The sequence below is a fragment of the Coffea arabica genome, chromosome 6c (assembly GCF_036785885.1).
Source record: "Coffea arabica cultivar ET-39 chromosome 6c, Coffea Arabica ET-39 HiFi, whole genome shotgun sequence".
Classification (NCBI taxonomy): domain Eukaryota; kingdom Viridiplantae; phylum Streptophyta; class Magnoliopsida; order Gentianales; family Rubiaceae; genus Coffea; species Coffea arabica.
Genome location: NC_092320.1, coordinates 9,276,882 through 9,413,585, shown reverse-complemented (window position 1 = coordinate 9,413,585; position 136,704 = coordinate 9,276,882). Strand labels below are relative to the sequence as shown.

Below are 136,704 nucleotides of genomic sequence, written 5' to 3'. Positions count from 1 at the left end.
GCTATTATGTATTAATTTATCATTAGATGTATAAAAAGAAATATTTACTCTTAGGTAGTTGTAAGAGTGTAAATTATTGAAAATGATTCAAGATCGTAACTTTCGAGGAAGCATTTCTGCACTTAGGCAGTGGGCGTGGCCAAGAAGCGCTGGAAAGAGCCCCCTTCCAGTTCCAGCCTGCCTTTCTTCGGTATTAGACGGATGGATTTTTGCTTTCGTTTGCTGACATGCCGCAATATGTGTGGTGTGGCATGGCATGCCACCTATTTGACCTTCTGTTACTCACCCAATGGTTTTCTTCACGCAGCGCGTAAGCTTAAGGATTGAAGATGCCAAGTACAAAAAGGTCTAGCGAAAACCCCATCCTCAAAAGTGTAGGTGAAATTTTTAATGAAAACGGCTGCATTCTCCATATGGAAGCTGTTCATCTCATTTCGTCGTTTTCCCCCTCAATTCCTCTGAAACGAATAAAAATCAGGACTCTCTTACCCTGTCACGTGATTGCCCTTTAGTGCAATAAATATTTCAGATTGGAATGCGCCCCATTGCTGTTTAAGTATCACATTGTACCACCATGTTATCATAAGGCGAGAAATTGTAAGCTTCACTCAAAACAATGCCTTTCCCTAACAATACAAAGGGAGTATCAACGAAGAAGTTTGTAGGACAGGAAGAACAAGGAAATAAGCCGAAGGGACAGAGTATGACAACAGCAACACCAACAACAACGGCAGTCTTCCATTTCATCATCAACTACTCAGTATTCATACCTTTTGAACTGAGAACGACTTGAACCACAAAATCAAAGAATGATAGCAATCCATTTATTCAGCAAGCCTCAGTAACTCTAGAATATCTTTTAGTAAATGCATGTGGCATAAAAATTTCAGCTTCAAGCAGTTCCACATGTAGACTATAAAAACAAGTCAAAATCCAACCTGCGTTGTAACATCTCTCTCTGTACAGCAAATTTGAACTTCCTTTCTAGGCAAAGCTCAGTAAGGTGATAGACTTGCGATTTAGGAGATACAACTGTGTTACCAGCTTGTGCAGTTATCTTCCGTCGTCTCAGCAGCAGTCGAGGACTTCAAATATTGTCTGAAACTGGAAGTCCGAACTCTTATATACAATATACCAAAGAGCAAGCCCCATGATTCTATCGATGAAAGATTCTGTTAGGATCTATGTGGTAATTGCTTTGATGAGAAAGAATCTCCCATGGATACTCTATGCAAGAAAAATCTGCTTCTTATAGTAGTGAGGTCGATCAATGTCATTACAAGTAAATAAGAGGAACTGCTGATGCCTGGTAAAATTCTACATTTGCATCACCTCCTTGAAATCTCTCTCACAGCTTCTTTGGGAAATGATAGGTCTTCTTTAAAAACTTTGTAGCTACCTCATCATTTCGATGACATAAAACTCGAAGAATTGTGTTAGGGTCAGCAGCGCTCCACTGACCTGAAGTTGGTGGTAGTGGAAGCCTGGAATTGTCTGAAGCTCCATACCTATTAAGAGTCACAATTTTGTATTGCTCAACAAGTTTTACAGTTTCAGTATGAAAAAGTGAAAGGACGTCCTTTGAAGCGGCTGAATACTTGTCTATTAAATCAGTCGGTAATCCATCCCCATCGGACCAGAATAGCTCCATAAGAAACCTAAAGTCCTCGTCTAATACTGCAGCATCCTGCACAGTGAAAGCACGAGAAGGGCCCCCAGCAAGCAAAACCAACAAGAACCCATCAAAAGAGGCTTTCATTATTTGTGTAATTACGCGAGTCCGGACCCTGTCGTGCACCGTTGCTGATACAATTTCTAAATTCTGCTCTAGCAGTTGAAGAAATGGTTCAATCCTGGCTGATGAGACCTGCCCCACATACAGGTAATCCCAAGAAACATGGTTCAGATTGTGAAAGATGATCCTATAGGCAGTTGCTTCAGAGAGTTGCTGGATCCCCTCCACACAAGCTGCTACTGAAAGCTCAAACATTTTATCTGACCCAACTGTCACAATACTATCTTGAACATAACCACTATTTGTCAAATTAGAGGTTATCCTCTTCTCCAAGACTTCCACCTCTTTCCGGATGAGATGCATGGTATTTATGCGAACACATAGCTTTGGTATACCAAAGTAGTCATCCACATCACTAGAGCCAACTTGAGATTTCCTTACTTGAACCATATATGATCTATCTTTCTTCTTAAATACACCAAACTTTGAGCCAGCAGTACATCTTGTCAAAGCAGGTAGAGGAGGAAGAAAAGTATCTTTAGATCCTGCAGATACATGTATAAATTAAATTCAGAAAGAAATAATTTGATTGGTTAATTCAGATACCTTTTTCCAGCCTATATGATACTTACCACAGCCAGATTTTGACTTTATTATGTAATTCTGGAGGCAGGCATCCAAACCATTCATCAAATCAGGAATCAAAATTTGATGTGTTGCTATTGGCAACAGGAAGAATGCTTCCAAAGTTTCATCAATAATGCGAAGAACCTCCACTGCAGAGGGAGCAAATCGCTCTTTGTTTGCACGAGGGTTCCAGACCTGTTACAAGAGGCAAATAATCTTAAGTCCTGCAGTTCTGGCTAACCAGATGTTTCATTTTTCAACGACAGAATATCTTTAACTATTGAGAAGCTAACCTAAAATGAGCCATTACTTTTTTCCTTTTTTCTGCCCTGGGGATCAGGATAAGGGAAGTTGGGTACTCTGAACCAAATTTGGTGAGGATACAAAAACTCAATTTGACAGTACCACGTATACCTTGTCCTAAATCAACATCCTAACTTACATCTTCTTATAATGAATGCTAGGAGTGGAGGCACAAGGGAAATTTCATCCATGCAGCTGTTCCTTTTTATCTGTCTGTAATGCAATTACTCACTCCCATGTGCTTAGGAGTATAACGTATAAAATTTGTGCATCAAAACGCAGCTAACATCAAACAAATAAAGAAGAAACCAGACAAAGACAAGACATCCTTGCACAAGAAAAGTAGCCCAAATGAATCACATATAGACTAAGCCATCTGACTAACCATCACATAGTCCCTCGACAATCAGAATTTTTTGTGGAGAATTTAATTTTAGTGCCAGGATGTGATCAACAAGCTAACGATAACTAATGATGCCAATCAAACAGAGACATGGAGTCATAAAACGAATGAGAGATTAAAGACCTCTTGTTGCAGATTTCTCTCAACCCATTCCTGGAGTCTATCCACCCTTGTCTTTATCCATGATTTTACCAGGTTAGCAATGACAGATTCAGCTTCATAAGGAGTCATCTCTTGAATTATTGCTTTCCCACCATCATCACTGTCCACAGAATCTGCAACGGCCATCTGTACAAGATTTTTTTCCAATTTGTCAGAAGCTATCAGCACTAGTACAGCATCAGGAGTCAGCTCTGTTATACCAGAAACAAATTGCTTCAGCTCATTTCCGTAACAAGCATGAAGCTTTGCGGCTGCAACACCAGTTGCAAGAGGGTGCCATCGCTTGAGTATTGGACTGAATATTTCCTTCTCGTTAAAAGCCAGATCTGTTATATTCTGGGCAAGCACAGATAGCATGGGAAGAGAATGCTGCTGGTTCTTCGCAGTCTTCCTACTTGAGATTATCTTCTCTTTTTCCTGTCTTCAGGTATAGCAAATAGAACAAAATTGAGTAACTTTTAGGCAAAATCAAATGGAATGTGCAAAGATGACAACACGTGTGAAGCCAATGATTTATTATACTCATCTTAGGCCATGAAAAGGAGCGAATATTTTATGATGGGGGACCCATATAGGATTTACTGCAGCCAGAACACTGAAGCAACTAGTAAAATTGACAAACAATGATCGAAATTAATCTAGTGGAAAAAGATATTTCTTTGCAAAACTTCATCCAGGAGGAAATTCAATGGATCAACTTCTTTTTAACTTTGGAGTGCAAAAATTGACCAACTCTATTTCATGCGTTTTAGTACCTAACAAAAGCAGGAAAAATCTAAACTTGCCTGAGAAAATGCACGCTGCAGAGATGATCGGATGTAAGAGTCAACTCTACCACATGCTACATCAAGTTCTTTCCATTTTCTATGGTTCGCCTGAGAACCATCTGCCGCAAGTACTCTGGCAGCAGATATGGCCAGTGACAGAACATTCTCCATTATATCAATGTTACTCCCGTAAAAGTTCTCATGGTAAGCAAGAAGTTGTTTCTCTGCCCAACTCAAAATCAAGCTCATTGTAGAACTCAGTATTTTCCGGTAAGCTGGGTCCTTAAGATCCTTTGCATCCTTTTCAACTTCCAGCAACAGACTATCAGTGGCAAAAAGCAGATCATTTCCAACTTGCCCAGAGGCAATATATCGACTGAACAAAACCCATGCTAAGCAAAGATTGTGCAAATTCTCGTTTATACCAAGGATGATCCAAGTCTTTTTGATGAGTTCTAAAACCTCATCAACTTCATCAATGACAGCAGTTTCATCACCCACATCGAAGCAAGATTCAAGAAGTATTCGGTAGAGATGAAAATTCAGTGGAACACCGTCAGCCCAGTGGCACATCCCAGAGCCAGACCCATCAAATGATCTGCAGGCAAGCGACATTACCACATTGCGAAGGGCTTGGATTGACTGACTGTGCTTCCCGGTCTCCATAGGTTTTTCAGAAGCCCCACGAATGATCTGGCGAAGTTGTTGAGCAGAGCTGTCTCTGTTATCCAGCGGAAGATGGGGATGCAAGAGCAGACCAGCCTCGAGTATCTTCAGGTTCCTCTTCTGCCATGCCTCGTATTCCAGCTGATTAGGAAAATCTGAAGACTTGAACTGTTGCAATAGCTCTAAAGGCAGAACCATTGACTCCATCCGTCTTCCAAGCTGTTCAAAGGAACAAACAAAATGTCAATAGCCAAACCATTACCTCCTTTTAAGGCTAATTATAAAAAATAAAAAAAAAATAAAAAAATAAAAAAAAAGCAAAATAGGCCAGCAGAGGTTAGCCTTTGAGGATCAATCCGGCTTGGATCAGTATTCCAGTGTTCTAATTCTCAGTCTTGGAATTTGGAATTATAACTGACGCAAGATCATGCAACAGATTGGCACACACGCTCAGACCGCAACGGATCTTTTGTCCCACACTCTGTGCCATTCTCTGTCTCACTTTTTATTATATTGCTATTTCTCCTTCATAAATATCATGTTTTACTTCTTTTTTATTTCCTTAAGATCCAATAGCTATTAATTCAGTAATATACAAAATTTAACAAAATTTGTCTCCTTCTGCTGTATTTTTTAATTTTCTATTATATATTGCTTTTTTGAAGCTGTTGTATTTATTTTTTACTGAATTAATAGTTATTGAATCATAAGGAAACAAAAAAGAAGTAAAACATGATGTTTATGAAGGAGAAATAGCAATATAATAAAAAGTGGGACATAAAATGGCACAGAGTGTGGGACAGAAGATCCGTTGCGCGCTCAGACGGATAAAAGAGTAAAATAAAAACTATGGATTCGCATTCCATAATGGAATTAGAACTGAGACAAGCTAACAGTTGAAAATAATGAGACTCTTTCTTGAACTATATCATAAACAGACATCAAAGCTTTCCATGACAATGAAAAGAAGAAACAAACATAGTCCAGTTTCAGTTTCGTTAAAAAGTTTTAAAATTTCCGGTTTTGTTTCCAAGTTCTAAAATTAAGCAGCAATCCCAGAAATGTGAAGAGAAAAAAAAAAATTAACGAATTTCATAGCAGCCACACAGTGGACTGAAACTCATTATCATGCATTGAAACCAAACTTTAATTGCTAGTATAATTACTAAGAGATAACTACCAAGCAAGAACTATTTACTGGAACGCTAGCCACATTTAACCTTTCTAGCTCATCTACTTCTAATCTTCACTTAACTCAGTTATTCAAGAAAAGTATAAAGCAATCCCAGAACTGAAATTGAAGAACCAAACAGAGCCTAAAGCTCAAAGTGGGGATTTTAATCTACTGTAATAGAGAATCATTGAATAAACCTGTCCAGCAGCTACTCTTAACAAAGCTCTTCGGACCCTGGAATCGGTTTGCTCCGAAACTCTCATCTGGACCCTCATCAACTCACCCACCGTCGACGACCTTTTCTTCTGGGTAGTACACTGACTCGCCGAGTGCTTCCCCTGACCCGCGTCTACGTCCGCGTCCGCCTCGTCCGAACCTAAATTCTTCCTCCTCGACTTCAAACCCAGAGCTTTCTTGACCTTACTAGCCGCCGCAGACGTCACTGACCTCTGCAACGATGTTGACGTGGACCGCGACCTCTCCATGGTCCTCTCCGAATTCGATACATAGGTCAAGGGCCTGGATGCACCGGAGCTCCGGGAAGCTCCGATGAGAATCTCGTAAGCAGTCTCCCGAAGCTCCGACTGGGTCAGGTGAAGACTTAGTTGGCCAAATGGGTTGGGAAGCTCTTCCAAAGGTGGGATTTTTGAGGTGGGATTGCTGTATTGAAGCACCATTTTGGTGTTGTCCTTGTTGGTTTCGAAGTGGGTTTTTGATTTTGCTAACGTTGTTGTGTCCCTGTGAGCATAAGACATCATGTCCTTCTATGCAACTCTCTGCGTTTTCATGGGTGTGCTAGTGTGTGAGGAAGACCAATAGTTCTAGTGCTAAGTAACGCATAAATTAATACTAAAAAGCAAAGAATTTTGGGATTTGTGATGATGTTTATCATACAGAAGAGGTAAAACTTTCTGCTGCTTTGTTTTTCTTTTTCTTTTTCTTTTTCTGCGTGGGAGTCTGGAAGAAAAGGAAGTGGGGCTTATGGGGAAGGTGGAGATTGTGGAAAGATTCTTGCTTGGCTTTAAAGGAATGAATGATGTTTTGAGTTGGGAATTGAAGTGGAAAAGGCTAGTTGATCCGCCAGAAAAGGAATATGGGTTCTTATCTTTTTTCCTTTATTAATTTGTCCAAGAAAAGGTATGGCTTGGTTAGAGAAAAGGCTAGTTGGTGAGGGAGGAGGAAGGAAAGTGGAGGAGAATGGAACTCAGCAGAGATTGGGACGAGAGGAAATCTGGATGCTTTTTCGACTTTTGATTATTTTGGACTCAATTATGGAGTTACGGGCAGGATTATGGTAGTGTCTTGGTCCCTAACTCCCTGTAGCATGAAAGAGAGGGTTGTGTCGTGTTGAAAGGGTAAAAGTGGAGAGTTGGAATGGCGCAAGAAGACGTTGAATGGGAAGTTTGAATCCACTATTTTGCAAAATGGATTATTTTGATGTCTACACAACTGCTGCTTTGGCTGGCTAGCAGCTGGAATGCTGGATGTGGACATTAGGACTTGGGAATTTGCTTTAACAATTGCAACAAATAGGGAAATTGTAAAAAAGTTATTAAATAGGGAAAAAATAGAAGTAGAAAATCATCGGACAGAGAATGTCAGGTTGTTTTATTAGATAAGGATTTTGGATAAAGATTATTAGGTTGTTTAATTAGATAAGGATTTTGAATGTAATTAATAAACAATAATAGATTTGGTAGATAAGATAAAGTAGTTGAAGTAAATCTCTTAATTCTTATCAAATTAAGCATTCAGTTATGATTCATGTGCTGAAAAAAATACATACAAATTCAGCACCACTTAACAAGTTCAGCAGAAAAATTTTTATTTATCAAACACCCAAAAAATATGAATGTCTGAATGAATTCAATTTCAGCAATTTTTTTATATTATTAAAAACAAACACTAACAGTGGTATTAGCCTATGTTTTCAGAACCGGACCGGATAGCGACTCGGCCGAGGTCAGGGGTCAGGGGTCAATGGGTTCGACCGGGGGTCGATAGGGGTCGAACCGGATGACGTCATAAATAAAAATTATTTTAAAATTAAAATGTTATATATATAATATCTAATAATATATTGATATTAATAAAGGCATATTCATATATATTTGATGTTTCAAATATATTTAACAAGAAAATACAAAGAAATTAGAACAATCAAGTAGCAATTTATATTATTTAATAAATATTAACAAGTTTAGAATTAAAATTATGAATTTAATTGAAAAATAACATCAAATTTTAGGACAATATTTATAAAGTATCAAATATTTGAGGTATATCAATAAGTTTTAACAATTTAGGGGGTCAAAACATAATATTAAAAAGTTTGAATTTTTTTTTTAAAAAAATACTGTTGAACCGGAAAAACCGGTTTTTTCCCGGTCAAACCCGGTCAAACCCGGTTTTTGACCGGCTTTGACCGGGTTTTAAATTTCCGGTTTTCTAATGTGACTCGGACCGGCTACCTGGCCGGTTCCCGGTTCAACCGGTTCGACCGGCCGGTCCGGTCCGAGTTTGAAAACAGAGGTATTAGCATGGCTTCAGTTTGAGCCTTAAAGGGATTGACTGGTTGGATTTCGAGGGAAATAGTAGTGGTGATAAACTAATTTTGGATTTGGTAAATACCCGTTAGTGCACAAACGGTTGGTGTAAGAAGCAATGCTGATGGATTTATCCTTTTTCAACAACTTACATATCAGCAGTTCGAATGCAAGCCACGTTTGAATCCAAATTTCAAATTCTATACGTATGATATATATTTAGAGCCGTCAATACATATATATATTGATTAATCTCTTATATATTAAGAATATATACGTTACTGATTTGAATGTATGTCATTCGATCTCAATATTGAATCTAGACTCTAAAATTTGCACATATAATATACTTATATAATATGCTTTTAGACGTTGTTAGACTCTTAGTACATATGTTGTAGTGTATCTTTAAAATATTACAATAAACCATTCGGGGTGAAAGTGTAAAACTTGAAATGGTCAATTGGGGTAAAATTTGATGGGAGTGTTTGGACAGTGAAATTATTTTGAATAATATTTCGCTTGCATCAGAAACATATTTTTCAATCTATTTTTTTTATATTTTCAACTATCTTTTTATTTTTTATACATCACAATACAAAAAAATTGCTATAATAATTATTTCAAATAATATTTTAAATAATACTCTATCCAAATAAACCCAATTGGAAAATTTTCTAGCATGGAAAATTTTCAACTTTTTATGGTGCTGTAAGCTACTATTTGAAAATAATACTCTATCCAACCGCTATTTTCTAGCATGGAAAATTTCGCTTACGGCACCATAAAAGTTGAAGCCTCTTTGAAAATTCATGAGTTGGCGTCCAGGAAAATGGTAGGGAAACGTTGTAGTAGAAATTTGCCTCCCGTTGCTGCTTTGCTTGCGGTGGAATTAATTCATGATTTATCATTTGGTTTCACTTTCATGCATGGTTGGAATTTGATGCTGTGGTGGTTCCAACCGCTGTGCGCGCTATCGTTGCAGTTTTTGATTGGAGGGCTATGAATAGTTTCTGGGCTGTCCTTGTCACTCCAGCACCGAAACATTAACGTCAAATGTTCTGTCATCAGCTTTGTTCCCCCCTTCAATCATGAATTTAGGTATTGGTTAGCATTAATTAGGAATTTAAATGATGAAAAATAAATAAGGAGATGAATGTAGATATCTCTCTGCCTTTCTTATCATCCTAATTGATATGTGTGGGCTGAATTGCTTATGGGACATGGGTGACCACCAGAGAAGGCCAGACAAGGGCTTTCTTTGAAAATGATAGCAGGTTATTATTGTCAACACAAATTGGTAAAATTAATAACTTTCTCACAAAAGATCGTGTATTTGAATCTTGCTACTAATGTAAGGATTGTATTGATGAGTGATGTGTAAGAACTCCTGTACACGATTTATAGTCGTCTCCGAGAGATTGCTTTAATCCGTAGTGGTGACCGAAACCGAATATCGTTGTTAATGTGAGAGCTGTATTGATGCATAATTTATACAAATGTCTGTAGACGACTTATGATCTCGGGGGAATTGCCTTAACCCGTGATGGTATTCGGAGTCAAATCCATCCAAAAAAAATTTTTTTATCAAAAAAAAAAAATGAAGAAAGATAATAGATCATTATTTGCGATTAACTGGCAATTGGAAAGAGTTTATAAAACTTGGGTTTTTTGTGGGACCAATTGAGGATTTATGTCTGTTACTGATTAGAGTTAAAATGTTAAAATTTTTTGCTCTCATACATTTAAGGAACAGACAACATTAATTTGTTAGATTCGAAATTATGAGCAAGAGTCACGAGGCATGACCTCCTTCCCGTGGCCAATTCAATTACAAACGACCTCGAGAGTTCTACCATCCATTTGCATCTTGTCGTTAACCTTGTCAGACAAGTGAATTAAAATCGAGTAGTAGAGTGCACGGGGCGGCAAATACTCCCTCCCTTTTTTTATAACTGACGTTTAAGGTTTTGCACACCAATTAAGAAAAGTTTTTCATTGTTTAAATCTATACACTACTTTCCTTTTGTACCCTCATTAATTGTCCAATTCACTCATGTTTTCTCTCACTAGAGTATTAAATGGTGCTGTTTTACTAGGCCAAAAGCAAAGAGAGAAGTAATAATTGCTAGGAGTAGTAATTAAGAGCCCTGTATTGGTAAAGAGAGATAAAATAGCAAAATTGTAAAAAAATAATTAATGCTACATGAGAATAATACAACGACAGATAAAAATACTTAAGAGCAAATTTCTTAAACATCAGTTATAAAAAAAAAAGGGAGGGAGTAGATTGTTGGAGTTTGATGTCTCGGGAAGGAAACAAAGTTGAGAAATTTTCAGGTTGGAACAATAGACGATTGATTAGTCCATTCCATTGTGAAATTTCTACTAAAGAGAGTCTACTGTTCACCTACTCAACAAACCCCATTACAAATACTATGGACTGGGCCAGAAAATAAAACTAGAGATACCTTAAAACATGAAGGCATGAATTCCTTCGAACAACAAAAAAAAAAAAACTTGAGTTGAACTCGTTGAAGTGGCCTGCTAAGCTAGAACCCCATGCGACCAGAAACAGTACAATATGGGCTTGCGAAAGCTGGAGAATGGACGGGCCAATGGCATGTTACCCGGTCAGGCCTTTGAGTTTACACTAAGGCCTCTTCTTGTTTAGCCTTTACATTGTTGTAGCTGGTGTGAGAAACTCTTTTCGCTAAAAGGAAAAGTGTCTTGGTTTCTTACTGGACTTTTTGTTTGAAAAAAATCATCTTTAAGTATGCACCCCGCTACTCAAGTATTTCTAATGTTTTGTTTCTTGAGAAAAGTTTTTTGACAATAATGGCCCGGGCGCTATGTTGTGGGCGGTACAAATATTTCCAGACTTGATTTTGAGGCTGTACAAAAGCCTAGGTCTGTCGAAAGAAAGAATGAATATATATAGCTTCATCCAGGGACTCGAGACTAGTTGGGCTAGGATTCCGACAAATACTATAGAGCCTGGCCATTAAAATTGGAGACAAAACAATAGTCCATTTTCTCCATCTCCTCTAGTCCACGGGCCGATTTATATGCATGGCTGTTTGGTTGAGAAACTTATGCAAAGACAAGAGCCTAATCCTGCAAATCTTACTATGGGTCTCAAGATCCAGTTTAATTGTATCCACATTATTGATCGTACAGTCTCTCTCGATTGACAGTCAAGTCTTCCTTTAATAAAACTTTTTTTTATAAGATTTGCAGTGTTTTTTATATTATAATAATAATAATAATAATAATAATAATTGCACCGTAGATTGTGCACTAGGAACGTGCTTTGATGGAATTTTTTTTTTTTTTTTGGTGGTAATTTTTCCTCGTCATTTCTTAACAGTCAACCAATGTCGGCATGTCGCCATACATCCCATTAGAGGGAATGGATTAAAGATCGAGAGGAAGCAAGAGAGTACTCAGTTGAGGAGTGTCCATGTTTAGCGAGCTGATTACTGGACTCCCATTTTTCAGCCATATGGGAAGTAGACTGGAGGAGTGACCAATGAGCCATGGAAAAATACGACTAGAGTGGGCTTTCTGACTCTTAAGGGGGACAGGTGGTGGATGTTGAAATCAAGATAGCCATAGGATAAATTTTGTGTGTGACTAAGTAGACGCCCCGAATATTGGAGGCCCCTCCCAATCTTAGACTTTGCTCCCTGCCCACGTCCACCGCCCCCGCCCCCCTTCTTCTCTCACATACAAATTATTATAGTACTGGTACAATATACATACGCACATAATTTTAGGCTTCCAACCTTGATTTTGGCTGTGGTGGTGGGGTCTCATCCGTCTTTATTTCGCGACCTCACATCAAACCCCATCGCCATGAGCCATCCCATATATATCGAACGTCAACAAATCTCACTCACATAAACATTCCACTTTATACGACAATGACCTTTTTCCTTTAGTATAGGTAACGTGTATGTGTACAGTAGCGTATGCGTCGGCATGCATGCCAACAAAGAACATACACGCGTACTATGTGAATATATTTACGTCGGCAAAATCCCAAGTCTTATATATATATATATATATGCATGGCTTTTCGATAGGCTTTGAAGTTGCAGAGAGATCGAGTAGTGCCAATTTGGATGTTTGGTGTCAAAGTTTCAACGACAATAGACTGGAGGGGCCGGCCGTCTGACACGAAAGGTCAAGAAAGAGCGGTGGTGCTTCTTCAGTGTTTTTTGGATGGAGGGGGCAAAAAGAAGAAAGGAGAAGTAATTCAGAGTAGGAAAAAACGCATTAATAAGATGCGAAAGAAAGGTTGGAAAACTAGGACATGTTTCTCTGGTCAGATAAGAGAATGTTAAGTGTTAACAGTACAAAACCGCAACGGATTTTCTGTCCCACACCCTGTGCCACTCTCTGTCCCACTTTTTATTATATTGCTATTTCTCATTCATAAACATCATGTTTTAATTCCTTTTTGCTTCCTTAAGATCCAATAACTATTAATTGAGTAATACACAAAATTTAACAAACTCAAAAAATCAAAATGCATAAAAAATGAGATTTTTTATGAATTTTCTGCTGTATTTTTTAATTTTCTATTATATATTGCTTTTTCGAAGTTGTTATATTTATGTAATACACAAAATTTAACAAACTCAAAAAATCAAAATGCATAAAAAATGAGATTTTTTATGAATTTTCTGCTGTATTTTTAAATTTTCTATTATATATTGCTTTTTCGAAGTTGTTATATTTATTTTTTACTCAATTAATAGTTATTGGATCTTAAGGAAGCAAAAAGGAATTAAAACATGATGTTTATGAATGAGAAATAGCCATATAATAAAAAGTGGGACAGAGAGTGGCACAGGATGTGGAACAGAAGATCCGTTGCTGTACAAAACATTCGATAATATTTATCCGCAACGGATCTTCTGTCCCACACCCTGTGCCACTCTCTGTCCCACTTTTTATTATATTGTTATTTCTCATTTATAAACATCATGTTTTAATTCTTTTTTGCTTCCTTAAGATCCAATAACTATTAATTGAGTAATACACAAAATTTAACAAACTCAAAAAATCAAAATGCATAAAAAATGAGATTTTTTATGAATTTTCTGCTGTATTTTTTAATTTTCTATTATATATTGCTTTTTTGAAGCTGTTATATTTATTTTTTACTTAATTAATAGTTATTGGATCTTAAGGAAACAAAAAAGAATTAAAACATGATGTTTATGAATGAGAAATGGCAATATAATAAAAAGTGGGACAGAGAGTGGCATAGGGTGTGGGACAGAAGATCCGTTGCGATATTTATCTAGGATCCCAAACACTGAATCTGGTTGGATGGATCACATTAAAGTTACGTACCTACTTGTCAAGACTAAGTTTATGAACTTCTCCAGCTTTAATCCCTCAAATTTCGACACGTAACAAATTTTGAATAGCCCTTCGATCGGTGTTTTTAGTGCGCAGGTGTACTTGGGAGGAAGGTTCTTAATTTTAAGTGTCCTCCCCCCATTGGAAGCTCCCTTTTATCATCATTACTAGGGGAAAAAGCCCGCGTCATGCGCGGGAGTTTAATACCTATAATTAAAAATAGTTAATAATTATTATTTAGTATTTTATAGTATAATAATTGAAGTATGACAATTTTATTCTGTGATATTAAACAGAAAAATCATAAATTACATATTGAGTAAAAATGTATAATATGCAATGAAATATAATTATAAAATATGATTAACCACTTTGCGTCTAATCTAATAGAATAAAAGATTTACTTATATCTGCTCATGCATTTTAGGGATATTAAAATTTGTTATTTAGTTTGAATTTGATTTTGCTACGAGGGCAATCCACCTCATTATCTTGTCATATGAGTGAGATTTGAACAATTAGCATACTTGAAGAAATCATTGCTAGTGGAATTTCAGTTCTCGCAAGCCAAATTCTTTGATTTATATTGATTCCAAGGACATATCATCATGAAACATTCACATTGACCAATCAATCAATTATGATTTATTGTATGATTTAGAATATATAGTAAAACATCTTCTTCTTGGTAGGGGTTACAGTCACAAAATATCAATTTTTGACCTAGTTGCAAATATATACAATAACTAACATGCTAATTTAGATGAATAATTACCTCAAAAAGTACTAAAACATCTCAATCCACTCAATTCAAGAAAACAATTAAAAGTAATGAAGTACATACTTTAGATATGTAGCCAAATAGTTTTAAGTAGATAGTTAAACATATTGGCAAATCAAATGAAGTGAAAAATTGTCTAAATGAAATCATCAATAAAGTAGCAAACAATTTGAAAATTACCGTAACTAATAGTTAAAACAACAAAAGAGTTAGATGCAATTTATAAATGAAAAAATTTATGATGATAAACTTATTTTAAACCACAAATAACAATTAACAAATGTGATCTTCTCCCTATCAAACCTATCTAACATGGGCAATTGAATTGAAACACTAAAAAAAGTATTGCACGTACAACTTGCAAGATTGCAGATTTCTTACAACAAAAAAAGTAGATTAGTTAAAGAAAACATACCTATTGAAAAAGATGTTGCAAAATGGGAAAGAGGAGTAACTAATATAGCAACATCTGAATTCAATAGACTACATGATTGTAGTGGGACAAAATTATAAGTAAATGAAATGAATTTAAATAGATGGGGGTTACTATAGTAACGGCCAAGAAACCAAACTTCTCTACTAATCCGTATTAATTGTGTCTTAACATCTATATATCACAAGTTTGCAAATAACTGATAAGAATGGCTTTAAGAAATTAATAGACTTGGATGTTAATCCAATTAAATTATTAAAAGGATTTTTATGTAATTCCACTAAAACACAACCTGAATTCAATTGTACCCAATGTTTAATCAGATATCGAATACTGCTACATGTTAAACTTACCCATAGTTTTAAATGTCTGACAGGACATTTAAGTAATTATAAAAAAAAAAACCAAATTAGTTATAATGATTCATATTCAATACTCTAATTGCACTTCAAATACTTTCATATTTCCAAAATAGCCACACCCTTGCGGTTGAAATCTTTGTCCTTAACTCATTCTTATATAGTATAAGGAAATCATTTTTTTTGCCAAACAGCTTAAAGTCTGATCTATTTTTGACCTTTTCTATTTTGCTTCGGGGATTTGTCAGCCGAAAAGACTCATATAGTATACTATAGGGACAGGGGGCCGGCAAGGCTATAGGGGTCGGAGCGCTGTCTCTATCGATAATCACCTTAATCCACTCAGTACCTCTTCTTACTTAATTCCTCCCTAATCATTATGATTAACTTGTAGTAATTCTTTTGTTGCTTTGTGATGACAGTGATCAGCATAACTAAAAAGTTGATTATGATATGATGGTGATTAGATTGACAAAGCACTTGATACAGTCAATGAAATTAAAAAAAAAAAAAAAACACACACACACACACACACACGCACATTTCTTCTTGAGTCAGATATATAGAAGCTGATTACAGCGTATTGTAGTGGATGCGTTTTAGGGCGATCGAGTCTCATTTCCAACATGTACATGATTAATATTGCTGAAGAGAAATTTTGCAACAGTGGTTGAAACGTCAAATATGCATGGAATTATATATGACTACATTAATCACAGACACTGATACTCTTGTTACGCAAATTAGAAAATCGTACGAGAATCAAAATGGGTCCTGATCAAGATCATAACCAAACCACATTCGTGGTTGCGAAGAACACTTGCTACTCATTATTGTTTGAAATATATCAATTGCTTCGTGTACAAATGTATTATTGCGTACTGTATATTTGTTGGTTTACACCGCAATAATGCAACGTCACCGTTTCAAAGTTCATTTTTTGGCCTATAGTTTGAATATTAATCCTGTCTGCTATCTTTGTCTGTATGATGCACTGAATCACGAACACCAGGAAAGCGACCCCTTTGCTCCTCGTTCGTCATATTAGTTGACTCCACCTTTCTTTCAATGTTTCGTTTAACCTTATCCATTTATTTACCATTAAAGGGCAAAAAAAAAAAAAAAGCCACTAGCTCGTTTCCAATTTTCACCATTGAAGAAGGAGAAGCGAATGTTCTGACCACGTCCTGATATATGGCGTTGCGACTAAGAGCTTGAGAACTTCAACGTGCATTTGACACTCAGGTTCTGTCGGTTTTGCAAAACCCTTTTTTGCTTTGCAATGAATGAAAGTGGATAATCGAAATAGTTCAAAAAGAGAATAGAGGAGTAAAAAGAACGGATATAACAACAGATTGAGATGACAGTAAAGCACCAAAAGGCAAGCATCTTTTTTGTCCATTTACACATCTAATCATGGGGCAAATAGATAATAAGCTCCATGCAGAAATGGACAGCGGCAGTCGGTGGCACTTGCACCTCTCGTTTTCTTTGTTTGGCGGAGAAATTCCAAAATTTTCATGTTCTAAGTTCAACACCATACTCATGGGAACAAATGGATTTCATTCTCAAGAGCCGCAAATCTTGAAAGAGTAGAAATATTCAAAATTCTCCCAAAAGGTATAGATGGTCCCTTACTTCCTTTTTACCCTCCCACTTCTCCCTCTTCCTGCCTGCCACCCCGGGGGACCAAAATTGTCCGGAAATGACTTGATTCGTGAATTTTTATGGTATTATACCTCATTTCATGAACGATCAGCTATCTACCACTACGACAGATGCGTTGACTGGCTTTCTAGTGTTAAAGGTCTAGCACGTGCATACTATCTTACCCGAACGTGCCGACAGATCTCTTCTTCTTTTTTTTTTCTTCTAATTTCTCCGGAGAAATTCTTGCACTCGACCAAAATTTCCATTTAAATCTTGAACTCGATTTACATGCATATGCGCCTAAAGCTTAACAACAGCTCTTGTCCATACATTGAAACGAGAAATTAATTTTGTGAACCACATTCATATAGGTTATTGCTGCACTTTTTAAGTACTCAAGATTGATTTGGTTGCATATTTTTCTTGTCAATTGGTGACAATACATTGCATGAGAACCCAAAATTTCGTTGTCGTTTTTAAATAATTGCAGTCTAGCTTTACTTCCCTCCACACCCCCCCCCCCAACCCCACCCCACCAAAATAAAAAATAAAAAATTGCAGTCTACCTTTTTCTTGGCCTCCAGTTTCTTGTTGGCCCAAGGCCAGCACCAACATTGCTGGATTTTGAAAGGGGCCAATGTATTGTGAATTGGTGATGGTGACATTAGTACGGTTCTTACGCCGGTGGCACGGCCTATTTCCACTGCCACAACAAAAACCAAGAAACTTCACTCGGTAATATAGTGGCAGTTCAACATGTTCTTTTACAGTTTTTGCCCTGAATTAAACCGCAACTTTCCAAGATAAATTTCACAGACAAAATCATAACACTGTAGAGGTCAGTAGGCGTCCAGTGCTTCAGTGAGGTGCATGTGTTGTTTCTTACAAGAAAATATTTTGCTGTCAAAATCCCTGGTTGAAATTAATGAAGAAAAAGTTTAATGCAGATTCATGCAGCTGGTCGACTGCAGTAATATTGGGCTACATGAAGGCTACAAGTTTATCCGTTTCAATATCTCCTTACATGGTACGGTCACAATTGCAGATGATCAAGGTCTATGTCTGTTAGTTGTTGCATTAATTAATGGACGTGGAACATTTTTATCCGGAAAAGGATGTCAGGCGTACACGATCAGAAAGATTGACCATGAATGTCGACAACATTGACTCAACATTGATATGGTCGACATAAAATTTACTGCATTTGTTCGCGAATATTGGACAATTCCCTGTTATTCTACAGCTGATGTATTCATAATTTTCAGTCTAAACCATAGCATTATCAGCCCTTTCTTTTATATCCTCACCAATCAGAATGATGTCTTGTCATCCATTATGATTCCTAAGTTTGCAGTGCATTAATTATGATTCCTTGTTTGGATTGTGGTTTTCCGTCGGAAAATTATATCGTTTTCCGTGATCACATTTCCCTGTTACTTTTTTCCCTCACATATATCAAATCGCTACAGTAATTTTTCCATGAAAAATGACGGAAAATACAATCCAAACACAACCTTAGTGTTTCTGGGTTGACACCCAAAACATTCGGAACGTAGCTAATGACTTCACTTTATATGATTCCAGGGGCTTTTGTGCTTGTGCAATGCAGTGTTGAACTCAAAGGCGAGTTTCCTACCAAAAGAAGAAGAACAAGAAATTCAAGGGAAACTAACAAACCTTAATCGCGGAACCCTTTCGTTTTTGCATTTGAAGGCCTAAATAATTGTGGAAATCAGGTGTTGAGGAGAATTACATACATGGTATTTGTCTAGAATTGGCATGCATTTTCAAGACTAGCATATAGATGGACTGATATGAACGTTTTCAATTAACTTCAGAGTGATGAGATGATTATATTATGACTTTGAATTGTCCAAACAATAGTTGTTCGTTATATAAATATTAGAATAAATTTTACGTACATTATCATCGTTGGATCCGTGACACATGTGCAAAAGTTGAATTATAATTTCAAATTTTGCATATTTGTTATTCATCTAATGCTGATAGTGTATATATTATCAGTATAGGAAAGATTAATCCTAAATATTAACGTTGCTTGCAGCAAATGGACGCGGCTGATATTTTTAATAACCGAGCGTGATAAATAATAATTTAATCACTTTCATTTGGAACCTCTTGGCCATGATCCCATGAACTTGCTAGAATTGGCCAATTGGGCCTTCTGGATCATGAGAATGACAGCTATTTCTCAGTTGTCACTGGCTTCATAGCCGTATTCAATCAAGCGTCGTCGAAGCCAGATTGCGCAAATCGCCTCCGATTTGTCGGGCATCCTAGTGATAACGAAATTCTAACTTAGTGGAATTTCACTGTTCTTGCGACGGCTAATCTCTCTTTAGATAATGACGATGTTTTAAATATTATTTAAAATAATTAGTGCAGCACTTTTTTGCGATATAATATATGTAAAATAAAAAATACTTTAGAAAAAATATTTGTGCAAGTAAATAATTTTTTGACAAATAATGTCTTTCCAAATATTTTTTTTTAATATTTTTTGAAACCCATTTCTTCATTTATATAATTAGTACATCTTTCTATAAAAATTTCTAAAAATAACAATTCAACCAGCTTTGGGTGTCGAACGGACGTGTCAATTGAAAACCTCTCAAATAATGAGTGACGGAGACCACTAAATTCGAGAGTAGTCCTTGTGAGATATTTTGGCATTTTGGTCTCCCGTTGAATTCCAATTCGAATAATTGCAAGTGGGTAGGGTCAATTCCCATACGTAGAGATTATGACTCCAGAGGAATAAGTAATAATGTGAAAATAACCTCGTGTTCTTTCATACATATGGTTCACGGTGCCTTTTTCCCACTTTAATTTGGCTTCCCCTTCGTGGTAATCCATGATTACACTAGTACCTTTTCACGTCATCCTTTACTCCTATTTCTTTTTATCAGCTTCTCCCACAACTAACTAACAATATATAGAGAACAAACTTGACATGTCAATTTCCGACTGCAGTTTTCGTGGGCTGCGTCTTGGAAGAAAAATTTTAATGACTTTGGTAATGATTGGGCTCGTCTATAATGAGCAGCCCCACTCACTCGATGTCATACATCCATTTGATTAACAGTGGTAATTCAGCAGAATGGACATTAATTTATTATTAGTCGAAAATAGAACACTGATGAGTGGAGGGTCAAGGTAAAAAACTACTGTAAAAGGGTGAGTTTAAGAGTAGGTCAACAGTACACTGATACACACATGCAGACCAAGGGGTGCAGTGATTGGTCTAATCGAGAATACTGAAGGCCGAGAGCCATGCCCGACCATGCCCGCTTGTTAGCAAGCGAGTATTGATATTATTAACAAATAACATATGGCTAGGGCTTAATTACATCTTCAGCTTTTTTTTTTTTTTTCTTTTTAACAAACGTTAGATATCATTTTATATATGTTCACTTGATACTGCAAGGGCTTAATTACAAAAGAAAGTCTCAGCCCTCCGGTCATTATTGGCTGCTTCTGCTAGCCAAGTTGGGAAGTTGTTTTCCCAATCAATGGTAATTTTCGACCCACATCTTCAACTTGATCCAGTGTGTAATACTTTTTTGATATGATATATGTGAGATAAAAGATAATTAAAAATTATGTTGTGATGCAAGTAAGTCAACATGTGTAAATGAAGTGTGAATAAGGTGCAATCCAAACACAATTATATTATATTTGTTCTTCACTGAACGAGAAGCTGCCCTTTACTGTTTAACCCTTTCATTGTTAATTTTGCTTCAACATCTACAGAAACGAAAAGCAGCATTTTGCTTCAACATCTACAGAAATGAAAAGCAGCATCAAACATACTACTAGCTTTTTGATGTTTTATCGTGCACAGAACTTCTTTAGGTTTTGTACCCAGTTAGCCATTGGATTTCGGAAAGTCTTTTTGTTGAGAGATGCTCATTTACTCTTGTGTAAGTGTATTCTGAAGGAAAGGAACACGTGCTGTATTGCTTCAATCTCAATTTTGTCTGACCATGAAGTTGGCACCGCGTCCCAATGCTGTATCATATTCATCTTTGAGTTGGACGAACTTGATTTTGTTATGTTGTCCAAGTTCTCTCTGTCCAGCGACAGCCATATTCCATCTGTCATGTCTGGACTAATTTCACGCAACATGGTAAAATGAAGAGCATGGGTCATAAAAGTTAGTACAAGATAGAAATGTGTTGGTAAGAAATACAATCCAAACAAACCCTCTGACATGCTTCACTTTTTCTGTAATTTGGTAAGAAATTGGAGGAAGTACAAGTTAGCCAATGAACAGTACGTAAAGTATGCTAATTACTGTATTTTGCCTAAGTTCTTGTGAACCCTTACAGATTGGATTTCATCAAGATGCGTATTGGAATTTAAATCAGTAATATTGGCAGGACTAATTTTAGCTGGGCTAAAATAGTTAACTTGAATGACTTTTGGAGGGCAATAATTATTGGGCTATTTTTTATACACTGACACGAGCGAATGTAGATGCATGTCACGTAACTTAATTTCAAATTTAAATTTCATTTTTTGTATATGTGGTATGAATTGATATCTGCTAGTGTACAAAATATTTTACAGTAACAGTGCATAAAAACTTAATTCATATTTTTATTTTTATTCATCGCAATCTTAGTTTGGGTTTGAAGTTCCAGTCATATGAAATTAATTATTGCGATACTAATGAGGTTAGGACAAGAGAGCTTCAACCACATACATTTCTCAACTAATAAATAATTAAGGAACCTTCAAAGCTCCTAAAGCAAGTGGAATTACGCCCGATTTTCGATTTGCCCACATTGAAACTGAAATATCGAAGGGGTGTCATTTCCAAGGGGGGCACCAATCTAAGTGGGAACGAGCTTGCTAATGACTGGTTACCTACAAGACTGTTGTGAAACGGGTGGATATTTAAAGAAGACCACTGAGGGAGACTTTACTCATTGTAGGTTGTAGCCTTAATTAGGGCTTTTATAAAACATTACTCTCCCACTTTGACAGGCTTAATTTTTTGTTTTTTTTAATCACACAATTTAAGAAAATTTAATGGGCAAATTACATGTAATCCCCTTGTAGTTTTATATGTTGCCACATAATTCCTCTAACGTTTCAAAATGTCCACTTCACTCCCTTATAATTTTATATAAAGTAGGAACTTGATGAAAAATAACTATGTAACGTCATTAGTTGAAATATTAATAGTGTCCTTATTTAAATGCTAAATTAATCAACGGTTTAATCACCATGTATAAAAGTATAAGAAGATTACGTGGATAAATGCAAAAGTCACAAGCAGGTAAAGTGAATATTTATACAAGAAATATTAAAATTTTATTGCACGCGCTTTTAAAGGGCGTTTGGCATCAACGCCGCAACTGATTGTGTGTTCCGTCTATTTTTCACTTTACATAAAATCACAAAGAGGGGTTATGTGGCAATTTTAAAACTTTCGGAGTATTATTTGACATTCTATAAAAGCATAGGAGGTAATAAATAATTTATCCAAAGTTAATTAACTTTGTTAGAAAAATAAATCTAACTTACTATCTGTCTAAAATACCCTTATATTGAATAATTGAGTATGACTAATTAGCTTTACATGCAATAAGTTAGATTGTACTAAAATATTAAATAAGGGCATCTTAGAGAAGTTATAATATAACTGTATTTTTTAATTGGAAGGTGGAAAAGTGGACCATAATTCGGGATGAATGAAAAAGAAAAACAAACCTATTAAAATGGGACAGAGGGAATATTACCTATACTAGGTAGGATAAGGAAGAATTGGGGAAGTTACAATAGAAATTCATTATTCTTTCATGAGGGTTTTTATAGTTCTTAAACTTTTAGAAATCCGTTCAAATCCGTAGAACAAAAAGTCCTTGAACTTTGTTCTACGGACGGATATGTTCCTTCTTGCCACTTTGAAGCTAAAGTTGAGATTTTGATCCGAGGATTTTTATCACACTTGATTCATACCCTCCTAAACTTTGTAAGATTATGTTTTAGAAAACCAATAACCACAATTGAGTAACCTTTAGTAATGGCTACTATTTGTTTTGTTCAAGGAAATGTTTATTTGTGAAAGTGACTTGTAAGGAACCATACCTGAAGTTGGCGTATGGATTTGATGTTTTCGACGACAACCATGTTCAATTTGTTTAAAGTGAAGTAACCGTTCAGGCATTAGATGCTCTTGATACGAAAACTTATTAACCTCGGAAATGCTGTTAACAGACCACGAATATCCGCCATACAAGCGAGCAACCAATAATGTTACATGCTAAGATTCCAGCAGTAAAATACAAAATTGGTCCTAATTGCTAAAGGATACTTGAGAAATTATACCCGTGAAGTGATAAATCTCGTCAAATTTTTTCATTTACTACCCGATTTTATTTATTTATTGTTTAGTGTACTTTATTCTCAGTTCTCTTTCGCTCCTTTAATAAATGGAAATGGAAATAATAAAGGCTCCATTTCAGCGCTTCGAAATGCTGTTCGTCCCGCGTATGTAGGAAGTGAAAGTTTGAAGATAATATACTAATAGTTAAGGTCGGAATTAGTTCTAAAATCGATGTCCAGAATGCATTAGAGTGATAATAACTAATGCTACATGATTTGTCGTGGCTTGATTTTGACTCTAAACCGTTGTCATTTATACTAACATGTTACTGAAAATGACATGTTTCAACTGTTTGCGCTGTAGTCAGAATCCAAATCACAATACTAATAACAATAATAATATTTAGCACTCACGTGATTAAGCTTAAGTGCTTTCCTCATTAAGAGTAATCTGCACTAACTTCCTAATTACCGCAGTTATGTGTAATAAATACTCCCTCCCTTTTTTTATAACTGACGTTTAAGGTTTTGCACACCAATTAAGAAAAGTTTTTCATTGTTTAAATCTATACACTACTTTCCTTTTGTACCCTCATTAATTGTCCAATTCACTCATGTTTTCTCTCATTAGAGTATTAAATGGTGCTGTTTTACTAGGTCAAAAGCAAAGAGAGAAGTAATAATTACTAGGAGTAGTAATTAAGCGCCTTGTATTGGTAAGGAGAGATAAAAGGGTAAAATTGTGAAAAAATAATTAATGCTGCATGGGGATAATACAACGACAGATAAAAGTACTTAAGAGCAAATTCCTTAAACGTCGGTTATAAAAAAGGGAGGGAGTATCAAACAGGAGTAGATAAAGAAAGGTCAAATTATGGTCTTCATTTCGCATGAGTGCGAAGAATAAAACATTATAAAAAAAAAAAAAAGCCAATGAATTTTCAGGAAATATTATTATGATTATTATTATTATTGCCTTTTCATCTTCTCAGATGTATATATAATATAGGAAAGAAATACTTGATCGAAGAGATGATGAATGTTGAATCTTGATGAATAGCCGGCTGATTAATAACAAGGTCAACTCTAGCTTGAGCAATAATGGACTTAATTGTACGGTTAGGGATTAATATGACTACATGTTTTGATTGTATGGTTAGGGATTAATATGACTACATGTTTTGATTGGGCCCGAGCCGTCGCTGTGTTATATAGTCTGTAGTAAGTACAAATTATTACTGCTACTTTTAGCTAATAATATACTATAGTATTATCTATATATGAAGTGAATAACTCAATCATGCGGCAATAATAAGTCATTTTGTTTGGATTGTGAATTATTAGAGATATTTTTACTGTAGCACTTTTTGTGATTTGATGTATGTGAGATAAAAATGTAATTGAAAAGATAAAAAGGTGCGTTGAAAATTATAATGATGGTATAAGCAAATATATTTTGACGAATAAACCACAATCCAAACAAATATGAATTTTAATAATTATAGGACTATCTTGGACCTTAAGAATATGCCGTAATTAGGAAAGCATTAGCTAATAATAATACTTCACGACATGTCCTTAAATAGTATTGAAATTGTAATTTCAAGGTAATCATGGTTAAATAAAAATAAAGATCGAAAAAAAAATCTGTTAATTACCTGTATTTTATTCTGTGGGAGGTAAAGGGTAGGGGTGGCAATTTTCGACACGACCTGAAAACACGACACGAACCTAACACGAAATTAATGGGTTTGGGTTGAGGTTTTGGGAATTCGGGTCAGAATCGGGTTGGACCCGATGAACTCGAAAAGAAAACATGTCGATTTCGGGTCAACCTGTGGTGACCTGATATGACCCGATATGACCCGTTTACGAATTAAAAATAATTTAATAAATATAAAAATAATTTTATCTAACTAACCTAAGTTATTCTTTTTTTCAAAGGCATTAATTACTTAATCATAAATGAATTTATTTAATTTGTGTGAAGTTGAAATTATTTTATTTGGACAAATAATATATTATATTATTTTTTACTTTTATACTGTTTTAATTTATTTTATATTTTGTTTGGGATAAAACACTTTTACGGTATTTAATTTATTTTAGATTTGGTTTGGAATTACTTATTTAAATTTTTATTACTTGATTATGTAATTAGTTTTGTGAGAAATTGATTTTATTAGAAATTACAGTGATAAATTAATAAATTAAAATTAAGTTTCGGGTCATTTCGGGTCGACCCGCCAACCCGTCAACCTGAAATTTTCGAGTTCGGGTCAGCATACCTGACCCGTCACGGGTTGGCGGGTCGGGTTCGGGTCAACAGATTTTCTGGCGGGTTGACCCGAACCCGACCCGCCAACCTGATTTGGACCCGAATTGCCACCCCTAGTAAAGGGTACTTGGACGAAAGTTGGCTTATTTACCAATTTATTTGCTTTGATTTTTTTCTTTCTTTTTTTTTTCTTCGATATACCAAAAAAAAAAAAAAAAACCCTGTAGCGGTTCCCTGTGGCAAAAAAGAAAAAAACCCGTAGCTAGTAGATCTACACATTTCACTACTGTTTCCAAACAAAACTTTAATAATCCAGACCATCATGTTAAGCTATCCTGTCGCTGTTACGAATTTCACGTAATGTCCCCTTAAAGAAGTACTGCACGCCACTAGCAAAGAAGTGAAGAAACTCACCATATACGTACCATAGTCAAGTGCAGTACTCTTTTTCTTTTTCTTTTTTTTTTAAATTTATTGCAACAATAATATTTATATAATTTATTTTAATCTAATTTAAGAGGACGAAGAAGAGTCTAACGAATGAATCTGTGGGAGAAAGCGTATTGAAAGTAGCAGCCATAATTAAAGGTAAAGTGCAGTATTTGGCTGTCTTCCTTCCTTTGGACTTGTTCCGACATCATCTCAGCTTACAGGCTTATAGCTGTCGCGGTGATGGGATGGTGTCGCAAAAGTTTGACTTCACAGTCTCTGAAAATGGGTGGCGCAACTGAGCAAAGCCAGAAGACGGAATTTGGGTCGGAAACTGAGCAAATCTTGTTGTTGGTCGGGCGAGCATTCAAAATGTGTATAGAATAGAGCTAGGAGGCATTTCCTTGTTACAGGTTTATTAGCTTGACCTGATGTGCCGGGCCAAGAATCGAGTTTTATTGCTCTTGCCCATAAAACAGTCTGGAAATGTGGTACAAACTACAGGTTAATTTATTTATACGGCTTGATTTGAAATTTATACACTGGCTTTTCTGTAGTACTATCAGTTTTTTCTTTTTCTTTTTCAACTCGTACTTATTTAACATGTTCAAAGTGGAATCCATGTGTCAATTTTGCGTGTCCAGGATGAATTGTATAACGAAAAAAAAAAAATATATATATATATATATATATATGTGGGAAGAAAAGAAAATTCTTTAATTTGCTTTAAATAGATGGTGGTAGGTAAGCAAAAACATGCCTTACCTTCTCAAAATATCTTCTTTTTTTGGTTTTTCTTTTACTTTGGTTGGTTCAGTACGCTTTCGTATCGATTCAACCACCAAGCACGATTCATCCACAAGTTGTCCATTCTTTTTAATCTCCTCCTCCTCCTCCTCCTCCATCACGATTTCTGGGTAAAAATAAAAATAAAAATAAAAAAAATGCAACACTGGATTATTACGTGTCAAATTTAGAAGGTCTTTAATCAGAACCATAAATTAAGCCGAGATTCGTTAATACTTGAACATATGTTTGGTTTAGATTTGGGCAACTGCATATCTTTACAACTAAAAACTCCAAAAGTCTCCAACAACCTTCCAAGACACACTTCTACTATTAATCATAATTATAAATTTACTGTTTTGTCATGTTCTTCTTCTTAGTCTACAGCCTCATTTTATTAATAGCCTTTTTTTTTTTTTTTTTGGTTTGGAAAGCAATTTTTCAAACAATTGCTAGATTGCTATGTTTTTTCAAAGAAAATTTATTATATTTTTCGTGAATATATTTTTCAATCACCTTTTTACCTCACATATATTAAATCGTTACAGTAATTTTTCTACCCAAAAAAATGCAATCCAAGCATGAGTATTTTAGCCACACTACTATTATCTCCTTAAGCATTTTCTTCAATAGGCTTGTACTGATTAAAATATTGTGTGACCGCAAATGCGTTGGACCATTGAGAAATCCATGGCATGCGTGCATATTTTTTTTTCAATAGTAAAAGTATAATAATAGGGCAATGATCTTGAGGATTGGAGAGGCGTGATTTGTCGAGGGTAGTTGAAGGAATGAGGCTGTCTAACATCCGTAATCCATCAAATTCTGCTCAAATCTCTTCTAATAATAATTTAGTCCCGTATTAACCAGCATCGCTAGAATGAATCTGATTCCACTTAGTTCATATATATATATATATATATTTTTTTTCTAATCATTTTCTTTGGCTTTGACCGAGTTTCGGGTAAATCTGATTCCAGCTTTCAGTATTGAGAAATGCAAAAACACGTTCTAGAGTTCATTGTATTAATCTGTTTCCCCGTCGTTGCCCCTCAAAAGATAAAGTGACATTTTCAGAGGACGTTAATTTGGTTGTTTGATAAGTTCTTGGTTTCTTTCTCTTTTGAGAAACTAATTCAGTAGTTCGAATAAGCTCCAAACTTCTAACCCTACTAGTCGCATAAGATCGACGCTGCAACGTTATCAATTTATTTGATTTTCGACGGATACACAAATTTATTCGTTAATTTATTCAAAACACGTGAAAAAGCCCAACGATTTTTCTACGTTTTGCTTTTTGGTGTGAAAATATATTATTATTATTACTAGCTTCTATTTGTACACATGGTGGAACGCTGCTTGCAAGTTTCTTTTCACTCATCCAAGGAAAAGAGGAAACTGCTTAAAGAGTGGGAGAGAGGGTAAAAGTAAACCAAAAAAGAGGACGAAGGCACTAGTTGATTTAATTGATAAGAACAAAACATGAATCACTTTTATTTTTTCAAAAAAAAATTTGAGTATTTAAATCCGGTATCGACGTGAGGATTGTTAGCTTTTTTGGTAAAAATTATTGTAAGTGATGCGTGATTTTGAAAGCATGTCCTGACACGTAATACAGCAATGATGATCCGAATTAAATCTATTCAAATTTTTTTATTAAAAGAGGGAAAAAAAAAAAGAGGAGGGTATATGTAATGTAGACCCATGCAGGCAGGGCACGGCACGGCATGAATGAATGAAATGAATCGTGTTTGTGAAATAACAAGAAGGATATAAAAATAGGACATAAAAGCAAGGATAGCTGGATGAAAGCTGTTTTTCCTATGCTGGCTGAGGTGTCAAAATCAACGTCAATTTTGCCCAACTCCTCACAAACACAGAGAAAAAAATCACCCCACCTAGACCTAGTCATCCTCTTCTGCTTTTCACTTGAAAATCGATCCAGCAAGTCCCTAAAAGACCCACCAAATTTTGCTAAATGGTAGCTAGTTGATTTTTTTTGAGTTCTTTTTCCTTTATTCAATCCTAGCCAAACTCGCGTCTTTCACTCTAGGCAGGGTGTAAGCCAAACTGTTTGTACTCGAGAAAAATGTTAGTAGTATTAAGCATAGTTGCAGGGTCAAACTGGCCAGGATCCCTTTACCAAAACCAGTCGACCATTCAATTCAAGCATCCGTCTCTTTGCGGGGGGTTACCCTGCCCGTCCCTCTCAGGCCCCCCAAAACTCCACCTATTTCATCAACTTTGCCTCCTCCAAAATTTTCTTCATCGCCGTGTAATTATCTATTTGCAGCCGCTGCTCACTCTATAGAGAGTCTAGTCTAGATAAAGCTAAATTAAGCTACCACTACCATATACGCTGGGCAGTTACTGCTTTGGTGGCACCCCATTTGCGAAATGGCACCGATAAATGTTGTTGTATTGTACTAATAGTTTATGGTACCAATAAAGACAACAACAATGACAATCATGATGACGGAATACTACTATAAGAAATTGGGTCATTCTTTAATTAGCAAATAGAAGATCAACGAAAAAAGACGAGTGCAATTTTGTTTGTGCACGGCGACAGCCCCGGCGAAGCGACTTTAATTTTAGGGGCAGTCTTCGGCATCCCAATTTTTGGAAGTCCATGGCTTTTCCTCGTTAGTTTCATGGACAAGAGAAGCTAAAGAATAAAACGAAAAGCTAGAAAGAGGGACACGGAATTTGATTGAACCGTCAAAAGACCAGTACGAAGGGGCCAAAAAAAACCCTCATTGAAAATTGGAAAAAAAAAAAAGAGCAAAGGTAAAAAGAAAAAAAAAATTATATACTCGGTTGGATCGTCAATTCTTAAATTATGCAACGAAAAGTACGTAGAACTTACCTCATTGAGCAGACTAATGCAAGGATACGGAGCAATCTCTTTTTAAACAGCGATGGGCCAATAATAAAGTAGTAGTCAATGATGCCCCTTTCTTTTCTTCTTCTGGTTTGTAAAGCAGTCTATACATATGCTGCTGCTCCCGTAATAATAATCATTGAAGAGAGAGAGAGAGAGAGAGACACACACACACAGAGGACTAAACCAAATGAACTCAACCCTTTTTAATTTATGCGAGGAAGGAGCTGGACCAAGAAACAAAACGTTCACGATGCCTTCTTTTCTCTCCTTTTATTTTTCTCTCTGATCATCAACGTATCACCCATACAATCATATAGGCTGAGTGTCAAAGAAGACAAAATCCTGCTACTGCTACTAAACTACCACTACTACTGCTTCGTGCTTTCGACTTTGAAGTAACCAGCAAGAACTTGAGCTGCAAGAAAGGTATAATAATACATTTATTGCTACTAGACCTACTATGATAATTTTTTTTCCCAAGCCACGGAAAAAGATTTACTCCATGAAAATAAAGAGAGTTTTCATCATAAATTAACAGAGCAAAACTCAACCCCAAAAAAAAAAAGGTCCCAAAAAATAAGAACCATAAACTGAACACACCATCAATTTGCTTGAATTAATTACTCAAGAACAGCAGCGGCATCCCTTGTCTTCTTCACTAGTGCAGCTGCCATAACAAGCCTTCAAAGCTTCCTGAAACGACAGGATTATCAACTTCTGCCATTCCCATTAATCCCGCGTGGTTTTCCCCAAAATATCCATAGGTTTCCACACTGCCATGCAACCACGGGTGACCGTAGTCCCATCCCATGTTATCTACGGAGTCCATGAAAACCAACTCCTCCCGGGCCGACTCCACCGAGTCGTAGCTCGCCCCCAGGCTCGGCAGCTCGACTATCTCGCACAGCTCCTCCGCCGCCGCTGCCTCCGACTCCTGCGCAGCCGTGGACACCTCCTCCGTGCACGAGGACGGTGATGATGACGTGACGCTGGAGAGCAATGAGGACGAGCAGGATGATGACGTCATCGAGGACAGGCATGGCGTCATCACCCGAGAGGACGAGGACGAGGACGACTGGGAATGGGAAGACTCATCCCCGGGTTTAGCGCGTCCGTCCATTTCGAAATCCATTTGAGCGGCTTTTAAGGCAGCAGCCTGGACGTCAGGCGGGGAGCTCGTGGCGGGTCGAGGCAAGGAACCCGCGAGCTCCGGGAAGTTGAGGATGGCAGAATTGCCCTTGATGGAGAGAGCCGCGACGTCGTGGGCCCGGGCAGCCATTTCGGGGCAGGCGAAAGTGCCCAACCAGATCCGAGACTTCTTCTTGGGCTCGCGGATTTCCGAAACCCATTTTCCCCAAGCCCGCATCCTGACACCTCTATACACGGGATGCTTGCTGCTGCTATTATTATTATTGTTGTTGTTGCTGTTGTTCCCAGTCTGACTTCTAATATTGCTGTTCTTACTGGAACGATGGGTATCATTATCATCATTGCTTCTGCTGGCAGCGGAAGTGGTGGTGGTGGTGGTGGTATTATTGTCATCTCTGCCGCGTTTGCGGTGGTGATGCATGTGAGCGGAATCAAGTGTGCCTGAATGGCTGCTTGATTCAGTTTCAGAGTGGGGAGGGTCAGCCATTATTTGAGAGGGAGGATCTGAAGAGGGATCTGCTCCACCAGTGCTGCAGCAGCAAACAGTGAAGCCTATTTAATGAAACTAGGCTATAAAAAGAGAGATGGGCTCTTCTCTTTTTTTTTTTCCTTTCTTTTTCTTGTGTTTTGGGGAGAGGAGGGGGAGGGGGAGGGGATGGTCAGAATTGTGACTGGTGATGCAGGGTGTTTAGGTGAGAAGAGAAGATCATCAAAATGAAGATGAATAGGAATTAGAATATATGGAACCGGGCATTTAGTTTGATGGGCGGGGGGAATTGATCAAAGGGAATGTGATATTTATATGTGTGTGTGTCTAACCTATATTAATAAAGGAGAGTAGGGAGGAGCAGTGTTTATATTTTATGTTTTTCGCTTTTCTTTTTGGGAGGCAGAGGAAGAGAGAAGAGAGTTTTTGTTTTTGGGGGGGGGGGGGGGGCCTTCACTATGGCCCTCAAATGACCGACCCAGCATTTTACTCCATCATTTTCTTAATGACGGAGCACACAGACAGAGGAGAGCAGAGTACTGTATTTGGCGTAAAAATTAATGTTTAATATAAGCTGCATCAAATTGGGCGGGGAAAGTGCTAAGGAGTTGGAGGATTAAAACCAAAAAAGAAAGAAATAGATGAGAGAGAGAGAGAGAGAGAGAGAGAGAACTGAGAAGGGAAGTCTGAGTTGAGAAAGGTGGGGAGGCTTAAAATGCAAGCAAGCGATGAGTTTACGCACTCGACTCACTGCTGATTAGAGAGACTCTTGAATGGTTGAAAATAACTTTGCAATAGTCAAATACCAATGCACGAGTTCTACTTCCCACAGCTGTATTGACCAAATTCAGCCACTTACTTCTTGGTTTCGTCCCCAGCGTTCTTTCATAGTACTTGGCCTACTAGTAGGAGTGATGCAAATATGACTCTTCTGCAGTCTACAGTCTACGGTTCGTAAGTTTTACTTTACATCCTTCAACTGTACCCAAATTCTCATTTTTGTCTTTAAATTTCAAAGCAAGACACGTTAGTTTCTATGCTATAGAATCTGCCCATCTCTCGCCAATAATTTCACTTAAATTTGGGCAGATTTTATATAATCTATCCAACTCCCGCCAATAATTTCATTTAAATTGGACAAATTTTATATTTTAGAAACTAAAGTGCCTCAGTTTTAAATGTGGAAATCTAAAAACAGCTGAAAGATGCAGAATGAAACTAATCCTAAAAAAAAAAAGTGTTTGAATTGATTTTTTTTTTTCCGACCACCTCTTGCGCTACTCTTGCTCTAATCCATACTGAGGGCAGGCTCAAATGAGCCAATGGGTTAGGGACCCTGATTGCATCTTGTAATTTACCTAATGGCCCACCTAACACTTATTGGTTAGTGTTTGGATTGAATAGCAATAATACTTAAGTGGGTTTGTTTGGATAGAGATTTATTAGCCAAAATTTATTTGCTTACATAACCATTACAATTTTCAATGTACCTTTTTATCTTCCCAATTACCTTTTTATCTCACAGACATCACATCACAAAAAGTGCTACAGTAAAAATATCTCAAATAATTTACAATCCAAACAGAGTAGCATATAATAGTTTTTTTTTTGGAATTTAAATGCAAGTTATTTTCTTTTCTTTTTGTTCCAAAAATACATGAACATATACCAAAGATAAAATAAATTTTTCATAACTATTTTCTTTTCTTCTGGATTTCCCCCCCCCCTAATTTTACTTTATTTTTGGTCCATATAAATATGGAGTAACAAGCCAATTTTTAATAAAAGTTAAAAGAAGGTTAACATCACTTTTTCTAGTCCACAATCAGTAGTGTCTGGTAAAATTGACGGTTGGATGTGTCTGGGACAAGAGGTAAGGTTGCAAACTAAAGGGCAGTAACCCTTTTACTATTTCTTAAACGCGTAGTTTAATCACTACACACACACACATATATTTTATTTTTTTTCTTTTTAAAATTTCGTGTTGTTCCAATGCTTAATGGTGCAAGGGAAAATAGAAAAGCAAACAAAGAAAGCCGAATCTCAAAGACCGTGGCACGCCATGAATTGGATTGCTGTTTTCAAAAATAGACTAGAATAGTCCTGAACCCACTTGGTCCCAATAAGAATACTTAAATTTTGACCTTCATCAATGGTCCAACAATAAGATAATATATTATATGTATTGAACCAATATGGTGAACTAAATATGACTTCCATATGCTTTTACCTGTTTCTCTGACGGTGCATGGCGACGGTCGCTCTATTGAGATTCTAACCATATTGAATTCCTTTTCAATCTTACGGAGGAGAGTAACTACGGAATTAACAGTAATAAAAAAAAAAATTACTGACAGTCTTCACGCGATGAGATATTAATGAGGCCCATAAGCACATTAAAGAGGGAGGGCAGGAACCAAAGATAACTTGCCAAAATGAGATGGGTTCCCATGAGAGCTTCGTAGCATTGATACTCCATTTTTTTTTTTTTATTAAAATGACCTACCTAATGGTTTGCCAAAAAGGAAAAATAAAATGTAATGGTTGTTTCGGGCTGTCAACCATCTATCAAAGAGAAAGAGATGAGTTTTTTTTTTTCCCCTCTTAGTTAGTACTTCTATTCATTTAAATTTTTAGAGTGTTACAACATGCTTCAAAAATTTTTAGAGTGTTACTAATTCCCAATCAATTTAGAGACCAAGGAGCCAGTTTTGCTGATTGGAAAGCGTGCTTCAAGAAAATTAAAAACAAAACATTTTTGCTTGCATCACAAGTTAATTTTTCAATCAATTTTTTTTTAATTTATTTCAACTATCTTTTTATCTTACATACAACACATTACAAAGAGTGTCGTGATGCAATAATTAATTCAAATAATTTCCTATCCAAACACATTCTTTAGTTTTCCTGTTCTTGATTGCTTATCATCACGATAATCAAGTGAGATTGGTTGCTAAACATGTTCCTAATGAGTTCCACACAAGAGAAAAAAGGTGCAGTGACGGAGCCAGGATTTTTTCTTTGGGAGGGGGCCAAAATTTTTTCGAACAAAATTATTTTAATATGTTATGTTCAAAATAATTTTCATCTATTTAAATATATGGCATCTTAAAATATCAAATATTAACTTTAATTATAAAGATATGTCTATTTCATAAATATGTAGCATAGTCATAACTAAAATTAAGACAATAAATAACCTTTGATTAAATATCTTATAACATCACAAACCACTTAAGTTGCACATTATGAGAAAATGCTCCAATATGTCACTTGTGCAAAAACAAAAATATAACTATGCAATATAAATATAACTATTTTCAATTAAAAAGAGATAAAAATTATGTTAACATGTCTTGAAATTTCATCCTCTTTTATTAAACGTAAGTTGAGCTTTACGTTCTTTCATAGAACTAAATTCATCTATAATTGAATCAATAGTAAATTTTTGAACAACTTCCTTCTTTTATGTACAATGTTAGACAATCATTCAAGAAATTATCTTTTATCTTGTTTTGGAGTTTCGTTTTGATTATCTTTATAATTGAAAATGTCCATTCTATAGACTATAGAACGAAGCCAGGATTCTTTCCTTGGGAGGGGGGCCAAAATTTTTTTGAACAAAATTATCTTAATATGTTATATTCAAAATAATTTTCATCGATTTAAATATATGACATCTTAAAATATCAAATATTAAATTTAATTATAAAGGTATGTCTATTTCATAAATATGAAGCATAGTCATAACAAAAATTAGAACAAGAAATAACCTTTGATTAAATATCTTATAACATTACAAACTATCCAAATTGTACATTATGAGAAGATGATCCAATACGTCACTTGTGCAAAAACAAAAATATAACTGTGCAATATAAATATAACTATTTTCAATTAAAAAAAGGATAAAAGTTATGTTCGCACACCTTGAAATTTCAACCTCTTTTCTTAAAAGTAAATTGAGCTTTACATTATTTTCTATAACTAAATTCATCTATAATTGAATCAGTGCTAAATTTTTGAACAACTTCCCTTTTTTATGTATATTATTAGACAATCATTCAAGAAATTATCTTTTATCTTGTTTTGCAGTTTTGTTTTGATTATTTTTATAATTGAAAATGTCTGTTCTATAGTTGTAGTTGATACATAAAGAGTGAAAACAAATGTAATCAATCTATCAACAACATGATAGATCACTCAATTTCTTGTCTTCACCAAGCCTTCAAGTAATTATTTGTATATTTGTATATGGGTCAACAAGAGGATAGATCACTAATTTTAATTTTTTTTATCAATTAGGCTAAGTTGTATATTTGTATATGAACCAATAAAGTAATTATTTTTATTTTAGCCCATTCATAATTATGAATTGAGTCTTTTATTATAATATATCAAATTGGGTTAATTTACTATGGATCATGAAATTATATGTTTAATTTTTTGAATGTTAAATAATTAGCACAATAAAAAATAAATAACTTTTTTTGAAGAAAAAATTAAATCAAATGTGGCTAATTCATACACACACACACACACACACATAGCTCTCATAATATAAACTAAAATTGTAAAAAGTTAGGAGAGGCCAACTTTGTCTTATGCATATATTTACATACTATGAATTAAAAATTTCAAAACTTAGGGGGCATGCCCCCCTCAACCCCCCTTGGCTCCATCATTGAAAAGGTGGGAAAAGAAGCCACATGGATTAGTTAGTATGGCTGTTTATTTAGAGAGAAATTTGGAAGAGTAGCATGCCTCTATGGGCAAAGCGCATTTTAACCAACCAGAGCACCAAAGCAAATCGTCCCCGTTCATACGCAATGCAATCTGATCAGAACGGAGAAAGAAGATGCCCTGACGGGTTGATGGCAATTAGGTGCGAAGTACTAGCATGAAATTAGGTAGTATCTCAATAAATAGTAGTAGTACTACTACTACTACTATAGCGGAATCCGCTATAGGCAGCAGCTTAAATGAAGGCACGTCCCATAGATATTCGAATGTAGTGATGATGAGGGAAGAATTGACATTGACACAAATTTTAGTGGCCTGGGCTCAGTGTGCCAATCAATTTGAGCCAAGGAAACTTGAGAGAGAACAAGGTGGTGGAAGTAGAAGCATCTGTTGTACGACCAGCTCCTTTAACGTGAGTTGTCTTTGTATCTCTTCCTGTAGCTGATTAAATTCATTACTTCTTCGGTCCACACTTTGCAAACCATCGACAAGTGCCCATATGTTGGAGGACCCAAAATGGTTCTATTTAATCTCTCTGCTCCGTTCTCTTCACCCGTTGTGGAATCACTTTGGGGCGGAAATTAAATCAATTAAATAAACTAACTACAGTACTACTTCTTATTTAAGCATCAAATGTATTTTTGGTGGTAATAAAAATATGACGTACCATATGGTCGATCAAATATGACGTAAAAAGAGAACGAAACAATATGGTCGATCATGCGGGAAGGGCAACTAGATAAAAATATATGCTAATTCAGGTGTCTCTCAAGAAGTGACTCGAGCCCTTTTACACGCTTTTACACGTAATTTATTTTAGGATTAATCTTGTATACACTGTCAGTTTATACATTATCATCGTTAGATATTTGACACATGTATAAAATTTGAATTTGAAATTTAAATTTTACTCACGTGTGTCATTCATCCAATCGTGATAGTGTATATACTGGACAGTGTATATAAGATTTACTCTTTATTTTAAAGTATATAAAATTTTAAAAAAATGATTGAGTAATACATTTAGCAGATTAGCGTTGCTGCTTAGAAATGCTCGAGAATCAAATGTGTAGTTTCGTCTCTGGTTAACGTCTTACATAGGGATGGCAATGGGGGCGGGTGCCCGCGGGGGGCTCACGGGGCGGGGGCGGGGGGGAATTTTTTCCCCCCGCTTAGAAACGGGGCGGGGGGCGGGGGTATACTCCCCCGCCCCATCCCCCGCTCCGCCACCGGCAAAAAAAAAAAAAAAAAATATATATATATATATATATATATAAATGACTATATATTATATGTAAGTTAATTAGTTATAAACTTATGATAATGATATTATTAGTTAGATGTATTATATAATGTATATTAGTTTATGTAATATAATTGATATTATCAATTATATGAATAATTATACATGTCTACTAATAGAATTTATTAATTAGTTATACTAAATTTACTAATACATTTATACTAAATTTCTAATTACACTTAATAGAATAACATTTTTTTCTCAAAAAAAAAGCACAAACACAATGATGAATTAGTGATTGCATTTGTACTAAAAGTGAAAATTTGACTATTTTAGTTATATTTATTTCATCATATTGGATTGTATTCAAATAACTTCTGTTTGATTGTTTTTATGAGTTTCAATTGTAAAATTACAATGAATAATAATTTGGTGATGTGTTGATATTTTAGTACTTGATTATTTATTAAAATTTAATTATAATAAAATTTTATTAATCCCGCGGGTGTCCCTGCGGGGGAAGCGGGGCACGGGGGACGGGGCGGGGGACGGGGGGAACTAATAGGCAACGGGGCGGGGGACGGGGGAGGGGTCCCGCCCCAACCCCGCCCCGTTGCCATCCCTAGTCTTACATTACCAAATGGTGCTAATAGGGGTCATGTGAGTGAAAACCGGAAATTGAATAGCTCCCTACAAGTAGAGAAGCTGGAATCAGCTCTCAAACTCGTTTTCTTTCAATTATGTTTGGTGACTATATAATATACATATATATCTCTTTGTTTTTAGTCTAAGCGATAACTAATTCTTGATATCGTTCTTGTGGCAGCAGACGGAAATTTGGGAGGATTTAGATGCACATCGCACGTTCATTGCAGCCCAAAATAGTAAACAATAACAACAAAAAGGAAAAAGGGCAGGTTAGGTTGTGCATAAAAGATAACTAGAAATAACATGAAGAGTATTCTCGTCTTTAACATCAGCTCCTACACCGGACCCATAAGACTTGGAATGAGGTCGTCAGAGGCACATGCGGCTAGTAATTTTATACAGGAATTTTAAGGTTTCGATCTACATTATTATGACGTTTTGCTTAGAACTCTAGTAGAGTTGAAAACTGGGATGCAAGATCCAATGTTCAATCTAGTACTATATGCTTTTTCGATTAAGTACGAAATTACGAGTTTACTACTACTTTTTCACAAGTACGAATGTGATTGTGAACTAAACAACGGCATAAAACAGTTAGCATAATTTTTCGGATTGAAAGACGCTTCTAATGAATTTGACCTGTTAGCCTCGAACAGCGCATACCTGTGCTATAGTGGCGGTGAGGTGAACGGGAGGAAAAACGAGCATATGGTTATTGACTTGTTTCTTTTATCTTCCCACTGAAACTTACTAACTTGAAGGGTGGTAGTCCACAGATATTTCGAAAAGCAATGCAATAAATTCCACATTGCGATACAAAAAAAAAAAAAAAAAAGCAACAAAAGGCAAACTCCTCACTCCAAAAAAAAAAAAAAAAATTCGAGTAAACCTATTTGAATTGCTATTTGCTGAAGTTTTTGTGAAAAAAATATACTATAGTGATTTAATGCGTGCGAGATAAAAAAATAATTGAAAAATATATTTACAAAAAATGAAATATTTGATAATGTACATTATTTACCGGAACTCAGAACCAAGATGAGGAACAAAATCTTCTTAATAGTTTTCACTCGTAAACCCCTTCAATGTTGGAATGGTAACTCGAATGATGAGACTGAGGAGGGTACTTTTAGCTGCGAGTATGGAGAAAAATACTAGGCACTTGGGACCGCTATGTTGTATGATCTAATTCTACTATTGATGGGAAACTACACACTCGTCTAAGTAGTCCAAATATTTGCCGGCAACGATACATTGTACAATCTATTTTATCCTAATTTAAGGAGAAGAGGAGCCTAAAGAGACTTGTGTTAGGGACTAGTGGGTATACAGATCCAACTAGATCAATGGAATGTCACGATACTAACCTTAAATTTTTTTTTTTTTTTTTTTTTGTTACAAATGAGAAGAGGAGCCTAAAGAGGCTTGTGTTAGGGACTAGTGGGTATACGAATCCAACTAGATCAATGGAATGTCATGATACTAACCTTAATTTTTTTTTTTGTTACAAATGAGATTTACACCCTCACCTACACAGCTCAAGGACCCTCCTCCCTGGTGGCCAGGGAGTTTATTTGCCCGTATACCACATATGCATGTTTGAATTGGTTATGGCTCGAGGCAGTGGGGATGGTCAACTAAGACCAGCCACATATTATGGCCAAATTATGGGAGGCAGGGGTTGATCTCTTGACCTCCAGTATCATCATTATGGTGATGACCACCGGACCAAATGACGATACGTGGCAAATCAGAGAGTACGAAGGTGGAATTATAGCTGACGGTGTGCTGATGGGCTGGTGGTGGTGCTGGCTACATTTTTACGAGACATGTGGCAATTGACCACATGTTCACTTATTAGGTAGTACCATTGCAATGCGTTGGTGAACTGTGACCCAGGTATGTATTTGTCTGGTGCAAAGGCATTGGATATCAAGTCCCCTACCTCTAAACCAACTACCATGACAATAACTCGAGGGAATGAGGCATTTCAGTGGCCATGTTTGAGGTTTGATTGAATAGGATAGATGGTTCGTGTTGGAGTTTGAGGCAAGCACAGTTGAAGTTTCAATACACTCACATACACTTGTTGTATTATTTATTAATACAATTTTGTTGTGCACGTGAATTTATTTTTTATTTTTACACTGGCTAAATGAATATTTTTTTTGGGGGGTTTGTCTCTTCATTTTTTGATTGGTTTGAAGAGTTAAATAGAAAGTTACCACGGAAAGAAAGAAAAAAACAATTGGGTTTTGCCTGAATGCTTCGATACGATATATATATAAATATATATATATATATATATTTTTTTTCTGAAACGATAATTGATACGATGTACATAGGTAATTTGTTTGGCAAGAGAATCAAAAAGGCAATAAATGATGATCAGGGACGTTTCATTCATGTGTATTTTTGCACACAATTGGAAATATCAGTCGGTTAACATCCCATTTCGATTTTTCTTTCTGCCTGAAATTCTTGGCCGAATTTGGAAAATTCCCTAGACACCAGTAACTTACTTGCAAGCCTGAAAATGTCTAATCCAGATCGTAGATGTCATTGAATAAAACGATTGCCCAAAACTCTAAATCATTCCACCTTCTGCTACTCACATGACCTTTCAATCCATTAATCCTTTTGTTTTTTTTTTTTTTTGGGTTCGTTTGAGTATATTATTATTATTTCACAATCTAAAGGAAGGAAAGTGATTAGGTACTGGAACTGGTCGAATGATTTGTGTTCGTTTAATATAGTGATCACGACCAACTTATTATTAGATAATATTCAATAGGCAAATTAACTCATTAGCTCACCTGCGCTTGCAATCTCATTAACTCGTACAAAGAATGGGTGATGGGACAAATCTTAGGAATTCAGGTTTCTTGTACATCTTCTTGATTTGTTGACGAATTTAAGAGAAGCAGTTCGGCAGTAAAAGGGTCTCCTGTACATCCCATCCCGGGTGCAACATTTGCTGATCTGAAGCTGGAGTTGTGCTGGCGTCAATAAACCTTCTTATTCAAAAGATAAAAACTCAATCATGGGGGAAAAAAAGAAAGAAAGAAAGAAAGAAAGGAGGGGATCGGATCCATGTCGAGTTGAAGACATATCATCGAAGCAGGAAATGATTATGAATGTGGGCTTACACGTGCAGATTCACGAACGAGTATGACACGATCTATCTTCTGAATCTAGAAAAGCTGGCCGGACTACGACTGCGCACCTTCTGTCTTTTATATACGAGTTATTAATGGGTTGCAAAACCAACTGCACCTTTGTCCTCTGTTAAAAGCCGAGGTTTCTTGCTAATGCTGCACTTGAACTGAAGTATTGGCGATCAAATACTCTGATAGTAGTGTGATCTTATTGCATCGGCATGTAAAAAGGGTCATTTATTGGCTCTGAAGTATTCCAACTGTTCTGAATTTATTACTTCTCTGAAGCAACAATTCATTATCAGGCTCTTGCTGGCCTAGAAACTAAGGTGGAAAATGTACTGCCCACCGACATTTAAATTTAATTTATTTCATTGAAATGGCAAAAACTGCAGCAGCTCAATCACTCTTTTTCCTTTCTTTCATGCCTTTCCCCTTCTCTTTTGTTGCTGTCACAATCGTTCTTATCATGGCTCTCCGGGCCTCTTGCTGATTCGTGTTAATAATGAAGCTGTGCAACAGTAATTGTTGAGGGCCCGAACGTGAAAGACTGAAGCCCTGCACTTTGAGCCCTTATTGATGCAAATGCACATGTCCGAAACTCCGTCGACGTGGTTGCTACGAATCGTCAAGCAAAACTAAGGCCAGTACAATGTGTGTACTGGCATCAGTTGAGGCAAGGTTGCCTCTTGATTCCACATTTACTGTTGCATACCACTTAATTCTCGTACAAGATTTCAAGTCTCTCATGTGCCTTGTCAATTTCTGTTTTCTTTCCAAATTTATATGAGCTTTCTATTGATTTTGAATGTCATCGAACATAAAAATCTATTCAAATTTCACTTGACTAGTTAGGGAACTAAACTTCAACGAGCGCTTCTCAAACCGAGTTCAATTCAAGTATCGAGTAGTTTGATTCATCCTTCAGTCCTGCATGACTATTTTGCTTCGTACTCTGGTCCGTGACTCTTTTCCAACTCGTTCGCCAAAACTCCAACATTTGCTGTAATCAAGTGGCTTCAAATTTTATTATTATTAGTAAAAATAAGCAAATGTGTGTAACTTGAAGCATGTTCCAGTGCTGGTGGCAAATGAGATGGGCAGTAATTTTTCCTCAAAATGGTTCTCCCAACATTCCTACGTTGAGCATCTGACTATAAAAGTGAAATCCATTATCCTGAACCGATTAATGATCTTTTAAGAGTTTGCCGATGAGCAAATTGCTTGAGCCATCAGGTATCTTGGTCATGACATCCTTCCTTGTCTGCCCATATCAGCAAACAGATGAGTAAAAATAAGAAAACGACACCGATTAAAAGCAATGAATTAGATGGTAGCGTGTCTAAGTATTAAGCTAAGTGAGGAGCTAAGCTAAATTAGTACCATCTTATCCGAATTGAACCGCACCTTTCATGTGCCATATATGTTAATCACTTGTGCAATTGTGATTAAGTTTTATTCTGGGTGCTTATTTAGGATAGAATCCTCATGGTGAATGTAACCTTTTCTTGTCAGTGTATTGCAAAATGGTCATCATCATCGCCTAAACCAAGGCTAATTTTATAGCAGTTCACAGTTTCCAGGGATTCAATTGGGTTTGCCTCAGCGTTTCATTTTCAGATGGCCCACACAGCAGTTCACAGTTTCCAGTGATTCAATTGGGTTTGCCTCGGAGTTTCATTTTCAGATGGCCCACATTGCTTTCTTCTTCTTCCCCTTTTTTTTTTTTTTTTTTTCTTTCTTTTCTGGTACATGCTGAAGTGTCTTAAGTTTATGACCTGGGACCAATTACTAGGCCTACTTAATCAATGTCATTTGGACTGTAGTAGATTAAGCAATAAATGGGCTTTGACAAATTTAGATTTTCGGGGGTCCATTTAATGTTTTTCGACCCTTCGAAACAAAATCATGGTGAAGCAATAAGCCATATCACAATCGTCTTGTACCCGATTTTTTGGCCCAGTTTGCGTTAATACACCTACCGTGGCCATACCGTATTTTCATAATATACCTCCATCCTTGAGAGTTCATATGCAACGGACATTTTGGCCCACCTTGATTGGCAAAAATTGGAGTTCTGTAGAACCTCCTTGCATTATTTATCTTGAAAACAGGCCCTTAGCCCATGGGGCCCCATTCATAAAGGTGTTGAGTGTTGCTCAAGCACTTAACCAGAATTAAATCATGGGATAATTTCAAAAACCTCCCCTAAGATTTTTGACTATTGCAGGAAGCTCCCTTCTAGTTTAAAAAATTACACCTACCTCTCCTATGATTAGCATTTCGGTAACAATATAGACCCAATATGCTAACTTTCTTCTCAAAAATCCTAAAATACCCCTTTGTTACGTAGAAGGGGGAAAAACAAACTAATAAATTCTTTCACATTACAACTATTACAAACTACATAACCACCACCTTAACGAACTCAATAAACTATTTCATCTTAATTCCCATATTCTTACAATTTTGACAGCCTACTATTGCTACCCTAAAGCTTCCTATGCAAATCAACTGTAACAATTAAAGTCTGCATTCAACCTAATATTTTGCCTCATTTTTTTTTTTGCCCAAATTCAATATTTGAATTGACTAATGTCACTGTTCAGCCTTGTTGTTACTAAAATAATGTAACCTATCAAGAATACCAATATGGAGCAACCAAAGCAACACTAGAAACTACATCCATGTCTTTTAGGCAAATCTGATTATAGTTTTCATATTTCAAAATTTCTTTTTACACAATTGTCGTAATCTTCTTTAATCCACATTCCTTTTTTAGCTCTCATTTTTATTTTCTTGTATGTATTCTATATCACCGCCATCTTTTTCATTTTCATTTAGTTTGACAACAAATATGATTTGGCAACTTATCATTTTGTAATTTCAATTCAATAATGCTTATAAAAAAAACAAAAACAAAAAAAAGAGAGTGTGTCGATTTACGAAAAAAGAGATGTAGGAGAAAAAAGGTAAGAGAAAGAGTAGAACAAGAGTTTAGTTTGTATGACAGCAATTGCCTTAGAATAAAAGACTAGTTGTAATTGTAAAGTTTTTTTATTTGTAGAAATTATTTATAAGTGAAGGATATTATAGGCCTTGTTTGGCAAACAAAATTTTGGCCAAATTTGTCTGCTATAAGTTTTTTAAAAATTTTAACTACAATAATCTCAAAAAAATTTTCAAAAATTTTAAACTATACACTTCAAAATTTCTAAAAATTTATATACTTAAAAATTTTTTTTATAATTTTTACAATAAATTACAATAAAATTTTATACAAACACCAAAAAAACTCACTTGCCAAACTAGGCCATAATCATTTTACTACATGAAGGGAGGTTAGTGTAATTATTTAAACCTGAAGGGAGATGAGTGAAATTGTCAAAAACCTCAGGGAGGTTTCTGAAATTATCCCTTAAATCATCTGGTGTACTCTTTCCCCCAGCATGAATAAACAGTTCATCAATTAGAGCACCAACCCCTTTGAATACCAATCATCTTTCAAGTTTGGAAGTAGATAAATTGGACTTTCACTAAAGGCTTAACTAAAATCAACGCACAAAAAAGAAAAGGAAAAAAAAAAAAAAGAAACTCCATGCATTCAAGGAAAATGTCCATACATGCAGCCGTAAAGCAACACAGTATTGCCTTCTTCAGTTTAATGAGAATGAAAGTTGGAATCTTACATCATTTAAAACCTTCAGTTATTCCCAACTCTTGCTTCATCCTTTTTTGCTTCCAAGTTCAACAAGTGTTAAAAGAGCCTCACACATTTCAGAAGAGTCAGGCTCAAAGGGTTTTTTTTTTTCCATGAGGAGGATACCATCCAAGAATGATCAAGTTTCATATCAGGCTTTACAACAACAGAGCCTGGAACTTCAGCATCACGGCATGTTACCAAACCATCACTTTTTTCCCCATACCTTAGTTCCAGGTGAAGTGCACAAATTGCCAAAGCAGCAGATACAGGAACAATAACAGGCACAGTTCTTGTTGCCTGCACAGCGTCCACGGAGTTATATGTGCCAAAGTGGGGTAAAGGAAACCAAGGAATCTCAGCATGTGCGAAATGAGACATTGTGGAGTTCAGTGCAGTATTTGCTTCAGAGTGGAAGGAGATCAGAGGAATGCTGTCAGGATGCTTGTTCTTTTTCACGAATTCCTTCCTCTTATCATATGTGAGATCCTCTAATGCCGTTATGTCACCCTGCAACAAGAATTTCTGGGTCACTGCTCAGGGAATAAAGAACAACACAAGAAGCAACAAAGCCTTTGTCAGATTAATACAAACGTAATAAAAATTGTAGTGAACAGGAACAGCTAACTATACATGTTTGATCAACTGTGAATCAATTATACAAACTGAGATACTAACCAACAGACCTTGTTAACCCCGATAGATGAAATGTTGGTATGTATACCTAATGTAGTATTTGAGATATAACACAGTTGCACCATCAACAGTTCCTGATGGCAGAAGACAACACTCTTATGAAACCATTTGAGAAAATGTACAAGTGTCATCTGTTTTGCAGAAATTAACCACATCCTAAGGACGAAGATCTAAAACCATGTTTGTCTGATTTAACAGCTCCACATATTGATATGGCTAGAAGTGAAACTGGAGATAAAGGTACATATCAAAGAAAAAAGGATCACCAATCAAAGTGTTGTCAAACAAAATGATAAATTACTTGTAACCAACTATTTGTGGGACATTAAGCTTTGGATAGAGCAACTTTTACCTTAATTACATTGCATATTAGGAATTCCATGATCCTCCGGATTTCCTTGTCAGCAATCTGACCTTCTTGAAGTATATCAGCTGCTACTGGAGTCCCACCATAAGGGCTCTGCACGAATGCTAGTCCTGCAACCTTGTCTTCCAAATCATCCCAATATATTGATAAGCAGCAGCAGCATCAACCCCACCCTTGCTGTGACCAAGCAGCATCACACGTTTGCCAGATCCCCAGTAAAGCTCCTCTATGTAGTGCTTCAGTTCCCAAGCGTTTTTCTCCACAGATGCCTTTACACAGTGGGGAAAGGTTTTAGTAACAGAATGAGTGCATAACATGCGAGAAAAAGCATACAATGAACCCTAAACTCAAGGAATGTGAGGCACAGGTATTCTTTCATCAGCATCAAATTTCAGTCTAACATCCTAAATTCCCTATACCTCACTGTGGATCTTAGCTATGTGGCAAGCTAAACCCATCTTAGAGAAAGCCATCTTGGTGCTGACAAAGTATGAGGGACCGTGATTGCTGAAAAGCCCTAATAATTCACATTAAGTCAGATAAAGTATAAATTTTATTAAGCCAAAACTACGTGCAGATGAAGATGAACTCATATCACAGAATAAGTAATTTCCATAAGCCTGGAATTAGTAGATAAATAAAAGAATCAGGCAGCTTGTGCTCTCCATTCCTAAGAGATAAAAAAAAAGAGAGAGGAAAGAAGATATATACATTCAATCATAATAGTTCTACATGTAAACTGTTGCTCAATAACGCAAACTTATGAGCAGAAATGGAAGAAATTTCTGAAAAGGTGAGCAAGTAATTTAACGAAGAAACAGTAATTGATCTACGGGCCTGTTTGATAACATAAAAAAGTGCTGAATCTGAATTTTTTCAGACATTCAGATGTTTTGAGTGTTTGATAAATAAAAATCCATTTGCTGAACTTATTAAATAGTGTTGAACTTGTGTGTATTTTTTTCAGCATAAGAATCCTAACTAAATGCTTAATTCTGATAAGAATTAATATAATTACTTCAACTACCTTATCTTATCTACCAAACTTACCCTTGTTTATTAATTATATTCAAAATTCTTATATAATTAAACAACCTAATATTCTCTATCTAATGATTTTCTATTTCTCTTTTCTCTCTTTTGAATGACTTTCATTTCTTCTTCATACTCCTCATATAATATAATTCATCTTTTATATTAATTTGATTTAAAAATAAATATTGTCATTTTCATACTTAATATTTTTAGCTAATTAAATCATAGGTTCTATTTCTTTTTTTGATGAAAAGATATAAGGGCAAAATTATCAAATTTAATTTATTAAGTATTCAGTTATAAATGTTTATCAAACAGTATAAATAGATTTAGCATTAAAATTCAGACATTAATATATTTCTTTTCAGTGCTTAAAATTCAGCAAATTAATTGTTTTAGTATTCAGATTTCAGAATTCAGACTTCAGAATTCAGATTCAGTTTTATCAAACGAAAACTACATATGCGACGCTCCATTCATGGAGAAACAACTAGACAATGTTTTAAGTAGGCTCCCAAAACAACAAGCACTGGGATTTCCAAACAAGAAGGTTTAGCTTCTATCTTGATTTACCAAGTCTTTTAAAAATTCAGCAAATTAATTGTTTCAGTATTCACATTTCAGAATTCAGACTTCAGAATTCAGATTCAGTTTTATCAAACGGAAACTACATATGCGACGCTCCATTCATGGAGAAACAACTAGACAATGTTTTAAGTAGGCTCCCAAAACAACAAGCACTGGGATTTCCAAACAAGAAGGTTTAGCTTCTATCTTGATTTACTAAGTCTTTTAAAACTTTCCACCATGGTTTTTCATTTTTTAATAAAAAACCTTATCATCAGAGTCCTGACTGCAGTTGCACATGAATCTCATATACATGCATATCACATCAGCACAAATAAAAAAAATATTGGAAGAGAAAAAAAAGGTTTGAGTGACAGGCCTTTGCATTGCAGTAATATCTCTTCAACTAGGACAAGATTAAGTGAGGGGTTCTAAGTGCAAGTAGGCTCTTTGCTTGTATAGGCTACTTACAATGTATCTCTTCCCAAATCTTACGCTAGCAAGATTCTTATATTCAATCTTGCAAAGTATATAAACAAGTGTAGAAGACCATTTTTTGTCAGTAACAGCTATCCTAGGGAAGTGGTAAGATCTCAATACCAAGCAGGTATCCCGACCAATCAGATCCCCATTATGTAGCCAAGAGGTTCTAGCAGGGGTCACTCTGATTGATCTGACAGGGTTTGATTCTAGTGGCTCCTTCCATCTTGGGGATGCCTCTTTTCGAAAGCTAAATGCAAAACTTTGACAATCAATTGAATTTAACCTTCACCAAATTCATCAGGTCAATTAGTGACACATATTTAGAGTATGAAAATAAGTATTATGTAACCTCATTTTGGCTATTCGACACTAACATGCAATAACCTTTTATAATCTCCACATGAAGTGGCAGTCTTTGACGTGCTAATGCCCTATCCCTTCCATTAAGAGTTATTAGCACCTGAAAATATAAGACTTCATACTACCACATTATAGATATTAGTGATAAACTCATGCCTTCTCTCTCTCAAGTGAATGAGAGTCTTCCTCGTACCCTCATAAAAGCTGCTTGACTGCAGATTGAACCTTAAAAATTCATCAATGTCAACAACCATCTCTCTCTCCATGTTTAAGGTTTGAAATTCCACATACACATATTTCCATATCAACTTCCATTTTATGCTAAAAACAGAATAATGTAAACATCTCCCTCCCCCTGTTCAATGTAGTATGCCTTCTTCAACTTTTTTGATGTGTAGACATTCAAACAATAATGTCAAAATTTATGACAATCATGAGATTCAATACAAGAATTATCATACATTTGTCTCCCCTATTAATATCCTCCTCTCCCACATTCTCCTAAATACTATGTCTTCCAATCTCTTTCTTCATTCTAGTCTTCTTTCATAGACAAGGTTTCCCTTTTTGTTATTCTACAGTGAGCCTTTTTTAAAGGATTTCTTCTATGTTTCCTCATCTGTTTCTAAAGTCTGTCCTCATGACTTTGTAATGATCCATTTAGGCACCAACACACTTTTGGAACATAAAATTGAACAATTTTCTCCATAACTATCATCACCAAAATCGTCAGCATTTGGGTTTAGTTAATCAACAAGCAGCAAAACTTCATTGATTATGACTCTTTTATTTTCAAGTTTCAAACTCTTCTCAGAAAGCTTGGAGAAGAATGCTTACAACTCTATCAAATATAACCAAAAAAGCGTTGTGCTTTGTGTGGCCTTCTTTAAAGCTAAGAAAGAAAGCTTTGTTTAGGTTTCCTTTTTACCTTTCATCAACTTGCAGCACATCTAAACCAATAAAGTTTCAGATTCAATTATGGTACCTTGTTTTTGTTGGTTCCCAATCCACTTCACTCCTAGTGCAGAAATCTACATGTGGAGGAAGCTCAAAAGGCACCATACCTATCTTATGTCTGTAATTTTATCTTCTCACCGAATATATCAGAAATCTTCATTTCTAAAACATATTCACTGCTATACAATATGAGAGGACATCTTAACGCATCAACTGCAATGCATTTCACTAGATCATAAAGAGCATAAGAAATCGAGTGGAGTATTTCACTAGTTCAGGCAGGATTCAAGCTTCTTATGGAGAAGACACTACATGACTTTAGTTAGCTGGTCTCATGATGAAAGTTACAGTACAACTAACCCATTCTTACTACATCTGTGGCAATCAGTAGCACTCCTAAAACTGTGTTTTCTCTTCTTTCAAACCTGAAGCATGAATTTGCCACAAAGATTAATGACATGCATTTGCTGACTTATTTCTTGCTACACTTGGATGTGGAACAAAGAAACATCAGAAATGCGGCTAGTTCAGGAAAGTCTGAAGCAGATCCTATATATTAAGTATCTCAGTCAATAATAATACCCATGCTTAAAACAAGAAAAGAATTTCTGGAATTACCAACTTCATATTTACCCAAAACAATTTTGTTTAGTAGAAACTAAATAGAATCATAACTCATTTATTAAAATTCTACTTGTTTTACTATTGTTTCCACAAAAAGTGTCATATCAGACATAATCAACAATACTTTCTCTACATGGAATCCACAATGGTTAGCAACAAAATGAATTAGTACCTAATGCCTTGAAGCAATTCTAGAAATCTAGATGAACCATCCTCCACAGGTGCCATTTCAGTGTCATTTTGCAACCATCCAATATCATCAGAAGATCCATGGACGGTTCTCCTTACCCGAGATATAAACCTGAGAAGAATGAAATTCAGGCACGAGTAAAAAGGCAAAGCAATATAGTTTACAGGGCAGATCTAGGGTATAAAAGAACAATTAGCCATCAAAATATGTCTTAACTCTGGAAGTTACTGTCTGTACATCTATGAAACATGTACTTTACCTCAGCACTTTGGCTTGAGCACATCTGACACAAGACAAAATAAGACTCCAAGAGGTCAACCCTAACCTCCTAGCAAATCTGAGAAAAAATGTAGGTAGCATCAACCTGCAACCACAGATGACATTATACTGGTATGATTCCTCAGAAGTAGAAGAAAGACATAAGCTCTATACAGTGAGAATAGACAGACAAGCACAATACTCTATTAGCACCAATAATATCCTTTCTGGAGTATCACGAAAACACTGAAATAGATAAATGGAAACAAGTGATATGATGCAGCTATTCATAATGGCTTTCATTGAAGTCTGTTAAACGTAACATACCCCTTTGAAAAAACAACATTGATGCTCCCAGAACTGTAATTGTTTTCTACAATTTCTAAACTTGAAGACAGTCAGTTCTTTGAATTCTGAGTCTGTGTTTTCTGGAACAAAAAGGCCTTTGCTGCAATCCCAGTATCTTGAAGATGTTGAAGTTCCTTCAGGATATCCAGAATCACCATAATATGAAGATCTTACTTCTTGATCACAAGTGACTAGTGAATATTCAGAATGTTGTCTTATATCTGTGAAGACAAGATCCTCTGCACAACATTTAATTCAAAATACCGGAATCAGATTCCCTTTGTAAAGCGCACATACAAATATCAACGATACTCTATCAGCATATCTGAAGCAATGAAATAAATGTTTCAAAGAACTCACTGATGAATCGAATGAGTTTGTGTGTCAAATAAGAGGTTAAGGTCAAAAGACGGGAAAATATGTCATCCATTGACAGAGAGGAAGAAATTTGTATCTGAAAGAGACTATGCTGCACCCCAGCGTCACCAAAATCCTGCTAAACGGGACTAAGTTAGACCTGGAAGACCAACTTCTAGATCAAAGTATAAAGATTAACTACACCAACTCTGGAAACATCAATTAGCATGTCTAATTCTAACTGACACCATGACTATTTAAGAACTGCTAGACACGAAAAGACTTATCTGAAGATTAAGAAGACTAACAATCTTGCAATGCAACTTGTTATAAATTGAGACAACCAAAATTATGCCATCATCTGAATTCTGAAAGGCATCAGTATCTAATTGAACAAACCAACCCATGGAGATCAGGTCATGACACAAGTGGATGAAGAAAGATTTATAGCCATCTCATGATACGAGTCAAAAGCATAGAATCACAAGATAACACTTACAATTGAAGGTGTGCACCAAAACTCTTCACTTAGATACAAGTCATCCATCAATCCTTCAGGCCCTGACAATCTATCTAGCTCATCAGCATATGTAGCATTAAAAAATCTAACTGCCAAAAAAAAAAAAAAATTGATCCGTAACATATTAGATACATTTGCTTCCTTGAAGACCAAAACTCCTTGACATATAGCAGACATCACAGGATCATCATCCTGAACAAGATTTTGCAATGAGGGACAAAAACTAATTTAAAATCTACTTAACTCAGGAAACAATAATTTGACATCTTCAATTGATAATTAATTTTAAGCTGTGCACGAAATCACTGTAACCTCACAATTTGGTAATTGGCATACAAATGAAGTATAATAAGATATAATAAAGAGATTATAAACATTCAAGCAACTCAGGAATGAATAATATTTTCCCATCGCTAAACGGGCAACCTTTAACACCTTGTATATGTTTTACTTCAGTCCCCCAAAACAGGTCTGAAAATACTTATATAGATGCCAAATCATATGCATTAACAGCAGCAATCATATATGACTAGCAATTAAACAGCAGATTAAGAAGCAATCCAATGAAAAAAAATTCACAAAGTTATGTTCTTAGCACTTCTTGAAGGACTCCAAAAATCATGTTTCAAAGTGCATAATTCTGTCTTTAACACAGTCTCTCAAGCAAAATCTTCCAACGCAAGTAAACGACGCACTACAAAGCAATCTCTTTCTTTCCTACATTTCTCCCGAAAGAGGCCAAATGCAGACCTCAATGAAGGAATGAGAAATTAATCATAAAATCAAGACAATCTAAATACATTCTAACACAAAGTCTGAACCAATATAAAAACAAAAGAAATAAGATTTACATCAATTTGCAAAATACGGCTTTAGGATGAAGAAGATAAGCAAAACTGGAGAACTACAGCAGCAGATTTTTTATTTTTTATTTTTTGGGAATCAAAACTAGTAGTTTATGTAAATTTGCATACAACCACATGAGAGGGGATTTCGCAAATCCCAACAAAGCATTGAATTTGCCAAAACCAATAAAAGATTCTCGGATTATTACCAGAAAAATTTTAATGCCACCAAAAGAACAATTGAATGCCAACAGAAAGGTAAATAAAAGGTCATTGCGTCGTTGAATGTGAAAGGAGCAGAGAAAAGTGGTCTGGAGTGCCCCAGTTTTCCATCGTTATCCAATGGCTACTTCTATAATGGCCCACTTGATGTCAGAACAGAAAAACAAATGGGATTTTTCAAAGTTTCAATCTTTGAAAAAGCCCTCCAAGAATTGAACCACTTAAGCACAAGCAATGAGCTTTAGTACTGTACAAGCATTTCCTCCTTTTTCTTTTTTTTTTTTATATTTCGAGGGTATGCAAAAAGCGAAGTATCTCAGAAGACTTCAACCGTCACAATTAGCACAGTAACTGTAATAGTGAACTAAACCCAGGAAAATGTGCCCTAAGACTAGGAGGAGTAACAAGTGAGCGGTTAATTTGGGTTTCCAAGGACAACAGTTAAATTTCAAATGAATGCTTCAACAAAGTTTCAATCTTTGGAAAAGCCCTCCTATAATTGACTCAATTTAGCTAAAAATGCAGAACTAAAATTCTGTTGTTCGTGCTGTTCTTCTTTTTCCTAAATTTCTTTCTCTCTGTGGGTCTGCATACAAGCAAAGGAAAACTATACTATTAAATTTGACTGTGAAAAGGAGACCTATCCCAGAAATTGTGCCCCAAAAGTTGTTTCAGTGGCAGGTAAATCGGAGACATCATGAGACATGAATAGGCACACGTGGGGATTTACTGATTGCGTGGTCATGCAGTTAGCAGAGAATGGGAGGTGGAATCCATTTAAAGCAGTCAACGACTCAAATGGGATTTTGCTTTGCACTTTGCAGAAGGAATATGAAAGAAAGGGATTGAAGGAAGGTAAGGATACGTGGTTTGTTCATTGTTGGGGGCTGTTTGGTGGGTTGGACAGTGAGTGAGTGGACAAACGCAAGGGAAGGCTCCGCATGAGATTGGATTTTTGTAAGTGTGAGAATTAATTCTAGTGGCACTGGTTAGAGCTTTGATGATCATTAATGGTGGATGCACCAGCGAGTGCGACATTCTCACACCAACCAGCTACTCTTTCCTTTTCTGAGTGGTGACACGAGCAAGGCTAGCAGGACTGCAGAGGAAGTAAAATCTTTTTGACTTTTCTCTGTTTTGTTAGCATAAACTGCAGAATCAAGAGCGATGATCATTGATGATTCACTAGGCCACTCTCTCTTACGCTACTACTGGTGTGAATTGAGAGCACCGCAGAAGTTGGTGGAATTTTTCTTGGAAATGAATTTTGGCTGTAAGTATTGATTGGGCCTCAGAATCTGTTGGTGATCCTCGCATTTTTATAATTGCCCTTAGTAAAGCCGCTACATAATGAACTTATATATTACCACGTTATCATATTCTAGTGATTGATAGTGCGTAAACTTTGTTACTCTATTATACAGTTTCTTTAGATTCTCTCTTTTTATAATAGAATAAATTAGTTTACACAAAAATTATTATTGCAGCAAAAAAAAAATATATATATATTAGTGACTCATAAATACACATTCGATATGTGTGCAATAAAAAAATACACAATATTTATAGCAAATGAATTTTACACACTCGTAAAGAAAAGTTAATCTTCTAAATTGTTTTGACAAATGATTATTATGTTGATAGTTACTGTTTAGGAGAAGTTACATTGAAAATAAATACGTTTAAATAGTAAATTAAGAAATACTTATAGGTAACTATCTTGACACCATGTGTTTGGATAATTAATGTAAAATTAGTTTTTATCAGAGCAAAAATAGAAGTGCATAAAGTGACATAAAATGTTTACATCAAACTATTTTCTCTCCCTTTGTATATAGTATATATTATAGGTTTTGAAAAGGTTCAAAAATTGAAATACATAAAGTGATATAGAATGTTTATATCAAACCCTCTTATCTTCCTTTATATATAATATAGATAGTACACTTTCGTCTGCTATTTTTTTTTTGAGAGATTTTAAATCTATTTTCTTGTAATTACAATCTCTCCTACCTATATCACCCAACCAAGCCTCTCATCTGCTTTTTTTTTTTTTTTTTTTTTTTTTTTGTCGACACAGGGATGTCCGGATCAATCCTTACGGGACCCGACTAATCCCCTGCGGCTTGAGCCCGACACCCCAACCCGGTCCGAACACGTTAAGTGCGCGGAGGAAAAAACATCTCATCTGCTTACCTATACAAAATTTACAACTTCATTTACGTGTGTTGAGTGATCAAGTCAACAACTATATTGATACTACAATCTTTTGGAAAATATATAGTACATAGCAGCAATATCGTGTTATAATCTTGAAATTCAATCGAGATAATGTATAATTGTTGTGTCTGTAGTCTAATTCATGAATTCCCATACATAACTCCATTTTTCATTTTTGCACTCTGTTAAGTTATTATGCTTACCAATTCAATCAAAAGCCAGACTCTAAGTGATACAACGCTGCCACGCTCATCGAATCTGTTTTTGGTCAAGTGCTTGTGAATCTAATCGCAGGAGAGGCCAGGTTTGGACATTAAAAATGCCAAACCTATTCCACATCCTAATCTGCACGTCAAAATCCATACCAGTGGTTCGAGTTTTTATATACCCGAGAAGATTTGGATTAGAGATGGAATCCCTTTTTTTATTTTCTTTTTCCTCGTAAGCAATGGCATGGGACTCTTTTCTTTTTTTTTTGGGTTTTTGGGCATAAATTTGTACATGTGCATACGTTTGCATGGGTAGGTGACTCTTGCTTGCAACACAGGAGGGATTACGTTTATAAACTACCGGAAGTTGAGTCCACTCGACGATTTGAATTACATTAAGATTTAAGATTGAATAAATTTACATGTTCTAGGGAAAGAGCCAACACGATTATATATTATTGTTTTCTGAACTGGCTTATACAAAATCTGCTCCATTAAGGGCTTATACAAAATTTGCTACATTTTTCGTAAACACATTTTCAATCACTTTTTTATCTCACATGTATCAAATCGCTATAATAATTTTTTTATAAAAAGTCCAAAAAAATGCAATCATTTGATGCGTAAGTTTCTGCCAGGCAACGTTCCTTCCAGGCATTTGGGCCTTCGAATTTAAAGTCTCAAAAAAGATATTTTATTTTTTCGTTTCTTGCGAATTACAAGGCTGATGGCCGTCTAACCAAAATGGCACCGTCAACTCATCAAGATTGTTTTTAACTTCTATTACAGTAGACTACTCTACCACCACAGTGGCAAACCAGACTACGTGGCTTTTCAGCCACTTCATTTGGACAAGGGGCTGGAATGATCGTCAGAACTGCACAGTTCATGGCCAGATTTGATCACAAAAAGTTGCATGGTTCATGGTCAGTTTTGTATCTTGATTTTCACAATGTGTGTGAATTCACAAAATTTTATTCTAAAATTACACGTTATGCAAGCAAAATTACACCGTGTGCAAACAAAATTACGCGATGTGCAAAATACACAAAACCGCCCGGAACGGTTCCTGCCCGTGGTCCACTTAATTTCCACTACCAAATAGTAATTGCAACAAGTTTCTGGTTCTATGAAAACAAATCCGGCATGAAAGCTAATTGGAGCTTTTAAGAGGATACATTTGAAATTCCAACCAACCTGCTATGCTACGTACGACTAGAGCTGTTACCCTTCTTGTCGATGCGATCTGCAATAATAATTTGACAGCCTCAACAGCTAACTCATCTCCAAAAAAAAAGAAATTGACAAAAACTTCATACATACAAGGAGTCACTTAAAGCAAATTGTAAACAGTTCAATGAGTTCCTCGGTATTTCCTATTTTGATTCAAAATGACTCGGGTGGAAGGAAAGAGGAACCATTAAGGAGAACCTAGAGCATAAACCTATTCGTGCAATCAGGAGAAGCAGATCGCATGATCAGCAATTGGCTCATGCATTTTGACGTCTCCTATCTTTCCTTCAGAGCTTCCACTTGTCTTAGTTCAAAAGGACCTATTGGAAAGGGTCATCTAGGTTTAATCTGGAAAACTCTGTTGTACCAAATGGAATGAAGGGTCATATGGAAGAGATCATACTTCACAGGCTTTGCATGCCAGAGAAAATGTTGCTGAACCTTTCTCACCCCAGATTGCATTTCAAGATACTTTGCCTCAGGTATGGATAGGAGAATTTCTTTCAAGTTAGGTATGTCTTTTTCTGCAAGGATTACTGAAAATGCACTCCAGTTTAGGACTTCAAAGAATGGCGGTACAAAATTATCAGATATAATCACTGGAACACACTCATAAAATATGGCTTCAACCACCCTTGGGCTGTTGACTTCATAGCCCCTGGGACAGATACAATACTTGCTGCTTTTCATGTGCTGGATGTAGTTCATTTTGCTGGCTACACCAGGAGGCATTGGACCAAAGATCTTCATATCGGGGTCTCTGTCCTTCCAATGTTTAAGCAAGATCGGACGCAAATAACCATGCATGTTGCCTGCATAGAAAGCAACAGTATGCCTCTCTGATGCTGGCTTTCCTCCAAGATCTCTAAGAGGATTCCGTGCCGAACGGACATATGTTTCTGGAAGGGAAACATCCCTTCCTATTTTAAAACCTAACGTAACATCAGCATTGCACAGTGCTTTCATGCAATGTTCCATGTGGTGCCTTGTCTCATATGGAGCCTACGAAATCAAAAAAGACATCATGACATGCTCTGGAAACAGATTTCTAGTTTTATGAATACATCAAGAAAGCAGCGCATTATAACAGAAGATACGTGTATCATCCCACCCTAAGCAGTAATTCTTAATGGTAAAAAGGACATCAAATAGCAAAGAGATGCATATTCTCCGCTTTATGCATGCGTCTCTCTTGTAGGGGTATGTGTACTATATCTCATGTTTAGATTGTACTAAATATTTAGTAAAAGAGGAGAAAAGCATATTATCTTTGTGAACCGCAGAAATATTTGCCAAAATTATCCCAAAAGATATGAAGAGGGGAAGCATTACCCAATCATGACAAGCAACCAGAAAATGATCTGCCCCTCCAGTTCTGTTCCAGTAGCGGTACTTGGATGAAATTTTTTCAGAGTAATCCCTCAAATACTGGCGGAGGTTTGTACGATTATGTGAATTACGCACATAAAGTGTGTATTCAAGCATTCTAGAACTGAAGGGCATATAAAAAAGGTGTGCCCTTCGTGGATCTTTCACAACAAAACGCTTATTTCCCTCCATCAGTTTCATAAACCATCCTTCTGATGCATATAATCCTTTGAGGATTGGTTGATGAAAAATGGGTTTAGTTCCTTCCTTGTAGACATGAATCTTAAGTATTTGTTCCATAAGCTCATAGCTCCTGTCACATAGTAATGCTGGAATTAGGACATATACCATTTGAAGACAAACCTACTCGTGCAAACTAACAAATTGACAGACTAATACTCCATAAAACTGATGTACTAACCACTGCAAAAAATATGTTGACTCCATTTTCTAGCATCCAATATTCACTCCAACATCGATCAGAATTTCAAACTCAAGAGATTCAACAATTCCTGTAACTTAAATTGGTATTGAGGTGATCACTGTATGAACCTTCAGGATTCATAAAGTACAGGGTACAGATGAAAGGAAGTATCAGGAATGCAAGTATGCGAAGAGCAACACTAGAGGTGTACCAAGTGTTTTTTGTTTTTATCTGTTCATCGTTTATTTATTTCTGAATTACATTACACCATAATCTTGCAATTTCAGACTATAAGTTGACTGGCGTTATTGAATCAGTCCCTGAAGTAAAGAAGAAGAACGCGAGGAAGGTGCTGTATTTAACAGGCTGTGATGGAACAAGTGATAGTTCTCAAGTTCAATAGTATCCGACAAAAGCACTTACTTCTTGAAAGTTGAAACATTTCGAAATAATGGAGCATAAAGTTCTCGGTCATTTCTTATAACTGGAGCGTTCGCAATCTGTACCTTCGCAGACAATATTTCACGGTCACGTTCTGATGACCATCGGGGTCTCTACAATAAAAATTGAGGAGCTGAGTTATACATATAATGCAAAAACCAAAGCTTTACAATAACGACACTGAGTTTGAAATGGGAAGGTCTACCATTGCACGGAAACGAGCACGGCGATGGACTAGCAACCGCTCCATCTCAGGGATTGGTGTTATCATTTTTGGAGGCATTTCACACTTCATCTTCTTTTTAGCCAGGTTACTTACTAATGCAGAATTATTACTTGAGCCAGTAGCATGAGTATGCAGGAGGACACTACTCCCCTCAGACTCAGACGGAAGCGCTATCATTTCTTTTTCCCCTAAAGATGCATCAAAATTAGAACTATTGACAATGCTTACATTTGATGCCAAGTTTCCTGAAAATGTTACATTAACCAATGAATTGGCGGAGGTCAATGCAGTTTTCATCATTATACTCGAACTGGGCATTTTGTCTGATAAAGTATGATTATTTGGCTCCACAACCTGTTCAAGTGACAGGCTGGCCTTAATTTCACCATTGTTTTCCAAACCAAAATCATGAGTTTGATCATCACTTTCCACTGAATCCAATTCATCTTTGTTCCCTATCTCATATGCCATGTCATTGTCTAGATTGGCATCTTCAACAAAATCAACAGCATTATCAATGCCTTTGCTATCAGAAAGAACTTGATTTTCTTTCTCAGTTTCCTCGGTCATAATTATTTCGTCATCTCGACTGCCAGCAATGGCATCTGTTTGCCCCACCCGTTTGATGCTCCGAGTGAGTAGAGATTTGTTGACCAAATTTGACACATTATCAATAAGAGGATCATCAAGAATCACAGACTTGGCGGCAGCTGATTGCTTAGAAATAAGCTCGACCTTCTCATGTACAGTTCCGTCAGGTATAAGAGATAGAAGAGCATTGCCATAAGGAAGTATTAGGGACTGACAAAACAAATGAGTAGCAGCCACCAAACCTACCATCAATAGCCATTTCCATTTCTCAAACTGATATATCCTTCGAATAGGGACAGTGTAATCCATATTAGAGATTCAGCCAAAAGTATACCATGGGCCGAGGCGATCAAGAAACTGAAACTACTAATTATAGCCTGAAAAACATAAATTTGAAATTGCTATTGGATGCCAAAAGCTAGTCAAAGAACACCATTAAAAAAGAAGAAGAAGAATGAAAGAAAACAAAAAACTTGGCACTATTGGACGTTGAAACATCCAGAATCTCAGAATGGGTCCGTGGGTGTCAACTTAGATATCTAAAATCTTTTCCAGCAAAAGATCTTATTGATTATGACCATGAGAAACCTTGATGGCCTAATCGATCCTTAATTGAGTATCAAAAGAACCTAAAATGAGCCGCATTTTTGGCAACCATCTTCCCCTAAAACAACTACCATCACAATTCCAACCACAGAATCACCATTAACCAGCAAGACTTAAGGCTAAAGGCGTAACAAACAAATAAAAACGACTAAATCAAGTATATTAAACGCATTAAACAAAAGGATTGGGGTTTAAACCGCAAAATGGAGCCGAGGATTCTTCAAGAATTGTATTATACTCAAAGGAGTACCTCAGTCGGCGCGCGTGATCCGAGTGTAGAGAGAGGAAGCAGAGGTACCACCAAGCAAGCAGAAACTCGAGTACTAGTACCACTAGCCTGGAGAAGCAACATGCATCAAAATCCAAGAAGCCGTTTTTCCGTCACTGTCGGTTCTCGAGAAAGAGAGACCTTTGGCTGGTTTAGCTAGGCCTGTCAATCGGGCCTAATGAGCCGGGCTTTGATGTGTTCAATCTCAACTCATTTAATTTGAGACATTTTCGGGCTTCGGGCTATGAGCTTCGGGTTCGTAAATGTGAAGCTCATACTCAACTCACATAATATTCGGGTTGTGAGCCTTAATCGGGCTTAGCCCAAGCTCACTTATTACTCCTGAATTTTCTTAATATAATTACTATAACTATTAAGTTGTAAAACTAATTTAACATTTACAAGACTATAATATTAAAACTAAACATGAACAAATAATAGTTCTTAAAAAGTATATAAACCAAAATTTTTTCAACAATATTTATATGTAATCTGTTTAAAATGCATGAAAAATAGTAATAAAACATGCAATCATAGGCCAATACATCTTTAAAAGTTGAAACTTTTTTTTATAATCTTGTGATTTAAATCCAAATATGCTTGATGATTTTTGTGTTTGTAGACCAAAAAAAAAAATCAACCAATAATATGCCAATACAAAAAGTTACTCAACCAATAAGAAAAATTAGAGATTTAGTTATGCATTACTAATATTGGCTCTCAAGAAAACTCATGAAAGAGTCTTTAGATGTGTTTTTGTGTTTTGTAATTTATATATATATTTAGTATTTAGCAAAAATATATTTGGATATATAATTATACATAATATCAAAATATAAATATTATATATATAGGTAATTAAAGGGCCGGGCCTATATCGGGTATGAGCCTAATAAGGCCCAAGCTCGGCTCACATTTAATTCGGGCCTAATTTTTAGGCTCAAGCTCAGACCGGCTCACTAAATGATCGGCTCATCGGGCTTTCTGTCGGGCCGAACGAGCCGAGCTCGGGCTGACCCAGCCCCATTGACAGTCCTAGGTTTAGCTAAGAAAAGAAAAGATACTGTGCCTTGATAATAAACTAAGCTAGACAGCCACAAGAAACAAGAAGTAGTACACAACATTCGAGTGGAAAACGTAACCACCCACCATCACTCAGGGCTTTAAAACACTTAGGGGCTGCTTGGTTAAAGGGTATGGGAATCAAATAATGGAACGAACCCCTTATTTGTTGCTTGAGTTAAGTCTATTGGAATGCAATTTCTGGAATCATTTCTAAAAAATCGGACTTTCACCATTCCTGAGTAAATTGGGAGGTTTTGGACAAAACCCTCAACTCATTCCCGAGCAAAAATATTTATGACGAACCTACCCTCTTTTTTTCTTCATTACACGCCGCACCTTCTGTTCTTTTTCTTCATCAGATTTTCTACCTCTTCTACTTCACCGGTTGAACAACCATAAAGATCAGTGGCTTTCGACTCTCCTTGGACAACGAATTCTAGAGTTGAAGAGTCTTCTACTAGGGTGAATTCCTTGATCCCAGGTCAGTGGATTACAAACTCCCTTGCCTCTGCAATTTTCTTTTCGTATGCAAGCTTTTCTCTTTCTTCTTCTCTGTTTTTTCAGGCTACTCACTGGGTAGCTGAAAATAAAGAAGAAAAGAAGGGAATCTGATACAATAACACTAACTGGACCAAATCTTCTCTGTTTTGCAAAAAAGTCTTCCTTCCATGAATTCATATTCTTTTGTTACAAAATCCAATAAGAAATTATTTCCGCAACAAATACACTATTATTGGTGAGAATAATACATGTTTTTAATCCATGTATTTTGTTGTAATACATGTATTTTAATTCACTTACTTCAACAAATACATTATTTTGTTCTTTTTTTTGGTGAGATAAATGTTAATGTCACTAGATTTGTCATTTTTATGTTTTTAATGTGTTTTCTTGGATTTCGCATTCAATGGAGGTCAATCAATTCTTGATCTTTTGGTTATTTGATCCGTGAATACTGGTATAGTTTGGGTGGGTTTCTACATGCCCTGTACCTGTTTGTAAAATTGTCTGCTTGAATAGCTTTCAGTTTCATAGTTATTCGTACATTAGGATTTCAAGTTTCAACCATCAATTTCGTTTGTTTATGCTTATTTATATCTATACATCATTGTGTTTACGGATGTATGATGCATGTCTAGGCCCTTTTAATAAGATCAATTGATGTTTAATGCATTTGAAGATTTTGATGCTGTAATCTAGTTTGGTGAATACTTACGTTTGGTTGTCATATTGTTATGTAGACAAAGATGCCACGTTTGCCTATTGAAAACAGAAGACGCAAAAAATATCGAGGGCAAAGCCAGATTTTATCAGGAATGATAATGGTTGTTATTGCACTGTTTATGATGTGGTACCAGTTAATATTCATACATCTCAAAAGTAGAAGACGCCAAATAAAATCAAAAGAAGAAAAAGTCACTGAGCGCATGCAACACTTATTCAATTTGACTAGGGAGAGTGATGCTTATTGTATTAGCGAACTTCATATGGATAGACGAACATTTGGGATATTATGTGAAATGATTAGAGACACTGGAGGTTTGAAAGCTACAAGAAACATGTCAATAGAAGAAATTGTTGCCATGTTTGTATATGTTTTGGCTCACCACAAGAAAAGTAGAACAATTTGTGGTCTATTTTGGAGAAGTAGAGAAACGGTGAGTCGTCAATTTAATCTTTGCCTCCTAGCAGTTTTGAAATTGCATACTATATTACTTAAGAAGCCTGAGCCTATTACCGAAGATTGCACAGATGAGAGATGGAAATGTTTTAAGGTAATTCAAATATTAAAATACAATCATTTAATAAAATGTATGTTTTCATCTAAACTATCCAATATAGACATTTTAACTCATTTATATTTTTTATTTTTGTTAAAATAGAATTGTTTAGGTGCCTTAGATGGGACATTAATAGATGTGACACCACCCACCGAACAAAAATCAAGATACCGAACGAGAAAAGGAAGTATTGCAACGAATGTATTAGGGGTTTGTTCTCCTAATATGCAATTTATCTATGTCTTGCCTGGTTGGGAAGGTTCGGCACATGATGGTCGTGTGCTTCGAAATGCTATCTCTAGACCAAATGGTCTTAGAGTCCCACAAGGTAAACATATATTGCAGTATTCAATACCATTCAATCAATTTTTTTTCGAAAATAAGGTAGTCTAGTATTAATTTGTACATGATTGAATTTTGAAGGTTGTTATTACTTGGTGGATGCTGGATATTGTAATGCTGATGGATTTCTTGCCCCTTATCGAGGGCAAAGATATCACCTTAATGAATTCAATGGTTATCGACCACAAAGACCAGAGGAATATTTCAACATGAAACATTCTAAAGCTAGAAATATCATAGAAAGATGTTTTGGATTACTAAAAGGAAGGTGGAAGATTCTAGCATCCCCTTCATTTTTTCCAATTCAAACACAAGTGCGAATAATTATGGCATGTTGTCTGCTGCACAACTTGATAAGGAAGTTCATGACTTTTGATCCACAAGAATTACTACAAAGTGAAGAAAATGAAAGTGAAGATGAAGACAGTGATGAAGAAGTAGAGTGTATATCCACTATTTTGCCAAGTGATCAATGGGCAAATTTTAGAAATAATTTAGCACATGAAATGTTTGACAATTGGAGGGCTGGACTTAGTATTTAGCTATGAATGGATGTTTAGCTCTTAGACTTATTAAATTTGGATTGACATTTGATGTACTCTTGTAGTGGATTTGTGAATTAGATTGACACTTGATGTATGTTCTTTTAAATTTGGATTGACTTTTAATTGTATGTTCTTTTATGTGTTTTGTTATATTATAAATTTCAGTTATATGCTATTGTGTATCAAAATTAATTGATATATATGGGTTGACTTCTAAATGATAGGATGGAGAATGATGAAATTGTACGTGGAAGAGGGAAAAATAAATGTTTTTGGACTGGTGAAGAGGTAAAAGTGCTCATAGAATCATTGCAAGAGTTGGCTTGTGATCCAATGTGAAAATCAGATGGAGGATTTAAAAATAATTATATGAGCGAATTGCTTAAAATTATCTTGCGTAAGCAACCTACTTTTACCAAACAAGTCAGCCCACATATTGAATCAAAAGTTAAGTGGCTGAAAAATAGGTTCCATGCAATTGTTGAAATGTGCAAAGAAAGTGGTTGTAGTTGGAATGATGCTGAGAAAAAGATTTCTTGTGAAAAACAGTGGTATGATGATTGGTGCAAGGTAAGAAATTGATTACTTTTTACATTCTGATATGTTCTTTTTCAACCTTTTATTAAGATTATCATTTATCTTTCTATTCTATCTCTAGACTCATAAGGATGCGAAGGGCCTTTGGGATGTCAAATTTCCATATTTAGGAGATCTTGAAATTGTATATGGAAGAGACAGAGCCACTGGAAATGTTGCTGAAGATTTTGCACAAGCTGTCCAAGATATGGAAGATGTCCAAAATTTGGAGGAAGGACATGAAGGGCTTGATGCTATGTCAAACTCGGATAATGATAAGGTAGAAGAAGATGAAGTAAATTCCATAGAGCAATCAACTCAACCAAGCTCAACAAGTACAAGAAATTCCAAGAAACAAAAGAAACAATCCCCTCCCATTGCAAATGTGTCAAAAAAAATGAAATCTGCATCAACAACAAGGGGTGATCTTGATGCATCATTGCAACTTCTCACCAGCAAATTTGGAGATTTCGTGGAGGGAATTCAAGCTAATTTCACAACTATGGCAGCAGCCATGTCAAATGAGGATAAACGTGAGCAATTGGTCTCCGATAGAAGAGATCAAGTTGTTGCTGAGTTAATGAAACTTGCTTTACCGAGTGGAGATGTAATGAATGCAGCCGACATACTTTCGGAGCAGATTTCCAAGCTTCATGTGTTCTACAATCTTCCTGCAGAAATGAAACGACAATATGTAATTAACCTCCTTTATCCTCCATCTACTCGCTGAAGTAAAATTATTGTTAGCTGGAAAGTGATGATTTGATGGCAATTTCTTTTTGTTATGGTGATTGTTAGATGGTTATATGATTAGTCTTTTGGAGATTGTGGACATTGAGTGGCACTCTCGACTGGATTAGACAATTGACTTGTATTTGGTATGGTTAGCTTTTGTGATTTGAGTCTCCTTCTTTTGTTCATATATGTAAGGAGAGATCTATTTCATATCATTATCTAATATAAAAATGCAACTTTCAAATACGTTATTTTAATTTTCGTAAATTTGTTTAAATATAAAAAATTGGTTAAATAGCGTATTAAATACAAAACCTGCTAATTTCCCATAAAGATCTGGTATCTTATGAGTAATTTCTTTTTTTTTTTAACTTTCACATATTTAATTTATGTTAAATACAAAACATACTAGTTTTCCTTTGGGCGCTATTTAATCAATTTTTTTCATAAAGAAATGGTATGTTTTCCATAAAGAGTTGGTACAAAACATACTACAAAACCTGTCAGTTTCCCTTAAAGAGCTGGTATCTTATGGGTAATTTTGTTTTTTTAACTTTCACATATTTAATTTATGTTAAATACAAAACATACTAGTTTTCCTTTGGGCACTATTTAATCAAATTTTTCCATAAAGCTGGTACAAAACCTGCCAATTTTCCATAAAGAGCTGGTATCTTATGGGCTATTTAACCAATTTTTCATATTTAAATAAATTTCCAAAACATAAAATAACGTATTTGAAAGTTGCGTTTTTATTTGGAAGAACACATTCCTTGGATGCATTTTTCACCCTTTGGGAAGAGACTAAAAAATCGTCACCTTTTGGGTGATTGTTTAAAAACTCCTTTTTTTGGGAATTTACTCCTTGTTAATGCAGCCACTATATTTATTTTCTGGTATTAATTTTTTTATTATTTATGATTTTCTTATGTTTTATCAAAAAGTTAATAACTATTGTAGTTACAATTATGAAAATGTTAATTTGTCGTATGTGTAATTCTTTTGTTTTAGAAGAATTGTTATATCAGGGGTAAATTTGGAATTTAATTGCATTTAATTCCGAAACACTCATCAAACCAAGCATCAGGAATTGGAATAATGCTAATTCCAATGTGTGAACCAAGCAAGATATTGGAATGAAAAATTTTAATTCCAAAACCAGAGTCTATGATTCCAATTACAATTTCAATTCCTAAACTTGAACCAAGCGCCCCCTTAGTAGATTTCCTTGTTATTAGTAATCACTTATTAGACAAGTAGATACTCTGTAGCAGAGAGCCCTTATCCATCCAGAGTTATAAGACCAAACGAAAAAAGATTTTTTCTCTGCTTGCGTTTAACTTTGTGATAATCGTTTTGTTTGAGCTGTCTTCTTCTTCTTTTTATTTAATGCTTTTGGATTAATTGATCTTAAGCAATTTTCCTGCTTGCTTGAGTAAGATAGTTACAGGAGGAGAATATTCAAATGGCGAAAGTTTAGCTTATTGCTGATATTTTAATTTTGGGAAAATTGCAGAAACCTCCCCTGAAACTACTGACACTTGCACTGACCTCCCCTTTAAGTTCAGAAATTGCATACAGCACCCCTAAACAGGAACAATATGTTGCAAAATCAGTCCAGGCAGCTTGATGTCCCATTAAAAATTCATTTGTAGAAGTGAGATAAGAAATTTCTTTCAAATTTGTCCTGATCTTGTTTGACAAGTAATATTAACAAGGGAGGGGCATAGGCATTAATCATCAAGCAAGTTCAGGGGGTATAAATGCAACATCATGCTTCCAGACGTAGACCTGCAACAACTTCATTTGCTGAGAAATCAACGGCTACTTAACGGCTAATTGTGCAGTTCCTTGCACTTGCTTATAAACGATGGTCAGTCTCCCATGAATACCAGGATTACTACAAAATAATGAGCAGCAATTTTTCAACTCAGTTTGCACAGCTTGCTTGACATTCAGTTTGGCAGCTTCAAGTCATATTGCAGTCCCTAGAGAATGGCTTCTTCCAACCACAGGAGAGCATCATGGAACTCCCCAACATCCTTCACAATACAAAACAAATATTGCTGGTGCAATCGAAAGGCAACATTGAATAATAGTTGACAGGTGTCGAGTTTGTGCAATAATAATTACATTCTCAAGAGAAATACAAATTTTGTATATAGCGGTAAGTAGGGTCGAATCCACAGGAATTGAGGATAATTCGTTTCTTCTAGAGTACAGCGCATAGGAAATTTTTGAAAAATATAAAATAACTAATTAACTAACTAATGAAACAACTAAGAGAAATAAACAAGAATTAATCAATAACCAATACGACTTTAGCCAAATGTGCAACTTTTCAGACACGGTCCAATCAACTGATTATCGATGCAAAGATAATTCAATTACTCATTACGAGATTGGTTATAGTTGTCATACACGCGATGAACAATCAGTCTTTTCTTAATTTCTCGAAAGTTAAGGTACGACCGTTAACTATTTCTCTAACCAAGAAATAACCCTAGGTATGACCGTAGGATTTAATTATTCGATTGCATTAATAATTAGAAAAATCCAACCCTAACCAACAAACACGCTACGATGATTTGTTTAACTTAAATCATACGTTTCCCTAACATGAAATCAATCACGTTAGTTACCACTAGTATTAATCAATTGAACAATTACGGATTCAATCAATTAATTTGACATTAGATCATTAGATTAATTCGAATATCGGGCTCTTGACATTCAAATAACATAACAAGCATAAGCAATTAAATCAGGAAATATACAAATACCAATGAATAAAAGAAATAAATAAAATTAATTCGATTTCACAGATATTTGGAACCGCGTCTTTAAGTTGGCTTTCGACTAGATGAGAAACTTAGTTCATCTACATGGAGGAAATCTCATGCGAAATTGCAAAAGTTATTATCGAAAATAAGCTATGTTCCCCTCGAAGAGACGAAAAAGGAAAAAATAAATAAAAACGAAGGAGTTGGATGAAACCCAAAGGAACGGAGTTGTTTCTAATCTAAAACAATTGTCTAACTTCTCTTCGTGATCTCCACCGGATAAGGAACAATTAACAACAAAAAGCTTCCATCACTCCCCGAGAGATTCCTTCCTTTTCGTTTTGTAGTCCTAGTAGGACTTCTAGTATATGTCAACTCTTTATCAGCACCAAGATGGAAGATCCGTTTGTAGCATCTTGTGGAGCTAGGTTTGTAATTACTTTTAGGCACTTCCCACGTATGGAGTATTTGTCTCAAAAAGATCTCCATTTTTTAGCACTTTTTTGCCCCATTTCCTGAAATTAGGTTCAAATACCAAATATAAGTATATGTTAACAATTAAAGCAATATTTGGCAAGGACAAAGGGGAAAATAACAATAAAATAACTAACAATTAACACCCTATCAGTAGTAATAGAAAATGATTAACTTCATCAAGCATTAAACAAGAGTAACATATAATTCTTGACCAGATTTGGCTTCAAGTGTTAGAGATGATAATTCACTTGATGTTTTCAATGACTAACCGGGTAATATGGCACAGATGCAACGACCTTTGTAGGTGATGATGAAACCTTGGATGAAAGAGCATTTACTGCTGCACTAAGGAATTGAGTCGAGCCACCGCCAAAGACTATGTATTTTCCATCTATGATTGCATTTCCGGTTGTAGCATGCAGCTTTCATATTTGCTTCTCCTGTTTTTTAGATGTTAGTGAACCATCTTCAAATTCATAGCCCATGTGATGCCATCCTGCCACCATAATTGCACTACTTGATGCATTCTTTCTCCAGAAAGGCTCTAAGAACGTCGGGTTTCCTCTGCATGCAACCAAGAGAGTCAAGATTAGATTTCAACGTTTTTTCAGTCCAATTCAACATACGTAAGAGCTACAGTTCTGATTCATCAACTAAAACTCTAATGTAGAATTTTTTTGCTTATCCAAAAGTATTAGAACTTTTCAAAAAGTTTGCAAGTATAGACCACTGGAGAAAGGATTTCAAAAAATTCAATCTAGAATTCACAACGGTATAAAACCCAAATTTTCAGACCTTGGGCAATTGACCCTCCCTCCCCCCGCTCTAGTTCTATTGGTGGTTAGACTAATACCTATCAGCGTCTGCAATGCAGTCAGGCATAAGCTCTGAACAATCATGGCCTGTATAGCACCCAGTACATTCACAAACTGGTTTTCCACCATCTAAAACTAAGCCATCTAGGTAGGCACTTCCATGGCCTGAGCATGAAACTGACCGCAAGTTGTCTTGCAAAGAATAGCGAAAGTAGATTACACGTACGTTCTCTTTGTTTGTAGGAGATTTTTTAATCTAAATGTTTCATTCAAAGTTTTGTTTGACAATCTGAAAGTAGTAGTGGAAAATTTAGACATAGATTTCATTTCTTTAAAATTGTTAAGCCTTTCAAGATGCATCATCTTAATTGGATTCACATTTTCATCTAGTTGTTTGAAGACAAAAAAACAAACTTCATCTATTTGGCTAAAGAGAAAAATGGAAAAAAAAAGAAGGGAGGAGATGGGAAGGAAGAAGCTAAATGGTGGCCGTTATACATTCTAATTTTCCCGTCAGTTAATCAAGACCAACTAAACTAATTAACAATGGTTACTTTATTCATTCCCAATTGGTTTTGAAGTAAAAGTTTATATTCTTTAACATGTTTTCAAAGGTAGTACTTGATCATGTTCCATCACACACGGCTCGAACTCTATGTATTGAGCTTGGTTTCATAGACTTTTGCTATGAAAATGCTCTGATTCATTTAGCCTTTTTTTTTTTGTCTTAACTAGTAAATTTTGTCTTGATTATAAATCTAGTCCGCTTGACCTGTTTAGCAAGTCACATTAATCTGTTCAGCTCAAGTCAAGGGTAAGAGGGAGTGTTTGCCAATTAATTTTAAGGTGAAAATAACTTCAGATTCTGCAACACTGACATTCAATAATTGAGTTACAAGTGTAAAACAAAAAACTAAAACTATTCAAAATAGTGCTAACATATATAGGTTACCTGATACAAGTGCGTACATAAAGCATACGCAGCTGGTAGAGTTATTGTAAGGTCAAATGCGATATTCATTGTACTTTGGAATCAGCTTACGCGTAACAAGAACTTAGCTCCAATGGTGCGATACTGGTTCATTCTAATGCGGGAAGAAAGAGTTCCCTGTAATCAAATTTACGTCCTGCTTCTTTTCACAGCAAATTAACTTATAAGCAAGTAAAAGGTACACGTTTTTTTGCTGCAGCTGCGACCATGAGTTATGGATATATAATCCAATTTTTCTGTGGAGAGTTAGTAGATGACTGAATTATTGATCGTTGGGACAATATTTTATTTTCTTTTTCACGTTTTGTTTGGACAAATTAAGGTAGTTGGGAGTTGAGACTTGCATTGAAGAATAAATGCCGATGACTGAGAATGCATCTTAGGATAATGTTTTAGGTGATCGATTAATTTAGTATATTAATTGTTTGTTTAGTTTAATAATAATAAGAAGAAATAGTTTGTTTAGTTTAATTTGTTTAAGAAAGGATTTGTTGGTTTTGATGAAAGTAATTAAACCTTTCATCTGGTAAAGTTAAATCCAATTGGGGTACTCTAGTAAATTCACACACTTTTACCTTTTAAATTGGTTCCAACTTTTTTTAAGAGAGGTCAATACTATTTCAAAATTGATAGGAGATGTCAATGTTAATAGTAGAAACCTCAGGGGAGGTTTCTGCAATTATCCCTTTAATTTTGAATGAATTGGCTGCATCTGGGACCCACGGGAAGTAGCCATTATTGAGCTACTTTCTGGCCGCAACTTTTTTATTATTATTATTACTTAAAAGGAAAATTTTTTAAATTGGTCCCTAATATTTTTACAAAAGAAATTTTTTTAGCTCTCAATATTTAAAATCAGTTAAAATCGCTTCTAACATATAAATTATGATCTATTTTTGTCATAATACTCGTATTTGCTCATTTTTTCAACTGAAAATAGCATGTTTCTCTCACGTGGATATATTTTTTACGGCAAAATTGGAAAACATACTTTCTTGCTTACCTTTCCCCTCCTCCCCAATCCCAATCATCACCACCATCATTATCAACACCGCCCACTTCCCTTCATTACCTTCTTCGTCCATCCCTCCCCTTCCGTCTGTGCCACCACCGCCACCCCGTGCTGCCCCTCTTGCATCTGTAAACTTGTCACCCCTCCTTCCCCACAACCATCACCTTTCCCTTTCTTTGGCATAACACCTCCCCCTTCAGGTCTTTCACCCTCTCCTCCTCGGTCAATTGCAGTCCCATCAACATATACCTCAGTTTTTCCACCACCTCTCACTATAAAGTCACCACTTACAAGCCCTCCCTCTCTTGCATTACCTCCTCCACCATCACCTGCTTCTTTCCAGGCTCCACCCTTGTTAAATTCCTCTCCACTTTCGATGGCGTCTCCTTCTCCCATCACCGCATCTCTTATTCTACCTTCTCCTCCTGCCTCCCGGAATAATGCATCCCAATCTGATGCTCCAACTGGCTCAATCTTACCAACAATTGCCCCTGAGAAACCCACTGCAAGATTAACTACACTTGCTCTAAATATTACTGCAATCACAATATCTAGAAATGGTGGGGGCATGAAGGGTGGAGTTGTCATGACAATTGGATTTGTGGGCTTTCTGGCAATTGGTCTTGTGGTGCTTGGTGTCTGCTTCGCACGAAAGCAAAAAAAAAAAAGGAGCCCTATTCAACATTGGGTATACAATGCCTTTTTCATATGTTTCCTCTCAAGATTCGGGGGGAAAATTAGGGTTTCTTGTGACTGTAATTTTAGGGCGAAAGATGAAAAGGGATACTATTGCTTTCAACCGAGAATAAAGTGTGTTTTTTTATTTTGCCCTTAAAAATATATCCACGTGAGAGAGGCGTGCTATTTTTAGTCAAAAAAATGAGTAAATATGAGCATTAGGTTTAAAATGGATCATAATTTATATGTTAGGGACGATTCTGGCTGATTTTAAATGTTGGAGACAAAAAAAGTTTTTTTTTGTAAAAATATTAGGGACCAACTTGACAAATTTTCCTATTTGAAATATTGCTGCAAGCACTGCAGATTCACTCTGTCACACTCAAACAACTTAATCACGTTGCAGCGAAATTTTTAAAACCTCATGGGGTGTTAATGCAAGTGTCAGAAACCTCAACCAACGGAGGTTTGTGAAATTATCCCTTATTTTCGTACTTAGAGAATTTTTTGGCTTTGACTTGTAAAAAGTAGTACGACACCCTTTACTAGATTTTGAACATTATCTTATACTACTAGTTAATTATTGTATAATCAAATATTTATCTTTCAATTAATTATCAATAGACACTGATGTTTAGTACGCTCACACTATGTCCCTTCAAGTGTAGACACTCTTTTTATTGAATTCAAATTCATTAGACAAATCCTTTTTTTCTTTGGTTGTGTTTTTGTTAAGATAAATTTAGTTTATTGTATTGTTTTTCAATCTGGCGACTTTAATATTTTGTTCAACCTAAAAAAGGATTTTGATTTTGGTTGATAAGTCAGTAGGGATGATTGGGTTGAGTGATAGAAAAGAAAAAGAATTTAAGATAAGATAATTATTAAAATAAATAAATAAATAAAATAAAAAGAAAAAGGAAAAGATAAGATAATTCACATAATCCCGAACGAAATCTGCTTAATTTATGAACTAAGACCAATAGTGCATGACTATCACACGCAGAATCATAAAAAGAAAAGTGTCAAATGGGTAAATTAAATAAAGTTGGCTGACTTTTTTGCAAAGATAAATGTTAGTAATTAATTAAATTGCGCAATCAGTAAAGGGTAACTAAATAATTGAAAGATCAATTACAAGTTCAAACGCCCAAGTACCCACGGGCAGGGCGGCAGAAAAGGGGCCAAATCTGTGACGAATTTTTATCTGCTGAAAGTAACACAAAAATGTCAATATACAAAAACAATAATGACAAGTTCCATGGAGCCAAAACGAAACAACTAATCCACCACCTACTATACAAGAAAATAATAATAATGTCATCATGGTTTTCGCAATAGTGCTTTTCTTCAAGATTATGTCATCCTGGGTGGATCTTCAGCTAATTTTAAAATTCTTGTTAATCACGGATTGCATCACTAGCTTCGTCCCTGTGATGTTTTCCACAGCTGAAACCTTTTTCCAGTAATCTGGACTTCCTCATCAAGATCAAGATTTTACCTGGAAAACTCTGTTGTACCAGATGGAGTGAAGGATCATGTAAAATAAGTCATACTTCACAGGAACTTTGTGCCAGAGAAAATGCCGTTGCACCATCTTTAATCGATTCTGCATCTCTATATACTTCTTTTCAGGAATCGAGAGAAGTACGTTCCTCAAGTTTGGGATATCTTGCTCTAATACAAAGACGGCAAATGATTCCCAATCCAAAATCTCAAAGAAGGGAGGCACGTAGTTATCTGATATGATTACAGGAATACATTCATAATATATGGATTCTATAACCCGCGGGGTGTGCACCTCGTAGCCCCGAGCGCAAATGCAATATTTGCTGCTTTTCATGAACTCTCTATATCTTTGTTTGCCGTCGGGATCACGAGGCATTGGCCCAAAAATCTTCATATCTGGCTCTTTGTCCTTCCAGTACTGTAGCAAGATAGGACGAAGATAACCGTGCATGCCCCCCGCAAAGAAGGCTAAAGTAGGCCTCTCCGAAGGCTGGTTCCCTCCAAGGTCTTTTAGAGGGTTCTCTGCTGAAAGAATGTAGGTAACCGGCAGAGACACATCCTTCCCTATTTCAAAACCTCTAGCAATGTTGGAATTGCAGAGGGCTCTAATGCAACTTCCCATACTATTCCTTGTGAAACCTGGGCCCTACAACAAAAAATTTTTCTTCGTTGAGGAACAAGCTTACCATCTGTTCAAAACATATGCTAAGGGGAAATGTTAAAATGCTGAATTTTCTTTGATGAAGTAACTACATTGATGATAATTTATTGAGTTACAACAATACAATCAACAAGAATGGCCATCCTAAATGGACTAAAAGCTTTTCACCAAACTGTTGCAGGATGACAGGTAATGCATGCATGCAAAACATCCAAAGGGATCAAAAGCTTGAACCAAAAAATCTAGAGGAGTCAAAAGCTTGAACTCCTAGAGAGTTCTAGATTTCAAGTGCAAGTATCATCTTGTAGCCAGAGAATTTAACAGCCAGAAAAAAGCATCAAGTTTGATATTGAATTCATCAATGACATCATGGAGGTTAATTCATATTCCTACCACCAGCCATAAACAATTCACCACGTACCCAATCATGGCAAGCAACTAGAAAATGATCTGCTCCTTTGGTTCTGTTCCAGAAGCGGTACTTACTAGCTATAACATGCACGTAGTTCTTCAGATGATTCTCTAAATCCCTATGACTTGTGAAGTTCTGTTGATACAGAACACTCCGCAGCCTTCGAGAACTAAATGGTAAATAAAATAAGTGTGCTTTTCTGGGATCCCGAACGACAAATTGCCTATTACCCTCCATCAGTTTCATGAACCATCCTTCAGAAGCATAAATTCCCCTGAGATGTGGTTGATGAAATACCGGTTTGTCCCCTTCCTTATAAATATACACTCTGAGCACACGCTCCATCAATTCATAACTTCTGCTACACACATTAGGAGGAGTCAGACCTACATAAGATAGCTTCAATCTAACTATTAAATTGGTAATTTCGTATTCAAGGCTAAAGCTTCGACTCCCCAAGACATGCCCGGACATATAGGTTTCTGAATCAATGTTTTGACTCAGATAGAATATTGAAAATTTCTGTGTAAGCGTTGCAGAGCACATAACACAATACAAATAGAATAGGTGTCTTGAAGAAAATTAAAGCACATGATATACTAATGTAGAATTCAATTTGAAGTCAAAAAAAAAAAAAAAATCAATTACCAATTTCTGGGAGTAATGGGTATAAGAAAAGCTAGCATGTAAATTACCCACCTTACAAACATGGAATAATTGCGGAAAAGATAAGCATAAGCTCTAGGAGCATTTCTTATTACAGGAGCATTTTCAATCTGACGCCTTGCATTTTGAAGCTCCTTGTCACGAGCAGAAAACCATTTTGGTCTCTATAACAAATTAAACTGAGAGATCAAACACAGAAAATAGAAAACTGACCACCATTGTTCATATTGAAATAATCTCTAATCCAAATTACCGGTAAATTTGCAGGTGGAGAGCCAAGATGCAACAAGATAGTCATGTCAGATATGGATTTTGTCCTTCTATTATTCTTCTTTATGAAAGGTTTGCCAAACATTCCCGAGCTATCTTTTGGTGAAAGTGAACCAGCTTGTAGTAAGCTATCACCTTGTTTGTGGGATTCCAAGTCAAGATCTTTCTTGTCAGTGTGTACTACAGAAATGTTGACAGCAGGGTATGGTACTGCAGCATCTGAAGCATCAGCAACAGACTCCAATCCAGTAGTCAAGGCCATTGGAGACATAAAATTGACTACACTTCTGATTGATCCTTTTGTCAAATTTGCAATTTCACCTGGGGCAAGGCTTTCGGAAACATCATCTTTTAATTTCTTTACGTGCTCTGTGAACTCAAGTCCAGTTTCTAGGCCCTCTAGTATAGGATTGTCCTCTGGTTCATTTAAGTACATCATTTTTGCAATTTTATCAGATGTTGATCCCCGGCCAGATGTGAACTGAGTTGGTAACTGTCTCTCCTTCTCCAAGTAATCACCTGTCTGTCCTCCCACCTCCGTTGAAATATTGTGGCCTTGATGCGATCCTTCTTCTTCTTGCACAATGAGAGCATCTTCATCCCAACCAGAAGCACTGTTGTCATTGGCCTTACCATTAAAAACATCTGCATTGGTCTGTTGCGAAACATTTGAAAGGATGGTTTTGCTAAAAATCAAGCTGATATTTGCATGTGATGGAACTGAGATGTAGTTTTGATACGGAACTACCAAAATCTGAGAAAGAATTATAAGGATGGTAATAATGCCAACCACATAAAACAATCTCTGGTTTCTGACAGTACACATTCTCTCCATCTGAGACCTGTTTCTCATGCTACACAGTAACAGCTAACCAAGAAACGACTGTAAGGTTGATTGACTTGGATGCAGCACCGAAACTAAAAAACTGATCCGCCAGATTCATCCCATGTCCTGGAACAACAAATATGAAGCATGAACACAAGTAAATTCTACAGGCCTACAAGTTATACCTTTGATTTTGGTTTATCCAACAAAATTATGGTAATTTTTTCAAATGTTTTGAATTTTGTTAGAAATCAAATAAATATTGATACTTCCAGGAAGAAGTTAAATCCACACCTAGTATAAGTTTCAGAACTAATAGCACAAATCAACAATTTTCTCATGATCCTTCCGTGGAATATGCTCATGCCTGCCAAACTCAATCTTCGCTCTTCATATTCTCATATTTAGTTCAAGCATTCATCATGCGCAGCAATCATAAGGCAGGCAGGATTTTTTTCCCATTTTTTGGGCTGCATAAAGATGACTTCAATGCTTCTGGAACTTAACAGAGGTTTCAATACTAGTAATTTAATTAGTAGTAAGAGTCACAATAGTTTAGCATACAGCCCCACAACTACAGCTGAACAATCCTTCAACCTCATCTTCAGTTAACTTTAGTTTCATAAAAGTTTGCAAGATACATAATCCCCAGTAATTTAAAGAATGTAAAGCATTTTCAGTTAGCTCAAGCCTCAAGGACAGCAAAAAGACGGCTCGATTTCCTATTGCTATAATTTACAGCAGCAAACTTGAAAGTCAAGAATCCCAGAAATTAAACTCATTTCTAGATTCTACCATTGCAAACACACGAGGATTTCAAGTGGGAAATTATCAAATTTCTAGTTACTTTAATCTACTAGGGGCTGAGGAATAGTTCAAACACTAGCTAAAAGTGGCAAAACGGCCACAAAGATTCAATCTTTTGTTTAAAATGGTGAGCCAAAGATATTCAGAAATATAAAAGAACAACAAATTTTGAGCTCCTGCAAAGTTGACGACTTATAGGAAGAGGTTCCAAGATACCTGAGAAAACTTTTATCATCTGCTGCTCCAATTATAGAGTCAAAAGCTGAAGACCCATTGCCAATATTCCAACCAACGTGAGGAGGTTGACCATTCCATAATTGCACTCAGCTGTCTCCACACTTACGGATAGATAATCACAGCGAACTGAAGTAAAAGTTCAATCCGACGTCGTATGATGACCTTTGTTACTTCTATTTTTAGTAAATATAAAATGCACTTGTTCTCTCGTGCTCTAAGTTGGATGAAAGGATTTTTTTTTTCTTTTCTTTTCTTTTATTAATAAAGTTATACAAATTCTAAATACTTGTCAAGTAGTTTTGATTTAGTAATTAATTTGAAACTCATGGTTAAACGTTATGAGTTTTGAATTTGGTAAATTTTTTTTTCTTTTGGTTCCTTGAGCTTTCCAAAATACTAATTTGAGAATTAGGGGGTTTTGAAATGTTCTAGTTTCATGAAATCAAGTGAATAAAGAGAAAATCCTGGTTATGGTTAAATTTATTCCAATAATTATCAGTAAATTTTTTTTTCCGCCGCGAAATTACAATAATGATCGGAATTACAAGGTGGTGTCGCCGCGGAGTTCTCAATTGAAACCGATAAATAAGTATAGGAATTAAATTGGCCAACAAAATTATGTAAGGACTAAATTGATAGTAAAAAGAAGTATGGGGACTAAATTGGCCATTTTCCCTTTTTACCCAAAGGGGAACAAAAATCGTAGTCTCGTCCTGCCGAAACTACCCTCGGCATTTCACCTGATTTCCAGTTCAAGAAACCATCTTGTCTTACTTCCCAGCAAGTATTTGCTCGACCCAGCTGAAGCTAAAGCTGAAGGAGGAGTTGAACTGGAAAATAGAAACGTCTCCCTCCGTCGGGGCAAATTATAGCTTTATGCTTATATTGATCAAAGTTTGAAGCTTTTTTGAGGAATATTCAGCCAAAAAATGGCCTTGAGACCAGTAATCCAGTTTCCGGTATTCGTCCCACCACCACCCAGCGCTCCAAACCACCGCCCAGCCTTTGAAGTCCGCTTCTCACGGTGGAACAACGCCAACGCTCAGAAATTCATCCGCCGCGAACGCACCCAAAAGGAAATTGAAGACCAAATCCGCTCCCAAAGACGCTTCGATTCCGCCTTCAACATTGCCCATAATTACAACCCGGCACCTCCCACCCCTACCTTTAAATCCACCGGCACCCCTTCCTCTCCTTCCCACCCTTCAATTCCGGGCAAAAAGTCGAAATACTCCAAAAACCCACAAAAACCTAGACTTCCCTTTGATCACCCCGCATTTAAACCCGTCCTTAAACACAAAAAAATACCAGTTAAAAGAATTAATCCTAGCCGAACGACTGACGAAAGTACTAAAGCTGAAGAACAAGAAAAATTTGCTCCCAACGTCAAAATTGATGAAAAAGGGTTGTCATATGAATTTCCTGAAGCTCCATTTCTTTATCAGTATAGTTATACCGAGACGCCCAAGGTGAAGCCGGTGGGGATCAGGGAGCCGCTTGTGGCGCCATTTGAGCCAGGTACTATGGGGAGGCCGTGGACGGGGCGGAAGCCGCTGCCGCCGAGTAAAAAGAAACTGCCGGAATTTGATTCTTTTCAGCTCCCTCCACCTCATAAAAAGGGTGTGAAGCCCGTCCAGGCACCGGGCCCATTTTTGCCGGGAACTGGGCCAATGTATGTGAAGTCTAGAGAGCAGATATTGGGGGAGCCCTTGACCAAAGAGGAGATTAAAGCGCTTGTTGAAAGCTGCAAGAAATGGAAGCGCCAGCTGAATATGGGTAATAATCAATGCCAACCTTGTTTTTTGATATTAAGGTTATGAGATTATGATCATTCTGTATTCAAGTTTTCGGGTTTGTTTGGATTGTGAATTATTAGAGATATTTTCACCGCGGCAATTTTTTTTTGTGATGCGATATACGTGAAATAAAAAAGTAATTGAAAAGATAAAAAGGTGTGTTGAAAATTGTAATGATGATGTAAGCAAATATATTTTGACAAATAAACCACAATCCAAACAGGATTTTCATTATCTGCGTTTAGTTATTGATTGGTGAAATTTTGATTTGTGGTGAACCAGATTTTCTGGAACTGTAATGATGTTTAACTGAACAAGAAATTTTCTATTTCTGGTTTCGAGGAAAACTGCTGCGTGTCTTGAATTTAGCCAAGCAGTGAATGAAATCGGATTTCTTCTTACTATGGGTGTGACCTTTTTGTTAACATGCCAGTGCCTTTGGTTTTTAGGAAGAGATGGTTTTACGCACAACATGTTGGATAACATACATGCTCACTGGAAGCGAAGAAGGGTGTGCAAGATAAAATGCAAGGGTGTGTGTACCGTAGACATGGAAAATGTTCGCCAACAGTTAGAGGTTCGACGTTTATTGGGAAATACACATACATAAAAGTTATCTTATTTTGTCTTTTCTTTGATTGCATTTAATCTTCCTTTTGTTAATATGATACTTGCTTCATACTTGAATAGTTTTGCCTTATGCAACTCTTCCTGTTGGTATTTAGTATAGTATGAGCAATGTTAAGGAATTGTGTTCCGCCTTGTTTAATGTACATGAAGCTCTTAACTTTTCATTAGAGCTAAACCATGTGCTATAAGAATTACTCTGCTGATTTTATAGAAAGTATACCTATTCCCCTCCATGTGATGTGTAGCTGTTCTTTTTTTTCTTTTGCTAAGAGTCATCTTGGTGAATAGCTGTGTCTGGGCTGTCATTTAAGAACCCAAACTATAAAATAGTGGAGTTTATAGTTGCTTGATTTTTGCTTAACAAGGAACTTGGGTTGATTCCCTCCTTAAATTGTTTAAAACCAAGTAGATGTTAAAATTGTGCATGTAATTGGAAGGTTAAATATTTAGTCCACTATTTGATTGAATTTTCAAGAATGATCCTTGATATTCCTGTTATCAAGCATGATGATGTCGTTCTTGTCCTGTCATAGTTGCCTAGTATTTGCCCTGGTCTCTACTAGTAGATGACTGGTGGAAGGAGAATACAGAGAATTGAAGGATCAAAATTCTGCTTTTTTTTTTAATCCCCCCTTAGGTTGTGCATGTTTTAGCTGCATAATGTTTGCCTTGTCTAATTGCAACATCATGGAGAGGCATAACATCCTTTTGCGGTTCATCATCCAACAGGAGAAAACAGGTGGACAAGTCATATATAGTAGAGGGGGAGTGATATACCTATTCCGTGGTAGAAACTATAATTATAAGACTCGGCCGCGTTTTCCTCTTATGTTGTGGAAACCTGTTACTCCTGTATACCCAAGGTTGGTCAAACGAGCCCCTGAGGGTTTGACTTTAGAAGAAGCCACAGAAATGCGGAAGAAGGGGCGCAATCTTGTGCCAATATGCAAGCTTGGTATGTTTATCTTTATTTTGATTGTCTATACTGTCTATAGGTGAAGTGACAGAGCAAAGTCGACCATTTTTTCCTAGGGATTAGCTGATTATAGTTTTGTGTTTATTACAGCTAAAAATGGGGTCTACTGTGACCTTGTTAAGAATGTCAGGGAGGCATTTGAAGCATGTGAACTGGTGCGAATCAATTGCGAAGGTGTGAATGGGAGTGATTACCGTAAAATAGGTGCCAAACTCAAGGTCTGGTCTTTTAATTATGGATGCTTAACATCTAGAGCTTTGAGGAACAGAAAAATCTGAGCAATCCTTAAATCTTTTAAGTGCAGGATCTTGTCCCATGCGTGTTAATATCTTTTGAGAATGAGCACATCCTCATGTGGAGGGGACAGGACTGGAAGTCATCCCTGCCAGAGCTAAGAAGTGATGCAGAAGGAATGACGGAAACTGAATCTGATGCTACGACCTTTGTTGGAACAATTTTAGAAGGAGAAGCCGAGTCATTAACAGCTTCAGCATCATCTGTTTCAAACACAACAAAAATGAATACAACTATTAAAGATCTTAACACAAGCAGTGGTTCTTGGAATTTTGAAGAGGTGGAATCAGATGGAAGCAGTGAATATGGAGAAGAGGTGGTTGGTGATCTTACAGCTTTAGCCACTTCTGCATGTGAAACGTATGAGAGTGAAAGTCCTCCGGATGTTCAGTGCGCCGTCGGTTCAGATGTTTTGGTGGATTTTGATAGAAGTGAAGAAGAATGGGATGGTTCAAACTCTTACCACAATGCCATGTTAACCGTGTCTTCAGGGCCTGAAACAAGGCTGGGAAGCACTTTCAGTAATGACAACCATTCAGAACCTCCATTCACGGCTCCTTTTACTTCAAGCAAGTTGGAAGGTGTATCTGAAGATAGAAAGGGTATCAGTGAACTTTCAAGTGCAACTACACCTTCAGCTGAGGAAGTTCTTCTCCTCCTCAGGCAGGCTGTTGAAAGTGGGCTTGCAGTTATGTTGGAGGATTCTAGCTTGGATGCAGACATTGTTTATGAAAGAGCCGTCGCTCTTGCTAAGTCTGCTCCACCTGGGCCTGTTTTTAGCCATCGACGTAAGCAGTTGGTGGTTCCAGAATGTGATAAGCCACAAAGTGATGATTTGGAGGTGAAAGAGGCTCTCAAAGTGCCAGAGAAAGAAGTTACTCTTTCGAGTAAGAGAGGAAGTGGGAAAAAGACTTCTAAAGGTCGAAGCATGAAGGACATTAGGGAAGATTATCTAAATGTAAATCAACCGGGAAGCCTAAGAGTAGATGAACTAGCGAAATTGCTAGCTTAATGAGTTCTTTTAGTATTGTTATGTAACTTTATTTGTTCTTCATTTATTTTTCCGATGGAGGAAGCGGTGAGAGGTTGTATGTTCAAATAGCAAGTGAATTAGGGATTCAGAAGATGGTCGAACCAATAAATTAACAGATCAACTTTGTATAGTGTGCTTTATATTAAGGCAATCTCGGCATCTTTCACTGTCATTTTTCCTGTTCTCCACCTTGGTCAATGAATCAAACATGCTTGGCTTTCAGTTGCGCTACTTTTATCACTCAGTTTGGTCTTCTATGTTTTGGCTGTTAGTTGGTCCTGCGGTTCTACTTGTAACTTCCATCTTGAGCCACCTCAATTATGAACCAGAGAGAATCCTTCTTGACCACCTTTATTCATTCAAACTCTTTTCTTCGATCTTCTCCGGCAAACTATCTGGAGGTTGTGACGTTAACTTCTAGGATTTCGTGCTCAGTGGGAGCACAATTTGTTAAACAGCGTTGTTTTGGGCTCGTACCATGCATCCATGTATGCGCTTTACAACAGGAAGTTAGATGATCCGCTTTAGATCAAGCTACTTCCCTTTACGACAGGAAGTTAGACGATCCATGCACATGCATCTTTTAGTTTTTTTTTCTTTTAATTCAATGGAGGGATATAAGAGTTATGATCTACCATTGAGAACTGACCCCTCCTCTCATCAATACATATTAAGAAGGAATATGCATTCGAAACTTAAAAGTTAGAAAGGAGATATAGGTGGTCAATTTTCTGCAATTTTAGCTCAATTGACATCATGATATGCTACTGTTTTAAGCAATGACATGAACACTATAACATGTAAATCTGCTTATCAGATTATGACTTGTACTTCCCCATTCTTGAAGTAAAATTATCCAAACAAGGAAAAAGCACAGACCCATAAACACAAAAGCAAAAGAAAATGTGCCCTAGGTATGTCAGGACGCAAAATAATTAGGCACAGAAAGAAAGTTGCTCCCTCAGACCTATTCTCTAGGCTGTTTCATTATTGGGTTTTCTGGGTTTTTGTATCTCCTGTCCATCTTCATTGGCATCAGGCGCGCAGTACCTCTTCCAAAACCAGTGGCTTTGCCACAGCAAATAGATCTCCTCTATTGGGACTTGCTTGGTCTCGGGCAAGAGGAAGTATACAAAGCAGCTCATGAAAATTATTAGACCAGCAAACAGCAAAAAGATACCGAATTTAAGTCCGCAGAGAGCTTTCAGGAAAAACTGAGCAACAAGAGCCGTGAAGAGCATATTCACGCTAACGACAATACTTTGGCCAGCCGACCTCGTCTCCAGGGGAAAGATCTCACTTGGAACTAACCAACCCAGAGGACCCCAGGACCTTCCATAAGCCAGAACGAACACGAAGATCATAATGACAAGGAAAGCACTAATTCCTTTGGAGAGCTCCTCACCCTTTCCAAATTTCAAAGCCAGAGTAACACCAACAGCAACCTGCATATCAATCAATAGCGTGATGTATTTTAGATGAAGAAAACGTCTACCTGTTAGATTATATTCATAAGCCAGAGGTCATATTCATGTAGTTAGCACTTTGCAAGACAGCATACCATGGTGATTATCATTTCACAACCAGCTTCGAGGAAAAATTTTCTCCTGCCAAACTTGTCAACGAGAGCCATAGAGATCAAGGCAGCTACAACTAGTGCACCATTTGTAATGACAGAGGAGTAAAGGGAGGCATTGGACCCAAAACCTAAGCTCTGGAATATGACAGGGGCATAGAAAAGAATGGAGTTATTGCCAGTGAGCTGTTGGAACGCTGGAATACCAAGGGATCCTATTATAAGCTGGGGGCGGTTCTTCCTCTTTAACAGATTTGAGAACGGATTCTTTATAGCTCGTGCGGCTTCGCTTGCTTCTAATAGGTCAGCAAATTCAGCATCCACGTTAGGTGTCCCTCTCACTTTCTCCAGGATCTTTCTTGCTTCGTCTAGTTTACCCTGTTCAACAAGACTGTTTGGGGTCTCTGGAGCAAAAAGTCCACCAACGAACATTATAGCAGCAGGAACCATTGCTAAACCGAGGGCTAACCTCCAGCCCCATGGATGAATGCTTTGGACACCATAATTTATTAAGTTGGCAACAAGGATTCCCAAGCAGGTTGTTAGTTGAAACAGTTGGTTAACTGCTCCTCGGATTTTAGCAGGTGCCATTTCTGAGAGATACAGAGGGACCGCCTGCAGAAACAGGTACAAAACGAGCATATGTGACAATCTTTCTTTATTTTTTTTTCACACGAATTACTCGGTGTGTAGGACAAATGGCTTACCTGATTCCCAAACCCAATGCCTACACCAAGCAGGCATCGGCCAATGATCAGCATCGCAATGTTCTCGGCTGCTGCATTGACAAGTCCTCCAGCAAAGAAGCTGACTGCCCCACACATAATGCTCATCCTCCTGCCCTTATTTCTGGTCACGTATGACACCCCAAAAGTTGAAATAAGTGCAGCGTAGTACAGGGAGGAAGTAAAGAGAGTGAGAACCTGATCATCATATTTACAATAATCTGTTTCATTCAAATGGTGGTGTTTCCTTTCGTACACTTTGGGGAAGAATTTTTTCAAGAAGTCATCCATTGAAGTCACTCCTCCTGTAACAGCAGCCCGTATCAATTTAGAGTTTGTGTCTTTCTTCTTTTTATTTCAATAACGATACATAAATTTGTACTTTGATTTGTACTTTCAAAGACAGGAGGACGATTAATGAAAGATACCACTGTGCAGGATTATTTGTCATTTATTCTGAAGCAGGAAGTACGTTACAAAAACTATTTCCAGTTTCTGCTCCTTCACGAAATTTCTAAATCAACATCATATTCCCAATAATTATCTACATTTAAAGTAAAAGTTAAACCTTGATTCCCAACCTTCAAGATTGCTTGGAACTTAAATAAAATGATGTGTACCACACATTTGTTTATTAGTATGTATCCCTAAAGGTAACTTTTTGATGATTCTGATGAAAACCACGACAGGACAGAGATAGTGCAGATCCCACCATTAAGGATATTCCAACAAGGATCATGAATTAGTCAAACCACAAAACTACGTACAAATTCCAGCACAACAGGAGATGACACCAAAGTGTGCAGAAGTCAGTCGAACCCACAAAAGAACATTCAATCAAGAAAGTGCCAAAAGCATTGATCATCTTAAAACCAAGTACTAAAACTACCGGAAGACTCACCAGAAACGCCCAAATCGTAACCAAAGAGGGATCCTCCAAAAGAGCCAATAACGCAAGCAGTGATGAAATATGACGTAATCTTATACTCATAGTGAGCAGCCCTTGATCCTCCTCCGTCAACAAATGCCCCGCCAGCCATTGCAGCTTCGAGTCTTCTTCCCAGAAAGGTAAAACTGACCGTTTCCTCCTAGGAGTATTCGTTTCTTCTGCCTATCGTGGGCTTCTTCGTGAACGAGGAAATACGGGGAGGAGCTGATCAGGAAGAGCTCGCAGAATCTTGACAGGAGATGACAATTGTTGTTGGCATTAAATAGAGAGATTTCAGTCCTAAATTGGTTAAATTGGATAAAGATGAACTACTCAAACTGCGGAAGTCTTGGTACATTTGGGAATGCATGTTGTAGTTTGTGATTAGGACAGCACGTATTAGTCAAAGCAGGGGATGGATACAAATATTACTGGTTTTCTTTTTGTTCTCATTTTTCAACTTTGACAGATTGTTAATTCATTGAATCCAGTTCTACCTGTTGACCGATTAGTAATTTATTGTATTCAGCTTTACCCTTTGTCGTATTGGAACGTCTCGATAATTTTATTGACCTCTACACTTTCTTTCATTGGTTTGGCTTTCAATAATTTTATTGTTGCTGCATGTGAACGAATTTGGAATAATAAATACTGGTTTGAAAGGCATTATTGATATTTACAGCTTAATTGTAAGTTTTGCTAAAAAAATTAAAAAAAAAAAAAGGTTAGTAGCAAGATAAAATGGAGTACGACAATTGGGGGTTTTATTATTATTATTATTTTGGGTTTACGTTCTAAGAATCTGAACCCAAGTACAAGTAGTATAATAAATTCACCTGAACAGGAGAACTTGCTGGCATTAAATTATTTGTCACTTGCCTATTTATTTAATTTGCGAATCTTTCATAAAACAAAACAGTAGTTGTAAAGGATAATGGATTGGTAGAATATATAATAATAATTTGTGTGTTTGGACAGCCAATTATTTGGCCAAATATATTTGCTGACATCACCATTACAATTTCCAATACACCTTTTTATCTTCCCAATTACCTTTTTATCTCACATACATCACATCACAAAAAGTGCTACAGTAAAAATATTTCAAATAACTTACAATCCAAACACACTCATGTTAGTGATTATATGTAAAAAAAATTAGACACGGAACTGAACCAATGATTATGTTGGACTCTCTCAAATCTACCACTTACAAATAATTTATGAGTGATATAAATAATCGAAAATTTATGGTACGAAAACACCACAAAAAATGTGGGGTGGATAAGATGAAGGATTAAATTCTTATCCAGTGTAAGTGCAATGGATTATTGGCATTAATATAGGTGTGGATGTATGTTACTGTATACATGACAATAAAAACGAATTTGAAATTAAATTGCATGGCATCGGTATTTAAAGGATGACCAAAAGTGATAGGTTTTGAATTAAGGGTTAATCACATTTAATCCCCTTAAGGTATATCCCATTTTTCAGTTTATCCCTTAATTTTTAATTTTGCTCACCTAACCCCCTATATGATAAAATTGGCCTTGCATTATTTTGACTTTTTATTTACCTTGCTTTCCTTTTTTTTTCTCTTTCTTCTTTATTTAATTCTTCCTCTTTCCCACAAAAATTTTCACCTTAATGATTGAAATTAAAAAAGAGAAATTGCAGAGATATATCTTCTCCTTAAATGATTCAAAAAAAATATTCAAATCACTTTCCTAAAATACAATTTTTTTAGCCTTTCAATTCTTTTAATTTTGGGTTTTCCTCTTTCCTTTCTAGTTTCTCATTTTATTCCCTATAAAATATCTTAAGATGAAATTGTGATCTGATTAATAATCATCAATTAAAATTTGTGACACTTGGCATCATACAAAAAATCAAAATTAGTTTTTGATGCCTTTTAAACTTTCGCCCAAAAATATGTAATTACAAACTCAAAACAAAGATTTTCGTTGAAGTGGAATTTTCTATTGGGAAGGATGAAAGAGAGAAGAAAGAGAAAAAGAAATAAAAGAAAGAAAAATAATTTCATCTTATGATATTTTCTTGAGAATAAAATGAGAAATTAGAAAAGAAAGAGGAAAACCCAAAATTAAAAGAATTGAAAGGCTAAAAAATTGTATTTTAGGAAAGTGATTTGAATTTTTTTTTGAATCATTTAAGGAGAAGACAGATTTCTGCAATTTCTCTTTTTTAATTTCAATCATTAAGGTGAAGATTTTTGTTGAAAAGATGAAGAATTAAATAAAGAAGAAAGAAAAAATGAAATAAAAGAAAGGAAAGCAAGGTAAATAAAAAGTCAAAATAATACAAGGGCAATTTTGTCCCATAGAGGATTAAGTGAGCAAAATCAAAGGTTAAGGGGTAAATTGAGACATGAGATATACCTTAAGGGGATTAAATGTGATTAACCCTTTAATTAATAGAGGGTTCTCATGCGTAAAATTGGATATCACGTGCCGCCTTCCTAGACTTAATAATCCAATAATCTTTTCAAATCTTAGTTGGAAAATTATTGCTTGTACTTGTCATCCCGCAATAACTTCACGCCTCCGAAAGTGAAAGCATTAAAATCTGAGAATTTTACCAGACTTTATCCAATATCAATTTTTGATTTGGAAGTTGGAACAACTCACGCATTGCTGTAGTTTCTTAGACCACTTCATTCATTCACTTGAATCCTGACCGACCATTGATTTCTATATATTCTTATCCATGTTTCTTACTATACATAGAAATTTAAGTCAAAAACAAATAAATGTATTTTTTTCCAATTAAAAAGGTAAAACCAGTGAGAAGTCAAGCAAAGGCAGCATTAGTCCCTGATTTCAAAGAAATAATAAAAAAAAAAAATTTATGGCTGCCTCACCTAAGAGCATCCAGAATGGATTACACTTTGTGGAGTGTAATCCACATGCCACGTCAGCATTCCACTTTCTCCTTTTTTATTACACTTTCACTCACAATGGATTACACTCCATAAGGTGTAATAGCATGGGTCCACAATTAATCAAATATTTATTTTAATAATGCATAACTCATATCCCATAAATAAATAAAGTAATTTTTAAAACTAATTTTGTTATTTTTAAAAAATAAAGTACTAACTTTCGTTAAATTTTGTACATTTTGAATTTTTTTATTTTCTAAAAATGATATTATTAATTTTTAAGTTTGAATAATATATCTTTTTCTATGTTTCAAAAATAATATATTGTTATTTTTTTAAAAATAATTATGTAGGAAATTAAACAAATCAACGGAAAAAATAATTATATTACCGTTGCCATGGGAAGAAAAATCAACGGACACGGCTCCAATGGGGAGCCGTGTCATGGAGGGGTGTAATGGGGAGCCATTACACCCCCATTGGAGATGCTCTAAGTAGGATGCGTGGGAATTGATTCCAAGAAGGACATTAACCCAATCACTGTAATATCTTTAATTTGACTCTCAAACCTTAGTTTTTGACCTTTTTCACCCTATAAAGTCTGAAATATTTAATTGGACCCCAAAAAAAAAAAAAAAAGGAGACTAAAGAAGCATAGGCCCCAGAAAGATGCTTTCCCCATTTTCTTTAAATTCCTGAGCGTGGACTTTCATTTCATGTAAGAAAGAAGATAAGGGATATCATGGATGGATGAGACCCCACGCGCTTATCATTGAGCCCGAGAAAAGCTGGTAATTAGCTTTTCGCATCCCCGATTTAATGGTCATGCAAATTGCAAAGCAGCTGTCGCCGGTTTTTCAGCCCACACAATTGGGGCTGCCGCTCAGCGCATTGGTCCAATCCTTAATTGCCTGTCACCCTCCGGTCCGCAAATTCGCTGATCAAGTTTGACCGTTCCACGTATGGTATGTATCTTAAGGTAATCCATAACTAGTTGGGAGGATTTTAAAAAATCTAGGGTAAAATACATAAAATTCAATGTGATTAAGAAAATTGACACGAAACTTTCTCATTGTTTAAAAACTCTCACATAATCTCCTTATGCTTTGGACTAATTTGAAAAATGGACGTAAATCATCCAAATTGACGGAAAGATGTAAATTTTCTATATTAATCCTATTTACAAACTAAATCGAAGTTTAACTCAGGACTCAATAAAAGTTTTAAAAACAAAGGTAGAATTAAAGGGCTGAAATTGGGAATGTCAGAATTAGGGCTGCAAACGAGCCGAGTCGAGTCGAGTCTCGACTAAATTTTACCAAACTCGAGCTCGACGAGCCGGCAAATTTCGAGCTCGAGCTCGACTCGAATCAAGTCGAGCCGAGCTCGAGCTCGAAAAAAAATAAAAAATAATTATTTTATTTTTTAAAAAATAAATAAAATAATATTTTTTTCTTAATAAATAATAAAATATTAAGGATATATACGTAATTTTACTATGAAAATAAAAAATATATATATATAATATACGTAATTTTATTATAAAATAAAAATAAAAATAAAAAATATATATATATACCCAAACTCGCGAGCCTAACAAGCTTAATATTCTGAACTCGAGCTCGAGTTTGACTCGAGCCGGCTCGAGCTCGATTAATATCGAGCTTGACTCGAGCTTGACTCGAGCCGCTCGCGAGTGGCTCGATTCATTTGCAGCCCTAGTCAGAATCCCTTTTGATTATCCGTTCCTTTTCTTGCCCCATCAATCCAACCAACACCACCCTTTCATTGCTGTCATCATCTTGCCATCTTCATTAACAGCATCTCTATCATCGCCAGTCCAGATTCAACACTTTTTCATGTGTTCTTCTGTAAAATTAAGAACCCAAATCTAAGCAACAACTTTCTTTAAAAACTTGAGTTGCTTAGTCTCTTTCTCGTCTGAATCATTAGAGCGCATGCCGGGTTTTATAAAATTAAGAGTTTCAACTGATGGGGCGGTTCTTTAACTGGGTAATCCACTTAGTGAATCGGCTCTGATGCTCTGCGTCCGTGGGATCAACTAAACCTTAGGGATTTGAAGGATGCACAACTACAAGCTCTCAAGTGGCTCAGAAGTACTGCTCCTGCTGATAGGTATGTAATCGAAGAATCAGGATCTGTGAGATATGGATATGAAACTAGATATGCTCGAACTGGACCGCATCTCGATTTGCACATGGATAATCTGCTGGTGGACCCCCTTTCCTTCATTTGCCAAACCAATCTTTTTTTTGTTTACGAAACCAAGCGCTTTCATACATAGAAGAGTGTGCTTGGGTCTAGGATCTCTGGTGTTAAAGATCGCCTTCTTAGCTTAAAGGAATCGAAAGCGCCACTCATAGAAGCCCGACAGTTAGCATCCTCCCCTTTCTCCTAAAAAGTGGAAGCAGAAGTGGATGTTCCGAGCTTAAGGAAGCGATTAACTCCGAGGGTCATTTTCTTCTTTACTTTAGGGCGTCATATCAGGAATTCCCATTCCAGTACTTGAATCGTCTCAAGACTAGAACTCTTTCTAATGTGCCTGATGTTGTCACAAGAATAGCGTAGTCAAGTAGCATAGCAAGGGAATCCACTTCCGAAAAAAAACAGTCCGGTAGGAGATGACAACTAATGGTAGCTTTCTTCTTTCTGCTGAAATGCTATGGATGTCACACACAATCTAGAAAAGGACACAATCTAGAGTTGCTGGTGATTAGGGGTGCAAACGAGTCGAACTCAAGTCGAGTTTTGGCTAATCGAGCCGAACTCGAGTTAATTTTATGAAACTTGAATTCGAGCTCAAGTTCGACGAGCTCAAAATATCAAACTCGAGTTCGAGCTTAAAAAATAAAAAATTATTATTATTATTTTATTTTTAAAAAATAAAAAATAAAAAATAAATATTATTTTTAAAAATGAATAAAACAATAATTTTTTTAACAAATAATAAAATATTAGGGATATATATGTAATTTTACTATTAAAATAAAAAATAAAAAATAAAAAATATACTCCCTCCGTCCCATTGTTAATGTCATATTTCCACTTTTTGCTTGTCCCAAAATTTAAGTCACTTTGAAAAAGTCAAATCACTTTTACAATTATTTTCCAGTTATACCCTTCTATTGACAAGTCAAGATTGCACTAACCAATTCTGATGGACCCAGCCACAACACATCATCGGAAGTTATACCCTTCTGATTGTCTTTGCCTTTTAGTCAAAGTGACTTAATGGCAAGTGGTCCCACCAATTTGTTGTTTCACTCCACAAACAGCAAAGGGTACGCTTGGAAGAGTCAGATAAGCCTGTCCCGTAATGCTACTATACCTAAAAAGTGCGTTTCCCAAAAAGCGTCCCAATTTTTGGGAGGGAGGGAGTATATATAATTGAGCTCGCGAGCCCAATGAGCTTAATGTTTTTTGAGCTTGGACTCGAGGTCGAGATCGACTTAATTAGCTCGAGCTCGATATTAACGAGCTCGTATTCGAGCCGCTCGCGAGCGGCTCGATTCGCAAAACACCCCTAGTGGTAATGGTGGAGCTATTGGTGATCAGTGGCGGTACTGATTATGAATGGTATTCACCAATGTCATTGACCATTGTGGTGTTATTGACCAGTTTGGTTGCGAGCAGGGAAAAAATAGAGAAGGAAAATAAACAAAAAAAATGACAAAACACTGCAAAATACTAAATTGTTCTTGACAATGTCACTTGAAGCTCTCTTAATACACGAGTGCATCTCAAACGCCGTTAATTTGGATGATTTCCGTCCATTTTTAAAATTAGTCCAAAGCACAAGGAGGTTATGTGGGAGTTTTTAAACAATGACAAAGTTTCGTGTCAATTTCCTTAACTATAAGGGGGATTTTACGTATTTTACCCAAAAACCATAATATTACCACTACGAGATTGTGACTTGAGACTTCTTGGTGTTTGAAAATTTAACAAATTAAAATGCTTACTAACCCTCACCATCCGGTAACAAAAATCGCAGGTGACAGCATGCTTATACCAAATTAGCGTCTCATTTGTTTGTAATAATAAAACTAGAATTTTGTTCACACCTTGACACAAAATTTTTTTTTTCTATTTATTGTGTATCAACGAAATTAGTGGGAAAGGGCACGTGTGTACAAGTGCAATACAAGTAGTGAAGCAAGTTCTCAACATCAAAACCATTGAGCTTTAGATCAGTGGCAATCAAAAGCGGATTAAAGGGACTAATAGGTCCCTTACAGAAAAAAAAAATTCACTTGCAAGTTGAGGGACTAATGGGTGTAAGTTGAGGGATCAAATGTCACTTACAGTAAAAAAAATTCAAAAGAGCTGCAGGTCGAGAGTTCAAACTCCACTTGCAGAAAAAAAAATCCCCTTTGATCTAATCCGGTTCTTATATCTTAACATCAAAGCCAAGGGCTGATGCTTTACTAAACTAGTAAGAAGATATAGTATGGATGAACAATTAATCCTGTTGTTGCTGCTTCTAAGAGAGGAAAAAAAGACCAAAAAAAAAAAGGAGCATTCTTGTTGCTTAATTTATTAGTTGATTTTGCTTTCCAGGGGTGCACTTTCATTCCCTATTCATAAAATGAAGCGGTTAGTTTAGTTAATTTATTATGTCAAAATTAAGCTACTAGGAGCGGGAGGTTTTGGAAAAAATAAGAATTAATCAATAGGAGGGGGAGGTTTTGGATTCCAGTTGTGTTAGTAATCATCCATATACTTCGCAGGTTAAGTAATAAACAAATGTTAATGATTATCCCACTATTATTAGTTGTAATTCCATCTTAAAATTGTTAAAGCCTTTTTAACGTGCTTATTGTCATGGAATCACTAGGTACTTTAAATAAATATTAGAGCAGTTATTAAGGCAGGAAACTATTGGACCGACATGAAAAAGAATTTCTTTCTTTTTTGTGTTCGCTCGGTAATGTCCCAAGTAGATTTGGGCGGTTTTAATTACAATAACAAGTTAACGGAGCTTGGTAATTATTGCGCTAGTTGGCATGGGTTTAAGAGTGCAGTGATTGAGAGTCATATTTGAAGTTTAGGGATCAAATTAAGAATTAGTGTATAGTTAAATGTGTAAGATGGAATTATTCCCTTCTTCATTACCCAGTGAGATAATATTTTTTTTCTTGCATAAGAAAATGCAATATTTTGAGTAGATAAGTGACAGCATCCTCTTGAACGTATAATTGTAGTTGTAAAATTATTCTTATCAATCGTTATACCATATCTGATCATACTACATTAAGGTGCTAAAGTAATAATCACATATCCCTATTTAGTTGGTTAATTAGGAGTTAGACTGAGTTTATGCGACGCAGAAATCATTAATTGGAACCGCACCAAAAGTTAGAAGTTAGTGGATGATATTGGCCAGAAATAAAAGTTAAAAATTAAATATACACTAATAAAAAAAAAGATTTTAGAGATGAAATTGGACACTTTTCCTAATTTAAAATATTAAATTGTAGGGAGCAGGAAAGATGGGCAAAAAGCAATGATGAATTATAGAATTCCATGGCAACCACGTGCTCAAACACTTCACCATGGAAAAACAAATATCAAATGGTCCCCATACATTCTCCTCATTCCCATTGCCTTCACCAAAACAACCACCATTTCCATTGCACCCCCAAACAGCCCAAGAACCAAACCCTTTTTCGGCGGCTGTCTCTGTATCGGTTCTAGCACCTCTGAGCTTCACAAAGGGGTTTTGAATCAACCACCATCAGGTATATCTTGTCTGTTCCTTCTTTGTTTTTTTTTTTTCTTTTTAATCTGGGTTTTGATTATATGTACTAGTTTCAGCTTAAGTTATCCATGATTTCATCCTTTTTTTGTTTGCTGGGCTTGATTAATTCATGTCCTATCTGAACTTGGTTCGTTTCATTTCTTTGTTTGCACTGGTCCTCGGTACTCGTATTTCACACTAGGTAGATATATCTGTAAACTTAATTTAGTGATTCTTGTTTCGGTTTTTGTCCATCTTGATATGTTTTACCTGTCTGAGCTTTCCCCGGAATCATTTTTCACTCTTTCTTTTCTGTTGGTTTTGATGAATACTAAGCAGATATAATTTTTTTTTCTTGATATGTGGTTTTTGGGTTTCAATGTTTTCCCTATTCGGGTATCAGATCTAATTGTACTTTTGCCCCTTGAGTAACTGAGGTTATTCATGACTAAGTCGCGGTATGCGAAAGATTAGTTAAGTTGGTTAGTTTAGTTCTGTCTCAGATACTGAATATTGTGATGCTGGACGAGTAAGTTCAAGTTATGTGCATACTTAAAATTGAACGAGGCTGGTTTTTTGCTCTTTTACCAAGTATTGCAGGCTGCTTAACGCAAAATTGTATGCTTACTCTGACTTTGGTTAGACCTTTTAATTGATGATTTGAATGACTTTTATAACTTAATATGTAGGTGTCGTTATGGTGGTGTTCTGACAGCTATGATGCTTATTTATTACTACTTGTTTTCAAATATGGCAATTTTCATTTTTTGTTATCGTAGTTTGCTTAAACTGGATAAACATCAGGAATTATTGCCAGAATCATTCCCTCATTAAGTTGAAAATTCATAAATTTGCACCTTTTGGTCTCCATAACATAACTGTTTGTATGTTAAATAAGATTTTTTGTTGGGATGGCCATTAGAGTGACTGATACGGGTACATCACTTTTCATATATATGTTTTTTCTCCTCTTAGCTTGTATCGGGCCGATAGAACACAAGCATCATTTTTCTTGCGTCTTCTAGTTGTTAACTATTATTGGGATTTTGCTTACCCACAATTCCTTTTTCTCAAATCTAAGATGGATTTGTGCAGATGTTTAAGCTTATGGTCTTTTGCTACATACCTGAAGTGCCTTCTTAGTGAGAGCATCCAAATAATTCTGGGATCAGAGTGTAATTGCATTTTGATGAAAATCTGACTGTTAGACCAAGATGGAGGATGATAATGGCCTAGACCTGAGCTTATCTCTTCCATGTGGTGGAGATAGTAATACGTCTAAGGGTAAAATTGGCACTTCATCAGAAAATAGGTCAGACATTAGTGACAGAGATACCAAATTGATCAATGAATTTAAACAGTTTCTTGATGGCGGCAACATGCAAATTGGCTCTGGAATGGTGTCTCAGAGGATTGATTCTGCGAAACCTGAGATTTTCTTCAGCAACCTTTCAAACACTCCTGCTGATGTAGATACTTCTCAAAACATCAACAGTGGCGTATTTTGGGCTGTAAATGATAGGCCTACTGAAGGTGAAGAAAATAGGACAGATATTCGTGAAAAACGAAAAAACGTTTTTGGCGAGACAAGTAAACCAAAGAAGCATGAGAAAGAGACTGACGGTAGTGATCTACAAGACAAGGCAAGGGTGTCTTACATTTCCATAAATACTGATGATGGTTCGACCGAAGAAAATGAAGATGTTGCAGATTCAGAAGCTGAGGCTTCAACGTCTAGGCAACATATGTTGCACCAGGATGATTTAGCGAAACAATATGCCGGAACTGCTCTATCTGAGGGGCGCAAAGATTTCCATGGGATATATGAGTCAAATGTTGGAGAATTACCAGGACAAAAGAGGTTTAGCATTACATCAGAAAGGGAATTTAAGGTTGGGAACATGCCTCAGAGTGTCCAGTTCCCTGTCCAGCCGGGTAACATTGTGAGCATGTCTCAGCCACTGCCTGCAAAGGACTCTAAACCTGATGGTGTTGCCAGCAGACAATTACCTAACATGATGCAAGTTATGGCTGCTACGAACAGCGATAGAACTGGAGGCCAACCTGTGTTGCCTGCAAATGCACCATTAGTGGTTAGCTACTCTTCGGTCCCGCTTCCAGCACTAGATAAAGATAATTCTAGGCCAGTGGTTTCTCATCAGCAGATCCACCCATCCTTTGTCAACAGGGTTTCAACACAGTCAGATAAGCACATGGATAATCTGAAGATAAGTCAAGGTTTTCTCATACCCTTCCTACCTTTCTTATGAGTTGTAAGTCTTCAGATCTTGCTTTTGTAGCATGATAAAATACCTAGAGAATTAGGTAAGAAAGATTGTTGGTTCAACATAATTGCACAAAAGTTGATAATGCTTTATTGCTGTGGCAAGAAGTAAGGGGTGTAGAGGTAGCGGTAGCTTTTGCCATTTGCTTTCACTGTTGTGAAGTGTAATGGAACTTAAGATATATTGTTGTTGAATGTGCCTATAAATTTGATTATTTGTCAGAATTTTGGATAAGGACAATTTGAAGTTGAAAAAATGAGATCAACATTCTAAGAATTTGATGTCTTGCTAGTTAATAAATCAGTCATCAGATTGGAAGAATGAGGCCATCCATTAAATAGAGTGCAATGTTGATTTACTTATGTATCTGTTGTTGTTTTTCCTGTATATGTTTGGGTCATTGTAGTTATGTTGCTGGTGTATGCTTGCGCTATTCACTGGGTACGTTGAAGTTTATGTTTGTTCTGGTGTTCTTTGTGTGATGGTGGGTTGGACTGAGACAGTGCTTCGGAGAGTTTAGCCTAGCAACATTTTTCTTCCAACTTGGCTGCTGAAAGGGGTGGGGTGAATCAGCTTTTCTGGAGGTTTAAATGGGATTTGGGTATGGATGGATTTGGATGGTGAGATACAAATATTGTTTGCATGTGGTTGTGTTTGATGTTTTGATGCTGGGGACAGGGGAGGGGAAGGAAGCAAGTGGGGAGCATCTGGTGATTTCTGGTTAATGGACGTGCGTGTTAGAGAGAGGTGGAGCAGCAACCGCGTTGTCCAGTTATTTGTTATGAGAAAAAAAATGGGAGGCAATCATGTAAAGAAGGAACATATTGGTCTAGGGAAAGAATGAAAAGCAGAGTGGTGTGTGATAAATGGCAATGCCAATTTTGGCTCCTGTTAAAACTTAATATGTTGGCTATCCCTGGCTTCATCGATTGGACATTGTTGACTTGCATGAAGATAAACTTCAACTTTTGTACCATGTATTGTCACCAAAATGCGAGGTTGATTTAGTGATCCATGAAGGTTTTCCTTGTCTGGAAAAAAAAGGTGTTTACCTGTTTCTGTGTTAGTTTCTTGGGTTGATACAGCCAGAAAAGGAAGCAGTGAGGGAGTAGTTGTCAGAGAGGTTATAGTAGTTGGCCTCTTTTGGTTGTCCAACTTGTCAAAAAATGTAATGATGTGGATACATCTGCTTAAAATCTGTGTACGAGCACCATTTGCTGAGCTGCAAAATCAAGCTTCTTTAGTTCTCTGGTTTCTTGTCGTGTTTATGATTTATGGAAGCTTTATACTGTTGGAAGAACATTAATTGATATTAATATATGCTTTTCTAGACTTGAATACCTTTTTTTTTTTGGGAGGTTCATTTTATTGGTTATTGGATTATCGAATGGCTGCTTATTTATTTGAAATGAGGTTCTTACAACTGCTTATTTATTTCCCTGCAATAGTTCCGCAAAAGATGTCTGAATCTAAGCAACACGATGGGAAAGCATTATATTATGCCATGGGGAATGGTAAGCTGCTGGCGGAGGGAGGGGCTTCTACTCAGACAGAGGATGATACGAAAGGAAGCAAAGGGTCCATCAGGCCAAAAGACAGACCTGAGCCACCAAGAACAGAAGCGTTTCCTTCTGAATATCCGACCATAAAGCCAGGTATTGCTGCGGAACTGAAATTTGGAGGTTATGGTTCGTACCCAAATTTACCTTGGGTTTCTACAACTGCTCCTGGCCCAAATGGCCGAACAATATCAGGGGTAACCTACAGATACAGCCCTACGCAGATAAAGATAGTATGTGCTTGCCATGGTTTGCACATGTCCCCTGAGGAGTTTGTTAGGCATGCTACTGAAGAGCCTGCAAAGCCAGTTACTGGTACTGGTGTATTACCAACTAGCAATCCTGCGACCTCAGCTCAAAGCTGATTTAGCCACGGAGAAACGCTGCTTTCTGCGTGGCTAGTTATAGTTGTCAAGATGCAAGAAAAGAAAGCTATGTTTTTAATGAGGTGTTGTTTCAAACTCATCTCGCCAATGAAATTTTAGAAGCAATATTTTGTTTGAATCGCTGAGGCTACTGCAATTGATATGGCCGCAGGATTATGTAATAACCCTTTGGTGCATTTTTTGGTCAAATATATCATGAACAAAGCATCCATTGCATTTAACGGCAGTTTAGAACATTGAATCTTCTGTGCATTATGCATGAGGGAGCCCTTTTTGATATGTTCTGAGGTGTCTATGAGGATGCACCTGATCGTCTTATTGGTGGCCACTGGGATGAAATTTCAGCAATTCCAGAAAGTAAAGTTCTCAGGTGGTACAGTACAGGTCTATGAATTAATTAACTTAACCATCGCTAGCATTGAGTTAATTGAAGGGGTAAATTAAATTCTAGGAGGGTGGCAATTTTAATTCATTAGCGTAATCCTGGTTCTGGTTCATTAGACAAGAATTTGGTAAGAGCTTAAGGTTGGACTGCGTTTGAGGAAGGTAAACGCATAAATCCAATTGGAGATGGAAGGATGGATCGGGCCAAAAAAAAAAAAAATGGACGCAAGAAACAAGCAACTCCTACTTGAGTCGGTTAAAGTCTGAAAGTTGGAACAAACCAGAAAAATGCTAGAGCTGTCAATCGGGTCTAATGTGTGAATTGGGTCTAATGAGCCGGGCATTCATATCGAGTTCAGCCCATTTAATTTGTAATATTTCGGGTTTCAGGTTAATAAATGTGAAATTCATACTCAACTCATATAATATTCGGGTTGTGAGTCTTATTCAGACTTAACTCAAACTTACTTATTACTCCTTAATTTTCTTAATATGATTACTATAACTATTAAGTTGTAAAACTAATTTACCATTTACAAGACTACAATATTAAAACTAAACATGAACAAATAATAATTCTTAAAAAGTATATAAGCCAAAAAATTTTCAGCAATATTTATATTTAATTTGTTCAAAATACATGAAAAATAGTAATAAAACATGCGGTCATAAGCCAATACATCTTTAAAAGTTGGAACTTTTTTATAGCCTTGTGATTTGAATCCAAATATGCTTGATAATTTGTGCCTCTAGACAAAAAAGAAATCAACCAATATTATGCCAACATAAAAATTTACTCAACTAATAAGAAAAATTAGAAGTTCGATTATACATTACTAATATTGGCTCTCAAGAAAGCTCATAGAAGAGTTTTCAGATGTATTTTTGTGTTTTGTAATTTATATATATTTAGTATTTAGCAATAATATATTTGGATATATAATTATATATAATATCAAAATATAAATATTATATATATAGGTAATTAAAGGGTTGGACTTATATCGGGTTTGAGTCTAGTGAGGCCCAAATTCGATTCATATTTAATTCGAACTTATTTTTAGATTCAAACTCAGACCGACTCACTAAAAGATCGGACTCATCGAGCATTTTATCTAGTCGAATGAACCGAGTTCGGGCTAACCCAATCCCATTGACGGTCCTAAAAAGTACTCAATGCCGACACATTCTATTGCAATCCCTTGACACAAAGTTCTGTACTGCATAATCATCATTCAAGGAGTTGATCGTTATAAAAGTTCTTTTGTTTGTGAAAAAGAGGGAAGCGGCAGTGACGTCAAAAAAAAAAAAACCCAACTCGGATCAAGAAAGACAAATGTCCGATGAGATCGTATAACATCAGTTGATGTCTGGGGTCAACTTTGTTTTCTCATGCATGACACAATTGTACAGACTTGAGTTTCTGTACTGTACATGCAAAAAATTGTAGATTTCTACGTTATGGATGTGGCCCGATTCCATGTATCAACCAACATGGACGATTTCAACTGGCTTTTATTAAACTGCTGTGTTTTCCCTGTCGAGCCGCCACCCTGAAGTGATGGCCAGTGAGTCGTCAACACAACAGTACCTTATCATTATGTGACCTGTGTATGTATGGCATGTTCAATTCAAAGCATCTCCCGCCCAGCCAATTAACCAATTCTTTTTTGGACCAGGCTTTAATTTTCGTAAAGTCAGAACTCAAAAGTCAGGGTTTGGCATCATATTTTGAGCTGGGAACAGATTTTTATACCTGTCTAATTTGCTAAACACAGGGCGGATTATTTTGAGCATGCATTATCTGTCATGAGAGATTATGAACAGGCAAAATTCCTGTAATTGTCCTCCATGTCATGTGCAACAATGCCGGATTTCGTGCTCTGTTTTCGTTCATTCTCTTTTTGTTGGTGCATTCCCAGAACAATAAAAAGAAGAAACTATGGCGGAAATTCAGAATGGTCATTGTGCACTTTCAAAGAAGTGGGAATGAATGATCAGCATTTAAGGGGCAAAAGAATGACTAGCTACTAAGAATGGTCCATTGCCAAGTGCTTGAATTTGAACTTCTCCTAACTTTATTGAATAGACGGGACAAAACTAAAACGAAAATTATGTAGGGACTTGAAAGAATCTGTCCCATCTTTCTTAGTTTAATAATGCAAGTGATCAAATAAATTGGAAAAAAAAAAAATGCTTAAGCATATATATCAGTATGTAAATCAAACCAAATTTTTTTGTATTCATTCACATGGCCTTGTCTTGTAGGCCAGTTCACGTTTTGCTACGAACCAAATATGTTGTTGTTTATTAGTTGACCCTGTTTTGGGTTTAAATCGTGGACTTCCATAATCAGAATTAATCATTTCAAAAAGGGGTTAGTATTATATTAGTCGGTGGCAGTTTATTAACCGGTTGCAACTAGCCACCTATAATTTCAATGTATCTGACTTCAATCAAGATTGCTTGTGGTGAAGTAACTCTTCGATGCACTATAGAATTGAATCGAATAGTTCATAGCCATTGACTTTTGTGTCCACATCCACAATGAATGAAGTGAGCAGACGGCTAGTTCTATTCTATCTAGAGTGTTCAATCGGAATAGTGCATGTAAAAAAGCTCACCTAATCACTCTTTCTTGTCTTTCAGCCTTTTCCCAATACACAAAAGATATAAGCATATTTCTTAGGCGAAATGAGTGCAAATAATCACAAAAAGAAAGTGGAGTATTTGCTTTTGGGGGAATTCAAGGATTCATTAGAACATCAATACCGCTGAAGAATATTCCACGTTTTACCAGGGCTTGTTTTTGGTTCAAGTTCTGCATGGTTGATCCAAATTCCAAATTTAGCAGCCAATCATATTCGCAGTTGAGGATGAGTAATATGGTGCTGTGAGGTGATGTCAGGTTGAATATGTTACTTAAAGACCATAAGCCATCCCCACTTCTCCATCATTATCAGAACTTGAAATTTTTAAAGAACCTGTGCACCAAACACAACATATATTTATTACCCCAAATTGGGTCGCAAGAACAACCTACACATGAAGAAACCAAGAAAAACTGACCATCCAGAAAGGGTACACTCTTCATATTAAATACTTGCTTGCCAAAACAATGTCAAACTAACCTTTTTTTTTCAAGCCATTCTGCACCAGGAGGTAATGTATCTTCAAGAAGGATGCTCTCTGCGCAAGTGCGGACTTCTTCTAGGCAAGTTTCAACCTTTCAATCATCTTTCCATGAATTCGCTGAGTTTGTGTATCTGTTTTCTTCATCTTGCGTTCTTCCAAGTCAAAGCACAGACATCTGCAAATCAGTATGGAGTAGCTTCACCAGATGCGGTCACTAATTTTCAGCCGAGCCTCGCTGTGGTGATTGGCATCCTCGCTATCATGTTTTCTTTAACTTTTATCCTCCTGCTATATGCAAAGTTCTGCAGAAGCACATCATCCAACTCTGTCCGCACTAACCTGCAAATTACAGATGGCCTGCCTCGTTCAAGGTCACGTTTCTCAGGAATTGATAAAACTGTGATTGAATCCCTTCCTTTCTTTAGATTCTCTTCTTTGAAGGGGTCCAGAGAGGGGCTTGAATGTGCAATCTGCTTATCAAAATTCGAAGATATTGAAGTTCTTCGGTTACTGCCAAAGTGCAAGCATGCCTTTCACATCAATTGTCTTGATGAGTGGCTAGAGAAGCACTCAAGCTGTCCACTTTGCAGGCATAAGATCAGTGCCGATGATCTTTCAAGCTTCACTTATTCGAATAGTTTGAGATTCATGTGGAATGAAGCAGAGCTAAAAGAGGAATCCAACATGGAGCTTTATGTTCAAAGAGAAGAAAGTTGTCTGGGATCTTCAAGATTTAGTATTGCCAGCAGTTGTAGGAAAACAGGAAAAGATGTGAAGGAAGACGAATTGCCAATTCAGCTAAATGGTGATGCAGACGAAAATGGAAAAATCTTTCACAAATTTAACCACAAAATAGTTGTCTCTGATGTTGTCCTCATGAAGAATCGTTGGAGCAATGTGAGTTCTTCAGACCTGATGTTCTTGAATTCAGAGATGCTTAATCACGTGTCAAGTGACAGATTCTCCGCTTTGGAATCGGGTATTACCGGGCAATCGACTCCAACAAGAGTGATTGGAGATGGTGAACTGATGAATATTAAGCAGGAAATGGACAGAAAAAGAGAGTTTGAGATCAAGTTCAGCAAAATCCAGCACAATGATTCATTCCCACCATTACCAAACTTTGCAAGAGCTTCATCAGGGTCTAAAGGGGATTCAAGAATTAATGAATCAAATGTCCTGAATCCCTCTGAGAAGAGATCCATGTCAGAGATAATAGTTCATCCAAGATTTAGAGAGTTCAACACCAGGAATAATGACGATAGAGAGCCATCCAATCCAGAGAACAGTGTGAAGGAGGAAAAAATAAGGAGACTTTGGCTGCCAATCGCAAGAAGAACAGCTCAATGGTTTGCCAACAGAGAGAGAGAGGATCAACTCAGCCTCAAAACACAAGGCAATCTTTGAATGCTTAAACATCCAATATAAGGTCTCTGAAATTCTTTCTTTGCCGTATTCAGGGATTTGAAGTTCTTGAAATCTGGTGCAGTTTTGGATTCTGGTTTTTGGTTAGCTACCCGTTGAAAATTGAAATCCTCTATAGATGGTAGAATTAGTTTGATAGGTACTTTCTTCTTCTTCTTCTTCTTGTTTTTTTAATCGTCTTTTGTTGACATATTTTCAGTTGCTAATTGACTTATCACAGAAATAAACATGAGAATACTTGCATCAACATTGTACACAAAATCACTTAGGTTAATATTCATAATTCGGGCCTCCAGAAGTTTGAAGTCATGATCATTGATCACCTTATAATTGAATTGCAGTACGAAGTTAGTGCCTAATAAGTTCATAAACAAGGCTTCCGTTCTGCGTCCCTCTGTCTTTTATTGCTGCCCATGTTGATGTATTATAATACTGTATCCATTAGAAAAATAAAGCACTTAGAGCAACAAGCTCTGCGCTCGCCCCGGTTTCTTTTCTGGTTCCTTCAATCAAGGACTATTTAACTCCTTGCGTGGGAGAAGCCCTCTGATTCCCCTCGTTTTTTTTTTTTCTTTTTCCAAATTTGTTGACGAAAACAAGAATTATGGTCTGGTTGAGACACTATAATATTTCTCAACTTGTATGCTTCAGAACATAGATAATATCTCACTATCACCAACCCCGTACAGGCTTATAGCAATCTCTAGGTAAGTTTCTCCCACAGAGCAAGCACGCTTAGAGCTATAGTTTGATGACGTGAATGTTGAACTTGAAAGGAAAATATGAATGTTATTTCATACACATAAATCACTTCTAATCGTTAAAATTTCCAAATTTACTGTTGTGTTATCTTTTCATCTCTGTATTTTAACTTCAAGTATTTTCAACCTGAATTTAACGTTACAAACAATACAAGAAACGATTGAGGGCATTATTGCTTCTACAATCCAATTTGAAAATTGTAAGAAATTATCTTTTTCAATTGTCAGTAGTTACGAGTTGGGCTTGGCTTCTTTCCGATGCATTCTCTTTTCATTTCATTTTTTCACAGTCATATCTGAGTACACGGCCTGTGTCTTCGTTGATTAACAAATGTTAGAATTAGTCAAACTTAAAATGATTATATCCTTTTTTCCCTAGAAAATGATTATTATAAATTTGGCTAACCCTAATTTTTATTAATAAATGAAGCAACACGTCCTATGACATCCAGATGTGCATTATGGGAAATAGAGGAAGAACTTGCAAGAGAGGGTCCAATCCAAGTTATGGAACTTCTTTGTCAAAACATATGTTGTCACCTAGAGCTGCAAATGAGCCGAGCCCCTCGAGTCGAGTTCGAGTTGGCACGAGTCGAAATCGAACTCGAACTCGAATTCGAGCTTAATATTGATCGAGCTCGAGTCGAACTCGAATTCGAATTCAAAATATTGATCGAGCTCGAGTCGAAATCGAACTCGAACTCGAATTCAAAATATTAATCTCGTTAGGTTGCGAGCCGGCTCGCGAGTTCGAATATATATATATATATATATATTATTTTAAGTATATATATTTTTTAAATTTTAATAGTAAAATTACATATATATCATTAATATATTTATTATTTATTAAGAAAAAATATTATTTTTTTATTTGATTTATATTTTAAAAAATAAAATAATTATTTTTTATTTTTTTCGAGTTTGAGCTTGAAATTATCAGCTCGTTGAGTTCGAGTTCAATGAAATTAAGTCAAGGCTCGACTCGATTAAGTCAAAACTCGACTCGACTCGACTCGTTTGCAGCCCTAGTGTCACCTAACGTCCAATTCAAAAACTCAATCCATCAAAATTCAGTTGAGGACTAAACATTGAGCTATCATTCCAAGCTGGTGAAGGCTTTGTTTGGATCCATGAATTTAACGAAGACTTTGAAATTCATCCAAATCGAGCTTGTTCAATTATTAAAATATATTTCAAATATTATAATAATTGATAATTTATGAATTCAAATACATTCTAAATAATGTAAACAATTAGAGAGATTTGAAAAAAAAATCATCAAATCCCTCCATCCAAACGCAACCTATACTCCTAGTTCTTTGATTGATGATTCAGGTCAATAACCAATCCAGCAAGAAATCAGAATAGTCGTCACCCCCATCCATGTTGCTACGACCAATTGGTTCTCGCACGTTACCCGCCACAGCGCCAACGTAAGAGATGATTCCACTTTCTTTGTCGTTAATCAAGGAATTACTAGACGTTCAAGCATGTTTTAAGTAGTCTTCCATTTTTAGAAAGGGAAAAAAAAAAAAAAATTGAAGCCGCCGATCCCTTGTCTCTCTCGTACTTCTTAATCCAAACCGTAACTTATTAACCAACAAGTATTATGGACGTCAAATGATTTTCTAAACATAAATTATACGAAACAAAAAGGACAGGAAAAAGCAAAAGTTTCTTGGACTTGACCGGCCCAAATTTTTTTTCTTTACACTAAGAAGAAAAGAAAGGGTAAATCCTTGAAAATAAGGACCGGAGACGGAGAGGCAGCTCAGCTCTCTTTGACCTTTTAGCTTAGTTTTCGAAGTAGTTAATAAGTTAGATGTATTAAACCTAATCCACATCATCTAATTAGTATTGGGATTAATAAAATAAAAAAAAAAGGCCTCTAGTCATTGTTGATTCTAATCAACCTACACTTGTATTAAACGAATTGAATTTGTCTAAAAGATGACACCGGAACTATATATATACATATATATATCTTTCTTTCATCACCACAAACCTGTCATTTAAGGCTTATATCACCGGAAAAAGACAAAACACTATAGTATCATATCACCAACAGATGGAGTGATGTCATGTATAATGTCATCGAAAACCCCTTTCTAGATATGTATCATGTTTGTTTCCCGGAATTGGCACTAGGGTTTCGAGTTTAGATGGGTATTTTTGTAGAACATGCCTTCACATAAGGTAGCCGAGATATGATGTTGTTGGTGTTTGGCTAAAGGAATATAGGACGCAGGCGGGCAGAGGGACGGACAGATTCTGTCATTGTCCTTCCGGTTTTATTTTCTTTCTGCTGGGGTTACTTAAAGTTAAAGCCATGCATGCAAATGAGTGACAAAGTTCCTTTCCCTGCCTCGTATGAAAACGCTTGTGGAACATAAATTTTTTTTTTTTTTTAATTTGGCAATTGAGCGAACAATTTAAAGCTCAAAAAGGGATGGTCAAAATATGGCCATAAGTTCTTGATATCTTGGGAACTGTGGAAGGTGGAGTTTGCTGGTCATTTTATTCAAGGTTTCAAAAAACAACCTGAAATGCAGGCTGATGTTTTAGGTTCTTTTTTTTAACCCCAAAAAAAAAAAAGATAATGATAAAGTAATAATAATAGTAGAAAGAAATAAGACACAGAGATATCAAGAGATATAATGCCAAAAAAAAAAATAATATGTTAATATATTCACAGGAAGAAAAGAAAAAAAAAATAACACAGATGTTTTTGATATCCATCAAAAAAGTATTCCACATATCTTAATTCCTGAGGTAACAATCGTTAAATCATTTTACCAAGAGATACAAGAAACCTATTATTATTAACTGAGAATTTCTGGAACCTTGCTAAACTGCTATCTATCTGGCAATTGCATTCTTACAAGGATCTCCACTCTCATTAAAGAAATGGGAGGACAGAAGAAGCAAGAAAACCACTCAAATCATTTGCATTTTGAGTTATGTACAGAGGGAGCAACCTGTTAATTGGTTTTATCAGTGAGTGGTTCTCTATAGCAAAGTAAGCAACACAAGACATTTTCTCCATGCTACCACCTAAAATACAGGTGAGATGATCAAGAGGTTGTATCTTGGCACTTCAGCCAATCAAACTTGAATGCCAACAAAGTCAATTTTGCATGCCAAAGCAAATTTCTACCAATCCTCCAGCCATTCTGGGTTGTTAAGCTCTTCCAGGTCGTTAACAGGAGAATTAAGTGGGGATGCATTATCTTCAGAAGGGCTTTCCATGTGTTGATTTATACGAGAGAATATTTCATGAGGAGTTGGAATTGTACGTTCTCTGACTCCTTTCCAATCCACGCCATCAAACCATGGATGACTTTTTAGAGAGCCAACTCCTCCACTTCCGAGTCTTGAACTTTCATTTACTTCAAGTAACTGAATTGAATTGGAATCATCAGTTCAATCCTTCCAAACTTAAAAGGAAATCAATAAAAGTAAATACTTGAATGTCTCAGTGATACCTTTGTGATAAGGTCAACAGCATGGTGACTAAAAGTTTGTGGAAGAGTTAGCTGTCCTTTTGCAATTCTTGCATACGTAAGCTCACTTTCTCTCCATGATCCAAATGGCATTTCACCTTGTAACATGAAGTAGATCAGGGTTCCCAAAGCCCACCTGTGCAAATTCCACCAACAAAGTCAGAGAGTGCCAAGACAGATTCAGGTAGTGAATGTTGCTAAATAAATGTTAAGGCCAAAAAGTAACTAAAAATGTCTAGTGGAGATCAGCAGCTCCAGCCTAAACTGATTTACCATAAAGTGTTTAAATGGATTCAGCGAAATCGAAATAAGATGACTTTCCACTTTGCCAAACTGGACTTAGTTAACCAATTTCCTTAAACATGAAATGATATTTGGAAAGTGAATATCAAAAGCACAAGCATGATGGTTTTAGTTAAATCTTGAATTCATCTGATGGCAGACACTTAATATTCTACTTGCATCAATCGCTTCGTGTATGCAATTTTGTTATGCTTTTCCAATGCGTGTGCAACCTCAGAAAATATCACCTAAACTTCTGATGTACTATGTTTTTGCCCGCAGCTTCATATCACAAAGACCAGTTTACTTATAAAAAAGGGAGTTGCTAGAACATGTATTTACCAATGTCATTGGTTGCCCTTACTACAATACAGTACTACTATGAAAAAGGATGCAAGTGAAAGTGGTTATTTACCAATCAGCAGGAAAACCATGCCCTTTCCCTTGGACAATTTCAGGAGCTAAAGAGTCTGCAATCCCACAAATTGTAAAAGTTCTATCACCAGCCGCACCAGAAAACTTCTTCCCAAATCTGAAGTCTACTAGCTACAAACGATAAAGCCAATAAATTTAATTGCATTCATCATGCCAACTATTTTAAGTGTATATAGACTGGTAAGATCAAATTATGTGGAAATTGCCAAAAAGCATGCAATAAAAAGACCGGTAAAACTGCACCTGTATATATCCCATCTGGTCAAACATTAGAACATCAGGAGACACACCTCTGTAAAGAATGCCAATCTGAAATTGATAAAACCACAGTCAGATGAAAACAGGTTTTGTCCTATCATCAAGGGTTCCTTGAAAAAGAAATACCTTGTGCAGATCTTCCAGAGCAGTAACAACACAGGCAGCACAGAACTGTGCACATGGTTCATCAAGTGGGCTCTGAAGAATAGAAGCTAAAGAGCAAGCAAGCCGTGTATCCAGAAGTATGCCGGCATGTGTTTGATCAGCAGAGGTGCATACAATTCGAGGCACTCCAGCAGATGGGCTTGTGCACATTATCAGATTCTTCTCTTTCAGAACCTGCGTTTGTTTTCCCAGTCTTTTAATCTTCTGCTTGGAAAACCTCTTCAAGCTAAGCAATTTATCTGCAACATAGAGTAGAAAAAGGGAGGTGGTAAATGAAGTTCAGCAAATGAAATCTTTTTTCATGGATTTCTTGCTATTGCTTCATTTTCATCTGACACATTACCTTTTTTCTCTAGCAATCATTACTGACCACAGTTAAAAGGTCAGCAACCATCACTACTTTCCATTTCAAGTCTAAATTTTAAAATATAGGAAGAACTATATTTTAGTATTCAAGTCTAAATCCACAAAACATAGAGCAAAACACGAACCTGAGTCTCTCACACATACAAGGCCAATCTCACTGCAATCTGTGGCATACAAGCACGTTCTCCACTCCTAAATATAATCATTAGTGTACAATTTCAGTTGTCTTCTCTTTGTTAAAATTTGTTATGCAAATAAGCTAAAGTAAAGCCAAGATGTCCCTTACCAAGTCAGAAAGCTGAACCTTATCCAGTGTTGAAGCATCGTACATATCCATAGATTCTGATAAGCTCACAGGATAGTCTTTTGGCCTAGTTGTTGGTCAAAAATATTGCAAGAGCATTATAAGCTGACAAGATCAATCAAGATAATTATGTGTTGATTTTATGAATCTATTTCAGGACAAGGTCACCACATACTTAGGATCATCCTGTGATAGCTTTGCCAGAGGACCCACAACTGATTCAAACTTTTCTTTTGTTAAGACAGCACAAGTAACATCACTCACAGCAATGATCCTTAGGGATGCAATTTGTTCACCAAGAAGCATCCATTCTCCAAAATAACTCCCCTCAGACTTTTCCACTGCAAGCACCTCATTCTGCAGGTCATCATCCTCCTGGTTTTCAGACAAAAGGCTGGTCGCATTGCTATTTTTCATGGAATCCATGTCAAATGAGATTTTCACCACTCCCTTTTGGATAATATATAAACCCATGAGGTCCTCATTCTGCAAACACAAAAGGAAGGAAGAATCAGGAACAGATATTTGCACTATAATGTGCCGTTAGAAGCATTCATTTCCAATTGATAGTCAAAATGGGAAACCAGGATATTAGTCTATACTGATGTAAAATATACTCAAACAGGGAACAAGTTTTTGTATTATGATGTAAATAAATGTTGCAACTTGGAACTGTTAAGAAAATCTCAAAAATTGTAGGGATAAAAAGTCAAACTGTTAAGAAAAATATGTTTTTGTTAAAGCAATCTATTCACGTTAGTGAGGGAGTTCAATTATGACAAGTGTATTACTTTGTAATCTCACCATTCACCATCTCTAAACAAAAGGAGAAATAAGCAATTAAAAAATACTTGATCCTTACCTTTTCAACTATTGTCTGCCCATTCAAGAAAGACACTTCTGAAAGACAATCAGCAATATGACTTAGCTGCAGTATTGTCAACCTTGAGAGAAGATCCACCGACCGTAAAAGCTTCAATGATGACAAATTAGAGAACTCTGACATAAGAATTCCTCTAAAATCCTCTCTCTTGAGCGCCCATAGAGTTCCAGTGGTTACAGCACGAACAGAAGCTTGGAGGGGCTTGTTGTACCTGCAATTTGATGTATTCAAAGAAGAAATTGATTAATAAGAATGACAATCAGCAATGGATTTTAGACTCTTAAAAGCGACCCGTGCTACCTGATATACCAAAATTCCTCCATTTAAATACCAAACCAGATCTACAGAAAAACAACATGAACATCGCTAATAGAGGCTGATAATTTTTGTCTTGAATAATGCATAAAGAGTATGACCACCTTCCATTATTTTATACTAGAAATGAATAACAGACACACTATCAAGCAAATCAGCATGATTTTGCTTTCTTCCAAGGACATTGTGCTTGTATAATGCAAGGACACTAAACTAGTTTACAGGATTCTCTACTGTAAAAGAATGATCCATGATCAGGCCAAGTCTGAATGAGTGCTCTAATATTCAGAAATAAAAAGTTCATTTGAAATCCATGTGATAGCATAATGAATTCTCACATCAATGCCAGCTCTCCAAACGATGATAACTTCTCAGCTGTGTACCGTTGTAAAACCCTAGGCACTTCCCCATTTTTCTCTTCCTGAGATTTATAGCATCATGTTAAGAGCAAAATTCAACAAAATGAAAATTTAAAGAGAGGGAGGGAGGCAGGGAGGGAGGGAGAGAGAGAGACTTTCAGACCAATTGGACTGAAGGACATTTACTTTGATGCAAAGAATATATACAATATCTATACAGTGCCTGTTGTTTTGTGCTATGGATCTTTTAATTTCCAGATAAAAGTGATTACCTACAAAGCTAGGGTTATTCATTACATGTTCAGATTCTTAATCGAATTCAAAACAATTTTGGTAGTTTTAATTGTCTTCCCAAAATGTGGAAGTGGATTTCTTAAATTAACGGTAAAGTTTAAAGGGAAAAATATGGCACTTAAAACTACAACCCCTCCCAAAAATTATGCCACAGCTTTAAATTCCTCTCCTCCTCCTCTCCTTCTCTTCCCACATTTCAATCCCATACCTGTTGCCATCATTTACACACACTCACACACACACAAAAGAAGAAAACTAGATCTTGAGGGTTGCCGCTGCCATTAGGGGAATATTTGTTTCGCAATTATTATAATTATTTGTCTCCAACTTTTTGCACGAGATGTTTGGATGTTACATCTGTGAATCATTGCTGGTTCTTGTATCAATTTCATGGTTTCTGTTTCCTATTTGAGCAATTTGTGACGGACTTTTTCTTGAATCTGCTTCTTGTTATTAACTAATTTTTCAATGTCTTGTGAAATACATCTGCTCCTCTGACACAGCTAGAAGAAAAAGAAAGAGGGAGGAGGAGCCAAACAAGAAAGAGCAAGAAAAAGGAATACGATTAGAATTATTAATATTTGTCTGACTTCCATTAAAAATACCAATATTTGGCTAACTCTAGAAAGCTATTTGCAGAACAAAATAAATATAATAGTCTCAAAAAGCTTTCCCAAGCAAAACTCTTTTCAAGCTAAAAGTAGAGAAAAAAACAAGATGAGATTACCACAATGCAGCTTGTAACTTAAGTTAGAATCAAGCAGTTTTAAGTAAATGAAACAAGGTCAATGACTAAATTGAGAAGCAGCTAACAATTATAAGAGCCAGGAAACATGTTCTTATTGGAAATGAGTAATCCCGCATTAAAACTATGATTACCTGTGTGGCCAAGACCTCAAATTCTCCACTTCCAACAACATAAAAACAGTCACCTTCACCACCCTGAAATGTGCTTTATTTATTATCCATAGAGCTTATAATTTCAAAGCAATGATCAAAAGCAGGAAGCTCTCAAATGAAAAGTATCAAACTAAAAACAGGGAAACCATGCAGACACAAGCTTTGAGTATATCGGTTCTATACTTCAAATATTCTGAACACTCTTAGCCTTAAAATAGTCTCGGTAGCTAAAATCAATTATTTATAGAGAGCAGTAACAATTAATCAATTGAGTTTTACCATCTAATCATAGACAAGTTAAACTAGCAATAACAATAGCACTAGTTATGGTTGCAAAACTGAGCCCTTAAGGAATGGTCCAAGTTCAATTGGATTAAGGCATGATTTCAGTTTAAAATTGACCAGTTCAGGCTCAACTTTGACTTTACCTCTAGGTTCACTAAATTTTCAAGCTGAAAGATGAAAACTTATATGTGGCTACAAGACTTAGTAACAAGCTGGAATAGTTTACTTGTAATTTGTAAATTCAAGCATTGTATATGCATACATATACTTGTTTCATCTATGGGACAATATGTGCATTACAAGCATTAGTATGGCTATTCATAATTTTAGACACTAAAGGTTTTTTATCAGGATTATGCTGAGAAAATGTGATATTATATAAGAAAAGAAGTTGGGCTGAGCTTTCAAGCCATGCTTAAACCTAAAGAATATACTATTGCAACTATTTAAATTTTAAGCTTAAGTGTTAATCTTATATACAAGTCGAACTTAATATCAAGATTGAGGTAAAATGAAATTAAAGCCTGATCATATCAAGGCTAAAAACGGTTTTGACTCCATAGCAGCCCTATTGACATTTATAGTGTTACTTGAAGCATTAGAATAAAGGAAGAAACTCTGTTGCTCTTTTCCCCCTGAGTAGATGAGCTACATATGAATTATGCGCCCCCTGTCACCAAGTTTAAATCATGCAACTCCTCTTCGTAGCTTGTATATCAATACATTCACAGCCTCATCTCAAATCAATTGCTCATACTTAGGTCGATAGATATACATAGAGGTATTAAACTTAGCTTGTATACAACCTGTTTCCATAGCTATTTCTAGATTGATCAAGCACAACACTTTGTTAACCTAATATGGTGTCAGAGAGGACTTCATTGTACAAAAACATAGAACAAGATTTCGTCGAATATTAAAATTGCATACAACTGTTAAGTTTACCAATGCTTAACAAGTTGCACATGAAATCAGAGAATACTTTCTTTTGCTACGGAAGCATACAATAATAACAAGAAATTAACCTGCTTCACCACAATGTCTCCTGCTTGAACTTCAACCCTTTGCATGCAATCCAACAAAACTTGACACTGAGAATCTGTAAGTTTTCTGAAAAGAAAATGATCGTGCAATGCCCGCTGAATGTGTGCCTGTCACATAGGATATTATTAGAGTATAACATGTGATGGTCATATAAGACAGTAAGTAAACAATGAATGTGCTTCTTTTCCCAAAACAAACTTATGCTAAATACTAGAGAAAAAGACTTACTTCTTCTTCCCATGTCTTTCTGTGAGCTGGAGAAGAAGGAACCCACATTTGCCCCTTATCCAAAGAACTCTCTATAGCTCGAAGTCGTGCCTTTGACACATCTTGCCTTACACGGTGGATTTTAGAATTCCAGCTCAAAACTGAAGGAGACTCTGATCCTGACACCTCAACAACTTGAGGTAGTGGGGGTCTTAAAACCACATTAGAACTTGGTGATTGAGCAACAGCAGCCTGGAAGAAGATGACCATCCATAAATTAGTTGTTCAGTTGAATAATGGGTATGGTCACTGATTAAATTGAAATATAAGGCCAAAAATGCTAAAACGGATGCTCTTACCTGAGTTAAGCCACTAATTTGCACAACTATTACAGTAATGTCATCTGTACGAGTTTCATACTGAAGCCATAGACGATAAGATTCCGCCACAATTGCAGCACAAGCATCACGAGGTTCCTTGTGTTTTACCACCTGGAGATTTTGATAACAGAATAAGTAACTCTTTTGCTACTTAGAATAAAAATGGACATGATTATGAATGCAAACACCAATTGACTGTGGTTTCGGATAAGCTCATAAAGACAAAGACTTCAAAAAACCAATCAAGTTTAGATAAAGTGTGTCTTATCCCAAAACCCACCCCAACCCATACCTCCAAGGGCCCTGTCTGGACTTACGCCAAATAACTAAGAAGTTCAGTTGATGCAGATGGCTGACCAGCAGAGTCAAACAAAAGAAACAGAAAGCGGCACGAACTCTATTTCCACAAAAATGTTTTAGAACAAACAGAAATATGCAATTTTAGATTGCAGAATACCAGAGACAAGGTAGTAAAACCTTCATGCAAAATCAAAGAAATGATTTAACTAGTGCGCACATTTTGCAAACTGGGAAAGAAAAACATAAGATGTATAATATCTTCCCTTTCACTACATAAATTGTATTTCCAATATAGTGCATATCAGTGGCAACTACACACCCAAGAAAAAGAAGGTTTCCAGGCAGGGGGCGGTGAACTTAACCTCTCCCATATGATTATTTGCTCTTTGGTGGCCTTAAAAAATAACCTTCTGAATTCCATTTGGAATAAGATAGAAAGAGACAGTTCTTACCCTATATAATTGCATCTAATTGTTAGAGTAGAAATAAAGAAACCTTTACTGATTCTCATGCTACTCCAAAAAATTCACGTGTAGCTGCCAAACAAATAAATCACAAGCACAGATCCTTGTTACGATCTTGTTTAATCTATGTCACTGATTAAGTAACTAGGCATTTGGTTTTCCCATTTTAACTCTTAAGTCAAGAAACCAAGTACACTGCACCCTCATGAAATGAAATGGTGGCCTCATGAAATATTAGCATATACCTATCTAAAAGGAAAAACTGAATATTAAGAATAGAATATAGTTGGAAATCTTGATCTAAGCCTATAATGAGCAATTAACTAAAAGGGAGTCATTAACATGCGTCTAATAGCATTAAACAATAATAGCAACAAAACTTAGACGACACCATTGTCGTGTCTGAGTGTTTATTACACCTATTTGGAAAGTCTTTATCTGATCTAACCAATTTTACAGCTGTATTGCAATCAACGACAAAGCAGGTCCATAGAGACAGACTGGCTTAAGCAAAGCTCAACATAAATGCAGGATCAAGCTACTAGCGGATTCACTGTGAAAGATGACATTAACAAGGACTATAAGTTACAAGGTATTATTGATCAAACCCAAGAGCTAATAACTTTGAAAATGGTATAACTAAGCTGAGTAAAACATCATATCCTATCAGTCAATCAAATAAAAGTTCCACCTTAGTAAAACAGTAGTTCAATATGAACCTACATATATTTATGACGAAAAATGATTACACAGGTTGTGCTAAATATCTTGTCAACATGTCATGTCACTATTGATTCTTGTTTGCATATCCAAGATTTTTGGATATTACAGCCATTCACAATGCTTATAGCATGTTTAATTTGCTTACAGAAATAACCACAAAGAATGGTAATAAAAGTTCATAAGGACATCTTAAGTTATTAACTTAACATGTATGCTTGCAGTAACAGGGTGAACTATGATTTACATTAATAAATTCAACTGTTTTCTTTTTATTTCCTTTTTTCAACTTCATCATTCTTCTTGACACAGAGGCATTCATCATGTTAACGGCATTTCCCAATGCAAGTAGACAGAAGTTTCAACTTTCCAGAGTAATTATAGCAGATCCCTGAAACTAACTTCGCCAGAATGTAAAACATCATATGCATATCAAAAGTGATGATTTACGCCAATGGTCATGTGTGATGTTGGAATTAAGGCTACTCTATCAATAAAAGTGTGGGTACAATAAATTATGACCTCAATCCACGTTTACAATGAAAACTTAAAACACAGTTTATGAGCGCTTCTTAACAGTCACATAACGTCCTTAAGCTTCAAATTCGTATCATATCATACTTGGACTTAAAAATGTGATCAAATAAAACATAGAATCATTAGTCTCCATGTACATAGAACAAAACTTTTGACTTTGACCAATGCTTCCAAACCACAAAAGATATTAAAATTGTCAAATGTCATACCATGTCCACAACAGACTGGCTGGAAAGGAATTCAAAGACCCCATCACTGGCAAGCACAAAGAAGGGATGATTGGGTGTGAGCTCAAAAACAACAATTTCAGGATTTGCAACGACTCCAATTGTCTCAGCAATAGAATCACCTATACTCCGTGTAAATGCCGTACCAGGATACATCCCATGTTGTACCCACAATCTTGGTGGATCACCATCATCGCCTTCTTCAGTGCCCCAACATTGCTCATCGGGGTTCTTCAGTCCTTCAATTTGATCCAAAGTGAGAACTCTTGCTCCACAAAGCTTAACTCTTTCAAGCTCGTCAGGTCGAAATGGAGTTTGATCAATTGAAAGGTCAACAGCCACAATATCGTCCCCTCTTCTTTCAGCTATAACAGCTCTTGAATCACCTGAGTTAGCAACATAAATTGTTGTACCACGGACCAATATTGTAATTGCTGTAGTCCCACTCATGCTGTCATCCAAATCGTCAGCATGTAACTCAGCATTTGTCGTTAAGAATGCTCCATTACATGCGTCAACAGCATCCACACGAAACTTACCATTCCTAAGCAAATTTTCGCACAATTTCCGATTAACGAACTGCGAACACTGAGCCCCAAACTCCCCATGGCCGTCAAAAACCCCGAAGAAATGATCACCTGGACTTGTTCCAAATGGAGTATGAATGCAAAAACTGTCTTGGTTAGCTTTATCAAGTGCATCGGGATAGTACCCTCTCTGAGATAGAAATGAGTATCTCAATTCATAATTCCCTGTCGGAACCTTCACAGTCCGTGAGCCTTCTGGGGGCAAAAATTGGGCTGAGACCCTAGACAGTCTACTTATACCTACCTCATGATCACTAGTTAAACTTGACTGGTTAAATTGATCTCTAACTTCCCCTTCTTCATCTGTAGAAGCAGGTGAGAACACTCGAATCTCAGCCGCTTTAACCTTGTCACTTTCCTTAACCTTGACTTCTCTTGGTGCACATATCCCTCCAATACAAGCCCTTGAATAAGCGCAGCCCATTATGGTGAACACCAAAGCGAGACAAACCCAGATGCCAGAATTCCCAAAACATTCATTAGGCCTTTACAGCTTCAGCAAACAACCGAAGTCTCATCAACCACAGAATACACCACCAAAGCCAAGACTTCCAAAACCAAAGCCAAGACTTCCAAAACAGGTTTCCTACAATTCCTCAAGCAGAAAAATCACAAGAGCAATACCCAAGTCTGGGAAATTAAAAAAAAAAAAAAAAATCAGTCTCCAACAAAATCTTAACTTGCACCAAAAGAATTACGTTATTAAGTAAAACCCAGAAAAATCCACCATTCAGATTCACTATAAATCAAAATTGTGGCCCGAGTAATGAATTTTATGACATCTAATACAACTAAACTAGAGTGATTGATCCAAAATACTATAGAAAAGAACAGTTAAATGGGAAGACCGAAAAGAAAGTTCAAAGGACAAATATTTAGATTGTGATTAAAACTAAAAATGATGAGAGCAGAGCATTATTTATACTTGAGTGGGGAATTTAGATTAATACCACATTCAATCCAATGATGCTATTGCCACGAGGCTCTGGAGTGATTGTACTGTACTACTTCTGCTGGTGGTGGTGATGATGATGATGATGGGATGGAGTTATAAAGAATCAGGGTGCGTATTGCGCAGCGAGATTGCAATTTAAAATGAGGGGAAAATGGAGGAGACGTAATGGGACTGCGGAGTTGAAGAAGGCAGTAGTCTCAGATCAGTCGTTTTGTCCTGGTCCTCTTGGGGGAGTTGAAAGGAGAAGTAGATGTGTGAGTGAGTGAAGTGCAATAGTGCATGTTGTGGAAGGTTTCTTGGCCAATAGCAATTTTCTGGAGAGGAGATTGAAGGGATTAGGCCACGCGCTTGGATGACTACGCGCCACCGTTTGTGGTGGTTCTTGGAGCTTAGGATAATGAAGGGCCCAGTGGTGGCGCTGGAAAGGACATTTGGCGTCCAAATTTAAATGCTATGGTCAGATGGAATTCTTTTCTTGATTGTTAGCTGAACGGGAGGGATTTGATTGCAAGGCCGCAGGGTATCATGGTAATCTCAAGCCAACTCATGCAAAGAAGACACATTCATCATTTGTTTATTTGCCTACCCAATTCAGGAGCCGTTGGTTCACAATTAGCCATTAGAATTCCCAAATAGAATGATTTCACCCTCACAGTTAGTATGAGTCTTGTCCTACATGTCTATTTAACAAGGTAAATTCAATCCGTCTCTTGAGTTGGTGGTAGAATGACTGTCATCATGCCTTCCTTCCTATCAATTCGAATTCGAATCTCTTTTGAAATATTTATTTATCACACAGCACTTATTTAGGCCTTGCTTGGATTGCAACTTTCCGTCGGAAAATTACGTTGTTTTCCGTGATCACATTTCCCTATCGCCTTTTTCCCTCACATACATCAAATCGCTACAATAATTTTTCCATGAAAAATGACGAAAAATGCAATTCAAACACAACCTTAGTACGCCTTACCCATCTTTGTGGTTGGTGGATTATTAGTATTACACAGGGTGAGGTTAAAAAAAAAAAGGTGCAAAATTTGAGAGGCACTCGATAAGGCCCCTAGGATAACTTGAATTGGTGTGGTGACAGTTGAATTGGAGCAAAGTGCTAATTTGGTGTTTAATGTAGATCTATTAATGTAGATCTATAACAGCTCTACGTTGTCTTTCATTGGTATTGTACAAGGAATGGTGATTATAGATAACTATTACAAAACAATTTTGTAGATAACGGTAAAAGTGTGACAAAAAATTAGGTGAGCATGAAGCGTGCTTTAAAAAAAAACAAAAACATTTTCAATGGCCTTTTCTTTACCATGATTTTTTTTTTTTTTTTTTGTCAAACTTCAGCTGTATTATATAATTCACCATGATGAAAACCAACATTTTACCATTTTTGGGTACGTGAATTCATTCAAGTTGCCGCGGGATGTGTGGAGGAATTCCCATACCGGACACCTACTCAAAGCTTAAAAAAATTTATTATGGATAACGATCTTTTCCCAACGTGCAAAATGTCCGACCCTAGTACAATCCGGCTAATTACTCTGAATATGGTCGAAAAAAAAAATTTCGGACGTCTACCGCTCTGACATGGATCTGTTGCAAATCTATGGCTGCCGGGCAGTTAAAATTTTTTTTTCCAGTCTGACACCGCTACCGGGCTGTGTCAGCCCGGCAGCGGAAAAAATCTTTTTTTTTTTTTTTCAAGTTGTCTGCTGACAATATGCAAAAAAAAACTGGCTGCCGGGCACTCTCAGCCCGGCAGCCAGTCTAACTTAAAAAAAAAAAAATTTGCAGAAGAAATTTTAGGACTAAACAAATGGTGCAGAAGAAATAGGTCCAAAGCCACGTCTGGAGTGAGTATGGATGGAGTCTTCTTTGTGGTCTCTGGCCAGCATAAAATAGACCAGCCATATGATTGTATAACAATAGCAAGGAAGTTGAGGGCCATGCTCCGGTCAGTGGAAGGGAGTCTAAACGGAAAGAAGAAGAAAAGTGCATTTCTTATACAATTAGCTGCAAAAGCAGTCACCAGACCTATGCATTGCATTCTGTTGCTTCTCACAACGGACTACTACTTGCATGGTTATCAGGATAAGGACTTCCCAAAGAAAAGCTTGAAGATCCTTCTTTATACCATTATGCTTTTTTTTTTTTTTTTTTTAAGTTAAACTGGCTGCCGGGCTGAGAGTGCCCGGCAGCCAGCTTTTTTTCGGAGAAGTTGTTGGCTACTGGGCCTTGTCAGCCCGGTAGCAAACAACTTAAAAAAAAAAAGATTTTTTCCGCTGTCTAGCTGTGTCAGACTGAAAAAAAAATTTTGACTGACTTTTGGTGCCGGGCTGTGTCATAGATTTGCAACAGAACCTTGTCAGAGCTGTAGACGTCCGAATTTTTTTTTTCTCGACCATATTCTGAGTAATTAGCCGTACAATCCACATTATAATCACTGGGCCTTTGGCACAGTGGCCACCACCTATTTGATGGGGTGGAAGACAAGGGTTCGAACCTTACCTCCTATCAAAAATGTCACATTTCAGTGGCTTGTTTTTAAAAAATTCAGACGGGTGTGCTATGCTGGTCCGGTGGTGGTTCAATCCCTTCCGACTTATCTCTGGGAATCTTTAGGCCCGCCCCCTTCCCCTTAGTATAGGATACGTTAGGTTTATCGTTTCCGAGCAAAAAAAAAAAAAAAAAAAGTACAATCCACATTATGCGATCATCTATTGCGTCTTTAAATCCAATTATTCCATCCTTTCTAGACAACAACAGCTGCTATAAAAGTCCAGCATCCATGAAATTCAATCTTCACGAGATTTGAAAATTTCCGCCTTCAATCGTCATTATAGAGCTTATATTCTACTACTATTGCACGTATTTCTGGTTGTTTTTTTGTGTTAAGGCTTCTCGCTGCACCAGTAATCCAGAGTGACTTATTAGCCTCAGCACAATAGTACAATCTTTAAAAGTACGAGCTTTTCCGTTACTAATATATTGTTGTTTCCTTTAATTGCCTTTAAAAGTTTTGTCGGCACCTAATCAGGCCTTACAAAATAAATAAATCGAAGATTTTAGGCATCTTCCCGCGTGTTTTAATACTCTATTCCAGCACTTTCTTTAAAGCAGAGAGTTTAGTGTATTATATTGACTTTAACGCAACTTCGACATTTTTTTAAGTGTAACCTGACAGTTTTTTAGCTCCTCTAATCCTTAAATACCAAGTATATGATTTGAATCCCGTAAAAGAAATCCCATCTCTCAACGCACTCTTCACACCCCAACTACTAAGTATAGGGTTCTAAACTCGGCAGCAAAAAAATACTCTAACAGTTCTTTCTTAACTATTGGATCGACTCCAGCGATTAACCTAACATTGGGTTTACTGATAGGGAAGTATTGTGCAGGTGTTTGGTTTATATTAAGGCTGTCAATCGAGTCTTGTGAGTTAAGTTTCGACAAGTTCAAGTTTGAATCACAAAAAAAAAAAAGGCTTTTGACTTTTGTGCTTCGAGCTTAAACTCATATCTTACAAATTATTAGAGTCTCAGACTTACATTAAGTTCAGCCCAAGTTTACAATTAAATATGTAATCATATATAACATATGCTTATAATTTATTTATTTATTTATGAAAATCATGTTTAATATTTATGTATTACTATGTGATTTTATATAAATTATTAATATTTTACTTTATAATATGTATAGTTTATATTATATATATATAATATACATTTAAATATAAAATTATTTGGGTCGGGGCTGTAATTAGGCCAAACTTAATAAAACACAAACTCATCCAACATTAAAAAATTGGGTCTTACACTTGTATTCAAACTCTCCCGACCCTGTTAAACCCAATCCTGTTAAACTAGAAGATCAGTCCTAATTTTCTAAAAACTGAGCGGGCCGGCCCGACCCATTGACAACCCAAGTTCATATAATGACCCTCTAATCTATTACTGGAATCAACCTGTCAAAGTTTACTCCGAATTATTCCCCCAATTCTGACAGCACGGGGTTTCTCATTCCCAAACTGATTTTGATTGCCCAATCCAATAGCAAACACCTTGCTGTACTATTTGCTAGGCGGAAGAGGCCCGAGGTTGAGTAGAAATCAATAGACATGCCATTGCTCGACGACTGATTTGAATCAAATTGAGTGACGAAAATCAATGTGCATGCAATTTTACGTCCACCTGCTTGCAACACAACCAACTCATGGTGGCGTAAATAACCAGATTTTGGTCGTTCAATTCAGTCAAATACTACTGTTGATCAAAATGACCATTTTTATCCCATATAATGCACAACCCAAAGCGGACGAAAACTCTCGCGATCATGCATTCCAAGCGAGAACTAGGTGGTGCTTTTTTTTCCTTTTCTCCTTCACTAAAGTAGCGAGTAGTATATAATAATATAAGAACACGGCCGCCTTTAGAATGATTTCATATGTAACAATGTCCCTGCTCGCTGGCGGTGGCCAAGAACTGACCGAATTCTAAGACCCAATATATAAGCTCTTTAAGTCGGCTGCCGTATCAAAAGAATAACTACTAACTCCTAAGTGTTGTGGCACTACACACTAGTATACATAACTGGTGGCCCCCGTGGATTTGGTGTTTGATGGCGGCGGCGCGTGACAGATACCAAACGGGGCTTTGTTGCTGGCAGGGAGCAGCAGTTTTGGGCCTCAAGCACATCTGCAAGTAAGTTTTGGATGATGGATGCTGAGCTTGGCGAAGCCATAAACTAGGGAAGGCAATCTTTATTTGTCATGTCCATAATTAATGACGGCCTCTATAATGTGAGTGGTGTAGCTCTTTTGGACCAAGAAAAGATGACAGCAAACCGTCTTAATTGTCGAGGGAGGCCCCTCATCCATCATGAAACAGGGCAGTATGAGAGGGGCGTCGAGCCTTAGCTGGAACTGGGGGTTTCTGGAATCCGGCCACAGCCAATGTGGGTGGGGGCATTGGAACTTCTTTTTCCTTTTCTTCACACTCAAAAACACTTGGGAACATTTTTGTACAACCTGTAACAGTTATGAAAGACGATCCATTTACAGTTTGTAGTGTGTGCGTGTGTGTAAAATGTTCTAATATAGATTTACCAGAGGGAAAAATAAAATGTTTAGCCCCCACAAAAGTGACATGTTTATGCATTATTTGAGCCTAACTTAGGCTCCGTTTGATAACACTGAATCTGAATTCTGAATTCTGAATACTGAAATAATTAATTTGCTGAATTTTAAGCACTGAAAAGAGATATATGAATGTCTGAATCTTAATGTTGAATCTATTTATACTGTTTGATAAATATTCATAACTTAATGCTTAAGAAGCTAAATTATACAATTTTGCCCTTCTATCTTTTAATCCAAAAAGGAAATAGAACCTATGATTTAATTAATTTAAAATTGTTAGGTATGAAAATGACAATGATTGTGAAGAGCAATGCATACAATGACAATATTTCTTTGTGTGGGAAAAGGGTATGGTTTCATCGTTTTGAAAATAGGAAAACGAGCTTTTAATACTCCAAAAGCACGTTCAATTACATTTCTCAATCTTGCATGTGCTTGGTTAAAGCGTTATTCTTTTGATCTTGGACGAGAAGCATTTCGAAAATCAGACAACCAATATCTAATATTTCGATATGGTGTCATAAAGCCACGTGTGTGTGGATAAGTTGCATCACATAAATAATATTTATCTGCACAAAAAAATATATATATCAAAATATAAATGTTTGTGGATGAAAATTATTACAAAAAAATACTATTGTTAAAAAAAATTTTTGAATAGAGAATATCAGGTTGTTTTGTTTAATTAGATAAGGATTTTAAATAGGAAATATTAGGTTGTTTAATTAGATAAGGATTTTGAATGTAATTAACAAACAGGGATATATTTGGTAGATAAGATAAAGTAGTTGAAGTAAATCTTTTGATTCTTATCAAATTAAGCATTCAGCTACGATTCTTGTGCTGAAAAAAATACATACAAATTCAGTACCATTTAATAAGTTCAGCAGGTGAATTTTTATTTATCAAACACCCACAACATCTGAATGCCTGAATGAATTCAGTTTCAGCACTTTTTTATGTTATCAAACAGGCACTTAGACTACAAACTATTGCACAGAAGTTATCTGAAAACACCAGTTCTATCTGAAAAGATGTTTGAGAGTTTGATAGTGCTGGTGGGATCTATTGAGCAAGTGCTGGAAAATATAATGCATGTCCTTCTTGCCTCCATAATTGATGATGCAATGCACCTAGTTAGATCAAAGATGATTGATCACATCGCGACCAGTAAATCCAAGCGGAAGCATCCCATCTGAAGCTGGACAAGTCTTTGCTGCTGGGGACTTCCACTTCAATGCCCCCGTGTCTACCGTCTCTTAGGATAACCCACGTCTTGTTTTCAATCTTTTTTATTTTGATGACTGAAATTGCACCACGTTGGTTGAAGCATGAGTGGAATGAGGGAACAAAAACTGCAGCAATGCATATTTTGTTCATGTGGGCTGTCAACCCCATCACCCTTTCAGGTTCTTAATCGGTTTAAACTGCGGAAAACAAAGAGGCAAGCTCAATTTTCAGCCTATAATTTCTCTTCATCCAAAGGTGTCAACTTTTCATATTTAGTACTGAATATCCCAAAGTAGTCAAAAGCTAATACTCCCAAATCATCCCTTCCACAGTCTTACCTACTTTCTAGATCCACCCAACTTCTTGATAGTCCTTAAGACTTACTAATGGGGAAGCAGAAGTAACGCTTACTTTTTTTTTTTTTTTTTCTAGTTTGAGACTAGAATCTCATGAGAACTTCAAAAATCGAATTAAAAAATCTCATGATAACCTCTCTGTCAATTAAGGAACGACCCATTTTTACTGTTTCCAAAGGGAAAAATTGGCCCATGTGTAGTCCAGAATTTAAGTGATCAAATGAACACCAGCTATCTGATTTTAATGAAGTACACAGCCCATAATTGGATGATCCAAATCCAGTGGCATATGAGTCCATAGTGCTGTCACAGAACATATTGTGGGCAATTAGAGTTGGCCCAAACTCGAAATATAGTAAGCAATTAGAGTCAAAGCGGAGCTTTGGTTACAACAAAATTTCATCACCTGCCTCGATAATTCTCGACTTCAACTCATGGTTCTGATGGAGCGGAAATTTTTTTTTTTTTAAATGACATACAATTGTTACGCAAGTAGCATTTATTTAGCAAAATAAATGATTTATAATTTGTTTGGTAAATATCAAAAGTGATACGTTTGTGATTCGTACAAATTACCAACATCAATCAACATGCCAAATCCTATCAATTTCCAACGGTGCACTAAATGCATAGATATGATTGCTCATTAATTTAGTTGATTTCAAAATAAAATTAGATTTTGCGTTTGTGGCCAAAAAATGTAAAGGTGAAATGTTTTGAGGAGCTTCGGGTTCAAGGCTATATATATATATATATATATATTTGAATAGTAAAGTCCTTGTAACTATGTTCGGAATTTAAATAAACTACTCCTTGAAGGTGAAATCTTAAACGTTCGGATTGCTATTTTAAAAAATTTTTGTAAAAAAATATATGTCATAACAATTTAATAGTATATAAAGTAAAAAGATGATTGAAAAATACGTTAATAAAAATCGCTAATTTTTTTGAGGAAAAAACTACACTCCAAATATGGCTAATACACAATTACAAGGAATGTTTTGATTAACAAAAAAAAAAAATTTTTTTAGGCGTTTGTTTCTATCAGCGAGATAAATATAAAATATTTTAATTTATACACAAATAAGTTAGACCGCAAGAGTTCAATTTACATTCATCTCCAAGAAAAATTAGAATTGTTAAAATTGGCCTCAAATAAACTTTTCAAGACAATCTACCCGTTTGCACCCAACAAAAGAAAAAATGAGAAAGAAGCAAGGTAGAATTGAGATTTGGGAATGAAAGCAAGAACCTTTTAGGGCGGAGAGATTGATTCGTGAAAGTCAAAAAGTAGGGATGATATTATGGGTGGGGGGATATGGTAAACCCGGAAACCAAACAGCTGCCAATCCAACACAATAATCTTCTCTGTCCTGGGTCCTGGGTCCTGGGTCCTGGGTCTTGGGTCCGGTGCTCACTCCGTAAATAACTTCCGCATCTAATTCCTTACTCACACCACCCTTTACTTCACTTCACAGGTTCTTTGCTCTGCGTATATCCATTTGACTTTTATCTCTCTTTTCTTTTTTGTACAAATTAAATTCTGTAGAAATCCGGTCATATATAGGAGAGAGTGAGCGGGCAACAGAGAAATAGAGTGACAATGGTGAGGATACTACCCATGGCGTCGTCCATTAGACCTTCGCTGTCTTCCTTCAGGTCTGCGGCTGCTGCAGGGCCTCCTTCTCGCTTCGCTGCACCCTTCGCTTCGCCATCCCACAATTCTTGTCGGCCGCTCAGTTTATTGCATCTCGGCAGTGGTAATATTTTCACTCTGATTTAATTTCATTAATTTTTTCTGTTCAAATTCGGTGTTTTTTGTGCGGCGAGAGGCCGAGGGGTGGGAAATTGACCCCTTTCATTTCTTGGTCGATACTTTGCTCGATGATGGTTTTTTCCCCCTTTCTGAGGAATTTTGCTATCTTATCGATGATTTTGCTACATTTTGCATCATAAAGGAAAAAGAATTCATCTGAGTTTCTATAATGTCCTTTTTTTTTTTTTAAATGAACGGGGTTTGAAAATAGGAAAAATGGTTTGCAGCCATTAATATTAAACTTAACTTGATTTTGAGTTGTGAAACTCTGATTGGAAATAGATGAATAACAACAGCTGCCAATTATGGCTGGATTATTCTTTTTTTTTTTTTAAGAAGTAAAAGGATTACAGTACACCATCCACAGACAAGTTGGGGTAATAATTCACAACAGTGGGCTACAACTCTCTTCTGGGAGACTTGAACCAAAGACCTCCTACTTCTGGAGCCTCAACCTTCACCACTAGACCAAGGCCTAATTGGTCCAATCACGGCTGAATAATCAATGAAATGTAATACCTTTTTTTGTTTTTTTGGGGTGAGTGGAGCTGAGAAACAAAGCTAATAGTTAATTACAGGAAAGACACATTACTTGCAAACTAATGGCGAGCTTGAGTTTGACAAGTCTAGTATTATACTGTAAATGTCTTCTACCTTTGTCCATTGGCTTTGTGACTCAACTGGTGAAATGTTTGCCCATGATCGACGTGCCGTCAGTTGCACAAAAAATTGTCTGACTTGCTAATTGAAGCCTGAAGGTTGCCTTAAAATTTTGTGCTTTCTTCATGCTTAGATGATTGGATTAGGGGCTTGGTTATAGTTCTCATGTTTGTCATTATCTGGCTTTCATTTTGTGTAGTTATTTCTTCAACTCAACTTTGAGTATTTTAAGTGAAACAGTTGATATATCTTGAGCTCGAATTTTGTCAAGTATGCCAGCTTATGATTTCTGGTTCTTGCTTCTTTTTCTTTTAAAAACTTATGAACGCTGAATAAAAATGTTTAAGTGAGATAATATTGCGTGTGATCCTGAATCCCTGATGGCCTATCATTTACATGTTGAAAGTCTATGGTGATGCCTGTATAGAGAAAACTGAAAGCCTTCCGATTATTTTTGTATGCTTACATTTAAGAAATTGCTACGCTAGGAAGATCAATACTCTTACGTCACAATATGCTTCTTTCTTTCAGCAGTTCCACAATCTCTGTCATTTGGCCTTAAAGCATCCAAGCTGTTAAGAGGAGAGGGAAGCAGCACTGCTGTTAGCGCTGCTGGGAATATAGCGCAAGCAAGCACTGCTGCTACTGAAGAAAATGTCTTGGAGTGGGTTAAAAAGGACAAGAGAAGATTGCTGCATGTTGTCTATCGTGTTGGGGACTTGGACAGGACAATAAAGTAAATTTACAATGACACGATTAATTTGTTGGTATTGTGTTCAGTTATTTTTTTCAATATTGACAATGTGCAAAGTTTATTTGAATGGTGGATGAAGATTCTACACAGAGTGTTTAGGCATGAAGTTGTTAAGGAAACGTGACATTCCTGAGGAGAGATATACAAATGCCTTTCTTGGATATGGCCCAGAAGATTCTCATTTTGTTATTGAACTCACTTACAGTAAGGAGATTTTTTTGAAACTACTCATTCCTAAGTTTCCTAATCCATGTACTTGATGATGTCTGGACGTTTAAGGCACTGTATATCAATCTTGAGTGCATTGTTTATACTTTGCATACCAAGGTGATTTGTTTCTGATGTTGTTTCCTGTTAATTTTGCTGCTAGACTATGGAGTTGATAAGTATGATATTGGAGCTGGCTTTGGACATTTTGGCATTGCAGTTGAGGATGTAAGTTTAGGCAAAATCATGTCTTTTCAAAGACATTCCAGAGGCTGTTTATGTTGGAGGAGTCTTCTTATAATAGTCTTATGCTACTTATTTTGGAATCAATTTTAATTCATTATTGAGGTCTGTTTGGAGTTATGCTGCTTTATTCTTTGGCTTTGGACAAAGATTCTATTGTAATGTTCTGATTTCAAACTTAATTGGAGAAAGCCATATCTTGGCTGCTATAGTTAACTATTTTAACTTGTAAAGAAAAAAGAAAGAAAGAAAAGGGTGATTTCTCAAGGCATGTGTCGAACAATTTCTCAAATCCTCTTATTTTTTATCCTAAGTTAACAACTTACTTCAGCAAGTTGTAAGGCTTAGGTTTGTTCTGTCATACTTAATTGCAATACTGATTAGCTGTTGTTTGCTGTCTGTAGGTTACAAAGACTGTAGATCTGATCAAAGCAAAGGGTGGTAAAGTTACAAGGGAACCAGGTCCTGTCAAAGGTGGCAAAACAATTATTGCATTTATTGAAGATCCTGATGGATATAAATTTGAACTTTTGGAGAGGGGTCCTACTCCTGAGCCACTATGCCAAGTAATGCTCCGAGTTGGAGATCTTGAACGTGCTATAAATTTTTATGAGAAGGTAGCACATTATCTGGACAAAGATGAAAAAGCAATTTGTATTAGTTTCTTCTGATCCTTGTAGTCTTGAGTAATATTAATCTGGATGACATTTTTCTGGTTACAATTAGGCTTATGGCATGGAGCTTCTTCGCACAAGAGATAATCCTGAATATAAGGTAGGTAATATTTCCTGATTATATTTTAGGTTTCAGTAAGAAGGGGAATAAAAAGTTTTCCTTTGATTATCAGAAACAAGAAAAAGACTTGGGTAGAAAAGTTTCACTGAATGGGTCCCATTTCTTTTGCTCCAAAGAAGTTCCTGTTGTACATTTCACTGAAGTTAGTTGAATATAGATTGTAATCAGATATACGTTCTTCCTTCACCCCTATGTTTCCTTGTTGACTTAAGCTTGACATGCCATGGGTGGGGATCTGTTAAAGATGATTATTCTTCTCTTCTTGTCTCAATGTGTCATTGCTGTGACAATGCAGTTAACTTTGTGCTAGGATTTTGATAGAACCTCTCTCTCTCTTTGAATTTCTAATTTTTCAGTGGCGAGCTTGCTTTATTCTAGAGCTGGTACTTGTTAGCCTTTTCTCGCTTTTTGGGATTCCAAGAATGAGCATAGTCTAGTTCCTGCTTTCTAGATGCTTGTTTTGGTTAAAGCTAATAAGGTTTTCTTGACCAAAATCCTTGGCTTATGAGCAATATGTTAATAATTTTATGCATTTTGAATCTTTGCCAAATTCTTAAATGTCCCCTTTGGACCTGATTCACTTTCGATTGGTTTGGAACGTGATTATATTGTCCTGCTTTCTACAATTTCAAATATTATGTTAGCAGTAGCCCAATTGGTGTTTCCGTAATTCTGCCATTTGAGCTCCTGCATGCTTTTGCTGCTTTTATATTCTTCATGAATTTGGAGTTCATGACTGAAGTTGAAGATAGTTGTCTCCAGCTGATATGATACTGCTTCTGTCCTTTGTTTCCACCTTTCTTTTGTGCAGTATACCATAGCAATGATGGGCTATGGTCCAGAGGATAAAAGTGCTGTAATTGAGTTGACATATAATTATGGGGTTTCCGAGTATGACAAAGGAAATGCATATGCACAGGTAGACTTTAGGATTTCCTCAAATTCCATGTGGTTCATGTGCAAGTTGAATACCAATGCTCAAGTTCTGCTCAAATGGATTGTCTTAAACAGATAGCCATAGGAACGGATGATGTTTATAAAACTGCAGAAGCAATTAGGCTCAGTGGTGGAAAGATTACCCGGGAACCTGGACCTTTGCCTGGTATCAACACCAAGATTACTGCTTGCCTGGATCCTGATGGTTGGAAGACAGTATGTATTTTACCTGAGAATTACTTTTATTTTGATTCTATGTGCTCTTGAAACTAACTAAAATTGCATAATGTCTGAGCGTGACTGAATCAGGTTCTTTATTTACCCTTTGGCTTGTTTAAATTGATATCGGGTCTTAAAAGAAGTAGCCTAACCACAAGCTTGACTATACCCGCTTAAAAGAGATTGGTCTGCTTAGTAGATAAGGACATATATTAGGCATTTTCTTCTCATAAATAGACGAAAGTTTTTTGTGTTTTACTTGGGTTCAGTGACAAATGTGTGCATAAATACGCCTGGTGAAACCTTCTAAGAAAACCAACGATCATACGATATTATCATGTTCAGATTATTCTTCCTCTCAGCTTTTACTAAGGCCCAAAAGACGACCTAAAAATTCATGTGGCTTCAACAAAGGATAAGGTCACCCCACTTTTATTTCTCAACTTATTGCTTTTTGTGTGAAAATGAGGTTGGCTATTACCTTTCCTTTTACCTCCATCCACCCCATGATCTGGACCCAAAAAAAAAAAGTTTTGTGTCAAGACGTACTCCCTTTATCTTGTAGAAGATTATGATCGATTTGCATTGTGTTGTCTTAAACTCGCAGGTTTTTGTTGACAATATTGATTTTCTTAAGGAACTGGAATGAGGTTTGATCTGGAATCAACGAGACAAACTTGTATAATTGATGAACCACGTCTGGAGAGTAATAATGCTTCTACAACGACAGCCCCACACTGGTTCCTATAGTGGACCCTCACCAAAGAATGTATTAAATTCCTTTTTGTAGATGAAATTAACAGAGATTGTTGTAGTAACCAGCATTATTGTGACCTCACAAAAGCTGGAAAGTAGTGTAGAAAAGGCTGAGATATGGTTTTGTCCTTTGTATCAGCATGTCGTCCTTCTGCAATTTATTCATGTATCCTCTGTTCCTGATCGAACTCTGTCATCTGGGATGGGCATAGAACTAGCGAGGAGGTTTTCAAAGGCCTATCCTCTATTCTGCGAGGCCTATGTAAATTTTGTCACTGGTTGAAATTTTCTTTGAGGATGAGCATTTCCAAGCTTTGCAGGGAGCTGTGACTAACTGGGTTAAGGTGTATTTTTGCCATATCGTTAGTGTTCCTGGATTTTTTTTAATACTCGACAAGAAGAAAACTCTGTCCGACTATTTGCCAGGGTAAACGGACAAGACCTTCGAGAGCCAAGCTTCCATTTATTTAGTTATTTATTTTTTTAAGCAGGGGAAGGGGAAAATTAAACATATGACGTTTAATTTTTTTAGAGTCTCAGTTTCTTCGGCGAGTCACATCTCCTTATATTGGCAAGTTCTTTGAATTGTTTATTACAATACTTCTACTGGCATTTTCTTTGAATTTGTTACTACAATTCTAATGTGCATGTTGTCCGTTTGCTACATTATTAAGAGAAAAAAATAATAGGTAATATTTTCTAGAGTAAACTATTTAGGAAACCTTTAAACTATTCTAATTGTCTTCAATTGGTCCTTGATTTATTTCAAATCCCAATTTGGCTCTCAATGATGGAAAGTATCAAATTTTCAAAATTTGATGATCTTTCCATCCATCTCTATTGTTAAAACAAATGGATCTAATGGTGAAAATGGAATGAATGATTAAAGTTTAATATTTTGTATTGTTGAGGATTGAGATCTTTTAACTGTCCCTAATTAATTTATTATTTTTATTGGATAGTAACATGGCTAAATTTCCCGACAAGGCAATAGACTTTTTTTGGGATAATTGCACAAACCTCCTTTGAGGTTTTGATAATTTCACTTAGCTTCTCTCAAGTTTAAAAATTACACATACCTCCATTAATATAGTAAAATATCTATAATGCATTCCACTTGGCAGACAGTTTCAAATTTAAGGCAATAAATTTACAAAATTCATTAAAAAAAATCTATTTTCTGTCTCCTGTCTATTTTTGCTCCTTTCTTTTCTAATTAATATAATTTCTTTTATTATCTTCAATTTTATGGATATTAGCAAATTGAAATTACAAAATCAATAGAGAGAGTAGATTATGTGCCAAATTAGAAGGACATGAAGAGACCCACAATAATAGAGAAATAAATAATGCAATTGATAATTGAAATAAAAAGAATAACTAAAGATGTGAAATTTGTTATGTTTTTTTGTTGCAAGAAATTTTTTTTTATAAAATATCATTAATTACATAAGGGTTTCTTTTATTGGATTAGAAATTTTTTATTATGATTTTATGATAGAGGTTGAATTTATTCTCTACTTTTGAGATATTAATATTTTTAGAACAAACTATCCGGAAGGTCACTAAACTTTTGCGATCATCGAATTTTTGTCACTGAACTATTAAAAATCTGGTTTTGGTCATTGAAGTGTTTAAAGTAAAGACTCAAGGTCATTCCGCTAAATTTAGTCGTTAAGTATGTTAGATTTGAGTGCCCGTGCGATTCCCAAAGCATAAAAATGTTGAATTTACTGCCGTCTCAATCTGCTCTTTCCAATTATCCCTACTCAAATCCAACGACACTGAAATTTTTCTCTTCTTCTTATAAAAATGCTTCCCTAAAACACTTGAAGCAACGAAACATCCCTTTTATCCGCAAAAAACATATCGTATGATTGATACATCTTTCGCCTTCCCTCTAGAGTCTTGCAATCTAATTTCAACTTGGATAGCTTGACGACCATATCAATGGAAATATCCTCAGACTTCACCTTCTTTTAAGCGAATTTTGCAATAATTCTATACGGGGATTTGATGGGCCGGTCATTTATAATCAAGCAAAGGTTGAGATTGTCGTCAGCCAGAGAGTAAAGCAGGTTTGGAAGTGAAATTTTGTGGGGTATTTTGGATGAATCTTTCGGTGGAATTTTCTTGAGGGTCAAGAAGAGGTAAATAAAACCTTCTTCTTCATTACCATTTTCATCTTCAAGAAATTCTTACTTTTCTTTTTTTCCTGCAGCTGGTTTATGGCAGGTTGTTCTAGGGTGGAGTTTTTTTCATTTTGTAAGAGCTTTTACTGCTTTTTATGACTGTTGCTTGGCTGATTCTGCCTTCAGGAGAAGGAGGACTGGTTGAAACCATTGAGATAGAAGTACACGATTGATGAATAGATTGAAGGATGGAGGTTGTGTATAGTGGCAAAGACAGAGGGGGTAGCTTGCTCCTACTTCCTCTAACTCAAGTTGGGCTTCTTCCATTTCCTTCTCCATCGTTGCAGCAGTAGCAGATTTTGTAATTTCATGGTTATTCCTTCTTTAGGTTTATAGAATAAGAAGAAGAAGATGGATGTCAAACTTCCTAAATTGCCCCTTTCTTTTGTCTTGGATATCGCACTGGCACTCAGATCTGACATTCTTAACGACTCAATTTAACGGAATGGTCTCAAGTCTTAAGTTTAGATATTTCAGTGGCCAAAACTGGACATTTAATAATTTAGTGATCAAAATTCGACGATTGCAAAAGTTTAATAGCCATCTGGATAGTCTGCTCATATTTTTAAGGTTGTAGAAGAGTTATAATGGCGGTTCTAAATTAGATTAGCTTGTATTGAGAAGGTAATTTAGCATTGATATTTAATTTTGGGGTACAATTGGTTGTCAATAGGGTTTGTGTGTGTCTTTTATTTTTTGCTTTTTGCTTGACAAGTATTAATACTGTATATACAATTTAAAAATTTTTGGATGGTTATTTGATTTTAGAACTTATATTTGAATGGTTGATAGGGATTAGACTTGTTGATTTATACAAAATGCAGAAGAAAATTATTGAGTATACAATATTTTTCTTTCTTTGTTTTGTATAAAAAAGCAATTTAGAATTTTTGTGAAAAAATCTATCTTATCAGACCTATGTTGTTACTAAATAGTAAAAGTAAGGGAGGTATATGTAATTTTTAAAATTTTAAGGGAGCTTTCTGTAATTATTAAAAATCTCTGAGGAGGTTTGTGAAATTATCCCTTTTTTTTTAATTACCAATCTAAGTTCGTAAAAAATTTAAAAGAAAATTGATGGGAAAACATAACGGTGTCTTTGGCTCTGGCCTCTATAAAAAGACAAGCAAAATAAGCGGAAAAGAGACACAATCGGGTACTGTCAGGCACAGGGACTTAATTGCAATTGGATTTAAAATTAGGGGGCATTAGTGTCATTTCTTACATGGAGTCAAATTTGTTAAAAGTTAGTTATAACAGATTTTTGCTGAAAGATTAGTTAGTTGCACGGAAATTCTTGCTAATGAGATTCTGTCTGATCATTGAAGTGTATAATTCCAGGCGATGTAATGGGATTGAGGGAGGAGATTAGTCATATTTATTTTCCCAAAATTCTCTGTCTCTCTCTTTCAATTTTTATCTCTCTCTCTCTCTCTTTCTTTCCCTCCTATTTCTCTTCTTCTACATTCAAACCTTTCCATGCCTGCTGGTCACAAATCCTTCTACTACCACATTGCCAAGGGCCTGACAAATTGGTATAAGAGCTGATCGATCCATGGTCAGTTACTGAAATTCAAATGACAGAAAACACTCGATTCAAGGTTTTGGAGGATCATCTCAAGAAGCAAGAACAGAAGCTACAGGAAGTCATAGAGAACGTCAGGAGTATACAGCAACAGGTAAAGGAAGAGATGACAGGTACAGATCAACGTATGGATTCGATCGTGATTGGAATGGAACAGAAATTCTAAGCACTTAGTTCGATGATGAAGACATTGTTGATCAAGGAAAAGAGTACAGGTGATGAGGCTAGGATGGGGAGAGATCGAACACCATTGCTGCCAACACCACCTAGTCACCAGAGATTGGATTTAGGAGCAGGAACTGAGGCAAATAACTGTGAATTTTTAGGTAGGATATCTGGCTATTCCCTTCCTAAACTTGAGTTGCATCAGTTCGGGGGAGAGAATCCACGTGAGTGGATCAGGAAATGTAACAAATATTTCATGTTGCATAGCATCCAGGAGGACTACAAGCTACTAGTGGTAGAGATGTTTTTGGAAGGGAAGGCTGATATGTGGTTTCAGGCGGTCAAATTGGAGAAACCACGACTAACATAGAGAGAATTTGAGGAATTACTTTGCCATAGGTTCAAGAGGACCTGTTGTAGGAACATTGTGGAGGAATTCAACAATTACAACAAACCGGCACGGTTGAGGCCTATCAGGAGAAGTTTGAGGAATTGAAGACATTGATGTTGATTCAAAATCCTAATCTGAGTGAAGAATACTTCATTTCCAGCTTCATGAGTGGCCTCAAGGAGGAAATTAAGCCTATGGTACGTATGCTCAAGCCAACACTCTTTCTGGAGTCATAGAGATAGCTCATCTACAGGAGCAGGCTATTAAGTTGCAAGGAAGGACAGTAAAGGAAGGTAACAAAATAGTGGCTGAACCGAGGTTTGAAATGTACAGACATCCTACAGCTATGAATGGGGGAGTCAGCACCAACAAATTGCCTCAAAGTAACACACCAAAATCAGAAACTAAGAAGCCTGAGTTTAAGAGGCTATCCCCTCAGGAAGTGCAGTATAGGAGGAATAATGACTTGTGCTTTAAGTGTGGAGAAAAGTTTGGGGTTGGACAACAGTGTAGAATGAAACACTTAAACTTTATGTTATACGAAAATGAGGAGGATACAGAATTCCAAGATGCAGTGGGTGAGCTGGATGAATTAACTGGTAATCCAAGAGAATCAGTAGAGATATCCCTCAATGCACTCTCCGATTCCCTCAGGAGCAACACAATCCTGTTGCAAGGACAACTAACAGGGGAGAGTGCAAAAATTCTGGTGGACACAGGGAGCAGTGATAGTTATATCCACCACAGACTTGTTTCTGCACTAAGAATTCCATTTGAGCATGTGAAACCATTCACAGTCACCATGGGGGATGGGAGTTTGGTGACCAATGGAGGTCAATGTTCACAAGTCCTTTGAAATGTTCAGAATTACAAGTTCAGTTTTGACCTCAGAATTATGGAATTAGGGGATTGGGATCTCATTTTAGGTGTGGACTAGATGTGTAACTATAGCCCTATCACTTTTGATTTTCACCAACTTAAAATATCCATGTTCCACCAAGGGGAGGTTGTCACCTTATATAGAGCAGTGAATGAAGCGACAATGGAGCTGGTTAGGAGGAAGGACCTTAGAGGCTTCTTGCAAGCCAAAAGGAGGTGTTGTGCTACTTCAGCACAGCTTGGCAAGGTGACTACAGAGGCAGTACCAGAGACAATTGCAGCACTGTTGGATTAGTTTCCAGAGGTCTTCCAAGAGCCTACTCAACTACCACCAAACAGGAGCTTGGATCATCAGATTCCCTTAAAACTTGGAGCACAGGCGTTCAAAATGAAGCCATATAGGTACCCTCACTCACAGAAGACATAAATGGAGAGGCAAATAGCTGAAATACTGAGTTCTGGAATTATTAAACAGAGCAATAGCCCTTATGCTTCCCCAGTGTTGCTAGTCAAAAAGAAGGATAATACTTGACGTTTCTGTGTGGACTATAGACACCTAAATGACCTGACCATCAAGGACAGATACCCTATA

At 36.3% G+C, this 136,704-nt stretch overlaps 12 protein-coding genes, 3 long non-coding RNA genes and 2 pseudogenes across 27 annotated transcripts; 7 read left to right on the top strand and 10 right to left on the bottom strand.

Moving 5' to 3' along the window:
- Positions 1-1,230: 1,230 nt before the first annotated feature.
- Positions 1,231-6,734, bottom strand: LOC113693576 (protein unc-13 homolog). Its single transcript, XM_027212113.2, has 5 exons — positions 6,035-6,734; positions 4,016-4,882; positions 3,192-3,647; positions 2,368-2,557; positions 1,231-2,280 (listed from the first exon to the last, which is right to left on the bottom strand). The coding sequence occupies exons 1-5, from the start codon at positions 6,593-6,595 to the stop codon at positions 1,349-1,351; spliced, it is 3,006 nt and encodes a 1,001-aa protein (XP_027067914.1). The 5' UTR covers positions 6,596-6,734; the 3' UTR covers positions 1,231-1,348.
- A 23,164-nt stretch (positions 6,735-29,898) lies between these two features.
- On the bottom strand, positions 29,899-32,112 carry LOC113691565 (ethylene-responsive transcription factor TINY-like). Its single transcript, XM_027209768.2, has one exon. The coding sequence runs from the start codon at positions 31,353-31,355 to the stop codon at positions 30,378-30,380; it is 978 nt and encodes a 325-aa protein (XP_027065569.2). The 5' UTR covers positions 31,356-32,112; the 3' UTR covers positions 29,899-30,377.
- Positions 32,113-40,700: 8,588 nt separating this feature from the next.
- On the bottom strand, positions 40,701-41,531 carry LOC140007966 (uncharacterized). The gene is made up of 2 exons (XR_011815393.1): positions 41,139-41,531; positions 40,701-41,003 (listed from the first exon to the last, which is right to left on the bottom strand). It is a non-coding gene; the product is annotated as an uncharacterized lncRNA (long non-coding RNA).
- Positions 41,532-44,716: 3,185 nt separating this feature from the next.
- On the bottom strand, positions 44,717-51,162 carry LOC113692887 (uncharacterized; annotated as a pseudogene).
- A 17-nt stretch (positions 51,163-51,179) lies between these two features.
- Positions 51,180-53,991, bottom strand: LOC140008427 (uncharacterized). Of its 2 annotated transcripts, none has more exons than XR_011815805.1 (2): positions 51,589-53,991; positions 51,180-51,474 (listed from the first exon to the last, which is right to left on the bottom strand). It is a non-coding gene; the product is annotated as an uncharacterized lncRNA (long non-coding RNA). The 2 variants fall into 2 exon arrangements; XR_011815806.1 differs by having other exon boundaries at positions 51,180-51,450.
- A 2,648-nt stretch (positions 53,992-56,639) lies between these two features.
- Positions 56,640-56,971, top strand: LOC113693593 (uncharacterized; annotated as a pseudogene).
- A 16-nt stretch (positions 56,972-56,987) lies between these two features.
- On the bottom strand, positions 56,988-58,057 carry LOC113692885 (probable glycosyltransferase At5g03795). Its single transcript, XM_027211494.2, has 3 exons — positions 57,671-58,057; positions 57,151-57,340; positions 56,988-57,103 (listed from the first exon to the last, which is right to left on the bottom strand). The coding sequence occupies exons 1-3, from the start codon at positions 58,055-58,057 to the stop codon at positions 56,988-56,990; spliced, it is 693 nt and encodes a 230-aa protein (XP_027067295.2).
- Positions 58,058-58,152: 95 nt separating this feature from the next.
- On the bottom strand, positions 58,153-60,452 carry LOC140008426 (uncharacterized). 2 transcript variants are annotated; one of them, XM_072052709.1, is made up of 4 exons: positions 60,245-60,452; positions 58,777-59,765; positions 58,554-58,684; positions 58,153-58,224 (listed from the first exon to the last, which is right to left on the bottom strand). In XM_072052709.1, exons 2-4 carry the CDS (start codon positions 59,695-59,697, stop codon positions 58,209-58,211), a joined length of 1,068 nt encoding a protein of 355 aa, XP_071908810.1. In that variant the 5' UTR covers positions 59,698-59,765; positions 60,245-60,452; the 3' UTR covers positions 58,153-58,208. The 2 variants fall into 2 exon arrangements, with proteins under 2 accessions (XP_071908810.1, XP_071908811.1); XM_072052710.1 differs by having other exon boundaries at positions 58,153-58,218.
- A 1,245-nt stretch (positions 60,453-61,697) lies between these two features.
- On the top strand, positions 61,698-65,343 carry LOC113691526 (protein ALP1-like). Of its 4 annotated transcripts, none has more exons than XM_072052705.1 (4): positions 61,698-61,808; positions 62,569-63,102; positions 63,211-63,436; positions 63,532-65,343. In XM_072052705.1, the coding sequence occupies exons 2-4, from the start codon at positions 62,575-62,577 to the stop codon at positions 63,990-63,992; spliced, it is 1,215 nt and encodes a 404-aa protein (XP_071908806.1). In that variant the 5' UTR covers positions 61,698-61,808; positions 62,569-62,574; the 3' UTR covers positions 63,993-65,343. The 4 variants fall into 4 exon arrangements, with proteins under 4 accessions (XP_071908806.1, XP_071908807.1, XP_071908809.1 ...); XM_072052706.1 differs by having other exon boundaries at positions 62,569-63,436; positions 63,532-64,565; positions 64,654-65,343; XM_072052707.1 differs by lacking the exon at positions 62,569-63,102 and having other exon boundaries at positions 61,717-61,808; positions 63,532-64,565; positions 64,654-65,343.
- Positions 65,344-73,242: 7,899 nt separating this feature from the next.
- On the bottom strand, positions 73,243-77,596 carry LOC113691426 (probable glycosyltransferase At3g07620). 3 transcript variants are annotated; one of them, XM_072052703.1, is made up of 5 exons: positions 77,430-77,596; positions 75,564-76,532; positions 75,344-75,474; positions 74,654-75,005; positions 73,243-74,217 (listed from the first exon to the last, which is right to left on the bottom strand). In XM_072052703.1, exons 2-5 carry the CDS (start codon positions 76,431-76,433, stop codon positions 73,552-73,554), a joined length of 2,019 nt encoding a protein of 672 aa, XP_071908804.1. In that variant the 5' UTR covers positions 76,434-76,532; positions 77,430-77,596; the 3' UTR covers positions 73,243-73,551. The 3 variants fall into 3 exon arrangements, with proteins under 3 accessions (XP_071908804.1, XP_027065357.1, XP_071908805.1); XM_027209556.2 differs by having other exon boundaries at positions 74,654-75,002; positions 77,430-77,589; XM_072052704.1 differs by lacking the exon at positions 77,430-77,596 and adding an exon at positions 76,701-77,420.
- Positions 77,597-78,237: 641 nt separating this feature from the next.
- On the top strand, positions 78,238-82,351 carry LOC113694348 (CRS2-associated factor 1, chloroplastic-like). Its single transcript, XM_027213277.2, has 5 exons — positions 78,238-79,226; positions 79,696-79,823; positions 80,606-80,831; positions 80,943-81,070; positions 81,157-82,351. The coding sequence occupies exons 1-5, from the start codon at positions 78,380-78,382 to the stop codon at positions 82,156-82,158; spliced, it is 2,331 nt and encodes a 776-aa protein (XP_027069078.1). The 5' UTR covers positions 78,238-78,379; the 3' UTR covers positions 82,159-82,351.
- A 544-nt stretch (positions 82,352-82,895) lies between these two features.
- LOC113693752 (sugar transport protein 14) lies at positions 82,896-85,748 on the bottom strand. The gene is made up of 4 exons (XM_027212412.2): positions 85,382-85,748; positions 84,463-84,785; positions 83,741-84,370; positions 82,896-83,624 (listed from the first exon to the last, which is right to left on the bottom strand). Exons 1-4 carry the CDS (start codon positions 85,518-85,520, stop codon positions 83,154-83,156), a joined length of 1,563 nt encoding a protein of 520 aa, XP_027068213.1. The 5' UTR covers positions 85,521-85,748; the 3' UTR covers positions 82,896-83,153.
- Positions 85,749-93,858: 8,110 nt separating this feature from the next.
- LOC113692438 (ninja-family protein mc410-like) lies at positions 93,859-98,530 on the top strand. Of its 2 annotated transcripts, none has more exons than XM_027210848.2 (3): positions 93,859-94,075; positions 95,156-96,312; positions 97,808-98,530. In XM_027210848.2, exons 2-3 carry the CDS (start codon positions 95,289-95,291, stop codon positions 98,281-98,283), a joined length of 1,500 nt encoding a protein of 499 aa, XP_027066649.2. In that variant the 5' UTR covers positions 93,859-94,075; positions 95,156-95,288; the 3' UTR covers positions 98,284-98,530. The 2 variants fall into 2 exon arrangements, with proteins under 2 accessions (XP_027066649.2, XP_027066648.2); XM_027210847.2 differs by having other exon boundaries at positions 93,860-94,075; positions 95,170-96,312.
- Positions 98,531-101,630: 3,100 nt separating this feature from the next.
- Positions 101,631-103,495, top strand: LOC113692481 (E3 ubiquitin-protein ligase ATL42-like). Its single transcript, XM_027210893.2, has one exon. The coding sequence runs from the start codon at positions 101,854-101,856 to the stop codon at positions 103,228-103,230; it is 1,377 nt and encodes a 458-aa protein (XP_027066694.1). The 5' UTR covers positions 101,631-101,853; the 3' UTR covers positions 103,231-103,495.
- Positions 103,496-106,737: 3,242 nt separating this feature from the next.
- Positions 106,738-118,258, bottom strand: LOC113694280 (protein phosphatase 2C and cyclic nucleotide-binding/kinase domain-containing protein-like). Of its 4 annotated transcripts, none has more exons than XM_027213182.2 (16): positions 117,778-118,258; positions 116,223-117,413; positions 113,972-114,103; positions 113,634-113,864; positions 113,387-113,512; positions 112,056-112,118; positions 110,862-110,944; positions 110,188-110,419; positions 109,501-109,811; positions 109,308-109,392; positions 109,147-109,213; positions 108,617-108,894; positions 108,476-108,541; positions 108,213-108,343; positions 107,498-107,651; positions 106,738-107,411 (listed from the first exon to the last, which is right to left on the bottom strand). In XM_027213182.2, the coding sequence occupies exons 2-16, from the start codon at positions 117,249-117,251 to the stop codon at positions 107,166-107,168; spliced, it is 3,234 nt and encodes a 1,077-aa protein (XP_027068983.1). In that variant the 5' UTR covers positions 117,252-117,413; positions 117,778-118,258; the 3' UTR covers positions 106,738-107,165. The 4 variants fall into 4 exon arrangements, with proteins under 4 accessions (XP_027068983.1, XP_027068982.1, XP_027068984.1 ...); XM_027213181.2 differs by having other exon boundaries at positions 116,223-117,457; positions 117,778-118,257; XM_027213183.2 differs by having other exon boundaries at positions 106,964-107,411; positions 108,476-108,490; positions 116,223-117,457; positions 117,778-118,257.
- Positions 118,259-125,979: 7,721 nt separating this feature from the next.
- LOC140003910 (probable lactoylglutathione lyase, chloroplastic) lies at positions 125,980-131,204 on the top strand. Of its 2 annotated transcripts, none has more exons than XM_072052701.1 (9): positions 125,980-126,274; positions 127,525-127,726; positions 127,824-127,948; positions 128,115-128,179; positions 128,599-128,811; positions 128,921-128,968; positions 129,801-129,908; positions 130,001-130,141; positions 130,752-131,204. In XM_072052701.1, exons 1-9 carry the CDS (start codon positions 126,118-126,120, stop codon positions 130,791-130,793), a joined length of 1,101 nt encoding a protein of 366 aa, XP_071908802.1. In that variant the 5' UTR covers positions 125,980-126,117; the 3' UTR covers positions 130,794-131,204. The 2 variants fall into 2 exon arrangements, with proteins under 2 accessions (XP_071908802.1, XP_071908801.1); XM_072052700.1 differs by having other exon boundaries at positions 127,522-127,726.
- A 1,384-nt stretch (positions 131,205-132,588) lies between these two features.
- LOC140007965 (uncharacterized) lies at positions 132,589-133,464 on the top strand. Its single transcript, XR_011815392.1, has 2 exons — positions 132,589-133,050; positions 133,219-133,464. It is a non-coding gene; the product is annotated as an uncharacterized lncRNA (long non-coding RNA).
- The last annotated feature ends 3,240 nt before the right edge of the window (positions 133,465-136,704 follow it).

Excerpts from the sequence above, each read along its gene's own strand:
- LOC113694348 (XM_027213277.2), top strand. The coding sequence starts at position 78,380 with ATGGCCTTGAGACCAGTAATCCAGTTTCCGGTATTCGTCCCACCACCA. Across the intron at positions 79,824-80,605 it reads ATGTTCGCCAACAGTTAGAG|GAGAAAACAGGTGGACAAGT; the intron begins GTTCGACGTTTA and ends ATCATCCAACAG. Across the intron at positions 81,071-81,156 it reads AAATAGGTGCCAAACTCAAG|GATCTTGTCCCATGCGTGTT; the intron begins GTCTGGTCTTTT and ends TTTTAAGTGCAG.
- LOC113693576 (XM_027212113.2), bottom strand. The coding sequence starts at position 6,595 with ATGATGTCTTATGCTCACAGGGACACAACAACGTTAGCAAAATCAAAA. Across the intron at positions 4,883-6,034 it reads TAAGAGTAGCTGCTGGACAG|CTTGGAAGACGGATGGAGTC; the intron begins GTTTATTCAATG and ends TCCTTTGAACAG. Across the intron at positions 2,281-2,367 it reads AAAGTCAAAATCTGGCTGTG|GATCTAAAGATACTTTTCTT; the intron begins GTAAGTATCATA and ends ATGTATCTGCAG.
- LOC140003910 (XM_072052700.1), top strand. The coding sequence starts at position 126,118 with ATGGTGAGGATACTACCCATGGCGTCGTCCATTAGACCTTCGCTGTCT. Across the intron at positions 127,949-128,114 it reads TGTTATTGAACTCACTTACA|ACTATGGAGTTGATAAGTAT; the intron begins GTAAGGAGATTT and ends TTTTGCTGCTAG. Across the intron at positions 128,969-129,800 it reads GAGATAATCCTGAATATAAG|TATACCATAGCAATGATGGG; the intron begins GTAGGTAATATT and ends TCTTTTGTGCAG.
- LOC113692885 (XM_027211494.2), bottom strand. The coding sequence starts at position 58,057 with ATGGTATATGTCCTAATTCCAGCATTACTATGTGACAGGAGCTATGAG. Across the intron at positions 57,341-57,670 it reads TGGTTGCTTGTCATGATTGG|GCTCCATATGAGACAAGGCA; the intron begins GTAATGCTTCCC and ends TTGATTTCGTAG. Across the intron at positions 57,104-57,150 it reads TACTGTTGCTTTCTATGCAG|GACAGAGACCCCGATATGAA; the intron begins GCAACATGCATG and ends AAACATTGGAAG.
- LOC113693752 (XM_027212412.2), bottom strand. The coding sequence starts at position 85,520 with ATGGCTGGCGGGGCATTTGTTGACGGAGGAGGATCAAGGGCTGCTCAC. Across the intron at positions 84,786-85,381 it reads TTACGATTTGGGCGTTTCTG|GAGGAGTGACTTCAATGGAT; the intron begins GTGAGTCTTCCG and ends CTGCTGTTACAG. Across the intron at positions 84,371-84,462 it reads GCATTGGGTTTGGGAATCAG|GCGGTCCCTCTGTATCTCTC; the intron begins GTAAGCCATTTG and ends CTGTTTCTGCAG.
- LOC113691565 (XM_027209768.2), bottom strand. The coding sequence starts at position 31,355 with ATGGCTGACCCTCCCCACTCTGAAACTGAATCAAGCAGCCATTCAGGC.
- LOC113692481 (XM_027210893.2), top strand. The coding sequence starts at position 101,854 with ATGTATCTTCAAGAAGGATGCTCTCTGCGCAAGTGCGGACTTCTTCTA.
- LOC113691526 (XM_072052705.1), top strand. The coding sequence starts at position 62,575 with ATGCCACGTTTGCCTATTGAAAACAGAAGACGCAAAAAATATCGAGGG. Across the intron at positions 63,103-63,210 it reads AGAGATGGAAATGTTTTAAG|AATTGTTTAGGTGCCTTAGA; the intron begins GTAATTCAAATA and ends TTGTTAAAATAG. Across the intron at positions 63,437-63,531 it reads TGGTCTTAGAGTCCCACAAG|GTTGTTATTACTTGGTGGAT; the intron begins GTAAACATATAT and ends TGAATTTTGAAG.
- LOC113691426 (XM_072052703.1), bottom strand. The coding sequence starts at position 76,433 with ATGAGAAACAGGTCTCAGATGGAGAGAATGTGTACTGTCAGAAACCAG. Across the intron at positions 75,475-75,563 it reads CTCCACCTGCAAATTTACCG|AGACCAAAATGGTTTTCTGC; the intron begins GTAATTTGGATT and ends AATTTGTTATAG. Across the intron at positions 75,006-75,343 it reads AATTATTCCATGTTTGTAAG|CAGAAGTTATGAATTGATGG; the intron begins GTGGGTAATTTA and ends TAATGTGTGTAG.
- LOC140008426 (XM_072052709.1), bottom strand. The coding sequence starts at position 59,697 with ATGGATTACACTGTCCCTATTCGAAGGATATATCAGTTTGAGAAATGG. Across the intron at positions 58,685-58,776 it reads GTGCTCGTTTCCGTGCAATG|AGACCCCGATGGTCATCAGA; the intron begins GTAGACCTTCCC and ends TTTTTATTGTAG.
- LOC113692438 (XM_027210848.2), top strand. The coding sequence starts at position 95,289 with ATGGAGGATGATAATGGCCTAGACCTGAGCTTATCTCTTCCATGTGGT. Across the intron at positions 96,313-97,807 it reads TAATCTGAAGATAAGTCAAG|TTCCGCAAAAGATGTCTGAA; the intron begins GTTTTCTCATAC and ends TCCCTGCAATAG.
- LOC113694280 (XM_027213182.2), bottom strand. The coding sequence starts at position 117,251 with ATGGGCTGCGCTTATTCAAGGGCTTGTATTGGAGGGATATGTGCACCA. Across the intron at positions 113,865-113,971 it reads AAATTAGTGGCTTAACTCAG|GCTGCTGTTGCTCAATCACC; the intron begins GTAAGAGCATCC and ends ATCTTCTTCCAG. Across the intron at positions 109,214-109,307 it reads AGGTTCAGCTTTCTGACTTG|GAGTGGAGAACGTGCTTGTA; the intron begins GTAAGGGACATC and ends GATTATATTTAG.